Below are 144,179 nucleotides of genomic sequence, written 5' to 3' on the forward strand. Positions count from 1 at the left end.
AATCCCAGCACTCGGGAGGCAGACGCAGGCGGATCTCTGTGAGTTTGAGGCCAGCCTGGTCTACAAAGTGAGTTCCAGGACAGCCTCCAAAGCCACAGAGAAACCCTGTCTCAAAAAACAAACAAACAAACAAACAAAAAATAATGTGCTCTTAACCTCTGGAACACCTCTCCAGCCTCAAGACTGTTCTGATACCCATGCAGAACTTCCCTGAGCTGAAAGAAACAAAAGGTTGTTTTGTGTAAACAAAAGTTAAAGTAATACTGTTATTTAGTGAAAACGGGATTTTAAAAGTTATTCATAGTTTTGGTTGGGTATGATTTCTTATTCAGAAACCATATACAATTTTCAGAAATCACATATAAACCATAGGATGTATGTGACTATTTAGCTTTGGCTCTACCAGGAAGGTTCCTTTTCAAAATGAAATCACTTGTACTGAAGCATATGGTACTAACTAAGGACCATTTTAGTGAGTGTTTTATGTCAGCTGTGAAAGAGAAACATTAATATATAATTGTTTACATCAGCCTTGTTTCCTTCATAGTTCATGCTGCTATAACATGAGGCCCAAGGCTGAGTGCAGATTAAAAAGTAGAAATGACTTTCTCACAGGTCTGTAGGGTAGAACGCCCAGATCCCTGTGTCTGGTGAGGGTGCACTTCCTGCTCTGCTGTCTGTCTTCTGGATGTTTCTTATAGCAAAGAAGAAACAGCGATGGAGTCTCCACTGTCTCTTTTAAAAGGATATGCATACTGTTCCTAAGGAAAGCCACACTCGTAATCCAGTCACATCCTGAAGAACCTTGTCTCCAAATACCATCCTGACATTGCTGAGTTATTCTAATCAAGAGCTGGTGGGGGCAACACAAGCTGCCGCTCCAGAGAAACCCCCCTTACACACTTCCTGCAGACAGTGGTCTCACTTGCAATCTGATCCCCTGGAGCTGGAGTTACTGGTGCAAATGTGGGTGCTGGGAAACCAACCTGGATCCTCGGTAAGGGCAGCACACGTCTTCCTGGCTGAGCCATCTCTCCGGCACTTCAGTTTGTTACTTGTTGATTTTAGGGACTAGAACTGGGAGGGGTTCTGACGTATACAGACAGGCTAAAAAAAAAAAAAAAAAAAAAAGCAAGGTAGGTGTGCATGCATCTGAGTGTTCTGCCTGTATGCCGTGCACCATATATGTGCCTGGCGCTTGAGGCAGGCAGGAGAGGTCGTGGAAGCACCTGGAACTGGAGTTACAGATGGTTTTTAGCAGTCACTGGAGTGATGAGAATTGAACTCCAGTCACCTGGGGGAACAGCATGTGCTCTTAGTCACTGAGCCATCTCGACATGGGCAAGTCTTTGAAAAGCAAAGGGAGCTACAGTGTGGGAAAAACGTGAACGAGAGAAAACAAAAGTGTTTCAGATATGTTTGGTACCACTAAACGTGGGAGATTTCAGGGTTTTGCCTTTTGTTTGGTTTTAAATATGGTGTTTCTGCCCGAACCAAGTGGATCACATTTTAACAAAGATTATGTAGGGATCCTAGCCAGGTGTGGAGGCTCACACCTTTAATCCCAGCACTCAGGAGGCAAAGGCAGACAGCCCTCTGTGAGTTTGAGGCCACATTGGTCTATAAAGTGAGATCCAGGACAGGCAGGGCTGTCATCCTGTCTCGAAAAACCAAAAAAGAAAATGACAGTGGAGAAAAAAAGATATTACACAGAACATTAATAAAAAGATTTAGAAATTTCTTGACAATTAAAAATGTTTGTAACTATCTACTTTATGAAACTGTAGGGTTAAAGGCCTGTATCTGTAAAATAACCTCAATGTGATGACTAGTTTTACATGAAAACACTCCTATACCATCTCCTGCAATGGCCCAGGGTGTAGGGGGTAGTCTTCCCGCCAGCCTGGTTCCAGAGCCGCATCAGTCCCAAATGAACACATAGGACACTATATTAATTATGAAGCTGTTGGCCGTTTGCTTGTTTCTTACTGGCTAGCTCTGACTTAAGTATTTACTCCATAATTGTTAATCTAAGTATTTCTCTTACCGGAGAAAGGATCCAGACTTCTTACCCTTATGGCAGCTACATGGTGTCTGACTATGCCTCTCTTTCCCAGAATCCTCTTTGGCTCCTAGTCCAACCTATCTTGCTTCCCTATTGGCCAACGGTGCTTTATTTAACAACCAATAAGAGACAGATTTACAGAATTACATCTCCCATCACCAAGGAATATTTCTGACAGCCCCCTCTTGCAAATGAGAAGCAGCCCTAGTTCTACAATCGTAGAAATGTTTCTCATCAAATAAATGCATATTACACTAGTTTTACAGTGCTTTGAGGGTTGCAAATTACTGGTAAAAATGATCATTTCTGAGTTGCAAAGGCTATAATCCCCAACATCAGTAATAAAAAGTTTAAATATTCATAGAACAAGGCTAACATACGTTAGCAGGTCCTAGTAAACAATAAGAAATCTGGTCAAGATAGAGCTTTAACAACTAGTTCTAAGTTTGCATTTTTAGTCTTCTTTTCATGAGTGGCTTGTGTTATTCTGGCCTGTTTGACTTAAAACTGATTTCACAATACCTTGTTGCCAGTTCAGCCTACGGGATGGGAAAATAAAAATATTCCCCTTTCTTGTGTTTAGTCAAGGCTTAAGCCTTATTCCTGGGAAGTCCTTGAGTTAAGGGTGCCTCAGAAATCTAAAGTCACTCAGGGATGTTCACCCACCGGGCCATCCCTGAGGCCGCTCCTTAGTCTGGGTCCAGCAGAGAGACTCACTACCCAACAAGAGAATGCCATGCTCGCATGGCGACACCAACTCTGCCAGCAAAATGCTCAGGCAAGGGTTATCTTACACAAGCTATCTCAGGTACGGGGAGGTGAGGAGGGAACAGCCAGTGATTGCACGGCAGGAAGGACGGGGAGAGCGGGTGCCAAGCTCCCCTCGAAGCAGGGTGGCGAGCTGGATTAAACTTGCCCTCCAGCTGCAGGGAGGCGGGTCGTACCCAAGGCGAGGGACTCGCCAGAGGAGGCGTGGCTGAAGAGCTGGGAGGAGGCGTCCGGCCGGCCCCTTCTCGGGAGGCCAGGCCCCTGGGGGCTCGCGCTGGAAGCCCAGCAGCCTCGTGCCGGCACCGCCGTCGGAACCCAGGCTCGGCGCGCCGCCTGGGGCAGGAACGGGCCACGCGCACGGGCCGAGGGCGGGGCGGCTCCGCGGGAAGCCCCGCCCCTCCCCGCCCCCGGAGCGCGCCCATTGGTCCTTCGCCGCGCCGGGCGTCTCCCAGCCCTCGCCCCTCCCTTCTTCCGGGCCCGGAGCCCCCCGCGCGCCGCGTCGGGACCGCGCTCGCTGGCTCGCAGGCTCGCTGGGCCTCGCGCTCCGTGGCCCGCCAGTCTGGTCGGCGCGCGCTCGGCGGCGGCCCCGACGACGCAGCGGCGGCGAGCGCGGGGGCTCGCGCTCGGCTTCCCCCGGGGGGCCACGGAACGCGAGCGCCAAGCCGGCGGAGGGTGCAGCCCCGGAGCGGCGGTGAGGAGAGCGGGCCGGCGGGGGGACGCGGTGGCGGGGAGGAGGGCGGGCCTGGAATCGGGGGCGCGGGGGGGACGCGGCGGGGGCCCCAGGGCATCGGGCAGGGAGGCTGGGGCGCGCCCGCCGCCACGTCGAGAGCGGAGCGGCCGAGGGATGCGCGGCCGCCGGGGTCCTGGATGGGAGGCGACGCCTCCTCGGGCGCGTGCCACGTCGCCTACCGCCTCCGGGCAGGCGACAGCGGGCGTCGGGCGGGCGGGCGAGCCGGCGGCGGGCAGGGGCGAGCCGGCTTGCACAGGTTGGACGCGGCGCGCAGGCCGTGCCCTCAGCGGTGTGTGCGGGGGGGGGGGCTCCCCGCCCGGACCGGGTTGCGGGACCCCCGTTCCGGCCGCATCTGGATCCCGCCGGCCACCGCCGCCCGCCCGGGGCGGTCAGGGCCGCTCGCCGCCACCACGCTGGCCGCCCCCTCCACCTTGGCAGCGTCCACCTGGAGGAATACTTGTCTCTAGAAATTACCGGGGGGGTTCCCCAAAGTTACAAACTCCTAGAAGGCCGGGCTCGTGGAACAAAGTAGAACTTGAGGAGCAGCCGCGGCGGTGACGACGTCCCGGGATGACGTCACCAAGCGGTGTTTAAAACGGGAGCTTTGGGGGGCAGTGTGGGTGGCACTAGACGCCTGAGGTCTAATGGGCCCCCTGTGGTGGCTCGCCCCTCCCCCATCCGGCTCTAGACACCCCACCCCTTGCCTTTGGTGCTCCCGGAACACTGATTAAAGGGGGTTAATTTTCAGCTTATTCCGGTCATCATTCCTTCAAACAGAAAAATAAATAAGTCCGTATGACTCATCTTCTGTTACAAACCAAACGCAGCCACTAAGTGGTTCTTTCCTTCCCTTCCTTTGTTTTTATTTATTTATTTATTTGATACGAAATTGAGCAAACAAAAGCAAATCCCCAAACAGTTACGTAGCACACGTATTGGCTGAGTTGATGAATGGGACTGTTCCAAGCATCGGTACATTTATTTCTTTAGTGTGTGTCTTTTGTTTTGTTTGGAGCGGAGCTTACGTTTCCATCAGCAACTTCCTTGCCCAAATTGTGTATTCAGTTCCAGTGGCTTTCCTGGTCCATCATGGGTACTGTACATGAAGTCTAGCTGAAGCTTCATAAAGTGGGAAATGCCTCACATTTTTCCGGGAGAAGGAAGACTGGATAGCAGTTGTAGTGGACTGAAGGTCCGTGTACCACGAACTGCTTTGTGAGGGTTCTATCCACCAGCTGCGATGGCAGTAGGTGCATTTAGCACTCTGAGAGTCCAAGAGGAAGGGAGTTTGGGGTAGCTCTCTTCCCATGCCAGATCAGCGTGAGTAGAGCTGCCAGGACATGTCTTAGATAACTACATAGAATTTGTTTCATAGCAAGGTCCCTTGTTTGCATTTATTTGCATACAGAGTAAAGGAATCACCTTAGATCTGAAACTTAAGAGAGTAGTTTAAGAAAAGACAGCTAGAAGAACCGGGTGTTTCTGGGTTTTTGTCTTTGGTAGAACAGACTGTTGCTAAGCTAGTTCGCTGCTATAATCAATACAGAAGGCCTGTCGTTGGCGCCTAGAAAGATGACGTTACTTGCTGCATCTGAATGCTTCCAAGTTACTTTCATCAGCCAAATGAATGAGCTCATCTCAAAACATATATATATATTCAAAACAACCCCAGCACAGCCTTTGTGGATTAATCAGTGACAATTCAGGGTTTCTATTTTAAGAGTCCTTGATGCAGTTCCAAAACATAACTGATTATTTAATTTTTTGAGTGATCTTGAATTTATGTTCTGTTGAATGTGTTTTAATACTCACTATTTGGTCTTAGCTTTTTAGGAAACTATATCTATTCCTGCAAGAGTATGTACAAAACAGTCAGTGGAGAAAAACTTTCAGTGTGTAACAGCTTTATTGAAGTATAAGTCATCCATTTGAAGTAAACAGTGAAGTGCTCTTAGCATAGAGTTGTAAATCCAGGACAGTACTCAGCTTTAGAATTGTTTTATCATAGCAGAAAGTTAACCTTGAACTTACTAGAAGTTTTCCTCCTGTTCCTCTACTCCTCCTGCCTCTTGGCCACCCAGTCTGTTTTCTATCTGTATAGACTTACCTGTTCTGGACATTATATATAAAGGAAATTTCCATATGCCTTTGCATTGCTGTGTGTATGGTTTGCCCGTCTTGTGACACATGTTAATACTTCATCCCTTGTAATTGCTAACTCTATTGTGTATGTATATCATACATTATTTGTCTATTCATCCTCTGGTGGATATTTGGGTGTTTCTACTTTGTAACTGGTAGAAATATTGCTACCATGGACATATCTGTACATGCTTGTTGTGGGGGCATGTGTTTTATTATAGCTAGTAGAAATAAAACTTCTCCAAAAATGGAGCTATAGTACTAGATTTTAAAGATTTTTTTAATTTTGTTTTACTTTTTATGTGTATGGGTGTTTTGCCTGCATGTATGTATGGCCACCATATGTGTGCCTGGTACCCACAGAGATTAGAAGAGGTCCCACTGGTGCTGGAGTTACAGATAGTTAGTTATTAACCAGCAGGCAAATCCACCACAGGAGTAGCAAGTGATCTTAACTGTTGAGCCATCTGTCCAGCCCTGGGTGCTAGATTTTATAAAATGGACTCCTATTTTAAATTTCAAATCATTTCACAGAATCTATAATTTGAGTTAGAATTTGACTTATTTAGTAATACCTATGTGGTATTTACTACAGTGATTCTTTGGAAGTGTTACCTGGTTTTATTTTAGTCATCAGAAGCAATGCTGTGTGTTCTTCACTGAACTACTGCTTAAAACTAAGTAGTAAGAGTCCCAGGAGTATTTCCTAATAGGTCCCTGAGGACTAAAAACATTAGTGGCAATTACTGAATGTGAATACAAGATAAAATTGAAAGGAGGAGGGAAGGCTTTAAGGGGGCATATTGTACAGAACTTTATTTTCCTGTGTGTGGGGGTAGTTTTTGTTGTTGCTGTTGTTTGGATTTTTGTGTTTTGTTTTTAAGAAAGTTTTTTATCTTTGCAGGGAAAAATGAAGAACGAAATTGCTGCTGTTGTCTTCTTTTTCACAAGGCTGGTTCGAAAACATGATAAGTTGAAAAAAGAAGCAGTTGAGAGGTTCGCTGAGAAATTGACTCAAATACTTCAAGAGAAATATAAAAATCACTGGTATCCAGAGAAGCCATCAAAGGGACAGGCCTACAGGTAAAGAATTAGACTGGATGGTTGAGTTGGACTAAGTGAAGATCAGTTTGTATAATGGCTACAAGGCCAGAGAACTGAAGGTTTAGAACATGCCTATTATGATTTTTATCTACAAAATACAAAACTCTGGGGTGTCAGGGTATTTTCTTGTTCATTTTTTAGGTACAAGCACTTGCTGAGGGTCCATTGCTCAGACGTGGTAGGCCAGTGCCCTAGATTCATCAATTAGTTGCTTGTGCCTAGTCTGGCTCCTGCTCCAAGTACACTTTGCTATTATCTTGAGTACTTAGGGATTTTCACAAATCTGGAGGATTCCTAATCTCTTCTAAATGAGCATGATAATTAAGAGTTGAGGGAAATTAGTCTCTTTGTATCTAAAGGTAAAGTACATGCTGCATGTTTGTTCTTTTGAAGAAGGTGGTGGTAGCGCATGCCTTTAATCCCAGCACTCAGGGACAGAGGCAGACAGATCACAGAGTGAGTTCTAGGACAGCCAGGACTGCACAGAGAAACCCTGTATGGAAAAACCAAAAAGAAAAGAAAAAGGTAAAATAAGATAGTCAGACAGAGCCAGACATAGTGACCCACACCTCTAATCCTAGCACTCCAGAGGCAAAAGCTGGTGGATTCTGTGATTCCGGTGCTAGTCTGGTTTACATAGTTCCGGGACAGCTAGGACTATATAGGAAGACCCTGTCTCAGCCAAGCTATGGTAGCGCATGCCTTTAATCAGGAGGAAGAGGCACTCAGATCTCTGAGTTCGAGGTTAGCCAGGTCTACTGAGCAAGTTCCAGGACAGCCAGAACTGTTACACAGACCAACCCTCTCTCAAAAAAGGAAAAGAAACAATGGTACTATCTTAAAAAAAAAAAAAAAAAAAAAACAGGAAAAGATAATTAGCATAGCATGTTCTTCTATAACGGTGATGATCTCATTTACATTATGCATCTTTTTTGGGGTGTAAACCAGTAAAAGGAAACTCACCTATGTACTTCAGGTGGTAGATACTGGCCTGGGGATTTTTTAAGTCAAGTCTTGGAATGACGCCGGATTTTCATAAACTGTGTACACCATGGTCTTGGCACTAAGAAGGAAGACAGTACCTACTTGCAACTGACTTGTAATGTAATTGTAAGTTACATGTACAGCTAGAAGAGCAGACCTTTCTTTACTTTAAGCTGTACAAGAAAAACATGCCCAGGCATGCTCACCTTGGTACAGATGCATCTACTGAAAAGCTGGATAAGTCATTTCATAAAACTAGCTGTCGTACCATAACGGGGATTGTGGACATGGCCTCGGTGTTTAAAGTGAAACGCTGGTTAATTTGTGACAACTATGGAAATTCTTTTATTTGTGCATACTTGTTGTCCCCAGTGTTTGTCTCACAAACCGATACTTGTGAGCTTTTATATAAAAAGGTCTTCTTGGTTAGCACTTAAAAGTATAGAGCTACTCAAGACTGAAGTAAGAAAATACAATTTTTATTGTTTCTTACTTGCTTAAAGCCAACTGAAATGTAATAGTCTGGCAGGAATAAACTAAGGTAGTTTCTCTATTTTTCTTAATTTTTACCCAAAAGTTTCCTAGTAAGTTGGTCAACAATATGAATACAAATAGACATGTAGCTATTAATTTAGACTCAAGTAATTTTTCAGCTTCTCATTGGATTGGTTTTTTTCCCCTATACACCTTCATTTCTGATAGTGGACAGCTTTTATGAGTTAGAGTTATTGAGGCTTTTTACACATGCTTATTTGATGTTGGATGTATGCTTTTGGAAGTGCCAGGCTGCTGGAAAAATGGAAAAACTGTCAAGTAAATACAGCCAGGTCAGGAAGTGTACCATTCCATTTCCTTTAACCCTAAAACTTGAGAAAAAGTCGAATAAGACTAAATTGGCATGTGATCAGAAATATCGTTGATTCATTTTGAAGCTTCCTTTTAAGTAAAAAACTATTGGACTTCATGGTAGATTAGAAAATGAAGACTGTAAGTTAAAGCTGTTTTTATGCATTTTATACATGTGAGATATTTGTACAGGACAGTTTTCCAGTGTAAGACCTAATAAAATACTCATTCTGAACATTAATTCTCAGAATCTAATCTGGAAACATAACCAGAAATGCAACCAAATATGGATGGATACATAAGTCTCTTACATATTGTAATTGCCAAAAAAAATTTAAAAGAACCATCAGCATTGAGCAAATAATATACTATTTTCATACAACTTGTATAATCTTGCATTTGAAGAACAAAAAGCTTAACAGTATGTAATGTACGTAAATTTGCTAAAGCAGACTTTACATTCTGACTTAAAGCTTAGCGTCTTCATCATCCTTTGTAAGGATGATGTGTAAACATGAAGAGTTCCACAGCCTCACCTGCTTTCGTGCTTGGCACATGGGACTTAAATAATGCTAGAGTCTGTAGGGTGGGTCTAGCTAATTAAAAAGATTAAGAAACGTAGAGCATACAGCAATTTTTTTACTCTGAATTTGCTATTTTTAGTAGTGCCATTAAGAAATGATAAGGAGAGCTGGGCAGTGGTAAAGTACACCTTAAACTAATCCTCGCACTCCGAGGCAGAGGCAGGCAGATCTCTGTGAGTTTGAGGCCAGCCTGGTCTACAGAGTAGTTGAGGAAGCCACAAGAAACTAATAGGGAACTGTGGAGGAGCATTGGTGACAGGTTTGAATGCTGTAGATCTCATGCTGTAGATGGTACAGATAGGCAAGCACACTGCTTCTAAGCTGTACGTGAACTTGGGAGTTGTTAGCCTGCATTTGAAGTGTAGATTCATACTGTTTCTAAGCTGTACGTGAACTTGGGAGTTGTTAGCCTGCATTTGAAGTGTAGATTCACTCGTGTGTGATATTGGACAAGTTCCTCAACTGCCTCCTTTTTTCCCTTACAAGGTTAAAATAATAGCTAGGTCATGGAATTACAAAACAAAAACAGAGTTAATAGAAACTGTCTATTGCATACTATCTGGTCAAGAAGAATTACTATATTTTAAAGATATTTATTATTGTTGTCCTATGAGAACTTTTTTCAGCGATTAAAATAAGCAAATGAAACAACTTTAAATATCACATTAGTATTGATACTGTTTGAGAGGTCTTTTGTTAGTTATAGGTTATATCACTATTATTTTTGGGTGCTTGGAATTCAGCCCAGTAACATAGAAACTCAAGGCCATTGCTGATCACTGAGCTATTGTCACAACATCCTAAAAGCACATTATAATGAATAGTATCGTTGTCAGTTACCTTTTATGTCTATATTTCATATCTTCGGATATGGTAGAGATGTGAAACAATATGTCTAAACTTATCCAGTAGATAAATTCCACGGAATAGTACTAGTGCCAGATTGTCTTTGTTGAGTCTTGATTGCAAACAATAAATACATCTCTTTTTTTTGTTTGTTTGTTTGTTTTGTTTTTTCGAGACAGGGTTTCTCTGTGGCTTTGGAGGCTGTCCTGGAACTCGCTTGGTAGTCCAGGCTGGTCTTGAACTTACAGAGATCCGCCTGCCTCTGCCTCCTGAGTGCTGGGATTAAAGGCGTGTGCCACCAACGCCCGGCTCCATCTCATATTTTCTATTGCAGGTACTGTTTTTCTGCTTAAGCAGAATACATGTTTTGAGGTGCATTTTTGCATTCATGCTACTATTTAGTCACTTGGCAAAAAAATTTTTTTTAAAGCGCAGTACAAGGGGCAACAGGTTAGGCGGTGAGCAGGGTGCTGCCTCCAATGCTAGCTATATTTTCTACATTCATTGGTGAAGATACATTTCTTGGGTTGAAATATAATAATGGGCTTTATTAATTCATAATTTTTACTAACTTATTTTGGCAACTTAGATAAAAGTAAGTCCTGTATAACACAAGTTACATCAAATGAAGGAATAATGTTTTAGGATTACATGTTAATGAGTATGTGATAGGCATGGTTCTATTGTCCTTGAATAATTACTTTTGAAACAATTATAGATGAAGTAAAAGTTGCCTCCCTTAAGATTTAACCTTATTACCTGGGATGTAAAAACAAGTTAGTGGCAATAAAACTTGTCACAAAAAAGTTCCACTCATATTTGAAGCACTGGTTGGAGTCTTTTATTAGTTACAGATCTTATCAGCTTACCTGTGTGATGTCAGGGCTGGGGATATAGCTCAGTTGCTTGAGTACTTTCCCAACATGAAGCTTAGGGTTTACCTCAGCATTGCAGTAAGCCAGGTGTGAGAGTTTACACCTCTAGTCTCAGCACTTGAGAGGTAGAAGCAAGAATATTACAAGTTCAAATAACATATTCAGCTCAACAGCAAGTTTGAGATAGCTTGGGATACATGAGACTCTTGTCTCCCTATCCCCCCAAAAGCTGTTCTGCTTCTGAGTAACCACTTTGGTCTCTGCTTATCTGATGTCCATGTACAGTTTGTGGTCTCTGGTAACAGGCACTGGTGATTGCTCTGGGCTCACACAGGTACTTTCTCTGTTGTCACCAGACTGGGCAGCCTTTGTGTTGCCTCTCTTGCCTGAAGTTCACACTTAACAAGCTCCCAGGTTCTCCACAGGGTGTTTTGTTATTACTCACTTTAACATATATTGATAAGCTATATGACTGAGATTCAATTCTGACTGCTAATTTAATTATTTTGTTATAGATGCATTCGTGTCAATAAGTTTCAGAGAGTTGATCCCGATGTCCTGAAAGCCTGTGAGAACAGCTGCATTTTGTACAGCGATCTGGGCTTGCCAAAAGAACTTACACTCTGGGTGGACCCGTGTGAGGTGTGCTGTCGGTGAGTCTTCATATTTGGCAGCTGGACCGACTTTACCGAAGTTTCTCCTGTGTGTTGCTTCTGTGTCTCTTCACAGCCTGGACTGGCACTTGGCTTTCTCAGAAGAGACTTATGAATCACCTGTGAAGGTGGTGGTGAAGGGTGGCGAATCTGTCTTATACCATGAAGGACTCAGAAACAGGTTTTCCTAGACCTTTGCCAAGGATTTCAGTGTACACCAAGAGGTAGAATGTAGAACTGAGGCACCTATTCCTCGAAGGCTGCTTCACTCGTGTGACAAAGGCTTCCTTCAAGTTACCTTGAGCTGGTCTCTATTTCGGCCTCTTGTTTCTGTTTTTAGGTGACTTAGTAACATTTTAAAGATTTTATTCTCACAATAGAAATGACTTCTCTCAAACAACTGTAAAGGGGAGTTAGAGGAAATCTATAGAAACTTTTAATAAAAACATGTAAACTAGGCAGCTGTGGAGTTTTCAGAAATGAAAGCAGCAGTCTTTAGGTAGTTCAGAGGGTAATAAGGGAGAAGAAATAGCAAACTAAAACGTGTTATCTGTCCATATTAGAAATACGACAAAACAGTGTTAGGTGGCCCAAAGACACAAAGATGACTGAGTGGGGTAGGCGGTACTTGAGCTGCCGTGTAAGGATATTGAGGGTGACGAGGTAGGGAAGTGCTTTCTCCAGGAGGAGAAGCAGGATAAACCAGTAGCAGGAACTCCCAGTTTTCCTGTGGTGGGGCCCATGGAGAGTTTCTCTTTGTTTTGGTTTGTTTGTTTGTTTGTTTGTTTGTTTTGGTTTTTCGAGACAGGGTTTCTCTGTAGCTTTGGAGCCTGTCCTGGAACTCAATCTGTAAACTAGGCCGGCCTCGAACTCACAGAGAGCCTCCTGCCTCTGCCTCCCAAGTGCTGGGATAAAAGGTGTGCGCCACTACTGCCTGGGCTCTCTTTGTTTTGAAGGTGCAATTTTCTTGGGCTCTCTTGATTATGGTGAAGTTGCTTTTTTTATATGAATCTAGCTATATACTATAGGAATGGCCATAGCCTTTAACCTAATCTGTAATGAAGATGAAAATTAAGATCAGTAATACTGAAAAAAATACGTGTGTATTCTTCTAAATTTTATCAGGAAAACCCCAGATGACTTCTTCCTAAGGGTATTGCCTCAGGAAACTGGGGGGAGGTCCAGGTTCATGAAAGCGGGGCTTCTTCAACATTGTCTTGTTTTGTGGCAAAAGGAGGACTAAGCCATGTTAAGTTTTGATCACAGTCAACACATGTTTTTACATTGTGGGATTGATTAAGAAGTCAGCAGTACTTAGGTGTTAGACTTTGGAGATTTTACCCACTGAAATCCTGCAAAAGACCTGAGTTTACATGAAATAAAGAACCATTAGTGTCACTGGTATGGATAGCCAGTCCCTCCCAATCTTTTTAAATAGTTCTATTTTGAGTCAGTACTGCCAACTGCTTAAAGATGTATTAGGAATAACCTTATCAAATTTATTCCAAACTGAGCGGTGGTGGTGCACATCTTTAGTCTCAGCACTTGAGAGGCGAGGTAGGTGGATCTCTGTGTGTTCATGGCCAGCCTTATCTACAAAGCAAGTTCTAGGACAGCCTCCAAAGCTACACAGAGAAACCCTGTCTTAAAAAAAAAGAAAGAAAATGTTTCCTAATATCAGATGTTACAAGCTTTAGGGTCTTTGATCTATCTGTGCAGAATCTTTGTGTGTGACTGTTATAAGCCTCATGTAAACTCTCTTAATTACTTGAGTTATTTCCTTCAGTTTCTTTCCATAAAGACCTATATGTTCTTATTACTAGACATACTTCTCACACAAGTTACATTGTGTATGAACTTTGCCTGAATACATGTCTATGCACTGTATACCTGGTGCCCGAGAGAATCAGAACAGGGAAATGGAACCTTGGAATTATAGTCACTGACAGTTATAAGCCTCCACATGGGTACTAGGGATGGAACCCAAGCCCTCCGGAAGAGCAGCAAGTGATCCAATACAAAGGCATGCATATAATAATTCCTTCCTATTTTTTTAAGGCAAGGCCTTTCTGTGGTGCACTGACTGTCCTGGAACTCAACTGTGTAGACCAGGCTGGCCTCAAACTCAAGAGATTTTCCTGCCTGCAAGGTACAGCTAGGTTTTCCATTGGAATGGGTAGATGCTCACTGCTCCATACCTGTTTGTACCATGAACAACCAGCCTCTTCCCTGTAGCACTGTGCAAGTTTTGTGATCTGGGAGGCACACAGCAGCCGTTGCCATCTTCTTCCTCCCTACGCCACTGGATAATACAGCAGCCATAGCTCGGACATACTTTTTTAAATATCTAAGGTTTTGGTGCCCAAAGATGAAGGTTTTAGTTGTATGCATATACTATGTTACTAGATAGTTAGTTCCTTTTTCCCCGTGACAGGGTTTCTCTGTGTAGCTGTGGCTGTCCTGGAACCCACTCTGTAGACCAGGATGGCCTTAAACTTGCAGAGATCTGCCTCCTGAGTGCTGGGGTTAAAGGCAAAGGTATGTGCCACGTAGTTCATTCTTAGTATTGCCAGATAATAAAAGTCTACTGCTGTTTCATATTAGTTTATACTTAGTACCTACTAATAGGTTTATATATGATCATGATTTTTCTTTGAACTAGCTACTATGAAGAGCTGTTTTTCTTCTTTTTCTTTCTGAGATAAGACCATAGGTTCACATCTGCTTTGTAGATCAAGGTGGTTTCAAACTTAGACATCAGCATGCCTCTGCCTCCATGCTGCTGGAGTTAAAGGCATGCATGGTGTGTTGTTGCTTTTTTTAAACAGTTAATACAAATTAGCTTAACCCTGTAGTGTATACACTCTGAAAACAGAACCCTTCCAAAGAACAACATAACAACATGATCTATGTAAGTTAATACAGAGCACCGTGATAAGGAAATGTGTTTTTGAACCCAAACTGGAAAGATAAATATTCTGAAGATTAGAATAGTGCTGATGTGGTAGACATATAATTGAAAAGTATCTGTCTTCAAAAACAGTAACTTGGGACTGAAGAAGTAGTTAACAGCATGTACTACTCTTCCTCGTACCCATGGAGGCACACATGTAGGTAGCTTAGAACCAAACGCCCATTACTTAAGCTCCAGAGGATGTGATGTTTCTGGCATTCAAGGGGGACCAGCACTCTATATGTACATCCCCACAAACACATACATAATTAAAATTAAAAATCAACTTTAAGAAATAGTGCATTGGTCAACTTGAAGCCAAGGTGCTATAATCAAAATTGAGATGTATTTAGAGAGAACATTCTTCCTTGTCATATAAAATAACATAGAGTTTATTAGGTTATCATTTGGTAAAATATTTAAAGATATATAATAAATGATTCTTTTCCTATGAAGAGAAAGTCTAAGTCTGGCAGCTTTATCTGTTCAGTATTATTTTACAATTTTGATGTAATATCTATAATCTTTTTCTGTTAAGGAGCAGTAAGTAAGCATTGATTTGTTTCATAGTAACAAAATTAGCCCTGATATTTTAGCAGTACATCACTGAGAATGGAAAACTTAAAAGTTGTCCATTACTAATTTTCATAAGGAATTACCTGTATATGCTTAATGTTACAGTAATGTAGTCTCATTTAGCATGACTCCCTCATTCCAAAACACTACAAAGACAAAGACATGCAATGTAATTCGTTATCAGATCTGAGTTAATATAACAGATCCTTAAATTATTGTATGCAAGCCTTTGTATTAGATTCCTGTTTCTACAAAGGCAGTAATTTATTTCCTGCCTTTCTGTTTCCCCTAAATTTTAGCTCTAGTAGTAGACAAAAATGAAAATATGCTTCCATTTCCCGTTTAAGTAAATGTGAGATCATATATACTACATGTATTCTCTGTTATAACTCACCCATGCTGCTGGGCATTTTCAGTTAAGAATTGCTGGACTGAGCTGAAGAGATGGCCCAAAAGTACCTCTAGTTTCCTCATCCTCATAGGAAACTAAGGCCCAAGGAGATTTGGAGGCTTGCATTTACTTGGTCACATTAGCTTCAAGGCTCATGATTTTGCTGTCTTAGCTTATGAAGTGCTAGGATCACTGGCCGCTTAAAAAAACCTTTTTTAAGATGGTAAGTTTTCCTAGAAATCTCAATAACATAACTTAAGCAAAACTCCTTTATTATCCTCATCATTTTTCCCTATAATTTCAGTAATTGTCAGAAATCTTTTGTCTATAAATTTAAAAAACACAGGCCCTAGCCAGGTGATGGTGGCAGCACACGCTTTTAATCCCAGCTCTGGGGAGGCAGAGGCAAGCAGATCTCTGTGAGTTCAAGGCTAGCCTTGCCTGCAAAGGTGAGTTCCAGGACAGCTAGGATTGTTGCAGAGAAACTCTGCCTTGAAAAACAAACAAGCCAATCAAAAAAAAAAAAAAAACCCCCACAGGCTCTGTCAAAGTAAATATAGGAAATTTCTAGTTGATTTCGGACAGTGGCCATTTAGAAATACATTAGAGAAACTCATTGATACATACAAAACATAATAAAAAGACAGATCTCTTGTGATGTTTCAAACAGTTTTTGTTTGATGTCAGTAGAGAAGAAAATGGCCACTTTTATTTATACTTCAATAGAGTGACTGAAAATTACAGCCTACTTGTGGGTTGGATAGTAAATGTGCACAGTCTAGTCCTGGAATGGTTCTTTTATTGCCATGGAACAGTGGCATGACCAGACCTGTTGTTTTTACAGACATTTCTTCTTTTTATATGATTTGTAAGTTTTTTATGTATACCTAGGTATGGAGAGAAAAACAATGCATTCATCGTTGCCAGCTTTGAAAATGAGGATGAGAACAAGGATGAGATTTCCAAGAAAGTTAGCAGGGCTCTTGATAAGGTGACCTCTGATTATCATTCAGGATCCTCTTCTTCAGATGAAGAAGCAAGCAAGGAAGCGGAAGTGAAGCCGAGTTCAGTGGCTGCAACCCCCAGCCCCGTGTACCAGGTAACGGTGGACGCTCCTACGCCTGCACAAGCAGGTACAGGGCAGCAGTGGGGCTTGCTCGGTGGCCCAGCTGTCCACGCTCATGCTCAGGGTTCTGCTGGACACCCTGAGTCTCACTGTTCCCTTTTACACACGTGCTAATGGGGGCTGCTTCTCACAGGGGCGCTTTATCCCAAGTGAACTCCATTCCTCAGGAACTAGAATAAGTTTGGGTTTTTTATTGTTGGTGTTTTGGGGGGGGGTTGTTTGTTTGTTTTTTAAGAAATGACATGTCCTCCAAAAGAGAAGTCAAATGAACATTCCTGATTATTTAAAAAGTTATTTTATTAAAAAAAATTATCAGCAACTTTTTATAATCTTTTTTACTTACAGCTTTAGGTTAATTTTCTTCTTATTCCCCATTTCCATCATTAAAGAGAAATTTAGCTGAACTATATATTTTGCTTAATTTATGTAAAAATGAAAAGAAACTTGCCCTTGTTGCTCTAATCATGGAAGCATCGTATAGCAAATGTGTTTGCATTACAGATTCATTTACTGTATACCTGTATATTAGTTGCTTTCTAGAAATTTGACTAGTTATTTAACAAAGGAAAACATTTTTAGTTGGACATTTATTTATAGAGAGGTTTTGAGCCTCTTTACTCTTTTACATGTACTGCCTTATATTTTTAGTATATTTTAAAATGTACCTTCATTTATTAGTCTCAACTATATGTAATTTAACATGTCAAGTTTATGGTAAGACCAGTGTTAGAATAATACAAAAACTTAGACCTAATAATTAAGAATCTTGTGAGTATGAAAGACTAAATTTTCAAATTCCTATTATGACATAATATTTTCTGAATAAAATGTATTTCTCCCTTTCTTGATTGCTTAATTATCCTTCCTCGGATTGACAGGAAGGGGAAAAATATTATTACATATAGGTATGTCTGTATTTCAACACATGCTTCCTTTTTTAAAAAGTTTTCTTTTGAGGGAAGGTTTTTCACTGTGTAGCCCTAAGTGGGCCAGAACCAACTCTATAGACCAGACAGACAGGTCTTAGACTCAGAGAGGTCCACCTGCCTCTACATGCTGGGTGCTAGGATTAATGGCATGTGCCACCATACTCAGCAAAACTCGTTTCAGAAAATAGCTTATTAAAATTATTTTTAAAAAGAACTTGCAAATGCAAACAGTAAAATGCCTAATAGTATAATAGTAAACTCTTCGCTCTCTCTCTCTCCAGCCCCTCTCCTGTGCCTTTCCATGGGGTGCTCAACACTAGACCTTGCTTTCTGTTTTGTGACCTTCCAAAAAGTTGTTGCCTTTCAGATCATTTTTTCAACTTTATCCCACAAATATTTAGGGCATTTTTCTCTCAGTATGTTGCATTATATATTACAAATTACCTTTATTGAATTTCCTAGAAATCATCCAAATGTGGTGATTTTGTTTTTACCCAGTCAAGCAAGAATCTGTCACAAAGTAAACTGACTGCTGTTAATTCTAAGTAAATTGACCTTTAAGTTTAAAACCAATTGACATTTATTTTTCCCTATTATAAAATAATATTAGAAGAAGAGAAAGGTATGGGAATTAAATATGCTACATGCTTTCTTGGAAAATATTTCTGTTTGGTATTCTACTCCAAACATTTCACAACAAATTATTACGTATATATGTATGTATATCTGTCCGAACCCTTGTGTTGAAAGTTGATACAATTCTACTTTAACCTTCCTATTTGTCTTGATTCTGATGTTAACAGGTTTTTAGTGATTGGGGTAATTTTTTAAGGTGTATTCTGGAAACAAGTCCTTAACACATAGATGTGAGGAGAAGATGCCTTCTGTAATCTGACCATTCATTTTCTAGTTGTTTCTTTTCTGAAAGGTGATCATTTAATAAAGACAGTAACGTTCATAGCTCCTGGCTTGGGATGGTCTCTGTTCTGTGGTGTTTCTGGGAATTACACCTAAAGTAGCTCTCAATCTACTTTGATTCTAGATTTTTAAGAAAATAAAATGGGAGGGCTGACATGAATAGAAAGCTATTCTATGCATCAAGATAGCTCGTAGTTTGAGGATACGTGATATATCACGGGAACAAAATAGAAACTTGATAAGCTCACTTTTGTACATTTATCCCACTCCCCACTCTCACTCTAGAATGACAGAGCAGTTGGAGGGGAACGTTTTGAGTGGGGTCTAAAACAAGGAAGGAAAAGGCCAAAATGGGACCAAGTGTTGCCTGACAGCCATGCACCAAATAATATATTTGATATGGTCATAACTCTCTATCATGTCTTATATATGAAGAAGTATTATCTTGAAAATGTCTTCCAAGGGTCACAAAAAGCATTAAAAAAAAAGAGCTGATTTTTATCAAAACTAAACCTTTTTAGTAACCAAAAGAAAACATCAGAAAATGATCAGATCACAGAAAGTAAATTCCTATTACACATATGTGTTAAGGACTTGTATTCCAAATATACCTTTAAAAATCACTCAAAAACTTAGTAGGCCTGCTGAAGCAGAAGGAGGCTGATAAGTTCATAGCAAGTGAGACCCTGTCTCAAAATAAAACTGGAAAAGAGAGCTGAGCATATAGCTCAGTAGTGTAGCAGTTTTGCGTGCACACAGCCCAAGGTTCTCTCCTCAGCATTGCAATAATAATAATAATAGCAGTAGTGATAGCAGTTAAAGACAAATGACCTAATGAAGAAATAGGCAGAAGTTATAAATACTGTGCAGAAATTATTTAAGTAGCCAGAAAGCACATGCAAAGGTGTATCTCATTTTTTCTCAATGAAGTACAAATTAAAACAGTGAAACCAACTGGATCTCACAAGGACTATAAACTGCAGCTATTCGGAAAAACTTAACACTTCTCCATCTACTCTGCTAGCAAATGAAAATATGTACCTTTGAAGCCAGATGTAAAATACTTCATCTTTGTCTAGATACGCTCAGAGGTACAAACATAGAATCTCTTCAGAATCTACATAAAGTTGGTTCCTGTCATTCGCACCATCTGCGTTAAATGCTATACAGAGTTTCAGCTACTAAAGAAAACACCTCACATTTAGAGGATGGATTAGGATTAGAATCAGATGCTGAAGTTCATAGGGTGGGGTGTTCTAAGCAAAGAAGTCAAATTGCTGATGAGAATTTAAACAATGTGAACTTGTCCCCTACCTGACTTAAGTATATGCTAAGGTTCTAGGGCCCAAGTACTAAACAGGCTACCACAAAATGATCTGGAAAGTTGTGTCGAAATGCTTGGCCTCTGTTTCTAAGATTTCATGATTTTTAGTAGACCTTGGGGTAGGCCATGAAAATTTATGCTTCGAAGTTGCCAGAGTGACTTCTTGCTTAACTAACTACTCTCAAACCTGTTGTGTTCTTAGGAGTTGCCATTCATTCTGTGTTTGCATCATTGATGCTTGAAGATTTTTAGTTTATTCAGTTTTTTCTTCATCCAGAAAATACACATAACCTATTAATGAGATGTGGGTTTTTCTTTCTTCATATATTTAAACATAACCAAATGAACTTGACTGGCAGCCTTGAGACTTAGTCTTTACTGAAAACGTGGATTATTTTTTTCCTTTGAATTTACTTAATGCTTTCTCTTTCCTACAGATTTCAGAACTAATATTCCCACCTCTTCCAGTGTGGCACCCATTGCCCAGAAAAAAGCCAGGAATGTACCGAGGGAATGGGCATCAGAGTCACTATCCTCCTCCTGTTCCATTTGGTTATCCAAATCCAGGAAGGAAGAATAAACCATACCGTCCAATTCCAGTGACATGGGTACCTCCTCCCGGAATGCATTGTGACCGAAATCACTGGATTAATCCTCACATGTTAGCTCCTCACTAGCTGCTTTTGATTGTGTCAATGTCATGCTTATAGAAGAATATTCCTTGCTATATACTAAAAGTTCATACTTGTAGTGAAGTTAGATGGAGTAAACCATCAAACTTATTTTTATAGAAAAGTTATTGAGAATAATCTTTCATAAAAAGGTCTATATATATGCACTTTAGATATATTGAAATAGTTTCAGATACTTTATTAAAGTTAGTCAAGTGCCTGAGTTTTTAATATTGGACTTAAGTATTTATATATTGTGCATTGACTCTGTTGGATACAAACACTGTAGGAGTGGGCGATGTGTTCTAGCACCTTTGAGCATTTACTTTATGGAGAGTATGTAAGTTATTTATACACAAGGAAATCTATTTTATGTCATTATTAGAAGAATTGCGTGAAATCATGTAGTTGCAAATAAAAAGTAGTTTGAGGCATGGCAGTGTGTGGTTTTGTTCTATACATAAGAAAAGGAAAAGGCCAAAGAGCTACTCAGGAAAGTAAATATTTGAAATGTTCCTTAAAAAAAAAAAAACCAAACTTTTTATTGAGCATATGTTCCCCAAAGGCCACATATCAAAATATACATGTTTAAAAAATTATAGTTACTGGCAGTAGCAAGTTGAAAATATAAATACAATTTAAAAACTTTCAGTGATCAAAGTCAGTGTATATGGGACCTTTGTCACCAGGATTTTGGCCCACAATAATTTTATAGGACATGTAACTTACATGCCTTATACCATTAGAGAAAGCAGAAAGGTTCTTGTAGCCACTTTGAATCCGCCTTGTAAACTAGGTATGGTGACAAGCGCCTGTTATCCCATAACTTGGAGGCTGAGGCGGGAGGAGCAGGATGTCAGGGCTTATTTAGCTACACGTCAAATTGATGCCAGCCGGGTGAGATGAGACCCTCTCTCAAAAACTGAAAACAAGGAGACTTGCTATGCTTTTTCCCAAGAGCATTAGTCTTCACTGGAGTTCTAAAGTGAGAGCGTGTGGTACTTCGGGTCTTCAGTGGTCCTTCGTATTTATACCACTGTGATCCCATCGGTCTTGTAAGTGTACTTGAACTACAGAGGAAAAAAAGAAAAGCCATCTGTGAGTTTGGGAATTGTAAAGGTAACCTTCAAAACTAAGATCAGCAATACTTTGCCCATCACTCTAATCTTATTCAACTTAACCAAGAGTGACCACAACCTCCTAGTAATTGATTAAAAGATTTGACTATTCCAAACAGTCCTGTTGTTGGGTTTTTGTTTTATTTGGTTTGTTTTGGTTTTCTGAGATAAGGTCTCCATGTAGCTCTAAGCTGTCTTGGAACCCATTGTCTAGAATAGGCTGGCCTTGAATATACACATTTGCCTGCCTCTGTTTCCTCAGTGTTGGGATTGGAGGAGTTTGCTGCCATGCCTAGCTCAGTTGTTTGTTTTTTGTTTTGTTTTCAATTTTAGGAGCACTCTTATTTTACATATCAATCTCCCCATTCCCTCACCCTCCCATTCCCCCCCCACCAACCCCATTAGTTTTTTAAAATTTACTATTTAAGTACAGAAGATAGGAAGAATGAAGTTAAAAGTTCCATTGTGTGCAGTGGGAAGTTATTTCTTATACCGCAGTTTATTGTGTTTGTAACTTCATCCATAACATACATACGTACATACATACATGTTTCACCTGCATGTATATCTGTGTGAGGGTGTTGGTTCCTCTAGAACTGGAGTTACAGTTTTGAGCTGCCATGTGGGTGGCTGGGAGTTGAACCTGGGTCCTTTGGAAGACCAGTGAGTATTCTTAACCACTGGGCCACCTTTCCAGCCCACAGAACCATATTTTAATCAGCAGAAATTCCTAGTTTTGATTAAAGTCCTTGTGTTCTGACTTTCCCCTGAGTATTTTTCCTATTGGTAATTGGCATCACAAGGAAGGTTGGAGCAAAAATGTATTTTGAGATGGGAGTTCTGCTGTTTCCCTGGCTTGTCTCCCAACTGCTGAGCTCAAATGATCCCCCTCAGCACTCTAGTGCTGGGACTTGAGATGCCCCAGTGAAAACTATGCTTAGCTAGTAAGGCAGTTGCTGTTCTGTTGTGTATATGGGAGAATATTATGGAAATAATGACAGACTTGTGGGCAGTTTATAAAAATTGGAAAGTTTGGAATAGTTTTGTAAGGAACGATAGCATTTGTTCTAGGAGTTTGTTTATATTATAGGTATGTAAACTTGTTGGGAAATTTGAAGTATACTAGCCACTAGGGAAGAGAAGCATTAATTTTTGCACTCACCAAATTGAACTCTTTGCACATTCCTACAAAATAAGTCTACTGCCAGCAAGATGGTTCAGTGGATAAAGGCGCTTGCCACCTAGCCAGATGACCTGATGTTACTCTCTAGGACCCACATGGTAGGGAGACAGCCAATTCCAGCATGTTGTCCCTTGACTTCACATGAATGCTGTGGCATACACAGCAATGTGTATACAAAGAAATACATAAATATGATTAAAGTGAATCCTTAATTAGCTCTGACAACTAAATTTTTATGCTTGGGGAAAGCTAATGTTTAGATTTATTTGGTTTTTGTTTTTTATGTGAATGGGTCTTTTGTCTGCAAGAATGTCTGTGCCTGTACATGCTGTGCCTGAGGAATCCAGAAGAGGGCATCAGATCCTCTGGCACTGGAGTTACAGATGGTTCTTAACCACCCTGTGTATGTTCCAGGATCCAAACATGGGTTCTCTGCAACAGCAAGCAGCAAGTGCTCTTAACCAGTGAGCCATGGCTCCAGCCCTGGGAAAGCGATTTCTTATTTATCAGCATTTCAGATAATTTCCTATATAAGACTATGAACTTTATTCTTAGTCTATCTGGTTTTAGGGTTTAAGTTCACATACTGGTAAAGCTTTTCTTAAGTGCTGGTGGCCATGGGGAAATGGAAATGAAGACAAAGTTAATGTTTCCTTTACAGGATTGACAGTGACCGACTTAGCTTAAAAACCTTATTAGAGAGCTTCAAGCAAGTGGCTTGTGAATGAATGATGATAATTTGTTGTAATTTCCCACTTTGTATCTAAAGGTATAACTAACCGCGAAGCTCTAAATTTAAGAGGTTAAAGTTGGACATGGATGTTTAAAAATTCTTAGTTCTTTGTTGAGTTCTGCAATATCATTAATGAAGCGTTTGTTTATGTTGAATATTTTTTAACTATATCAAAATATTTGACTACAGTTCTTTTTCTTTTCGGTTTTTCGGGGCAGGTTTTCTCTGTGTAGGCCTGGCTGTCCTGGAGCTCCATCTGTAGACCAGGCTAGTCTCAAACACATAGCGATCCTCCTGCCTGAGTGCTGGGATTAAAGGCATGTGCCACCACTGCCTGGCTGAGGACATTACAATTGTAATTTTAAGATGAAGTATTTGTTACTTCTAAGCTTTGTGAAAATTGGTTTAACCCTTGTAATCATCATGATTTGTGTCATTTTATTTCAGTTAAATAAGAACTCTGAAGAGAAGTGAAAAATATCCAAGACGACAACAAGCTAAGTAACTTGAGCCTTAAAAACAAACAGGACTTAAAAGCCTGTGCCCCATGGTTCCTCAACACCACATACAGTTTGTTTCCTATGTAAAGTCTACTGACTCTTGGAACCTGTGAGGTCAGGTATCGACCAGGATTTGATGGAAAATCTTAGGCAGAGACTATGTTAAGTGAAAATTAATACAAGACAGAATTCCTAAATTGACTACTCAGTCTTAGTTCCTTGTTGCAAACTGTTCACTTACATCTGAGAAGGGGCACTTGACAGCACTTTTGTTTGAACTATAATTCAAACTTCAGTAGCATTAGGGCTTAAAGGACAAGAAAACTACTGGCCAAGGAGAAAGGTCACACATAAAAGAAATAATAGTAGCAATGCCCAAAATGAGCAGTATTTTGCTTTTTTCTTAATTGTCAATTTTTGGATAACTTAACCTAAAACACAATGTTGCTACATTTGCCATAATGTTCCCATAGAGTCTTCTGGTTAGTGAAGCATTGACATGGATATACCCGTGTAAAATGTACACACTAAACATTGCAGAAATCGCTACCTGCTTCCCAATGTATAACAGAAAGCCATCTTCAGTGTGAGACCAAACAGAAACATTTAACAGTTATCAAAAGCATGAAAACTCACAGCTTAAGTTACTCTTACTAGTGTAGTTTGATGTCTATTGAATAAAACAATTTACACAAAAATCTTGTTTCTACCCTCAAAATGGAGTGGCCACAGAAAGAACTTATGTAAAGATTCCAAATAAACATTGGGAATTTATAAATTTCATAGGACTTACAAATACCATTCTGATTTACACACATTGGTGGAGATCATAAAATGTGAGATGTAATGATGAAAGTATCTTTGCTACAATAGCCGGCTCCTGTATCACTTCTGTAGTGCCGAGGCCAATAAGTGTGTCAGCTTCACTAGTAATTATGGTTGAGAGGTTTATTTAGGCAGCTGGGATTAATAATCCCCATTGTTGTGCAAAACATTTTACAATGTATTCATGTATTGGAATACCCCCATAGTATCCTACAAATGCATAATCTTTGTGATAATTAGTTAACAAGCAAATATAATTTAAAAGGTAATGTCCCTTGCTACTGAGAACATGTGGGTAAGTAGAGATTTAAAGGAACATAACCTTTTGGAAGGCAGTTACACATTTGAACTGTGTATCTTTTTACCTAGCAACTGTGCTTAGAGAAATTTATATACAGAAGTGATAGGGGGTGTCCTTCTGTATATGTTTGTCTTATTGGTTGATGAATAAAGCACTGTTGGCCAATAGGAAAGCAAGATAGGTGGGACTAGGAGGGGTGGAGGATTCTGGGAAATGGAGGCACAGTGAGTCACCATGTGGGATGCTAGAGGATTAAGAGATCCTGACCCTTTCTCCAGTAAGAGAAGGCCTTATGGAAATACTCATATTAGCAGTTGTGGGTTAGTTAAGTCAGAGCTAGCCAACAAAAAAATCATAGCAAACAGCCAACAGCTTCATAATTAATGTAGTGTCCTGAGTGTTCATTTGGGACTGATGTGGCTCTAGGGCCAGGCAGGTGGGATGAATCTTGTTAAACAGAAGTACTTAAATAGGGGGCTGTCATCTACATAAAAGTTTAATGTATTTCTGAGTAACAACAACAAAAACCCAGCCATAGTAAATGAGCAATTAAATAAAATTCATCTATTCACAGTAATATGGGAAATGCTGTGGGGCTATGGGAAAAAAGGGTAGATGAGTTTATAATGACACAAAATATTAGAGGTGGGAACATGAAAATGTCCTATCTACAGTAGTGTGTGTATTGTCTGAATAAAACACTGTGTTTTGTCAGTATATTCAGAGGAAGGAGAAAGGGGCTATAAGTACAATGTTCTGCTCTGCATCTTATTTCTTTGAATTTTTCTGGTGAGCATTATTTTTCCAATTTTTTAAACTAGTGTGCTTTTCTAAATTTTATTTTTTAAGGATAATATAATACAATAATAGGATAAAGCAACCAACACATTGGAATTGGACAAGATAAACTAACAGATGCAAAGAGTCTAAAGAAGGCACAAGAATTGGAAACCTACTCTTTCGCACTAAATCCCATAAAACACTAAACTGGAAACGATGATTCCATAACTCAATTTTAACTAGAGGGGTAAAAACAATTTTTAAAGCACTTTACATTCTTCGCTGTATTTTTAACTGACATGAGATGAGAAATAGCCTTTGGACATACTTGTAGAAATAGAGTTGATATGTAGAGTGCTCTGTTGAAACGTGGTAGTGAAGGACTAATCCACCCATGCTGTACAGCAGCATGAAGCCAGGAAAAGATTGACCTGAGTCTGCTGAAGAGAAGACATGTCCACAGTGTTAGGAGAGGGCTGACTGAAAATACATACAAAAGGTAATGACAATAGAGTGTGGCCTAGAGGGCTCGGTGGGCTTGTTTCTATGACCAGAACTTTAAATTCAGACATTGTAACTGTAGGACACATGCTTTTAAGAGCTGGGTGATAGAAGCTTATGCAGTTTTAAACTGAATAATACTATGTGGCTTTTTGGGTTTGGGTTTTTTTGTTTGTTTGTTTTGGGGTTTTGTTTTGTTTTTTGTAATGAAACAATGAGGTATATATTATTCTGGTAGATTTATTAGGCGAGATTTCAATGAAAAATAAAAACGCCTATAAAAGTTGTTGGCCACAAGAGGGCATCAGATATTCTTCTTAGTGTCAAAGCTAAAGCTTGGCTTCCAAGTAATGACTATCCCCTTGATAGGAAAAGGTGGTGGCTATAGACTGAAACACTTCTATAGTAATGGAAACTTAAATGTTCCATAGCTGTGTACAGTAAACATTTCTTTATTAGTTGTTTGAAGATAACCAGAAACCCCTTCATCGCTTTGGCAGATACAGCCACTGCTGAAATTTTAGGGAATGGAGGGGGGTGTTCTTCCTTCTGTTTTCATATTCAAGCTGCTAATATGTATGCTCCTTAATTGGCTTAATGAGCCTCTGTCATTAGACATTCAGCTGCAGAAGTCTTGGGAGTGCTGAGCAGGTGTCTCAGTGAGTACTTTGCGGTGCTGGTGGGTCTAAGTATTCTCCTCATGGTCCATCTCCTGACTACCAACTTTCACTGTATTGTAAGTAAAGCAGGGAAGTTATTATTAGTCCATAACTGCTAATCTAAGTGGTCTTCTCTCTTACTCCAGACGTACCATGACTGACCATGCCTCTGCTTCCCAGAATCCTCCGCGACTCCCAGTCCCACCTGTCTTGCTTCCCTATTGGCCAACAGTGCTTTATTCAACAACCAATAAGATAAACATATACACAGAACACTTCCCCCATCAGAAGGGGAGGGAATTTTTTTTTCTAATTTTTTTAAGCTTCACCTAAAATGACTGGAACATGAAAAATGAATTAGTTTTGTCATTTGAAATGTTAGTAACTGAAACCTATTTTGTGTTTGTATGGTTAACTGTAACCTGCCGATCCTGTCTGCTACATATGTAGTGCATAAGAAACAGAGAGATGCTGGGCGGTGGTGGCGCACCCCTTTAATCCCAGCACTCGGGAGGCAGAGGCAGGCGGATCTCTGTGAGTTCGAGGCTGGGCTGGACCGACAGCCTCCAAAACAATACAGAGAAACCCTGTCTCATAAAAAAAAAGAAGAAGAAGAAGCAGCAGCAGCAGAGAAATGTCTGATGAAGTAGTACATGGCTAGTCTCAGAGACCAGGAGACTGAATTTCAGGCCAGCCTGGGTTACACAGTCTCAAAAACAACAAAAAGAGTTACTGTTACATTTTGATAACTAAAAGAATTCCTGGAAAGCTAATTTTGATCATACCATTTGTAGTACTTGATATACTGACAGATAATACTGCTAAAATATAGGACACAGCAGTACATCATTCAGTGTCAGTTTGTGACCATGTGGCTGACTGGGAGCTACAACTTGCTACTATTGCCTAGCAATGCCAGGAATGTGCTGCCCTGTTTTACAGTCCAGGAAAACATTAAAAGTATGAATGTACCTACATAGAAAATGGAGGAAAATCTAAATTAGGAACTACACAGAACTTTCCTGTTTGGGGGGGTGTTGCTCGGAGGTGCAAGGCTTGCCTACTGAGCAAGTGCTCTGCCCTTGAATTACATACATTCCTGGCCCCAGAGTCAGATTTTTACTTTTACTATCATCTCACCATATTTAATATAGCCAAAAGTGTATGACTTTATTTAAAATGTGGAGTCACAGCAAGTATGACAATAGTTCATTCCAAATGACACTTAGCTCCTGTCAACTACACCCTGCACTGGAACCACTGGGACCATCAAGACAACTCTGAAGCGCCTGTTGGTAACAAAAGGCACTGATGAGGAAAGGCCTTCCTGGCTGCTGTTGCCAAGAGAAACTGGGAGAGGTACAAGAGAGCCCCACACTAACTCCTCACTTCCTGTCAGGTCTGCTCGGGGCCAAGAAGCCTAGAAAAATGCAGACCAAGCCTCAAGAAACATACTTGCTTTTGAGGATTTGTGAAATCAAAACCTTTCTGGATCTTGCTTTTTTTCTTTTTCCCTGTGTTTATAATGATAAACCAAATAACATTATATAATAAGATTACTGATACAGATTTAATTTACCTTTATGTGGCTTAGAAACTACCCAAACTTTTACCAAAGTTTCTCCCCCAAATATGTTCCCTGCTTGTATTGATAGCAGTACTTCCAGATTTGCAAATCTTCAGTAGGCAATTGTGAAGATAGCAAGAGCCATCTGGGTTTACAAAACAGTATCCGGATGGCTACAGGATGAGACCGTACATGCATTAATCACTCTGCACTATAAGCCTTCCTCCCTTATTAGACTAGCTTTATACTGCCGTACAGCTAAGGTGAGACAGACGGCTGACAATGCAACTTTAGTAAAAATTGTCTGTATTAGCAAGCTCTAGTTTGCGGTCATAAAGAGTCCTTTTGTAGCACAATAAAAGGCAGGCAGTTAAAATCCATTCTGTGTGAGGTGGTAAAAGTATGAGCAGGCCTGCATTTCTGTCCCAGAACTCATTGGAGAAAGCTTAAACATGGCCTCAAAGAAGCCAAAAGGAATCCCATGAGACAACTGAGATAGTCTAAGCGTGCATAAGGCCATCGGCTTTAAGCAAACTAAAGGAGTTGTGTCCCTATTTTAATTTGTCCATGTTTTAGTGACTAACCTCTTAAACAGGCAGCCCCTGGTGTTAGGGGTTGTGGAGTCAATTTTAAACTGTTGACATGAGCAAATCATCGGTGGTTTAGACATACTAATGGACTTAAAAGTGATGCTTTAGTACTAACATGCATGTGCACAGTAATGTGTGTTGGAGAAAATGTCATAAACTACTCCTGAAAACTCTTTTGAAGTTTGGTGTCACTCCTGCAACTGACATAGGCATTTACGTTTGTTTTACTTTAACATTTTAAAGTCTGCTGGCATTCTTTTTTTTTTTTTGTAAATTTTCACTTGTAAAATTTAACTATTTTTCACTTAACTATGGCATAGTGTTTGCCCATAACATTGTAAGAAATTTCGAATTCATAAACACATTGAAGCCTTATTAGCCACTACACAGCTTACTTTGCTGTGAACGTGACAAATTGCTCTACTCTTCACACTAAAACCCTGGTGTGCGTTAGAAGATTCTCATCTTTACAACAGTCTATAGTTACTGCAGTTACTGGGTTTCATTCCTGTCTGCCCAATGCTTGTGCCTGTAAATGTTCTTTTACTCTTGACAGTTCTAGGACTATGTGACAGGGAAACTGTCCTACTTAACATTGAGAGAACACAGTGCCAGTGGCCAGAATTCATCTTGGAATTGTGTGTAACAGCTAACCTAATATGTCATCTAATCACATTTTCTTTTCAAGGGCAAAATAATTCATTCTTTCACCTAGTTTGTGCTGATTGCATATAAAACTGCTCAAGGTAGACATTCCAGCAACTTAAGAACCTAAAGATAAACTGAGAAATAGTATGGTAGAAATACATATGGTGGTGTCTTGCTACGAATAAAGTTAGAGCAGTTGTAAATTATCTACAACTAGACTGCTGAGAATCTGTTTGGTTTTACATTTTGATGTAAAGTATCCAACTCTGAGAAGTGTGACATTTGTTTTGTTCTCACTGACTGATGGCACTGGATCCTATATACCTACTCAGTCATATCCTAATACGCATACACTCATTTCCTGCTTCCTGTTAGACTGTAATACCTATAGGGTTTGGTCCCGCATCTTCATTTACATTTAAGTGTAATCACCGACACACACTTGCTCTTAAATACCAACCTTTATCTCCAATCCAGCGTTCTCATTCTCCAGATAAACTTAGGTATTTCAACATTGCCAGTTCTCTATTCAAGTAAATTCCTTGCATTCAACACGTTCAAAACACAGTTCCGTAACCTCACTTCCAAACCAAGCCTGTAACTGCCACCTTTCCCCTCTATATTCCCCTCTATATGTACTTCGGTCTACAATCTTGCCAACGTTTTGTCTATAATAGTACAGATTTTATGTTTTGGTGGTGGTATGTAACTCAGTTACCAGTTACCATTTTACCTAAATTAATACATGTGCTTTATGCCAGTAACAGACCTGTGTGCAACACAATCCAATGTTAGTCTTCAGTTTTCTGATCCACCTTAGTTTTCCACTCAGTTGCTCCAACCTAAAACCTAATCCTTCCTCCCTTGTGACCAATCCTAACACTGACTTTCAAAGATAAATAGGATGTGCTTTAAAACACATAAACTAGTACCTCTGTTTATATAAAATATTCCTGGAAGGAAACATAGACCGATCACACATTCTGTTACATACTTAGACTTTTCATGTTGTTCTTTGAATAACCTGTTGACAAACTAATAGAATTTCAAGTGCAGCTATTTGAAGAACTGGGAATAGAAATAAGTATTGGTGAGGGTGTGCCTTGTATGTATTTCCCACTATCTCCTGCATTATTTCCTTTTGAAGTACTAAAAAACTATATTCAGACACAGCTATCCTTAATGTACAACAAACAACAACAAATACTTTTAATACTGCTTCCCTGAAAGTCATTCTATCTTGTCAGCAAGATTCAGAAAGACAAATTAATTGGCAGTTCATCTAGTTTTCACTTGATAAGCACATTAAGTTTAAACAGTATTACCATCTCATACCTTTTTAAAAAGAACGAGATAAATGAAGGTATTGCTTTTTGTTGATATTAAATCTGGGTAGTGGTGGTACACATCTTTTATCCCCGTACTCAGGAGGCAGAAGCAGATCTCTTGAATTCTAGGCCAGCTTGATCTAGAGAGAGTCCATGGACAGTCAGAGCTACTACACACAGAGAAACCTTGTCTTGAAAAACAAACAAGAAACAGAAATATAAACAGAGAGGTATTTACAGAAAAAAGGCAGAAAATCAGAGAAAAGATCCATGGACAAGCCAAGAATGGATGCCTGGAACCATCCATCTCAGCTAGCAGAGGGAGCTGTCCCTGCCCCATCTTGACTGGCCTCCTGGCCTCCAGAACTGTCTGGGGTCCGTTATGTAATCCTCACCATTTGTGGTAGTTTGTTACGAAAGGAAGTCCTAGCAAACAAGTACAATTACACACAGAGACTCACTTATAAATAACTAATTTCATTTAAAGACTTGAAAACAACTGACATGGCACTATATGTGTCCCGAAAACTAACGTCTAAGACATGGTGTCTCAGGCATCTTAGGTCTCCCTAGATTTCTTTTTATACCAAAAAAGTATTAGAATATCAAAATTAGCTAACATGCTACCTACACTAGTATTTATTACTCAGCTCTTAATTAGCTATTTAAATCAACCAAGGAGAGGACTTATTTGCTGTTCTTGTAAGACAGCACCTTTTTTTATACATATTTTTATCAATGTTAAAGTCACTGAAGTAACTTCACTTCTACTTCAGAAACACCAGCAAAATAAATAAGTTTGACTGTTGTCATTATTGCACTTTGAAATTATATTCAGTTATGCCTTAGACATATACTAGATGTTTTTAATTTAGTAATAAGTTACTTCACATTCAGCATTTCAGTCTTTAATCACTTTTGCTTTTACTCATTTGGGCAGGAGCAGAGTTAAGATTAAAATTTGGTTTAAATTAAAGGCATTCAAATATACACAATAGTTTCATTTGACATTGTATATGAAACTTTGAAATTCAGATTTTGAAATTCTGTGTCATTATCAGTATGTCAAATATCAAAGATGAATACACAAATTTGTCATGCCAAAACCTGCCATCTCACGAAGAAGGCAGCTATCACCAGCTCCAAGAAACTGCAGTTAAGTGAAGCAACCGGTAATCAGAATTCAAGTAGGAGTTCTTCCATAGCCTATGCTCTCCATGTCAGCCTCAGGAGAAAACTTCGCATTTACTGTGGGCCACTGCTTCTCAGGTGGACCTGATTAGCCTTCTATCCTTGGCAATGCAGGGACAGCGGCAATGTTTAAAGACACTTCATTGTGACAAGTGGGATGGAGGCAAGGGTACCACTGACATCTGAGTAGATGCCACTACCATTCTACAATGCAAAGGACAGTTGCTTCCAGGTAACTAAATATCCAGTCCAAAATGTTGACACTGTTGAGTCGGAGAAAACTTAGTCAACAACCAAATTATTCCTCGACATGTATTCTTATAGAAACTTCAATGCCCCATTTTCTTGATCAACGTTTGAAGTCTGTAAAAATAGTTTTAAACCATGAGAGGATTATTAATGTGATCTGAATGCTTATGTTTTCCTGAAATTGTCACAATGAACTCTCAATGGCTAATGGGATAGAAAGTGAAAGTTTGGAAAGTGACAGGAAGGCGCCACATTCATTGGAATGAATGTCCTTGTGAAGGACACGAATGAGCTCCTCTGCCCCATTGCACCTTGGGAAGATACCCTGCTTAGCCGGGTGTTGGTGGTATGAGCCTTTAATCCCAGCACTCAGGAGGCAGAGGCAGGCGGATCTCTGTGAATTCGAGACCAGCCTACAGAGCGTTCCAGAACAGCCTCCAAAACAATACAGAGAAACCCTGACTCGAAAAAGCAAAAAAAAAAAAAAAAAAGCCCTGCTTAGACTCTCCTGGTGCAATGGCTTGGGTTTCCCACCCTCTAGAACTGTGAGCAGAATTGGTTCATAAATGGTCCTCTCTAAGACATTCTTTTAATGCAGTAGGAAGGGACCAAAGAACATCTGTGCTCAATATGTATTTATACACTTTTAATTCATCTGAAAACCATAGCATTATTTCTAAACTTATGGGATTCCACAAGCTTCAACTTCAATATTGTATACTAGCAAATAAGCCCTGGAGTGACATGTAGGTATGTTTGATTAATACTGGATGGTAACAGTCTTTGTTCTTCTTGTTCAAGGGATACCAGGGTGGAAGAGGCTTGATACAGGAAAGCAGGAAGGAAAATGAACTGAAGCTCTAGTAGATGTCTGTAAAAGCAAAATAAAGCCACACCACAAGGCAGAGAGCTACTTTCTTCATTTTATTTCAAAAGTACACAAGGTCACAAAACTAAGAGCAAGTTTCTGTTTTTAAACAAAATTGTTCTTACAAACTTTGAAATCTGCATCATTGGATATGTAAGTCAGAAATTTGAGAGACAAAAATCTGAAAATGACACTACCCATACTCTACTTTGCAAATGTGGGGTGTCAAATTAATATTATTATTATTCTTATATTGCCAAAATTCACAATTCTGGACACGAATAAGTCAATCAGTGAATTTTGGTCCTCTTGACACCTGTGTCCTTAAACAAATGAGCAGAAACCACAGAGCTGGTCTTTGACAGTGTCTTTGATGTCTAAGCACCAAACCAGCTGATGGTGTCTGTATTCTAAACTACAAACTCAGACATATATTTTGTAATCTTGATCTTAGGGCTTAGGATCAAAATCTGGAAGGTAAATGGTTGGCCTTGCAAAAGGAGAAATCACCACAATTCACAAATTTATGTATTATTATTAGTCCCCCTTTCTGTAATATTTTCAAATGGAGTCCTGCTCAAATATGTATCATGGTAGTGTCAAGGTAGGCAAACAAGAAATTCTATTGCAGAGCATGTTGCCTTTATTGCTGGAATATCCAGAGGCATTTGAAATATTAAAACTTGCCCAGAACATTTATACTACAAAACACAAGGATGTTATAAAGAAATATGTACATATATAATATATAATGTCACAAACCACTTAAAATTGTGCCAGCATTTTTCTACACACTACTCTGCAAGTGACACATTTAAAGCGTTCACCACATAAAATATGGATTTTTTTGTTCACTGAAATAAGGCAACTGAGAGCACTCTAAACACAGTTGAAACAAAATTCAGAAAAAAAAAACGAAAACCTACAAACATTCACATAGCTTCAAATTTACATGCTGTATACATAGAGACAGTAGTTACTTAATAAGTCATACATTAAAGTAGTCAACTCCATGCAGTGAGTTCTTTTTCATCAAAGTTTACTTGCCTCTTCACTTAAATTCTAAATCCCCAGGGCTCAATCTGAAATTCATTTCTTTAAAGAATTCAGACTCAAATCTCAATCTTCCCATTGAGACAAAACCCTGGGCCACAATGTTCAATCCCCAAATGTTAGGTCTCAGGCTTGCTTTGATCTGGCTACTGGCCTCAAATCCAAGATCTTCCTGCACCTCTAGAGTTCTGGGATCAAAGATATGTACAATCACAAGTACCAGAAACTAGGCATTTCCATAATCTACATGGATTTTCCCCCCTAAAGTCACTCAGGCTGTGTTTCCATTCTAATAAATCCTTAGCAGATAACTCAAATTTAAGGAAATGTTTCTCTATGTAACTTATCAGGAAAATTAATAAGACTTGTGAGAAGGAGGGAAGGCATTCTAACAAGAAAATATCAGATTATCAATGACAATACTCATAGGTTTCTGTGTAATATATGTAATCCAGTGTCATTTCTCTCAGATTACCCCATGTAACATTAAAATCTGGGTCTAAGTCTCTTGAGTATAAAGTGGGATCCAAGAAGTCTGCTCTAAAGACACAGACAGTGCTGGCACTGACTCAAATGCATTAATAAAGTTGTGAACTGTTGACCACCACAGGTATTAATTCTAGAACAAATACTTGCTCTCTTGTTCAATTAAGATCAACAGTGAGAACTGTTTGGGAAACTACTAGTACTTGTCTGAGCTTTGGGTAAAACCGAAACTTAAAATGAGAATAATGCACACCAAAGCCAAAATTTTAACTGTGCCTCTAATTCTATGTCCTATAGCTCCTTTTTTATTTTTTTCCCAGTTTTTCTGTTGTTTTATTTTTTAAACAAGCTTGTCTTTCTATTATAATTGCTGTGTGCGGATCTGGACTGAAATATTCAGATACTTTACATTTTCTTTGCCTTTAAATACATACAAAGTATAAGGAAAGGAAGATTATATACATCTACTTTCTATAGTAATTTCTACCTAGCATAATCTTCATTATGTAAAAATCATTAAAATTCACATTCTAATTTACTCTTGTATTATCTTATAAAAATGCCAAATATCTGACAGTCAAACATGGCAATGGTTATAAATCAGAAACACAGTCAAGGAGTACTGGGGGGCATGATTCTTTTCTTTAAATCTTTATAAACAATGGCATCACTATAAGTGACATCAAAAAGAGAGCAGAGGAGAAGAGGCAAGATTGAGACTCTGAGGGTAAGTAGAGTCAGAGGGATGTGCTTTTGGAAATAGTACCTTCACCTCTAAGCACCTCCCAGGTAGGTGATAGCCAGCTCATAGGCACCAGAAAATCCTAGTAGAAATCAAATGACCCAAAAAGGCACAGATGAAAATATTAACACAAATATCAAAGGTAATTTTATGTGAGGTTAGAACCTACTTTACAAAATGTTTCCAAATATGTAAAACTGTACACTAATCCATTACATGGACAATCAGCTTAAATTCACCATTATAAAGTATACACAATACTCTGCCTAATTGTAAATGCATGCCAACATTAATTTATAATAATGTAGCATTTACCAGCGCAGCACCTGAAGAGATTAACAGAAAAACGATTCCCTGGGGGAAAGGTTTTGAAGTTAATGAAATCCTTTATTACAGACCATATCTACTATAAAGAAACAGCTGGCTCATTATACTCTACACACACTCCCTCACAATCTTAAGGGAAATACAATAAATTCACTTTTTTTCTACAAAAACTATATTTAATACATTTGGCAGATAGGAGTATTCCCTTTACTCCTTTTAAAATTTCTTTTAAAAGTAAGTCACTTCACGAAACTAAGAATCAAACTTGATTTGTGAGAATTATAGAGAGGCAGGTTTGGCCACTGGACAGTAAGCACATTGCCCAAGTCTAGAATTTAGGGCTGGTAGAAGACACTTAACTTGCCTCAAGTGTATTTGTTCACTGAGTCTTGGAGGAAAATAACCTCCAGGAACTGTACTCTAGACAGAAAGTCTAGATAGATTCCATGTTTCTACAACATAAGACATATAGTACAGTCGGCCACAAAACAAAAATACAAATTTAAAAATAATTTGAGAATTCTTATTTATAATTGCCAGATGATAAATTGACTTTTTTTGTTGTCTTTCCTTACTTTCTTAATTGCAAAAAGATCACCTAACATGGAAGGTCAGTGTTTAGTTGTGGACTGACAAACCCTGCATCCTCATCTGTCTGGACAGAGTTTTGCAGAAATCCACAGGCCCCGGGGCACTGGACACAAAGGTTTCACCTACAGGCCCCGAGGCCCAGGACATAATCAAGGGTTTCACCCACAGGCCCCGAGGCCCAGGACATAATCAAGGGTTTCACCCACACGCCCTGGGGCACTGGACATACACACCCAAGGGTTTCATCTCTGTATGGAGAAGCAAATGCTTCTGCCGAATCTCAAATTTGCTTCTTTTCCATACCACATAAAGGTTACTACTTCCTGTTGCCTCTGCAGTCTCTCAGTGAAATACTTAAGAAACTGTTCTACAGCCAGACTTGGAATCCCAGCATTCAGGAAGCTAAAGCAGAAGGATCATGATTCCAGGCCAGTCTAAGCTACATACTAAGACCCTATCTCAAAACAAAACACAAAAAAGAAAGAAAGAAATCATCTCATAATGTTTATGAATGACTTAGAAATGAAACTACTCATTTCTAAAACACTGTAGTGTCTCCTACTCTTAGAGATATCCCAAATACACTTAGAATTCTCTGAGAGATTTATAAAAACAAATTCAAACGGCAAGTCAATTTTCCATGGATGTTTCCTAAATTTGAGGGATACTGTTGTTCATAACTAGACAGATAGACATCCTAAAAATAATGGCCAAAACTACAAAGTACCATTTTCTGATGACTCAAGTATCATTTTGGTATGTGTGTAAATTCACAAATTTCTTCACCTAGGACATCATATTCAAAGTGCCATATCTTTCTTGAGCATTGCTATTCAGATGCCATTGAAATAAACTTGTTAAGAAAACTCATCTTCTCCAGATGATCAGTGCCATTACTATTAAGTCTTTACCATTTCACTATAAAAAAACAAAAACAAAAATCTGTGGAGCGTGTTACTTTTAGTTTCTTATTAACTTTGTGTGTGTGTGTGTGTGTGTGTGTGTGTGTGTGTGTGTGTGTGTGTACATACATTTTGGGGCTGCTGTTAGCAAAATTTAGACTAGAATAAGTTTTGATATATAAAGACAAGAAACGAGCCATGGAAAACAACAGAAAACAGAGATGGAGAATTCTATACTATAGACCCATCCTTGCTTTGCGCTGGAATCATCACAGGAACCGCTCCCATTCGACTTAGATTAGGGGCAGCTACCTTAGCTGGTGCCAGAGTAGGACTCTGAGGAGCTCGTTCAAAGTCTTCACTGGGGACTTGGTTATACTGAGTCTTGGAATACCCTTCCATGTTGGAAGGAGACATAGATCCCAGCGAGGAGTGGTTGCTGCCAATATAGCTCCTGGCAGTGGATGTCCGACTCTTCGGAGGCGGCACATCTTCCCTGCAAAACAAAGTCCCCAACACATGCTAAAGTACTACCTTCAAAAAACCTACAATTATGTAAGTACACATCATGGGTAAGTACAAACATGTAAACAGCGAGCAATGCAAGGGCGAACATCATTAACTGTGTGCCTGTCCCAATTTATTATCTTGGTCAAAGCACAAAAATCAGTTAATGAATTATGGGTTTTGTTCAAATGCATACGATTTTGTAACATCTAATGAGGAAGGAATCTCAAAGTTTCATATACTAGCATCAATGATCATCTAGTCAGCCACATTAATAGTTAAAGAGGCACTGACACATACACATACATTTCTAGCCCCAAAGGAAGGAAAGAATTCCTTTTCACTGTGAAAGTTCTCTAAGGCTTTAGAAACCACATATTTCTGTTTTCAAAACCTCAGAATTCATAGCTAAGAATTTTTATCAAGCATTGACTTAGACTATAAACTGATAGAGGATATCCTTCTGTATGCTACGATTATATTTCTCATATTAGTTGATGAATAAAGCTGCTTTGGCCAATGGACAAGCAGGATTTAGCCAGGCAGGAAATCCAAACAGGGATAGAGAAAGGTAGGAGGCAGAGTTAAGGAGATGCCATGTAGCTACCAGGAGGGTAAGGACGCACAGGGCATTCTCCAGTAAGATAAGGCCATATGGAGATACAGATTAATAGTTATGGGTTAATAATTAAGAGAGCTAGCCTGAACAAGGCCAAACAGTTTATAATTTATTTAAGCCTCTGTGTGTTTATTTGGGACTAAAAGGGCTCTGGGACAAGGTGGGACAGAAACTTCCATCTGCAATAAGCCTGAATACTTTGGGTGCACCTTTAAAAAAAAAAAAAAAAAAGGTGCTCCAGTCTCCAACCTCCAGACCCAACAGCAATTTCCAGGTTGTTAATATATTTAAGTCATATGTTATTTTTTAAAAGTATAATCCTAGTTAAAACCTACCAGATTAGAATATTTAAGAAAATAAGCCTTGTACGACAGTGTACATCTGTGATTCCACCATTAGGAGACTGGAGCCCAAGGATTATGAGTTCAAGGTCAGTTTGGGCAACTTGGTGAGATTGTCTCAAGAAGAAAAACAACTACATTACCAGTTCCACAAGCTACCCATGTCACTAATGGCAATCAAGTCTTTCCATATAAAAAGCCAGGTGTTCTTGAGACAACCATTTTGTGTAATTCTCAAAATGGGATGAGGAAATCTGAAGAGTGGTGGGATGGATGCACTTGAACATGAATGCTTGGAAATGATTTGAAGGGAGGAACCACAGTTTGCACCCCGTTTTCATAGCACTGTTCGTTTCAATGCTTCCAGAACTGGCAGACGTAATCATGTGTTACGCACCTGCCGAATCTATTTTCACTTACTTACCTGATATCGTGATGCACTTCCTTCTCGTACTTCTCTTCTCTGCGTTTCCTGTGGCAGCAAAAGAGGATGGCACCGATGAGCACGAGTGCAAGCAGCGTTCCTATGATAGCTCCCGCGATTGTCCCAGCGCGGTTTGAAGCTAGGATAAGATTTCAACAGCAATTCGTAAGAAGAGGAAAACTCACAACACATGGCTTACTACTGAAAGTATGGCATGTAAACACAGATTCATTCATTGCATATATTAACTTTTAAAAGACTGATTGATGTTGGGGAAGTCCTGTGTATATGTCAATAAATTACTGCTGGCCAATAGGAATCTAGATAGGTGGGGCTAGGAGTCCAGGAGGATTCTGGGAAGGAGAAACACAGGAGAGTCAACATGTAACGCCATGCGGGTAGGAAGCCCGGAACTATTCTCCGGTAAGAAACATACTTAGATTAACAATTATGGGGTAATTACTTAAGTCAGAGCTAGCTAGTAAGAAACAAGCAAGGCCAACAGCTTCATAATTAATACAGCGTCTTGTGTGTTTATTTGGGGACTACAAAGCGGCAGAGCCCAGGCGACTGGCGGGGGATAAACCAAAGCGGCTAGCCAAGAAAAAGCTTCTCGTAACAGATTGACCAGCAAGGCTTTTGTCTAGCAAGAAAAATACGTTAACAATACTTTTTGTGAGTGTTATATCACCAAATTTAAAAACTGATGTAATTTGAGTCAAAGCTATCTTGACTGGCACATGAAAGTGTCATAAGCTTCTCGTACTTTAATGGCTGAATAGTGTGCCAAAGCTGACTTGACAACTGCTAGTTTCTAAAATGACGGTTTTATTGACAGAGTGTCATCTTTTCTTCTGCATGAACTAGAAGACGCAGTAAATACCCAGTGTTCCAACCAAAGTGAGCATCCTTGCCTTCAAAACACCCTCGCCGACTAAACTAAACGAGGCTATGAGATTCTAGCGGAAGCAAAGCGGATGAAAGAAGCCACTTACGAGGGACAACGTCCAGGCGCAGCATACATTGATCAGAGCCCACTCTGTTTTGGACTGTGCAACTGTATGTTCCAGAGTACTCAGAACTGGCATTTTTCACAGATATAACGGGTGAAGTCATTTCTATGGAAGAAGCGGGGGGATTTGTTTTTACCGGATGTGTGATTACTCTGTTTTTAATACAGCTGAGAAACCTTACGAAAGTTTGACAAGCAGTCAGGAGACAGACAGTGCTGGGTTCAAACACACTGCCAGAGGCAGATGCGCATGACAGGTTCGTGCTATCAGGCTCTACAAGTGAGCGTACAGTTGCCACAGTCCCTCAGCCACATCCTCGGCTAAAACAAGGTGTTTGGTCCACTACATAGCAGTGATATTATCATATGCGCAATTACATTTGGCCAATTTGTAACTTTTTAGCTCATGTCACTTCCCATAGGCTGTTTGGTTTACACACACTTGCATGGGTAAATTACTGTAACCCTGTAAGAATCCAAGCAGGGCAACCATGACCCCACTGACACTTTGGCACTAATTTGTGACCTTGCACACTTCACAGCATTAAAAGGATCTGCCAAAGAAACTAATTACAATAGCCTAAAGGTGAAATCTTTCTAGAAGTATTTCTTCCTCGAGGACAATTGGTTGTGATCATAAAATACTGAATAACTTCCATGGTGATTTGGATCATTCTACATAGACCAGGGAATTTAAAATGTAACATACACATACAAGCACTCCTAAGTTTAAATCCGTATCAGTGGCCCCCGGGTACCAGTCTGTGTCAGGGGCAGTACCTGCCAACCATGGAGTGGGCATCCTCTGCGAGTCTGACAATTTCTGCCATTCATAGCGCAATGGAAGTGAACCTTCTTTTGGTTCACATTTCAGTTTGAAGTCATTGCCAATCTCTTCCGATCCGTCAACAAAACATCTCGTACCTGAAGGCTTAACTGAACAGAAAGGAAACACGTTACAGCTTTACCTAAGAGAACAGGATTTGTTTCTCTAATGGATTACTTGAGAACAAAGTATGATGCGTAGCCACTGGTTCCTTTATCAGCCACTGCTGGGCTTGCAATGCACAAGGGCACAGAGAATGATACTGCTGTCCACACCAGCTCACGAAGCTTCATCCAACACAAACAGGCAATGAGCTCAGGCAAGCAGCCATTGCATAGTTTGGCGACATCTGAAATGCAGCTCAGCTCTGTGCACGGCCATTCCATTCCATTCCATAGGCACATGTCAAAAAAGCAGGGCGATGAGGCTGGGTGATGATGCTCCCAGAAGCTACCCTCCATTCCTTACCTAGTCTCTGCCCTTGAAATGCAGCCATCTGTGAGTACGTGCCAAGTCATAGCTCTCTAGGTGCCGTTACTGGACATCAGGGCACTTATTAAGAACGCTGATAACTGGGACAATCCATTTTAATGCAGCACAGACCATTTAACATTAGGCATTTACATGAATTCAAATCCATTCTGACAGCAGCACCATAAAAAGTAAATTGGCGGTTATCTTTCAGACCTCTGAGCAGTGGTGTAGAGTTAAAACTAATCTCGTTACCTGCACTGTACCCCAACTCTGGCTTAACAGCTTGGCACTAAGCCATTCTGTATCTCCTTGAAGCATGGCATTTAAGCCAAATTAATATCTTAGTCAAATGGGTTAAACAAATGTGTTTACAGTCTTTGCTTAGTACTCTAGTAGGTAACTGGTTTCAGGACCATATAGGTATAAAAATATGAGGATCCTCAATTGTTTTACATAAAGTGACATAGTTTTCGCTTAACCTACTCCTGTTTAAGACTTTCAATTAATTACCTATAGATTGTTCATAAATCCTATTACAATGTAGTTGCTACAGTGGCTATGATTGGAGAAAATTCACTAAAAGTCTGTATACTCCACATACATAAATGTTTCCAAATACTTTTCGATCCATAGTTCAGTGTGAGGGTATGAAACCCGGGGATACAAAAGGCTGACTGTACACCCACTAAGCAGTGGCCACGGCAGCAGACAGACAGCCTTACTTCTAAATCTGGCCGGCTGGCTGGCTGCTCAGATTTCTATCACATAGTATAGAACTTTCCTCCTTCTGGAATCATGGCTGTAAAAAGAATGCTACGAACATTTTTGGCCTTTGATTCCATCAAGTTCTTTAGAGTAAGCCATGCTGTGTGTATGAGAAGCCACCTTCGTTAAATGCCGACTACTCTTCCCCTGCATCAGCACGACACGAGTGTGACTTCCCATTCGGCTACTGACGAACTTTACAGCCGGAGGACACAAAGTGTAAAGTCTGCTTAGACAAGCTCTCCCAGAGCAAGTGTGCAGTCTGCGAAACCAGAAGGAACAGCCAGGGAAGTATAGAATGCTACCACACAAGAGGCAAAAACCTGGAAAGGTTTTGGGGATATTCTAAAAAAAAAAAAAAAAAAAAAAAAGACACCGGGCAACTGTTTCTGAGGAGAGAACAGGAGAGTGGAGAGTAGGGACTAAGCATGGAGTGGGTACTGTCAGGAGGGAGAGTCCATTAACAGTTCGAATCCTGGTGAAGGGAGGTAGGGGAGGGTCAGTCTGGGAGCAATGCTGGCCGAACAGTGAGTCGTTGTTTTCATTTTGCTCTAAGACCTTGGGAAAAACAATGTTTGCTGCGAACGCTGTGGTTGGCTTAACCATCTGCCTTCCCAGTCTGGTAAGTGCCAGACCAGAGCTGGTGATCTTCCCCAGTCTAAGTTGGTTCTCATGCCTTCAGCTGAACATGAGTTTTCCTCATCTCAACCATTATGGATAAACGTGAGCGCTGGAGCCCTCACACACAGTGAAGTTTAAGGGCCATTCCTGCTGCTACCACAAGTGTGCTTAGCCAAACTGCTGTTCTACCCACAGAAGGCACGCCTGTCCACAGCTACTCTGAGAATAGGAACGCAAGTCCACTGCTTCCTGATGTACCCTTCCCCAGATGTTGATAGCCAGCTGTCAATCACACTGAAGAATTTGGATACCAGCATGAAATGCTCGACGATTTATCGGAACTCAGTGCTTCCAGGATGGTGCTGGAAGAGGCGTCAGTGTCAATGCAGAGTTAGTAGCATCGGCATCAGGATCTGAATAAGGGCTCAGACCTCTGGTTTGGAGGAACTGTCAGCAGCTTATGCAGTTGACAAACATAAAGAGTCCATGCTTACATGATAGAAACATAGCTAGCATTTCCAGTGATACCACATCTCCTTCTCAAGTTCGCTTTCCCATCATAGATAATCCTTTTAACTGGAGCCATTTTAAGATGGTGTGTCTTTAAGATCAGGACCGCTTGGGTGCTAAGTCAGTGAGGTGGTCAGCAGCAATTGCCACTGGAATGCTCAGACAGGCTTGTCTGCTCAGACAGGCAGGCTTTAGCAGAGGCCCTGGCCAGAACACTTACTCTTCCTATCCTAAATCTCTTATTTATTTATCCCCAAGATTAGCTTAAGTAATTCTAGTAATCAACATTTCCTACAAAAAGTGGATCTCCCTGAACATAAGACTTTGAGTGCCAAGCCAGGCAAATTGCTATCGTAAAACAGCTGACGGTTGTGTTTTACTCGATGGAGGACCACACACATTGTATGTCCAGTCTACCACAAGGAAGTTTTAGAGATATATTTGAGTTGTAGCCTTTTCAGCACCTAAGAGATTAACTGTACACATTATTTCAGATTCTAAGATGAAATGAATGGCCTCTGCAGTCTTTGACAGCTTACTAGGAAGTTGACACATGTCTTGTATAGCTATCCAAAGAGTTACAGGCATCCCGCAACTAACTCTCTCACCTGAAGAACAGAAACAGTGACTGAAAGGAGGTAAATAACACCTCAGTCCTTATTCCAGTTCCTTCTACCAAAGGACATCACCTCCAATTGAAACACTCAGTGATTTGTGGCTGGACAGATGGCTCCGTGGATACTTATGAAAGCTCTTGCAGAGGACCCAAGTTTGACTCCCAACTCCACATCTGACAGTTCCTAAGTGTATATGACTCCCAACTCCAGGGGGCTCTGATGCTTTTGGCCTGCATGGGCACTGGTACACACATGCATACCCACACAGAGACATCCACATACACATAATTTAAAATAAAACAAATCTTTAAAAATACAAGTAAATAATTCTAAGTAATTAATTGTAGAAAATTCATTTATCTTTATGAAAGTAAAGGTTAAAACACAAAAGCATTTTAAAGCTGAATGAGATCTTAGGCTTAATGATAATTAAATCTTTATGTTTAAAGGGAAATGACAAGTCTCAATTAACTCTCAGGAAAATTTCTGAAGATAAAACAATAATAATAATAATAACAACAACAACAACAAAATACCTTACACAAGTTAAAGTTAACTCCTGGTTTAGTCTGGTTTTTGTCTTTGTCTTCTGTTGCTATAACAAAACACCTGAAGCTAAGGAAATTTATCTTGTAATTCTGGAGGTCCAAGAACATGATGTCAACTTTATCTGCTTGGTTTCCAGTGAGGACCTCATGACCGAAGCAAAACTGACATTTGAAAAGAGAGCCCTGAAGCTGTCAAAGAAGTTAATCAAGAGTAACAACCTGCCTTCTCTGTAACTGACCTGGCATCATTGGAACCACATCAACCCCTTCATGAGAATGGGGGCTCCTTGACACAAAACCTAAAAGATCCACCCACTGCCTAACCCTCAATGAGTTCAAATCATAGCAGGGTTCTACTTCCATTACCTTCCATTTACTCTTCACAAGTAGGCAGGCCTCTTCCTTTCTCCATTCAAAAAAATATATGGACTAAGTCTGTCTTCTGCTGTCCAGGGACATCACTCTGTCATTAAACCAGCTTTGTCTTCCATGAATGCTGATACTACAAGCTGTAGCCACTTTCCCTGAACCCATGGAACCCCCAGTGACACAAGGAATGGTAACTTACCAAGAACTGTCAGCAGAACTTTCTTATTTGCTACTCCAGGAGCTTTCTTCACTTTGCACTGATATGTGCCGATATCAGATAACTGCAGATTCGTTACATTTATAGACGCATCACCAGACGTGACATCATTACTCGTAAAATGTACTCGTCCTTTCAGATCCGGATAGTAGTTATCATAAATTTTGTCTCCAGAATACAAAATAATCTAAAACAAAAAGCAAAATAAAACAAGGAGATAACAAAAAAACAAAAAAAAAAAACCACCCTACCTCACTTCATAACTTCCATACTTCACAGTAAGACTCCTTGTTCTTGTCCTGAGACTCAAGGGCAAAGAATGGAACCAAACTCAAACAACAGGGCCACAGCTGGGCCTTCTACACATGACTTTCTTATTTGAGCAGTACGGGAAAAATAGCACACATGAATATCCTTTCCCCCCAACATTAGTGTAAAATACAAAAGCAGAAAAATGTTATACTCTGAAACACCAGCTACCTAATCATACACAGGATGAGAAAGCAGAAATAGCTAATGGGACTGAATTGTGGCATCATGCTTCATTTCAAATTTGGGAACCAAAGTGGAATAGGATTACATAATATGCCCTGTACTGGCTGGGGGAGGGAAGAAAACACACACACACACACACACACAAAAAACCCCATCCACAAACACAACCATAATCTACACAAACTGCTTGTCTAATTGTGTACTGTACAATTGGATAATGTCTCCCAAGGATATCTTTTTTCTGAGGTTTTGTGTATTTGGCTTTCGTGAGTTCACAGAAACACTTTCATATGTATGTTAACTGCCCATCACCAAGTCACACTCAAGATCAGTTTGCTGAGTGTTCCTATAAAGCAGCTGAACACACGAGCCATTACCGTGCTCCTTGGCCTTGCCACACCCACGGGTCAACGTCAACATCGGTCAACATGCATGTGTTCACAAACAAGACACTCCGGCTTCCCCTCTAATAAACGTTTTACTCATGTTGTGAAAAGGTGTAGAGTTAAATAAAACAGCTCTACTTCAAAAGCAAAGCCATCCCATTTGTGTTTTAAGAAACACCAGACAGATAAGATGTGTCCCCACTGTGAGTGATGTTGTAAACCAACTTGGTGCTTTCCTATGGTGACTGGTTAAAAACTTTAAAAAAGAAGGGACAATTAGCATTTACCAGGCAATTTTGCATGTTTTCACTGATTTCTTGCAATGTGGCAAGGATCGTGGGGCTGTCCCCTTGTAACATTTACACTAAGACACTACTGGTCCTAGCTAAGCTATGAGTGGGAACTGTTTTCACTGAGCACAGTGAAATATTTCTATATTCCTTCCAAGCTGACAAAACACTTCAGTTTGAAGGATTTCATTAAGTTCTTCCGAGAGGTAGCTAGGACACTTGTCCCCCACATCAGACAAATGAGGAAATGGGTTCATGGAACATGGGAGATGGGAAGGCCAACACAAAGAATAACAAAAACATGGGTGTGAGAACTGCAGAAGTCTGGGCTCAAATACCAACTACTAATTAGATGATGTTGGGCTCGTTCCTTCACACCTCTGAGCCTGTTTCCTCACTCTCATAAGCATAACCGTGCATATCCTACAGAGTAAAGACTTAAATGAAATTAAAGCTTAAGGGAGTATATAGAGTCACAGGATGCATACAGGGGTGTCTGTCAACCCCGGAGTGTGTGGAGACAACAGTGGCGCCATATGACCACTTCCCAGCCATCTTACGCCTGTGCAGATGCATTCTATGGCGTTCAAATGATTGTCAACTCTTACGTTGATGTTTTCCAAATATTTCATGCCAAACAAGCATGGGGGCATAACTAAAGCACACCAAGACTGGCCAGCTGTGGGATAAGACTAGATGTTTCTCCAGTCTGTCAACTCCACGTTCTTGGGTAACATCTGCTAAGTTATCTCTAATCAAACAGGAGTGCAGCTGACATATGATATAGCTAAGATTCTACGGAAGTAACCCTCTTCTTCAGAGACCTCTCCCTTACCTGCCATCTTCCTTTTCATTCTGCTCTTACCAAGCATTAAATCTGAGGCCAGGTTTTTAACTCAGAAATGGCCACTCCCGACCAAGGGTCGGCCGGTATCATACCTGTCTCACAATTTCATGCTTCGTCCTTAGCTAGGAAGATCTGAGACTCTCCTTGCACAAAGAGAGAGGCTCGGGGCACACCGTGCCTGCTGGTGTCTACATACACTTCATCTTAGATAGCACCTTCTCCTGTAGCTCAGAAAGACCGAAGACTCGTGCTCTCCTGTGTTAATCACAGGTTCAGACCGCTGAGCGGGACAAGGGAAGGGAGTGTCGGACCTCTATTAGAAATGTGTGTTCAGAGTGCAGACACCCTCACAGAGAGGAGGGGGAGTAGAGTGAGAGTTGACACAGCCACAGGATATTCGGGATGATGAGAATCAGTGAGACAACTCTGTTGTTGGGGCTACTTTTGCTTAGGAAACAGACGGTTCTGGTCACAGGAGGAGGGCAGAGGTAAATCCATAGCCCTTGTCGTTAACAACTACGGAAGCCTCTTCTTTGCCTCCTTCACAAATGCCTGGATTTATCAAAACTGCCCATTTCCAGACTGCAGTAATTCAATCATTAAAGGGAAGAATTTCACTTCTAGTTATAAAATAACCATTTCTCTCTTATTTGGACCATAAGTAAAATGGTAAGATTTTTTAAAAGAGTCACACTGAGCCTACAATCCCATGGCCAGAGAGTCTGGGAAACAGAACCTTCATTCAGTGGCTGATGGAAGAAGAGGCAGACTCCCACGGCTAAGCACTTAGCTTAACTCAAGAAATCCAGTAACAGAGAGGGAGGACTGATGAGCAAAGGGGTTAAGACTGGGCTGGTTTAACCCCCAGAAACAGGCTGACCTGACAAGGGTTAACTCTTGAATCCCAGGCTGATGCCTGGGAATCCAGCATGGGACGGATCAAGACCCCCTGAATGGGAGTGTCAGTGAGGAGGCCTAGGTAATCTATTGAGTCTTGGGTAGTAGATCACTATCCCTGGTATACAAATGGACTTTGGGTACCCATCCAACAATGAGAGATGCACTCTCACCCTGGACTCTTGGGGGAGGGTCTAGGCCCTGCCCTGGATGAAATGACAGACTATGGACACCCCCATGGAGGGCCTCACCCTCCCTGGGGAAATGAGGGGATATTGGAGGGGTTGGAGGGAGGGCACGGGAAGAGGGGAGGGAAATGGAGAGGGACCTGGAATTGACATGTGAAGCAACCTTGTTTCTAATTTAAATTTAAAAATAAAATAAAATAAAAAAAGAGTCACACTGTGAGGTTGTGTTCTCACCTCAGCCTCCTGAGTGGGCCAATGAGAGGTATGCACCACCACGGTGAGTTCTTACAAACACTTGTGTCACCAAAGCCCCATGAAAGCAGGAACTTACTTTCTTACCTCTGGCCTAATATCCTTTGAATGAAATATGTCAAATGACGTTAACATAGAACATTCTAAACAAAGTGAATCCTAAGTCTGTAAGTAAACATGTTAAGGGATTATTGTTGCTGTCCCTCACCCTTTTGATCATTCTGTGTGCTAGGAAAAGGGCTCTAGGAAAGGAACTCACTGAGAATGAGAATCTGAGTTCAACCCCAGGGGTCCACATGATGTAAGGAAAAAAAATCGGCTTCCAAAAGCTGCCTCTAACCTCACTGGCTTACCACTACGGCACTCTTATTATGTACACAGGCATACAAATAAATAAAAGGGAGGACATCAGAAAGAGATTCCATTCCTTTCTTAACTAATTCATCATACAGGCTATTTAACTTGAGGAAATATGGAAAATGGGCTCTAGTGATAATATTGTACGTCTTTCTTACAGTATATTATTATCTTCTTTAACAAAATTGATTTACTCAAAGTCCCTGACCCTGTGTACACTTCTGTCTGCCTGTTCCCGATACCCTCTGTTCCCTGCTTGGCCCCTCACACGCATATCCAGACTTCCAGACGCTTCCCTTGGTCCCAGAGTTACCCTTTCACTCCTCACACATTCACTCACTATCTGCTGGGTGTGTCAACCTCACTTCCCCACAGCTGGGCAGCTGGGGGCCTTCCTCCCACCCCGCTACACCCAGTCCGTGTGAAGACACGTCCCGACATCCGCACTGACATGCGCAGTGACCAGCACTGGTCAAACTCACCACTTGATCCACCTTCTGGTTATCAGATGGGGAGAGCAGCCATTCGATGTCCAGTGGCCCCTGGTCTTGGGGATCAAGTGTAAACTTGCATGGTAGATAAGCGGTTTCCCCTTTAGCTTTCTCGATACTCTGCTCAGGAGTAGTGATACTCAAGCCTCTTGTCACATCTGTGGAAAGAAACACATTCACGGAGCTAAGCTTCTGCTATTGCTCTGGCACACGACCCTGTGGTAGAGTAACATGGGGCTCGGGTTCAGAGCAGAGTTCAAGGTCTGTGGTGCCTTGTCGGGAGCGCATTGACACTAAGATATCCACACAATTCCCTTTAGGAGCACTGTGAACTTCCCAGAGGCAAATAAAATGAGTTTGTACTTCTTGTGGGTTGAAGCCTTGAACTCGTAAGCCTGTCTCAGCAGACCAAGTATTGCGATTATAAAGGTGCACCACCAAACCAGCTGTAAAACTGGTTTTACTGGAGCTGAAGATCAGCTTGGTTGCCTAGCACATGCACAGACCCATGATGAATTCTCAGGACGGTGAACAGTTGTTTGGTTGGGGGTGTCACTGAACATGTGGTACACATCTTTAATTACAGCACAAGGGAGGCGGAAGCAGGAGAATCAAAAGTTAAGTCGGCCAGTCTGATATATATAACAAGACCCTGGCTCAGAAACAGAAGAAAAAACAAAAACAAAACAAAACAAAAAACATCCAATGTGGTAGCACATTCCTGAAACCCAGCATTAGGGAAGCAGGAGCACTGAGAGTTTCAGCACCCACCCCCAAATACACAGCAAGACCCTTTCTCAAAAACAGGCAGAGAGAAAAAAATACCACCATGGTAGAGCACTTGCCTAGCATTTAAAAGGTTCTGTGGGTTGGGTTCAATCCCCAGCACCATAAAAAAAGGAAGAGGAGGGAGGGAGGGAGGGAGGGAGGGAGGGAGGGAGGGAGGGAGGGAGGGAGGGAGGGAGGGGAGGGAGGGAGGGAGGGAGGTGATGATGCATGTCTATAATCCCAGAAGTTGAGAGGCAGAGGCAGGTAGATCTATCTCCGTGAGTTTGAGGCCAGCCTGGTGTTCAGAGAAAGTTCTAGCACAGCCAGAACTGATACACAGAGAAACCCTGTCTCAAATAGAAAAAACAAGTAAATAAATGAAAAGATAATGCTGGTGTTAGGATCAAGATCCAAGGCATGAATGGTCTGGGTCATTAGCTTGATTTATAATATTCAATTATAAATGAATCATCTGATAAAAGTCTTTACAACACAAAAGTTTCCACAGAACGAGCTGTCAATCTACCAGTTTCTCTGTGACCGCCTTGGTTTTCTTTGTTATTCGGAAACAGGGTTTCCCTCATTGAGCCAACCTGGCCTGGAGCTCACTTTGAACTCTAGACCATCCTCTTCCCTTGGTGTCCCAAGCACTGGTTGTTAGCATTCAGGCATTTGACTGGCCTGCCTTTGGAGTTCGGACAAGATCCACCCTCAGGGGTAGCCACTAAGAGCACCACCTGTGCCTATTCACTATGTTCCCTTTTAAAGGGGCCCTGCCCACCTCCTTCCCCCTCTCTGTCCCTCCCCACCCCTTCTCATTTTACAGGCATGAGCCTCCGAGCTCAGCTCTCCACCATTGTGGGCTAAGAAACAGCCTTCCCACTTGAACCCCTACACTTCTCAACACACATGTTAAGTGTTGGATGAGATTGTGAATGGTACCCAGGGCCTGCCTCTCCCCACCCCCATCCCCTCCCTCCCCTCTGTTCACCTTCCCCCTATCATTAACACACTGAGCAAAATTAGGAGTCCATCAATCCCAAGCCCTCACTCTGTGCAGTGGCTATTCAATGGTGTTTCTCCAATAATATATGCGTTATCCTTTCTATTGGGTGAGTTAATCCTAGTAGACTCTCAGAAATGATATTGGTAAAGTTGAAGCCCAAAGAATAGGAACTACAAGTTGCCATCATAAGCCTTTAACAGCCATCTGAGGCCATTCCTCAAACTGAATATACGGGTGCAAATCCTCCGCATTCCTCTCTTAAATCAGACCAGTGAAAAGGGACAAGAATGTGCTGGGTAAAACCCAGGGCGAGGCCTCCGGATTCCTTGCTAAATCCCTTCTCGCCTTCTTGAGAACTCTTACCACTGTACAAACAATCCACACGGGAAATAACTGAGCAGTGAGAGCAGCAGCTGCGACTGCCCAAGCTACAACCACACCACACCACCCACAACCCCTCTCCAGACCAGCTTCTGCAGACCCTGAGTGAGCCTGGGGCTTCCTCTTTCCTCCCAGCCTACCAATACTAAGGGATCATGGATACAGATGTCTGGGCTAAGTCTCTAAAGTTGGGGATTGGCTTTTCACATAGCAAAGGTTGGTGATCCAACATCAAAACTTTACTGTCTGAGACCAGGCAATGAATGGCTTACCACTGTCCTCAAAGTGTGCTGGCCTTCAGTCTGTTTTATGCCTACATATTTATTTTATTAAAGCATGGTTTGGGGGGCTGGAGAGATGGCTCAGTGGTTAAGAATGCTGGCTGCTCTTCCAGAGGACCGGGAGTTCAATTCCCAGCACCCACATGGCAACTCACACCTGTCTGTAACTCCAGTTCCATGGGATCTGGCATCCTCACACAGGTAAAACATGGCTTGACACTGATGTGTGGCATCTCTAGACTCCCTGCTGAAAAGATACTGGAACCTTGGCATCCTTTTTATGATGTCTAATAAATTCATTATCCTATGCCTACCTCATTTTCAAAAACACAGTTATTCTGCCCCTCTCCACCGTCCCGCGTGTGAGTTGTCTGTTCTGCCGGGCGCGCTCATGGCACTTCCCTTGTTTCCATTATCTCCCATCATGCCTCTGGCAGTGCTGCCTTGGGTGTCTGTTTTCCTTTAGAAATCTATGCTAAGGCATCCACATCTCATCCCACTTCCTCGATGCTGGTGTGCCTTTCTTGCCAATGCTACCCTGTATAGGACCTTTCAAGGTAGAAATCACTACATGATTAGCTTCCCTAGGGGAAGGGAACTTAAAAATACCTTTGTCTCTTAAAATGGCACCTTATAAATTTTCTGGAGATAATTTGAGATTGGATTATGTGCAGATCAATTTTAGAAATGTCAGGGAAATAGGAAAATCTGCCAGAAGGAATTCCCGCATTCCAAGTGGTCTGTCTTGGATTTCCCTTTGCTGGTGGACAACGTGCTTAGGTTGTCTGCAGAAACTACCTCATTTTATATGTGCATTGAGTGAGTATCTGCAAGTGGGCCCCTCGGATACCAAGAGATGCTATTCTGCCTAAGTTATTTTAAGGAGTCTCATAAATGACTTCCAGTATTTCTTTTTTGAAATGTGTTTGCTCCTCACTGTGTTGTGCTAAAAATGAACTGAGATTTCAAGATCCTCACAAAAGAGTTCTTCAGTTTCCTAGCAGCACCAAGAGCTCTCTTCTCTCTCTGACGAGGCATCCTTTGTTCCCCCAAGGGCTGAAGTATGCAAGTCATAACTGCATAAAACAAAAGACAGACACACTTGGTCTCATTTAGTGACTCTGTCAACTGATAATACTTCAGAAGGCTAACTGATAAATTAACTGGCAAATTAGTCTGGGTTCAAACAGAGTCTGAAAACTAAATCAAATATCAAGCCTTATCATTTTATTTAAATGAATGTTCAGGGTTTAATGAAAATATTCAAAAATTCAAGCCACAAGTCCTTGCAGAAGCCAGTTCTGAGTGGCAACAACTGGAGTATATAAATAAACAGAGTAGGGCCATCCTACATGGACACTGATTAGAATAACATCTTTCCAGCCTTCTGCTTGCTTTTCTTATCTCCAATTTCTAAAACCTTGGGTCTCTGAAGACTCTGCTGCCCGGTCTCAGTGAACATCAAAGTCAAGTGACATCATCAAAGAATATTTTTCAGCCCTTGGTGTGACCTCCTACTAAGCCCTTAGGAGATCAGATTCTATCAAGAAATGGAAGGAGCTGTTGCTCCAAGGGGAGGCAGCATTCTGAACGGATGGTATGCACTGTCCCAGGACACATTAAACCGTCAATGGGGGTGATCTACAGTTCTGTTTTTCAATCATGTAAAAGGTACAAAATGCTGGGGAAATTTGATGGTTTTGTTTTGTTTTTTAAGAGAAGTAAAGGTGAGAGTTTCAAGTTATCTTGAGCAAGGAAGCTCTTAGAGAAAAGTGGGGTTTTTTTTAAGAAAAGGGGGGCAAGCTATGATGGAAAAAGTATTTGCTATAAACATTTGAAGTTGGAAATCATCACTTTGCAAAACCACACAAGTAAAAGCTTCAAACTAGAAGATTAAAATGAGAAACAGAGTGTCTTCTGTGGTGTCACAACATCTCAGCTAACATGAATTACACAGGGAGAAATGTGGCTTTATAATAGACTATTCTTGTAATGCACCACCTGAACCAAATGACCAGTGTCACTTTCCATAGGCTGCCATGGGAAGCTTACCTTGAATCCCATTATTTCAGGGGCACTCTGTGAGTTTGAGGCCAGCCTGTACATACAAGTTTCAGGCCACTGAGGCTACATAGTGAGATCTCGCCAACCAAAACTAAATAAAAGCATATTTAGATAATAAGTCCATGGAAAAGGTGATGCTGTTTGATTACAACCATATGGCTTTCTACAAAAGGAACAGTTTACCCCAGTAAAAAAAAAAAGGTGATTAGAGAAGAGGAATGGGGGGAGGGCAGGGGTTTCTTAGAGTAGCCAAGTGTTCCCTCTACCTGGTGCTGCAATGGTAGAGACACAACATTGTGAATTTGTTCATATCTGTATGGTATACAGAACCGTAGATTTTGGGAAATAGGAATATGTCACAGGTTCATCAAGTCTAACACAGGCAGTCAGGAGGTGGTAGCACACACCCTTAATTCCCAGCAGAGGCAGGCGAGCCTCTGTAAGTTTGCAGCCAGCTTGGTCTACAAAGTGAGTTCCAATATAGTCGGGGTTGTTACAGAGAAACCCTGTGTGTGGGGGTAGGGGGGAGTGTAACATAGGCAACCCTAGGGCAGGGAATGCTGAAAACATCGAAGACCAAGGCTGTGTAAAATAAGCCCAAGGTCTTCTGCAGAATTGGTCACTCGATGTCTTTACGGGGCAGTGTGTTAGTGCTGGTGATTTGGTCCTGACCCTGCCCTGAGGGGGCAGTCCCAGCAGAGGCCCAGACTGACCAACTTAACCAACACGCAGGCCCACAAACCCACATCCAGGGTTTTGAGTTAGCACTCCCCAACATCTACCCCATCAATGACTGTGGAGCATGTGAAGTGACCAATTCTGCAGAATGTCAGGTGGCCACGGGATCCCCATGACTTGGGCAACAGCAGGATATCTGAGAGGACTTTCAGTAAGAAGCCATAGGCCTTGAACCAGACCAACAACTCATTGCAAGTAAAGCTGTTTGGGCAAAAGGGTATGCGGCATGCCACACCACAGCTCCCAGTGCCACTTCGACAATGGAGTGTGTGGTGGAAAGGTAGACAGACAGACAGACACATGCGCACGCGCACGCGCACGCGCACACACACACACACACACACATACACGCACAAAATTTTTAAAATTTTTTATATTTTTTGTTGGGAGGCTACAAGGGTTTAGGGCAGACAGGGAAGGACTGAGAAATGATTGAAATTGGGGTGCATGTTCTGAGATTCCCAAAGGATCGATAAAAAATATGCAAAAAAATAAGCCCAAGATATAAGGGAATTCCTTGTACTTCAAATTGAGATTTGCTGTGTATTTCAACTAGTTCTAAAAATATGATCCATTTTAAAATGTACATTTGTAATTAAAGAACTACAGAAATATAAATTAAAGCAATGTGATACTGTATTCCACATATAACACTGGCAGTGTTTAAAAAACAATTGTCACTCATGAATGTTCATACCTACAATCCCGGTATTTGGAAGCTCACAGAGTCTGAGGCTAGCCTAGGCTTCATAGCAACTTCAAGCCAAGCCTGAGCTACACAGGGAGACTCAGTCTCAAAAAACCAAGAACCGGAATTGTAGCTCAGTGGTTCAGTTACACTTTCCCATCAAGCCCAAGGCTCTGTGTTCCCAGGACCACAAGAAACAAAACAAAACAGATTTTTGTTTGTTTGTCTGTTTGTTTTTTCGAGACAGGGTTCTCTGTGGCTTTAGAAGCTGGCCTGGAACTAGGCTGGCCTGGAACTCACAGAGATTCACCTGCCGCTGCCTCTGAGTGCTGGGATTAAAGGCGTGAGCTACCAACGCCCGGTCAAAACAGATTTTTAATGAACAGCAAGACTAATAAAACACTAGACACTGTGAGAAAGTGAAAGTTGAGTAGTATATCCTATCTTGGAAACAACAAGGGACCTGGGAAATGGGATTGTGCATTTTTAGGAATTGTGACTAAACCCCTACAGTGAGGATTTCTGTGTGCAAGGGCATTATCCGCCCAACGAGTTATTCCCTGAAGTATTGTGAAGCAAGAAAACATCTGAAAGCAACCTCGTTGTGAAGAAACAAGCAGGAAGTTGGGTGACAGAGACCATCCACACAGGACGAAGAGCTACAGAAATACACCAGGTGGAGCCAGTCTCCTCCAACAACAACAACAAAGAAACTTAACCAAATTTGGTTTGCGGGGGCAAAACTGAATGTCACCCACATTAATAAAAGTATAGCTAAATTAAATATTGTCCGTTGCATTCCATTTCATTTACCTAACCACTTAGATCAGATCATTGAAAAAGAACATGGCCTTGAGCCCACTTGTATAAAAACTGCACACTAATATGAATCACTTGGAGAATTAGGCTACTGAGTGCTCCCACAATTTGAGTGAAAAGGTTCTGTTTTGTGACTTGGAGACACAGCCTGTAAGGTAAAGATCTGAGCTGAGCACTGATTCTCCATCTTGCACAGACATGAGAAGGTATCCTTCTGCAAGCCAGGGAGAGTCCCCTAGCCAGAAACCAAAATGGCTGCCACCTGGCCCTGGCTTTCCTAGCCTGCAGAGTTGTAAGGAAGGAAGCAAGTTTCTTAAGTCATCCTCTCTGGTATCCTGTTATGGCAGCCCGGAGAAATAAATACAGGTGAGTGCCTCAGAGACACCCATGGAACAGATGTGCTGTTTATTACACGGAAAACTCCCAAGTATGATCTAAGCGTAACGAGCATTCACAAACCTCATCAACGCGTTGTCAGTACCATCTAAGATGGTCCCTCCAGATGAGCAGGAAATATTGAGGAACTTTATTAATTTTATTCAATTAAACTTTATTAATTTCCTGCAAGTCAGGCATCATTCAGAGGTTGTAAATTTATCTCTTACAAATCCTGTGGCATATAGACACTACCGACTTTCTCACACGAAATCCAATTGATACTAAACAGCACTGTCAATTAACACTAACGTATAATGCAGAGGGACACAACAGAAGAAAATAGAAGCGCTGGCAGAAGGCAAAATGATGAATTGGAGCAAAGGAATCCAGGAACAGGAAATGTATTTACTGCTTAAGTAAAGATAAGATAGCCTTGGTATACACAACAATTTCAGCCGAGGAAGGCACACGTCACCAGAGGTTTTAAAGGTGGGCTGGAAAGCCAGTTACGATGCAGCTCACTCCCGGCGTTCAGCACGTCCTCCACCAAGCACGTGCACTCCAAGAATCCCCCTGTGCCCTACTCTCCACTTCATTCAGTCACTTCTTCCAGAAAACATGTCTTCTACCCATCTACGGTCCGAGTCGGGTGTCTCCTCAGATAGAACCAGGTATACTCTGGTTCAATGATAATACCGCCATGGGCCTTATCTCACTGGCTCATGCTGGGTCCTTTCCACGGTCTGACCACTTCACTCTTGACTTCTAAAGCCAAGGATCATGAGAATCATGACACTCACTTTTTTTTTTTTAGCATAGTAAATTTCCAAGTACTCAGACAGAAATCAGCAAGCATTTGCTGAATGAATGAATGCCACTGACTTGTCCTTGTCCTGCCACTGAAGAGACAAAAGGAAGGTTTGGAAATGCCTCTTCTGCTTTTGCCTATACCCTCCAAATGAAGTATGATCTCTAATGGCTTACTCGGAGATTTAGAAGATCAAGTTGTGTAGAATTCAAGCAGGAGCAAGTAAGGTCTTTCTCATCTGGGTGCTAAGCGGGGCTACCATTGAAATCAGCAACTATGTAACCTATTTTACAGTCTAATCAATCAAGAAAGCAACCAGTCAATTTTGGATGTCAGCAAGTAAGCAGATCATAATTCTGAGATACTGGGGGGGGAGCTTACTGAAACAAACTATGCTTGAGTTAGAGACGGGAAACAGAGCATCCACTACAGAGGAAAGATCAGACATCTCAAACTGAGGGGGACACATAACAAGACAAGTGCAACTCTACTCAACATGGAAGACATCAGCAAAACTCCCTGGTGCAGGGTCCCCAGAAGGGATACACACTGAATCTCCCTGATCTAGGGTCCCCAGAAGGGATACACAGTGAATCTCCCTGATCTAGGGTCCCCAGAAGGGATACACAGTGAAACTCCCTCCCTGGTCTGCTGTCCCTAGAAGAAATAACCCAGATGATACAACAGGCAGACTAAGGTACAGAACACACCACGTTAGTTCACTTTCCCGTCTTTCTCCCTCAAAATCTCTTACTAGAGTGCATCTAACCTGACAGCTCCTCCCTGAAGCATCCCAAGTCCCCACAGGCAATGAGTGGCAACTGCTTTCTCCTCCTCTTCCACAATTCCTTCATTCTAGGTAATTGCTCATCCTTCCCTGAAGCACATATTTTCACTCACTCACCAGTACCTCAGAGCCAAACTGCCGGAGGGTGTGTCTCAGATCTCCCTCCATCTCTGGACACAGTGGGACAGGGAATTTGAACAGAGGCAGGTGAGATAGAGGGGGGCTATTTGAAGGAGGGGTGATGACGAAAGTGAGGACCATCAGACCTTGAGGGAAAAGCAGGAGGCTGCAGACCATGAGGACACAGAGAACGCAAGTGAGCCTGGTCATATGCTTAGATGCAGACAGAACACTTGTTATTTAAATGTTGGCAAACCTGGAAAGAAACTCACATCTGTTTACTTTACACACAGCCATTTAACAGGAGAGGTGTGGAGAGAACTTTTACGGAAGTTATTCTGGAACAGGAGAGAAGTTGCTTGTCTTTCAGGTGTCCCATGGAAATGAATACACAGGTAGGTCCTCACTCCAGAATCGAGCCATGCCCAAATACTAAGAGCAAAACACCTGGGTCTTAAGTCTCACATAGCCTTGGCTGGCCTTGAACTCACCCACACAGCCAAGAGTGACCCTATGCTCTTTAACTGCAGAGCCTCCTGCCTCTACCTCCTAAGAACTGGGACTACAGGCATGCACCATCACACCCCATTTCTGCTTTGCTGGGGACTGAACCCAGGGCTTTACACATGCTAGACAGTCGACCAACTCTACATTCCCAGCCCTTTTCCTGGGCTTTCACAATTCCCTTTGTAGTCCACACGGGTCACAAACTCAGGGAAATCTCGCAGAACCGAAACTTTGTTTAATTTGAAAAAAGTAAAAATTTTTTGTTTTTAGCTTTCAAACATCGTCCATGTTTATTTAGTTTCTTGGGAAGGGGTGTTAGAATGACTTTAATGTCAACTGTTATAAAGAATTCACTCAGTAGTCTTTGCTTTTGGAGAAGTGTCAAAGCATGTCCTGAAGGTTGCTACTTTTTTGTTTTCGTTTTGTTTTGCTTTTTCCAGACAGGTTTCCTTGTGTAACAGTCCTGGAACTCGATTGTGGACCAGGCTGGCCACGAACTCACAGAGATCCGCCTGCCTCTGCCCCCCCCCCAGTTGCTGGAAATAAAGGCATGCGCCACCACTTCCAGCATGGCTACTGCTTTAAAGAGGGGACACAGTAACCTCGCTGAGTTAGTTCACACCACCAGCAGCTAAGAGCACTGGGAGAGAAGAAAGGGCAGTTGAGTCAACTGGAGACAAACCCAGGCTGCTTTCCTGGGCTCCTCCCCATGACCACCTTGCAAAACTAAAAGGCCTACGGGGTTGATAAAGGAGACAAGGCCAAATGGAGGGAGGGACCAGCTGCAGACAAGACCTGAAGGGGCTGTCTGCTACACCTGCCGGAGCCCAAGCCTCAGAAGGTCCATGCAAAGATGGGAGAGAAGACATCTGAAGAAGAAAGAGATGCCAAAATGGACCAGACACAAAAGCCATCGGTTCTGAGGCGTCATGTGAAATGCACGCAGTTTTTACAGCTGTGTGCGTGCATCTCCTGACAGCACAGATGGAAATACTATTTTTAATCGAGTTATGTAACAATCAAGAATTCTGCTTTACTTTTTTTTTAATTAAAGTCGTCTTGTTAGCACACAGACACCTTTCCTTGTTCTTTGGGTGAAGTTACATGTTACTAACAGAATGTCTCCCGAGCCAGATAACACAACAATATTCTTAGCTCCCAGGACTCTGAAGCTGACTCACCTAACCTCCCAGCCTCACAGAGTGAGAGAACTCAAAATGCAGTTTTATGTCCTCTTTTCTTCTCCACCATCAACATGGTCTTAACTTCCTTAACATCAGAGGCCTGCTTGGACCTGAAGGGGGCTTGCACAATGTCAGGCAATCTGCAGCGATGGCACTGAGATATCCCTCAGAAGAGGGCCAGTCCCCTTTTCCAGAAGATTGTCGATCTTCAGGTTGATAATTCTGGCACTTTTGTTTCGCTTCCTGAAAGTCAGGCTCTGGTTTGGAAAACTGTTACAGAGCATGCTCCTGTAGAAGGTTAGCCAGAAACTTCCCTTATGGAATGTGCTGTGAAGACATGCCTGGATTTTACAGTAACTTTAAAGACCAAGAGACGACTTCGTCTCTGGCCTAACTTCAAGAAGTGAATCAAACGAGCCAGCAACCCACACACTAAAGTGATGGATAAGAACAAGCAGAATTTTGTAGTTTACGCCACCAATACTACAGACTTGCTACTGGCGAACACATCACAGATACGTCAGGCCTGTGCCAAAGGACGTTGTAATCTACGCTCTTGAAGCCCATTCCTTCCTGTTTCACCAACCTGTGCCAACCTTCTTGCCAGGAAGTTCCTTTGGGATTAGCAATGCTCAGAAAGTCAACTGGAGAGGAGGGTGGGGGAGTGTGCTGGGCTGGGCTGGGCAGAGTATAGCAGCACACACATAGAATCCCGCACTTCAGAGGCTGACACTGAGTGTGAGGTCAGCCTGGGTCATACCGAGAATTTCAGGCCACACTGAGCTCAACAGAGACCCGAGGAAGAGGAGGGAGGGAAGGAGGGAAGGCAGGCAGGCAGGGGAGTGGGTAAATGTGTTAATATAATCCCTTCAATTCATCCTTTAGATGTGGCTGTGGGGAAGAAGAAATCACTCGCAGGGAAGTAGGAACTAGGCGGGTGGCAGCTGCTATATTTTAGTTGTTCAATTGTCACTTCTGTCTGTGGAGTTATAAAGTTAATAGACAAATTAGCAACAACAAGAACTGGCCCAAGGATACTTTTGTACTTTTGCGTTTTATACAAATCAGGACTTGATACCCCACACCAAGAAGAATCGGATACAGGTACCCAGGACTACAGTGGGATGGAAACCACCATCTTTTGCAGGGGGTGGTGACTTTTTGAGACAGGGTCTCACTCTGCAGCTCAAACTGACTTCAAACTCGAGACCCTCCTACCTTAGACCCTGGGTGCTAAGATTACAGCTATGCACAACACCCAGCTTGAAACCATTATCTTAATAAACAAGAAGCATGTCTTACACTTCTCAAAACGCTCTATAGCAGAGGTTCTCCACCTGGGGGTCCAACAGCCCTTTCACAGGGGTCGCCTAAGACCATCTGCAGATCAGATATTTACATTGCACTTCATAACAGTAGCAAAAGTACAGCTATGAAGTAGCAATGGAAATAATTTTATGGCCAGGGATCAGCACAGCATGGAGAACTGTATTATTAAAGGGCTGCAGCACTAAGAGAGTGTGGAACCACTGATCTAGAGAGTACCTCTAGATTTCACTAGCAACTCCACGACAGAGATATTAACAGTATCCTCATTTTGCAAAGGACCAGCGACACTGAGAGGAAGCAAAACACAAATCAATCTGGTTGACCACATCTCCGCCACAGTCAATTGTATGGAGGTGGGGACAGGACAGGACTCCTTTATCAGCTACAATCACCCTGTAGGAAGACAGGGAAAGTGGCTTCATGTCCCAAATCACTAGAAACCGCAGAGTGCATCATCAGAAACCCTCCCTGCCCGTGAGGTGGGGCAGGGGTTGAAACATGCCTCTTCTACACTGAGCTTCTATTTTGATGGATAATGTATTTGCACTTTTAGTTGTGCGTGTGGATTCATGGGAGTGAGTGTGACTTTCTGTACCTGACTGCAGTGCGCATGAAGGCCAGAAGAGGGTATCACATACCATGGAGCTGGAGTTATAGGTAGCCATGAGCTACACTACACAACACGGATGCTGGGACCCAAGCGTGAGTCCTCTGCAACAGCAGCACCTGTTTTTAACTACTGAGTCGGTTTCCCAACACCTACACTAAACACGTAGTGTTTCAGGAGGAGCACATGGTTCAGAGTCTGGGTGGATTGTTCCTTTCAGTAGAGAAATAAATGTCAGACTAGTAATCTGTTGTCCAATTTTGAGACACACACACAGAGAGAGAGAGAGAGAGAGAGAGAGAGAGAGAGAGAGAGAGAGAGAGAGAGAGAGAGAGAGAGAGAGAGAGAGAGAGAGTTTTCTGTCTGTGTCACTTTGGACTACCTTGGACAAGTTGCCTCCCTGGGCCTCAGGCATAAATTAAATTATCTATTTCAGAATTAAATGTGCTTTAAGCATCATTATCAGTCAACCAATAAGACATCTTTGCTTGCTATGATTTCCTCCCCATTCCTATCACCGCAGAACAACTTAGCAGCTCAGCATCTAACTATCAGCAAGTGCAGCAGATAACATTTACAGCCTGAATCAGGGAAGCAACTCACCCAATGAACAGCCAGGGCTGGCAGGTCAGATCTGAGTTCAAATTCAACGTTAGTTTCCAAAATTGCCCCTAAACAATTTATAGCCTCATGATGACTAGATGTTTTCACATGAAAATAGTAATAATGCCATCTAGGTATGGTGGTATATTCCCAGATCCCAGTACTCAGGAGGCTGAGGCAGGAGGATCACCATGCGTCTGAGACTAGAATGGTCTATATTTGTGAGTTCAAGGCCAACCTGAGCTGTGCAGTGAGACCTTGTGTTGGGGAAATGAACAAATAAATTGGAATAATGCTTACATTATTGTGGGATCAAATAAAATAATTCACATAAGACTAGACCAGGCCAGGCGTTGGTGGCGCACGCCTTTAATCCCAGCACTCGGGAGGCAGACGCAGGCGGATCTCTGTGAGTTCGAGGCCAGCCTGGTCTACAGAGCGAGTTCCAGGACAGCCTCCAAAGCCACAGAGAAACCCTGTCTCGAAAAACCAAAAAAAAAAAAAAAAAAAAAAAAAAAAAAGACTAGACCAGGGTCTGGAGACTTGACTCAGTGGTTAAAGAACACATACTATTGTGGAACATTTTTTTAATGGTGCAAAGATGTGTTGCATTCTTTTATGTTGCATTTGATTAACTCTGTGAAGCTTGTGTTACTTCGCCTGTCTAAAACACCTGGTCTAATAAAGAGCTGAGTGGCCAATAGCTAGGCTGGCATGCAGAAAGGAAGGGAAGACGGAGGAATGAGAAAAGGAGAGAAGGACATCAGCCATCCAGCTACACGGTAAGTCACAGAGTAAGAAGTAAAGAAATGTATATAGAATAGAGAAATATAAAAGCCCAGAGGCAAAAGGTAGATGGAATAATTTAACTTAAAAGCAAGAAACAAGCCTAGCTAAGGCAGGACATTCATGAGTAAGAAGAAGTCTCCATGTGATTTGTTTGGGAGCTGGGTGGTGGACTTCCCAAAGAGTGAAGAATACAAACAACCAAGGACACACACACTGTTTTTCCAGAGGTCCAAAGTTCTGCTCCCAGCGTATTAGTCAGTCAGCTTACAACTGCCTGTAATGTCACCTCCAGGTATCCAATGCTTCCAAACTCTCAGACATGTACACTCACACAATGACACGTAGTTAAAAAAAGAAAAGAAATGTTTAAAGGACAAACCCCAGCACAAACTGGTGTTCTCTCTCCAATAAACAGAGGGCAGTGGGCAATACCCTATCACCTTAAAAGCCCATCTTGGGCGGGAATTACAGCTTAGCTGGCAGAGTGCTTGTCGAGCACACAGGAAGCTGTGGGTTAGATCTCCACCATGCCATAAACTGGACATGGTGGCGCAATGCCTATAACATCTGTCATAGTCAGGGTTCCTATTGCTGCAATGAAACACCACGACCAAAAAGCAAGTTGGGGAGGGGAGGAAAGACTCTATTTGGCCTCCACTTCCACAGCACTGTTCAGCGTTGGAGGAGGTCAGGACAGGAACTCAAACAGGACAGGAACCTGGAGGCAGGAACTGAGCAGAGGTCATGGATGAGCGCTGCTTACTAGCTTGCTCCTTTTGGCTTGCTCAGTCTGCTAGCACAACACAAGACGACCAATGCAGGGGTGGCCCCACCCACAATCGGCTGAGCCCTCCCACATCAATCACCAATTAAGAAAATGCCTTCTAGCCAGATCTTACAGAGGCATTTTTCTCAATTGAGGCTCTCTCCTTTCAGATAACTCTAGCTTGTGTGTCATGTTGACATAAGGATAGCCAGCACGATATATAACAAATAAATTACCAAACTCATTCCTCCTATTAGATATAAACCCCTCTGGATCTTTTATCTAAAACACTTAGTAACAGGGTTTTCTGAACAGAAATAATTCAGCATTTATCATGAAAAGATACTAAAATGTTTCTACTAGGTTTAACAATCACTGGTTTACCTAGGTCAACTCCAACTTAGCTCTGTGGATGGAGAATGAGATACATCTGACTAGAATGGCTGGGGGATCCAAGCAGAAACAGAAGTGACTACTGCTTTGAGGAACATGACCTTCAAGAAGAGGACAAAAACAGTAAACAGACTGAGATCCCGCCCAAGTAAAGGCTGAAATGGGAAATGCCGAGGAACATGCTCGCAGGTCCATGGGAAAGAAAGCAAACTAGAACAAAACGGGAAGGCTCGCAGTAGAAGACTTGGACGGAAGGATGAAAACCTCAGAGAAAGAAAACCTTGGAGACAAGGTAAGATGTCTGAAAGGCTGGAGATACATAGCACAAGTTGACATTGGGGTGCAAGAAATTAAAGAAAACATCTGACTCCTTCCTAGAATGGTGCCTTATCTCTATCCCAAGGCCCACTGCGAACACCTCTACAAAAAAAATAGATATTACTTCCCTCAGTTTCCATGGGAATTGAGATTGCTTGTTACATATATTTATTATAGAATTTAGAAGTCAGGAATAAGGAAATTGTAAACAATCATGGAAAGGCAAGCAAGGAGCATGTGGATATAAGCAAGGCTACACTGGCTGGAGACCCCGCCCCCTGCCCCCTCGCAAAGGCTGCGTTCCCACTTCAACTCTGACCAGCTACTCTAGCTCTTTCCTATCTAAGCCATACACTGTCTTCCCCTTGGTCTCCAATACATGGCTGCTAATTTCAAACGTGTCTGACAAAACAAATGCAAATAGGTTATTTTGCATTATGGGTAAAAGCAGAATGGTTGCCATGGTGAATATTTTCATCACCTTCATGAAATGCTATGTATCACTCCATTTTAGGAAATCTCCTTTGCCTCCCTTCCTCCTTCCTCAGCTCCCTTCTTCTTCCCTTTCCATCAGCATAAGCCTGGAAAGGAGCTACTTGGCAAAACCAGTAAGTAAACACTCGAGTAAGAAATGTAACATACAAATGGACATACCAAAATCAGTAAATAGTGTTCTGCCTTTAAAAAAAACAAATCCTAAATTGGTACAGAAAAGGCCACTTACATCCTGTGATATGCATATCTAAACTGACTGCTTTAATTATGGTATCAACGCCTTCCCGATGTCCCAAAGTGAACCAAACTCCTCCTCATCCATTACCACGGGCATTGTAGCCTGCTAGCTTGGCGCTCCTCCACAAATGCATGTATTTCCCCCATGGGCAAGTTTAAGACAGTAATTTTTCAAATACATTTTTTGTCAGTCTTCCATGTAAAATACACAATGTTCATAATTATCAAATAAGGGGTGCTGACGTAATTTTGTCTGCATGTAACAATTGCTCGGATGATTAAAAGAAACTAAATAAGAAAATAAGAGACTTCACTTAGCTCACTGCCAACAAAAAAATACTATGTGACACATATAGTCATTTGAAAAGTAAAACCTCACAAGAATAAAAACCATACTCCATTAGTTTTGATAATACACTGCTTTTGTGCATTTTCAGGGTAGGTGTTCATTTTAAGGCTGGCTGTATCGAAGGATCGCTTTGCATTCTAGATCTATGATGGCCGGTATGGTAACTGCCAACTACAGGATAAGTAGCTAATGCACGCTGAAATGAGCTATAAATAGAAACACTAAGCAAATTTAATGCCTACATGGAAAATAAGTGTTTACTATCTCAATGTTTAACTTGATCATATATATAGAAACATGTTTTATACAAACCAGGTTAAAAGTTACTCAATTAACTTCACCTTTTCTTTTTTGAGATGGCTGGAAGAAAATTTCCAATGGCATATGTAGGCAGCATTTCCATTTCCATTGTATAGCACTGTATGACATCATGACCACAATTAATTGGATGCAAGCTTTGATTCCTATAATTTTGAATGGATGTCCTTCTTACCCCAAGGCTATTAAGAGAATAGATTCAAATAAAATTGTTTTTCAAAAACAAGGAACCCTGAGTGGTGGCCCATTCCTGCCATCACAGAACTTTAGAAGCTGTGATTGGCCAGTTGCAAGAAAATCAATTCCAGGCATCAAAGAAATAAAACCAGGGTATATTCACTTTTCTATCTCAGACTCAATGCAGTTTAGATTGGTTTTGTTTAGTTTTTTATTTGTTTGTTGTCTGTGTTTTCAAGACAGGATGCCTCTGTGTAAACAACCCTGGATATCCCAGAACTGGCTTTGTAAACCAAGCTGGCCTCAGATTCACAGAGATCCACCTGCTTCTGCCTCTAGAGTGTTAGTATTAAAGGTGTGCCACCACCGCCCAGCACTGGAGGTTTGAACTGATAAGTGTTTGCAATGAACATGTAAGGAGTCTTCAATTACTGCAACACTACTCCATACAAAACAAGGTGAAAGCTTGTCTAGTCCACTTGAAAACATGGGAACTTTCCTGGTTTTCAAGTTCTAAACATTGTTTACTGGTGGTGAGTGTGCAGACACCGGTGACAGTCATTACTCTAAGGACTTAGCAAAGAAATGAGTCATGGCATTTGGCTCACTGCTTCTAGCTAACCCTTAGGAGTCCTTGAGAGGTTCATCTGGGAGTCGAAGCATCTATGTGGTCTTCAGGAAACCTGGAAAGCTCCAGGGAAAGCACATTTGTGTCTTCAAAAGGTGCAACAGTATCCACAAGTCTCCTTGCTTCTTATAGTCTAAACATCACGGAAATGGATTTGTTTCCATAGACATCTGTATTTCCTGGGTGTGTAGATGTTAGTTTATTTAACTGTCCCAGGCAATTTTCTCAAATACTACAGAACAAACACTGAACCCTGACACTGATAATAATATACCCCAAAACAGAACAGCGCAGTTTTCCTTCCTTCCCTCCTGCAACAGAACAGGAAGCAGTCTTCTCCAAGTGCTGTGTCAATTACAACCAGCTGTAAACCCAGCTGACTCCAGCTGAGACCTTTAAGGATTACACTCTAAACTGGCTAACCCAATTCCAAATAAAAATGGGTGAGACAAGGAAAGAAGGAGAAAGAGAAAGAAGAAACGCTCCCTCCACACAGACCAGCCAGAAAGCATGGGAGATACAATGTCACCTTCTCGGTATCACCTATAGTTACCTTCTAAACCTTCACCATCTGCTGTTACTAAATAGAAAACTGTTTAACTTCGTCCTCCAGTAGGGAGGAGTGAGTAATGGACTAGGAAAAGCAAATCTACAGAAAACTCTGAGAAACGGAGCCCCAGAAGAACCAAGAAGCTAGCTCCAGTTTTCAGAAGGAATCCTATCGCTGTGCCAAGGGGACACCTACACTCCTCACGCTCCTCCATCTGCAATTCCAGCCCAAATTTAGAAATGAAGTAGAAAGGAAAAAGGAGAGTTGAAAAGCTTACTTGTCTTTATTCTCTAGTCTCTAGGGAACTATCAAACCCCAGAGCCACCACCATAGATTTCTGTAATCCCATCACTCAGGAAAGATGAGGCCTAACAAGACACTGTGAATAAGGAAAAAGAAAACATCTTTCGTGCATGTGTATGTGTGTGTGTGTGTGTGTACAGGACATGTGTATAAAGATATATATGTATGTGAGGTCAAAGGACAATCTCGGGTGTCATTCACTAGGCACCAGTCACCTTGGCTTTCTTGAGACAGTCTCCTGGCCTGGGAGCTCACGATGTAGGTTAAACCAGCCAAGGACCCGCAGATATCCCTGTCTTCACCTCCTCAGTGCTGCGATTCTAAGTACACGCCACTACACCTGGCTTTTTATATGAGTCCTGGTTACGGAACTCAGATCCTCATGCTTGCATGTCAAACACCTTTTACTGACTGTGCTCTCCCCCTCTCCAACTTCAAGAAGAAAACCTAAATATGAAAACCATCCTAACACTCATTTTAGAACAGTGGTTCCCAACCTTCCTAATGCTGCCACCCTTTAATACAGTTCCTCATGATGTGATGACCCCAACCATAAAATTACTTCATGGTTACTTCATAATCCTAATTTTGCTACTGTCAGGAACAGTAATGTATTTATCTGATACACAATCCCAAAGGGGTTGAGACCCACAGGTTGAGGACTGCTGCTTTAGGCTAATTGGGTTTCTTTTCCTAAGAAGGGTAAGTTAGATTCAAACCAGGAAGCCAAGGCTCTAAGGTCATTCTGGTTAGCTGCTACTTGTTTCCTGGTTTCCTCTAATAATTATTTCAGAGTTCACATTTATGACTTGCTGAACAGACACCACCAAAAGCCTCCAGCTTAAATATTTCCTTTATTTCCTCCCAAAAGGATCAGTTCTCACCTGATAATGTCTTGTGTGTGGACTGGGGAAATGTGGCAACACAGAACAGACTAGAAGCAGAATCCTAAAGCTCAGGCTGGCATGGAAACAGACACCCCCGTTCCTGAATCCTAAAGCTCGGGCTGGCATGGAAACAGACACCCCCATTCCTGAATCCTAAAGCTCGGGCTGGCATGGAAACAGACACCCCCGTTCCTGAGCGCCCTGGCAGAGCTGACCCAGAATTGACCAGGTAGTGAGACACAGCCTGGCCTTGCTCTCCTCTTCCACCAATCAGCTCTGGCCTTCAAATGCTCTTTTCAGTCTGGGTCCTTCCCAAGTGTCACGTAGACCTTCTTGCCCATGTCCAGTGGATGTGGACAGCTGCGGTATGAGCTGGGGAGGCACATACAGCGCCTCATCTCGCTAAAGCGTCAGTCTGGTGAGAATGACAACCACGAGGTGTGTGTGCCTGAGGTTAAAGGGCTAGGCCTGGCACACAGGGGAAAGTTCACCTAAGCAAGGCCAGCTGCGAAGACATTTCAACAAGCTTGGCAGATGCTACGTTGCTACGTCCCTATGGCTGGAGGGACACACCTTAGAACATATGGGAGCAGATGAGAGTGTCGAGTCCAATGCCCACATTTCTGCCCGAGGCTTTGGGTGAGTTTAACTATCAGAAGGAACAGTGCTCGGTGAAGTGTGAAGTCTAAGTGGAGATGTTAGTGAGTGGTGAGGTCTGACGGGCGAGAGACTAGAGACAGAGGCTGTAAACACAGGAATGGCAACCGAAGCCACAAAACCTGGGAAATCTGCACTTCAGACACAAGTGGGAAACAGCGCAGTGTGAGCAAGGCAGGAAAGAGATTGGTCATCAGGAGGAAAAGCAGCAGTCCAAAGGGGAAAGACTGTTTACCAGGGTTTGGTTTTTATTTTTAGTTTGATATGTATGGCTATTTTACCTATACAGGCACCACGACCAGGCAGTGCCCAGAGAGGCTAGAGGAGGGTGTTAGATCCCCAGAGACTAGAGTTACAGATGATTGTGAGCCACCAAGTTACGTGCTGGGAATTGAACCTGGGTCCTCTAGAAAAACAGCCACAGCTCTTAACCACTGAGCCATCTCTCCAGCCCCAACAAAGCTATTTCTGCTGCAAGGTTTAAGAGGCGCGGTAACTTCGATGTGCACAGCCCTGCAGTTTCACAGAATCATGTGAAATAAGAATGTGACGTGAAAAGAGGTAACTGAGTCGGTAAACGTGGGCAGCCGCTTCAAAAAATCTGGTTAAGACAGGAAAGGACATCAGCGATGAAGGTTCTGGAAACATGGATTTGAAAGCATGCAGAGCCCAACCCTGATGAGGTCCAGATGGAAGAGATAAGAGAGTGCCATCCATGAGCAACCAAAGGGCTCGGGAGTTCATCTGCAGGAGGAAAAACGTTCAAATAATGAGGTCTTTTGAGATTTTCGATCTGGAGAGGGAAGAGGCAGTATCTGCTGGCTTCTTTCTGTTTTGGAATCAGGGCTAAAGGGCCAATGTGCAAAGTCCAGTTTCTAGTCTCCACTAACTAGACACTCATGCAACCTATTAAAACCCAGCTTTTCTTTCACCACGACAGACACTGTCCTTGTGGAATGCATTGACCCCAGTTTCACAACCGTTTGCCAGCAGTGGGACCAGCCTCGTTTCTCCATCCGTCTCTAGGACAACTGCCCGTCTAGCTCTCCGGCAGTCCTCATCACGCCTTGAAGCTTCCATGTTCTCATCTTGTGAGGTTGATGTGTCTGCCACCCTACCTTTTCATGAGGAGTTAGCATCTTCCTAGCCTCAACTCAGAATTGCTGACCTTTGCCTCTCCTGGGATTAGTCCTTTTTAAAAATCGCCCTACTGGTTTGTATGTTTTTAATTTTTTTACTTCCTGTCTTCCTAAGATCCTAGTCAAAGGGGGGAGGGGCTCACACCTTTGATCCCAGTGCTCGGGAGGCAGAGACAGGTGGATCTGTGAGTTGAGGCCAGTCTGGTCTACAAAGCAAGTTCCAGGACACCCAGAGCTGTGATACAGAGAGAACCTGTCTAGAAAAGATACCCTCCCACCACCAAAAAATAAGATCCTAGTCAAGGGCTGGAGAGATGGCTCCAAAGGTAACAGCACTTGGCTCTTGCTGAGGACCTGGGTCCTGTTTCCAGAACCCACACAGCGCCACACAATAAGTAACTACAGTTCCAGGGAACCTAACACCCTTTTTGACCACCCCAAACACCAGGAATGGAGGGGGTACACATAAATAATTTACAGGCAAAATACTTATACACATAGAGTAAAAACAATGAAGTCTTTTAAAAAAACCAAATTGACAGCCGGTGATGACTCACGCCTTTAATCCCATGACTTGGGAGACAAGAGGCAGGCAGATCTCTGAGTTCAAGGCCAAGACCAACCTCATTGAGTGGGTTGGTCTACAGGGGACATTCATGCTCAGATCAAGCCTGAAGTCCTGCTGGAGCTGGCAGATCCACCAGCCTCCAGAATGACTGCATTGTTACCAGTCGAAAACTTTCACAACTCCACCGGTCTCTCAGGATCATGGGTGTGCAGGGCTAACTCAACCAACCTATAATTTTCTGCCAAGCTCTCAAAACAGCCTTTACATCTTTGTCCTCTAAACGTGGTCAGCAGTGACATCATATGGCACTTGTTAACATTTAAGAAAAAAACCCTCAGGCCCCATCCCAGGCCATCTCATGACTCATGTACAGGGATTTCAACAGCAACTGTTACATTATTACTTTATATCCACTGAACTTCTCAACCCCTAAGACACACCATATATCCTTCATTGCAAATCCCCACATCTTCATTAATACATTGCATAACTTGCAATGTCACACACTATTGTAGAGACACCTAGCACTCGAACATGGTATATAATAAGCCATAAATACTTGAATGAATAAACCCTTTGATCCATTAATTAATGGAAAAGTTTACTTAGGGACTTGGACAATCTAAGGTATGCAAATGAAAACTGACTGTCGGACAGTCAATAGGTAACTCAAGCAGGTGTGATAATTTATGTCTATAATCCCAGCACTTGGAGGAGTGGGGGCTGAGACAGAAAGACTGCCATGAGTTCAAAGCCAGCCTGGGCTACATAGTAGCCATAGTTGCTAGGGCAGGTAAGCCCTAGCAACAGAAAGAGACTTCAGAAAGAATGAAAGAAAAATAGAGAGGGGAGCGGGGTAAGGAAAAGAAAGGGAAGTAGACAGGAAGAAAAGGGAAATAGTAGTTCAGAATCAATCCAAAGTGAATTGAGTTGGAAATTATCTTCATATAGTACCAATCAATTGAAGGTGACAATGATAGATATGAGGTCACCCAGGTTTAGGAGAGATTGTAAAAAGGACTCTATGCCAAATCATGGCAAAGCTAGAAGGCAGTGAGGGCCAAGTCAACTGAGTGGGAAGAACCAAAAATAGGTGTCAGGGATTTCAAAGGGATAAACTCATTCCACACATGGGTCACCTTTGATAAACACAGGAGAGAGCTTAGAGCAGAACGCTGAGATGGTGGTGGGGAGGCCCACTCCTGGAACCCCATAGTCCCAGCTTTCAGGAAGCAGAGGCAAGAGGATGGCGGCCAGGACAGCCTGCCTACATAAGAGTACAAGTGACCTAATGAGAGAGAGAGCCAGAGATCAATGGGAGGAGGGAGCATGGGAGGAGGGAGCAGTGAAGAGAGGAGCACACCAGTGTGTTCTGGAATGACGATATCAAGCCAGGACATAGACAATTACCTCATGCTTATTTTTGTGGTAAGAAGAGTCAAAATCTACTCAGCAGTTTTCAAGACTATATTATTAACCAGGGTCAACATGTTCAGATACACCTCTTAAACACGCACCTCTGATCCACTGATAATAACGCACCCTTTAACCAGTATCTTCCCAACCCCTTCCCCAGGACGCCTGTTCTACATACACAAAGCAACTGAGGTGTACTTCAGACTGCGGCTTAGCAACCATCTAGCAAGTGACTGGGAATTGAGGTGTTTGAAGTTTTGCTCACAATGGTAGAGTGAAAACCAGCAGCACCCTGTTACTGAAAAAGCAGCTCTGAAATGCTGGCACTAAGGCCAAGCCAGTCAAGTTTCCATCACAGACGAGGAGGAACTCATGAAGCCTCACCCACAGCTGATGAGTCAGGAGAGGCAGTTACCTTCAGGGAACGGACCTTGGTAGCTTGTCCATCCTCCAGTGAATGGGTCTGCATCCCTGCACAGGCGGACAACTCCAGTGCATGGATCTGCACCCATGCACATATGGACAGTGCTGAATGGACTCTGAACTAGAAGAGGACGTGAAGTTTGGAAAACATAGCAGGGGAAGGAAGTCATCTGGGAAGATTCCAAAAGCAAAGGGGAGGTTGGTAAGATAAAAATGCATCATACACATGTATAAAAATCTCAAAGAATTGGTTGTTTTGGGTTTGGGCGTGCTTGTGTTTGTTTTGTTGTTTTATTTTGTTTTTGTCCCAGGCTGTCCTTGAACTCACAAAGATTCATCTGCCTCCGCTTCCAGATTGCTGACTGCTGGGATTAAAGGTGTGTGCCATTACACCCAGCTGAGTTTTGTTTGTTTGTTTGTTTATTTTAAAGAAAAGAAATGCTGGTTCACATCTGTAATCTTACTACTTGGGAAATGGAGGCAGAAGAATCAGGAATTCAAGGCCCATCCTTTGTTAGAGGCCAGCCTGGGCTACACAAGACACTCTCTGAAAACAAAACTACTTCAGGTACATGGGGTACATTCAGGCACATTAGTTTGCAACAGTATCCTAAGCCCAGAAAAATCTTGGATTCCTCAGTGACTCACAAGCACTCAACCAAGACCATGAAATTAAAAGGCTAGTAGTCATAAAAGCCTTCAATATTTGACACATGGTCAAACCAACAGCAGGTTCTTCATAAGTGACAGGTGCCCAGTGTTAGAACTAAGGATATCAATTAGAGGTAATCAAAGAGAAAAGTGGCTGTTTCAAAGGTATAATCTCACAGTGACATGAGCAGGATGAGCAGCAAAACTGGGACTGTGGGACATTAATTTACATGACCACTCCATGCCCCAGTTTTTCTACTCATACAATAGAAATGACTATATATGTATACCCTCAAGTGTTACTTGAGATTAAAGGAGCATATATACAGCCCTAGAGACATGCCTGGTGATGTCCTCCTGTAAATCCAGGAGGTGGTTGGTAGACGCTGAAGCAGGGCTGCTGCTAAACTGACTGTCTAAGCATCTGAGTTCCAGACAACACCAACCATTAGAAAAGTGACGCCTACAGCTGGGGATGTATGTAGCTCAGTTCACGGAGTGCTTGAAGCCCCGTCTTCCTAAGCCTAGCACTGGAAGGATCAAGTGTTCAAGGTTATTCTCCAACATAATCAATCAGAGGTCAGATTCGGTTGCTGGGGGTGAAGGGTGGAGGGATGGGGGATGGGTTTAATAACTGTTTAATTGGGGGGGGGGGGTTAATCTTACTACTACAGCTCCAACTCCACCATTGCTTCTAACCATATGACTTTGGACTACGTAGGCAGCGAGTCCCACCAGCATCCAGGACACGACACAAAACTCTCTAAAACTTAAAGACCAGGGGTGGGCTGGAGAGGTGGCGCAGGGGTTAGGAGCACTGACTGCTTGAACTTCCAGAGGACCTCGGTCCAATTCCCAGGATCCACATGGCAGCTCACATCTGTCTGGGACTCCAGTTCCAGAGCTTCTGACACCCTCACACACACAGGGAGGCAAAACACCAATGCACATTAATAAAAATGAATTATTAAAAAAAAAAACTTGCAAAGACAAGTCTATAGTACTGCAGTATCTAATAAGTAAAGCTTATCTTGCAAATGCAAGTCAACTGTCTTAGCAATGAATAGACTTCTCACCATTGCATCTAAGAGCCAACACTCAAAGCCATACATCCATTAGTTTCTGAGGTGTTTGGGATTTAGGTTTTGGGGGGATGCTTTGGGGGGGTGGCTGGGGAATCCCTAAGTTCTTAAGCAGAAAAACTGGAGTGAAAATAGTTGTTCTGTTTAGATGAAAACAATTGTCCTTTAATGATTTATTCACTACACCCTAATACCCACTGTATGGACTGAATGGCTAAGTATATTAAAACAGCCTTAACGGAGTGCCTATCAAAGAGGCATTTCAAGAGAAAAAAAAATACCTCATTCCCTCACCAAAAATAAATATAAAAAAGGAAGGTGTTCAGTCTACTACGGTTTCTGCTTTGGACCTGGTCTTAAACAGTATTTCCTCCAGGGAACACAACCTCACTTTGTTTTGATTTACAAAACAAAGGTGGGCTGGTAGAATGGTTCAATGGCCCTTCATGTTTCCCAGAAGATTTACTTTCGAAATTTCAGCCAAGCCTAGAATCAAAAAAGGCAGAGGTGGAGCCTGAGATCCACAGATTAGACGTGTTAATAGAATGTTGATCCCATGAGTACTGTCCACAGCTGTGGCATCCAACAATGGAATTAACATTTCAACAGGAAGCAGAGAGCCACCCCAACAGACAGAGCCACGGCCGTCAATCCAGCCTCCTCCCCAACTCCCGGGACCCTCCCCAGCATCATCTACCGTGACTACACTGAGTGCGCGTGACTCCTAGAGTTGAACGTGCGGATCCTTTTATGACTCATTTGGGTTTAAAATTCCGCCAAATGCTTAGTATAGTCAATGAGATCAACTAATTAAAACATAGGGAAAGATCAATTTCTAAGTGTCCAAATGTTTGTGCGTCCTGGGGTCCGGGCATTTTTAAATGGCTTTTTTTCCCTTTTCCTTCTGGAAAAGGCTCTGCAGCCGAAAGATGAACTAGGCGATTCCTAACAGCACACACAACTCGCCACCTGAACGTCGTCTTTAAAAAACGAATCAACTCATTACAAACCCGGGATAACTCCTCCCCAACACTGATTTCAGACCGTCAGCCTCCTAATACCCCGTGTCTAAGGGTGGCTGTTCTTTTGAGATCAAAATCCAGCCGGCTAGCGCCGCTTGGGTGTTCCTTTCCTAGAGGTAGCTGGGATTGACACCGAACGGCTCAGTCTTCTCTCAATAATGGCGTTTGTAATTCAGCCTCCCCGCCCGGACTACACGATACCTAAAAACTCGCAGCCGGGTGGCTGGAAATCGGGGAAACGCTGGCGGACACGGCAGCCAGGCAGACGCGGGAAACAGACAAGGGCACATAAAGCGAAGTGGTCCCCCAGGGTAACCTGCCCTGGAGGCGCGCCCCGCACGCCGCTCCACGAGCCGCGGCCCCCGCTCCCGGGCGATCCCCGCTCCGCAGCCGCCCAGACGCCCCACGCCCCCTGCGCGGCTCCCGGGGCGGATTGCACTCTCCCGGCTGGCGCGCGTGGCCCGGCCGGATCACCCCGGGTGCATGGGTGCCCACCGGCCACCACCACAGCAGCGCCCCAAATTGAGCCGCCCCCTCCCCCCACGCCCCATTGTTCCCGGGAGGCCGCGGGCTGCGAGCGCAAGGGACCGGGGGACACAGGGATGCCCCCACTCACCCGCAAGCCCGCACAGAAGCACGAAGCACAGTAGGAGCGCCATGGTGGCTGCCCGGTCGTGGCTCGCAGGTAAACGCTCCTAGCTGGGGACCTTGGTTTTTCCAGAGCCTCGTACACTCCCGAGTAGCTCCCGGCGGTGGCAGCAGCGAAGGCACCTCTGCGCCCCGCCCCAGCTCGGCAGGTGAACGCGTCACTTCCGGCAGCCGTCCGGAGCCCCTTGGCAAGAGCCCGCAGTGTTGGCGCCCTGGGGTTACCATGGAAACCGGGCGCAGCGCGCGTTCCCCCCCCCCTCCAGGGAACCTTCCAGTTCCAGCAGGCTAGCGCCCTACACCTGCTTGCACTGGGAGCCATCTCCAGCTCCTCCAAGCCTTCTCCCCTCGGTTAAATTGCTGCTTTGTGGACTGAGAACCAGCCTGCCCGTGTCACCGCTGAAACTGCAGTCACGCCCTCCTCCCGGGCCGACTCCAGGCCAGAACTGCTCCCTCTCCCTAGATCCTGAGCTCGACTCCTACCCTCCACCCGACAGCGGCCGCCCGATTCCGTGGTCAGGGGCGCGGGCCTCCCGCCACCCGCGCGCCCTTGGGCGATCCGACAGTTCCGCGAATCTGTCGCCTTCTTTTTGAATGGATAGGCTCCTGTAGAAGGCTCGGGAGAAGCTTTCCTTCCGCTCCTGTATACACTGGCACCGTAAAAGGAGGCTCAAGGTTTAACATACACCTAGGACGTTTCTCCTCCTTGCGTTTATGAGTCAACCCCGCCCTGAAATTAGCCCACTAGGGCAAGAGAGCTTTAAAAGTGGGGCTGGCTGGGGGTGGCTAAATGCGTTAGGTAGGGTGAATGGGAGTGGCTCCCCGGGAATTAGGGGTTTGAACAGTCTACGCAATCTGCCCTGTGGCTTTCCCATGCCCTTGTCCTCAGGCTAGTCCTTGCTGCGCATTCTTGGTTGCTCTTCCCTGATAACGTTTATTTTTAACTGTAGAGATGAGAAATTTCACCAGAGCCCCGTATCAGCAGACAGAAAATAGAAGCAACCAGTTCCGTGGCTACGACTTGGCGGGTTGGGTGGGCAAAGTGAGAGCCAAATCGAGCATGGAAAATGCTTAGCACCCCGCAGAGCACATGGGAAATGCTACATAGGTAGCAGCTACTAAAGAATATTGGGGATGGCTTATTGTTTATTGAACCAGAAAGGAGAACAAACAGGTGCGAAGGTGTGAATAAGAATAGTGCCAATAGGCTCACATATTTAAATGCTTAGTCACCAGGGAGTGGCAATATTCAAAAGGATTAGAAGGATTAGGAGCTGCAGCTTCCTGGAGTAGGTGTGGCTTTGTTGGAGGAAGGCTGTCACTGGAGGCTGGCTTTGAGGTTTCAAAAAATCCAGATATTCATTTTCTCTCTCTCCTCTCCCCTCTCCTCCCTGTCTTCCCCCCTTCCCATCCCTCCCTCTTCCCTCCTCCCCTCTCCGCCTCTCCCCTGCCTTGCCTTATAAATCAGCATTGTGGTTCTCAGCTACTTCTCCTGCATCACACCTGCCTGTGGCCATTCTCCCTGCTGTGATGATAACGACTAAACCTCGGAAATTGTAGGCAAGCCCCCAATTAAATGCTTTCTTTTCTAAGAGTTACCTTGGTCATTGAGTAATGATTAAAATAGAAATATAACCAGACTTAAGTCTAAAAAAGCTCCTACAGGGGAAAAAAGTGTATTCCAGGAGAAGGCGCACTACCCAACTAAAAAGCTTAAAGAGTTTGCAAATTCACTGAAGCACAAGTCTGGGGAATATCTGTGGGGATGGATTTTAAGGGTGTGAGATAATGATGGAAGGACCATAAAACCGGAGCAGGCTGAGTTTATGGACATGGGCCCTCTGAATGGGGACTCTAGGTTTAATATGGAAGCTCCCACAGTTAGCAAAGGTGTCAAAAGTGTGAATAGCTTGGCTGAAGCCTTTGTCAAAAGATGGCCTTCGGAAAAGGAGTTGGAGATGCCTGATATCCCTTGGCTTGCTGTTGATGAAGGGATTTTAATTAAGGCTCGGGAAAATTGCAATGCTAGGGTGGGTGGACCGCTTCAGCCTAATCCTCCACACTGGAAAGGTCCAGAAGATTTGCCTTTCAGTAATTCAGTAAGGGGCAACACTGGGAGGAAGGCTCCAGCACACCTAATAGGTTTGTTGTTGCCACTTCCCTTGTGCCAGACCTTAGGGTGACACACTGCTGCTCCTCTGGATGAATGAAACACAATGGGTTTAATTGGGCCCCAAAGAAGCAGGGGCCAGGTGGCAGCACCGACTCCCCTAAGGCAAGGTGATTGCCGTTATCATAACGGGAAGCACAAACAAAACAATGTCCAAAATGGCCAGGTGACCTATAGCGGTCAGCTCAGGAAAAGTGAATTTTATGCTGGCCTGGCTCACTAGCCATTTGATGCTGGCTAATCAATCGTGGTGTTTCCAGGCATGGGACAGATAAGATGCCTACTAAAATTTTGGATCATGGCAAAAGGCAATATAACCCAGTGAAGTCATTTCCAGACTTGAGTCAGTTTGCAGACCCAGAACTCCTTGAATGAAGGGATGGCCAGGTTCCCCTTAGGAGACACCTTGATAAAAGACTTAAATGTTTCACTGCTAGCCTCTCTGTAGTCCTTCCCCAGAGGGACTTTTACAGAGATAACGGTACACTGGGGGAAGAAAACCATCAGGCTTTCTGTTGAATACGGGTTCTGCATTGATGCAGATTCCAAGAGACCCCCCCTCCACACCCCGAAAATACTGTGACCTTCCAGTTAAAGTAGGGACTTGGGAAGGTCAGGTGACTAATGGAGTTCTGGCTGAAGTCTTACCCATGGTAGCTCCAGTGGGTCCTCAAACCCATCCTTCAGTCATCCCACCAGCATCAGAGTATATAACTGGGAAAAATACACTTAGAAGGTGGAATTCTAATCATTGGTTCCCTAACCAAAGGAGTGAGGACTGTTATAGGTGGAAAGGCTAAATGGAAGCCTTTAGAGTTGCCTCTGCCAGGAAAAACATCGAGTCAAAAACAGTATCACATCCCTGGAGAAACTGCAAAAATTAGTGCCACTTGAAAGACGTAGGATTCTTAGTGCGGCATGCTGTCCACGGTGAGTTCTTACTAAACTCTGGGCCTCTTTTATTTATCCTGTTGTGATCATTATATAATGGTGTGGTGTGGTATGATTTGTATGTGTGTGTGTGTGTGTGTGTGTGTGTGTGTGTGTGTAGCAATGTGTGCTCTAAGAGTTAATGTTAGTAATTAACTTTGGAATAGAATAACCTGTGGCTGCTAACAGCTAGCCAGAGAATTCAGTACTGTTGGGGAAGTCCTGTTATTTGCCTGTGCATATGTCAATAAATTACTGCTGGCCAATAGGAATCTAGATAGGTGGGGCTAGGAGTCCAGGAGGATTCTGGGAAGGAGAAACAGAAGAGAGTCGACATGTAACGCCGGGTAGGAGCCCGGAAACTTCTCCGGTAAGAAACATACTTAGATTAACAATTATGGGGTAATTACTTAAGGCAGAGCTAGCCAGTAAGGGACAAGCAAGGCCAACAGCTTCATAATTAATATAGCCTCCTGTGTGTTTATTTGGGACTGATGCGGATCTAGAACCAGGCTGGCGCGGCAGAGCCCAGGCGACTGGCGGGGGATAACCAAAGCGGCTAGCAAAAGAAAAAGCTTCTCTTAACACAGTACTAAATTAAGGTCTGATGTAACTTGTGAACTTGATTCAATAAATTCTGATGTTGTGGAGATACAAATGTATTCACTTAAGTTTCAGCTGTGCTGTATTCACAGTAACGTGAGAGAGAGGGAGAAGGATAGAGAAGGGGAGAGAGGAAGGGAGTTCTATAACAGTTTCTTCCAAGATGAAAACACTCTATCCTGCAGGAATTCAAAGAAGGGAAACAACTGAAAAAAGCTCAGGAAGTCTCTGAAACTGACCAAATTCACTAGGTCCCTCCCTCCCAAAGCAAACCATAAAACCTGAGCGTTCTCAGACAGAAAAATGCTATTCTACAAAGAGGTCTCTCTGATGAACTACGCTGCAGACAAGGCTTAACCAAGCTCAGCTGAAGACTCTCAGAGGCGCAATGCTGCGGACTCGGAGAGCAGACCAGCTGCCTGCGAGAAGCAGAAACCAGCCAGAGCTGCCTGGAAGAGGTTTGGACCAACTGAGTTACCAGGAAGGACACCCTCCAACCTGTTGAGCTGCCTGCACGCTGTGCAGTGCACTCCAGGTTCCCAGGTTTGTAAGCTGTCACCCACTGGGGTGGGCTTTGGTGATGTGGTTGTCCTTGAGTCGGTTCTGCCCCTGTAAGTAAACCCTCACCCGTATTCCTATAAGTACTGTTGATTTACCAAACTGCACTTGGTGGTAACTGCACTTTGATCTGTTGTCTGTTCCCTATCAGGAGTGAATAGATTTTTTGTTACATCTCTCCAGGAAAAGTTTTGCCTCTCCAAATTGTGTCTCTCCAAAGCCTGAGCCTCCCAACAATAATTCTAATCTAACCCGATTTGAATAGAATCCCAGCTTACCTAAAGGGAGTCCAAGTGCAGAGTTAGACAGTGTGAACAGCACCTACAGACTACTTATAAACTGAGGAACCAGGACTTCTACAAATTAGCTGCAGATATGTCGTACTCACATTTGAAATTTTTACTCACCACCTTTTACTTCATGTAATTAAGCCACTGGGAGTAATATTGAAGTCATTTGAATCCATTTCACTGCTGTGAGACCTTTTCTTCCTATTGATCTTTGTGGTTGCTGTGCTGGCTGATTGTATATCAACTTGACACAAGCTAGAGTCATCAGAGAGGAAGGAGTCCCAACTGAGAAAGTGCTTCCATAAGACTGGGCTGTAGGCAAGTCTGTAGGGCATTTTCTCAATTAGTAATTGATGGGGGAAGGTCCAGGCCCTGGCTGGTGGTTGGTGCCATCCTTGGACTGGTGGCCCTGGGCTCTGTAAGGAAGCAGGTTAAGCAAGCCATGGGGAGCAAACCAGTAAGCAGTACCCCTCCATGGCCTCTGTATCAGCTCCTGCATCCAGGTTCTTGCTCCATTTGAGTTCTTGTCCTTTATTCCCTCAGTGATGAACAGTGATGTGGAAGCTTGAGCCAAATAAACCGTTTTCTTCCCAGGTTGCTTTGGTCATTGTGGACATCACACCAACTCTTACCCTACCTAAGACAGTAGCACACATTTGTCATAACGTTGTTGCTTTTCCCATCTCCTGCTGTGGGAATCAAACCCACTCTGTGGGGACCATTTTGGTCTCTTAGTGGACTAAATCTTAGAAATTAATTCAAAGAGATACTTAATTATTTGACTCTCTTTTCTGGCACTTTTTTCTAAAAGTCCTCATGTTTTAACTACTGGGATGGGCATTTGCATACCTATTAATTATGCCTCTTACTCTAAATATTTCTAGAAATTAAGAAAGGTACATTGTGCAATTCTATCATTTATATCAGCTGAGTATATAGTAGGTTCTCTAGCATTTAAATGGAGCCTTTTCAACATCATGGTAAATCATTTACATATTCAAACTAATCATTGGATGTATCTTTGATAATGTATGTTCTAAATGTTATTTATTTTACATGTATGGGTGTCTTACCTGCATGAATAAAGTAAGCCTGGCACCCTCCAATGCCAGAAGCCAGTGTCCCCTCCCCTGGGACTGGGGTTATTAATGATTGTGAGGCTCAGTGTGGATGCTGGGAAACAAACCTAGGTCCCTTAGACAAACCAGCCAGTGCTCTTAACTGCTGAGACATCTTGCTAGCCCCTAGAATTTTTAATGTAAGCTTTACCCATGTGGTAGTTCAGGTGTATAATCCCAGCACATAGGAGGTGGAGGCAAAAGAACCAAGAGTTCAAGGTCATTCTCAGTTACATAGCAACTTCAAAGCCACCCCTATACTACATGGGACCATGTCTCAACCAACCCCTCCTCTCAAAATTTACAGAATCGATGTTGTATGCTTCTTTATATTACACAATACAAATTTTGAGGGCATTAAAATATTATAGCCTATATGTAGTAAAGAAAGAATCACTTTATCTTCTTAGGCAGCTATTGTTCTTCAAAAAGTTTAACGAAGTCACTTTTAGACTCTGGATTGTGACCACATTTTCACATAAATACTAAATAAAATTATGCATGTAAGTGAAACCTGCAATGATATCTTAAAATGCTTTTCTACCTTCCTGCTTGGAAACGATGCCTCCTGGGAACTCTAGTGTAATAATCTCATTAACTCTGGAATGTGCAGTTTACTCATTGTCTGGCATACTCAAACCAAACAAGCAAATAATGCCCAAACATTATACGGGTTTCTCTTTCACGGAGTGCAACTGAGTATTGTGTAGCCTCTAAACCAGCAGAAAGATGATAGAGGCCCATAGAGAAGGTAGCAATTAAACATACCTAAGTCACTCTGTGGTTAATAAACCATCTATCCTTCCATGAATTTCTTGCTGGTAGCAATATGTCAACACACACAGGTGATGACAATTGTATAACCAAGGTCAACTTATACTTAGGAGTTAATAAATTTCCATCGAATTTGAGGGCCTAAATAGACATTTTCTATCACACATGACTGCTGTCTCCCCTGTTTCCGGGAAAATACTGATGATGCTCTTAAGAAATCAAGATTTGTTACTAGTGTGTTGTATTTATATTACCAGCACAAATTGATACATAAATATCATATAAAGGAGATGTGTGTGTGTATCATAAACCATTTTAGTACCCATAATTCTGAGCATTTCTTAGGTTCTAATAAAATTAGATGCACAAGTACAAGATTTATAGAGACCCAAACTCAGAATTTACTGATATAATTTTTAAATAATCTTAACCATGAAAAATCTGTTTATTTCAATCACTTCCTTTTCTTTCTTCAGATCTCCAGCATTTCATACTATTGTTTTCTTCCTCCAATTTCTGTTACTTCATAGTTTTCAGCTCAGAGTAGTGGAGAAAAAAAAATGTATTGAAATCACTTAGCTAGGCACAGTACCACACCCCTATAATAAGATCAGCACTCTGGAAGCTTAGCACGGTGGATTGTCACCACCAGCAAGTCGGTCCCAGGCCATTCCAAGATACACAGGGAACAAGGAGAGTTTGGAGGGAGAACCCCATGATAAATACCATTACCGCTTATGCCTGAAATATTCACCTCATGGATTGAATGGTTCGTCTCTGCTTTTTGATAGGTGGTGTAAACTTCAGGTGGTGGGACACGACAACAAGAAGCAAGTCCCTGGAGGGGTGACTTGTGAAGGATGTACATGGTCCCCAGCCTCTCTCTGTTCCCTCTCCATCATGAGGTTCGTGGCTCCTGTGTCATGGTCCCATAGCTGAGGCGTCCCACTCCACCACAGCCCTAAAAGCGTACATAGTCAAGCAACTATGAACTAAAATATCTGAACCCATAAGCTAAAAAGACAATGCCCACTTTTAAGTCCTGTATGTCAGGCATTCTGTTAAAAGACAACTAATGCTCAGTTTCCCGTGTAAATACACTGGGGCCCACGCTCTGGAAACACGGTGAGAAACAGACTGGGTATGCCACGATTTGTACCTATATATGAATTTTTATCAAATCCCCCCTTTATTCAATGTGTCATCCATCTCAACACCCTGCTGGATGTCCCTTAATTCAAAGACTCCTTCCCCTCCCTCCCGCAGCTGAGGATGGAGTCGTGCATGCGAAAGTTGCTCTAACCACTGATCTGTAATTCGGTCCTGTTTGCTGTAATCTTAATGTTTTCAGGAGTAGAGATAAATGCATATGTTCTATCCTCTACCTTCTTTCACAAGTCTGCCATCAATTCAGGTGAAACATTTCCAATAGAACATGAACTTCTATTTCTCCCAAATAATAACAATAATATTAACAACAACAACTTGGACTATTTTAACTTAGAATTTAACCAACTTTTTTTCTGTTCACCTTAGAAATTATACATTGTTGTGTGCTGAGTACAGTCAATATTCAGTTAGATTTGTCAATGTGTCTCTGTTTACTATTTCATCTTGCATCTCAAATCACTTCTAACATGGGTTTCCTGTGTTAGGGATTATGTCTTTCACTAAGTCATGCATTAAAGATTTCTTTAAAGTAAACATTGTTCAAATTGGTCTAAAAGTGTGTTATGTCTGACTACTGGAAACACTTCAACAGTGAAATTCTTTTTTAAAATTGTAGCAAGAGTTTTCATTTAAGTTACATTTTTAATAGATATTTAATTCTTGTTTCACATTTATATTAGTTGTTCCTGATTTTCTACTTGTATGTTACTAATTATGTCTTCTGACTCTGTAAGCATAATAAGGAAATATCTAAACATACTAAATATATATATTTAAACACACATACACATATACACAGACATATATATATAAATGCTTACACACATTATCTGAAATAACTGTATGACCAAATCAATGCCTTGTGTATCTCACTTTTGTGTATGTGTTTGTACGATGATTCTTGCTTCTTTTTATGTATTTTATGCTTTTTACAATTATGAACTCACTTGAGGAACTTAGTATAGATTACTAAAAGAGTTTAAATGCACAACACAGATTTTAATATTTTAAGTATACTATTTAGTGCCATGAAATGTTCAAATATTTGGTAAACTCAAATTCTGTACCCACTAAACAAACAATGCCCCTTTTCCCTACTTCAGCCCTGCTATTCATCAATCTATTTATTTTTTAATACGCCCCTTCTGTCTTCATCTCTCTCTCTCTCTCTCCCTTCTTCCCTCCACCCTCAAGAGTCAAAGAATGTGCATATACCTCAGACTGCCTTAAGAAATACAAATAACCAGAACAAAACAATCTCTGATATTTTTGTGGAGTTCTTGTTTCATTTTGCTTTGTTTTGGCTTTTTGTTTTTTCTTTTTTTTAATTTTGTTTTGTTTTGACTTTCATTTTAATGGGGGTTTCTTCAGAGCTTTTTTTTTTAAAAAAAAGTATGTGTGTTTTGTTTGTTTTTATTTCCTGTTTGTTTGTTTGTTTTGAAAGAGACAGAGAACATAAAGTTGGATAGGTAGGGAGGTGTATTAGCTAGATTTGTGTCACCTTGACACAAAGCCCTAACTAAGACAGAAGAGGAGGAGGACCTGGGAGGAAATGGAGGCAGGGGGAAACCTGATCAAACTATATTGCACGAAACACATTTTTTTCCATTAAAAAGTGATTAATAAATATTTGAAAAAATATTAAACACCTTTAGACTTTTTTTTTTCTTTTTTGGTTTCTCAAGACAGGGTACATTGCCTTGGTGTCTCTCCTGGAACTCGCTCAGTGGACCAGACTGGCCTCAAACTCACAGAGATTCGCTGGCCTCTGCCTCCCGAGTGCTGGGATTAAAGGCGTGCGCCACCAATGCCTGGCTCATCTTTAGCCTTTTAAATGCAGTTTAAAACTACTTGAGATTTTACCGCACAGAGTCGGGATGACTTTCAAGAAAACCAATGACAAATGCTGGTAATATTACCATATTCATGATAGGCAAACTCTCTATTCCGAGCTACTCACTCGGCCTACATGATGTTTTCATCATTTTCTTGTTTAGGCAAAAAGAAATTTGACAGTAAACTCTACAAAGAAAACTAAAAATGTCGCAGTGGCCAATGTGTGACATATACACTCCTGGGGCGTTTTGGTACTAGATGATTTCATGTTTGCCTAGTGCTCTGAGCATAAATAGATCAAAGATTCTTTGCTTATTCAGCATTAAACATGTTTAATTTATACCCGGCTATAAATTTAAATATGATAGCAGTATATGCATCCTCATCTACATTTTACTGGTTGCTTTTTGGCTGCAGACAGCCACCTGTCTGATAGATAATTACAATGCTTCCCATTTATAGACAGTAAAACACCTTTCATTCGAGGAGTTAAAAGAACTCAACAATTATGACTCATTGTTCTTTACATTATCTGGACGAAAATGGGGGTGGTGCCAAGTACTGACCCAGCATTTCAGGAGTCAGAGATGCAGTGCACAGCAAGGGCCCTTTCTTTGATTACACAGCAGCCAAAAGCACATCTTCCTTCTCTGCAGAGGTCTCCAGTGGTTTCCTTACACTTCTGATAGAGTTAATGACTCTTAGCTCTTACAAGAGCAGCCCTCCCTCCCGCTCAAGGCTCATCCACCATTGCAACTGTGGCCACTGCGGATATTTGACCTTCTTGGTGCTAGTGACGTCATCACCTTTCACATTTTGGATTCGTTGTGTCTTCCTAAAGGAACAATGACTAGTATTCTGGTTAATCTAGATTCCACTCTAATTAGAGTTCTTAGAGCATAGACAATGAAGTACAGATTGCTCTAAAGAATCCAGGATTCAGTGGGATGAATTGGCATTATGTGAAGTGTTTAGGGAGCTTCCTGGAGGGCACACTGTAACAGTTTCAGCTTCATACCTGGATATATAAATTATTAGGTTGTTTAGTATCCATTAATATCTACTTCCCTCAACTATAGGATCCATGAGTTTAGGGAATATATCTAATTTTTCTTACTGTTGTAGCCTCGGTGTCAGTTTAGTGTGTGGCTCTAAATATCAGCTCCAAAAGAGAAAATTAAGAGAATCAATTTTCATTTTTAGCAAAGAATTCTTTGGAAGTTTAAGTCTAAATCTTCAAACTCCCAACTTAAAACTGTGATCTAGATACTAACTATTCTAATTTATTATTCTGATATATTTGAATTGAGAAAGCATTGTAAGATGCTTCAACAACTTATTTAAAACCATTTAAAATTGAGTAAGATGAAGAGACAAATTAGAAAACAATGAACAGAGAGGAGCTCAGAAACCCAACTGAATCCATGGCCTGTAGTCACTCAGCTCCTAGGGAGAAGGGACTAGTGTAGATTGTTCTGGGGCACCAAAGAGATGTATTAGATCTGTCTGCTCTCTGGTCTTTTTGGAGAGACCTGCTGAGAGTTGAACTCAGCGAAGCCTCGGGTGTACTGGGTGCGACAAAAACTCCTCTTCTTTTTTTTTTTTTTTTTTTTTACAAGACAGGGTTTCTCTATATTGTTTTCGAGGCAGTCGGTCCAGCCCAGCCTCGAACTCACAGAGATCCGCCTGCCTCTGCCTCCCGAGTGCTGGGATTAAAGGCGTGAGCCAAAAAAACCCTCTTCTTAAATCAGTCTTTTTGGTTTAGTACAAAGGACCTTCCAATGTGCCCTGCTGCTTCTTCTTTCTTTTAGAACGAGGGGCCTAGCACCACCCTGTCTGGGTTTTGGAAAAATCATCCCCAAGAGTGACAGGGAGGAAACTGAAGAGAGAGGGAAGAAGCCAAAGAACAGAGTTCAGAAGAAATTATTGCCAAGGTCCCGGTAAAAAGCCGACACAGTGTAGCAGAGAATGGAGCTCGGGAAGGTGTTTTGGAGGAAGCACTAGGAAAATTTGAGCCCACTTGAATGAAGACAGCGGGGACAGGAAACAATGGGAACTGTCTCAGGTTTCTAGGTTTGGGCAACTTGTGGATAAAGGTGCTGTTAACTAAAGAGGGAGGAGCGAGAAGAGCCGGTTTAGTAGAGTGCAAATGTTAGGTTTTCAGTGCCTGGGGGACATCCAAGTGTAGATACCAGAAGAGCCAGACTGGCTGGAGATCCAGGCTTGGGAACCTAGATTGCACGCCTTTGAGGAATTAGTTTTTGTTTTGTTTTGGTGGTAAATCTCAACATGTCCCGTGGCAACTGTCCTGCAAACCTTGCCACGGGAGTCCACAAACACCATTTAACCTGTATCTTTCCTGATAGAATAGAATAAAATGCCATTTATCAGACTGTTTCTCTTCCCTGAGGACTCGCATTAACTAGGCCAACTCCAATAAAGCATCTTTTCTTGCTCCAGCACGGAATTGGTGGCAAACAGACTTCTTTCTTCTCTTCTTAGTAACAATGGAGCAGACCCTGTTCTGTGGAACCAGCACTGTTTGTAATTTTAGAAAGAACTGAATCCATTTTCAGCTCAAACAGGGCAGGGAAGATGGGCGAGTACTTCATGTAGGAAAGCGATGGAGTGTGTGGACAGATGCTGTTGGCCATGGGCTGGAACGTTGGAGAGAAGGACCTTGATGGGGAATAAAAGAGTGAACGTTGGAGAGAAGGACCTTGATGGGGAATAAAAGAATGGATAGCAAGACTGATGAATGAGCAAAATGGGAAAGCGTAGGAACCACACATCCTAGGCAGCCCTGGAGACCGTGTTATTGAGTGTGGGAAGATGTCAGCCATGTGCTATGCTAATCAGCAACAAAGACAAGAGAGGAGATGAAGTAGAGAGGAGCTCAGAGCACCAGGGCCAGTCAGAAAAATGCTCTTCTTGGGACACTAAGGGATTCTCTGGCTACCAGAGCCATTCGTAAGAATATTTATTTGATTTAGGGTTGACAGTAATAACAAGTCATAAAACAACCTCTGAAGAGCTAGGTACCACAGAAACTTCTGGTAAAGAAAGAACTCTTTTACCATACAGTCTCTCTGTAGAGTTGACCTTGCCTGTCTCTGCTTCTTAGATTTAGCAGTTAAGTACTGCTTATTAAGGCCCTGAAGCCAAGTGTACTGGTGCATATATATGGCTACTGCTGTTCAGGACACTGAAGCAGGAGGATAGTTGGTGTTGACCAGCTCAAGGCAAGCCTGAGCCACTCAGAGAAACCCCCATTTAAAAAAATAAAAGTATTAGAAAGACGTAGAATGTGTCTTATCAGTAAAAGACACTTTGGTGACTGTCCAGCATGGCCTTGTCTTTATATAAATATTATTGCTTAGAAAATCAAACTGGTTGCTTTTGTTCTTTGTGGTTTCTATTTTTTCTACTTCTGTAGGTGGAGATTTTCTATTGAGACCACCAGTCAGTTCTGTCCCACCAGCCAGCTCCCAAATAACCACACAGAGACTCCTTAATTATAAATGCTCAACTAATAGCTTAGGCTTCTTACTAACTAGCTCTCACATCTTAAATCAACCCATATTTCTTATCTGCATACCTTTTTTCAAGATGGCATGTTCATCTCCTGCTGCATCTGCATCCAGATGATGACTCAACGTGACTCTGCCCTTCTTCTTCCGAGGGTCCTCTCAGTCTGGCTCTCCCACCTAACCTCTTCCTGCATAGCTATTGACCAGTCAGCTCTTTATTAATGATGACAGCAACACATCTTCACAGTGTACACAAGGATCATCCCATAGCATATTTCCCTACAAATGGGAAGCAATATTTAGGCTACCACTGAAGAGAGATTAATACTAACCTGTGGTGTCGGTGAATCAAACTTCAGATTTGGCTGGAGGTATTCAGTGGTGAATGTGGGAATAGTAACTTAAAAACAATGACGACTTTAAAGTAGAAACTCTTAAATGACAAAGTACAACCTATTTGATTGTGTTAAATAAAAACATTTAGGAGGTCATGGTTTATGGCATTTTTTGTTGTTTACTCAAGTAGAAATGAAACATTCTGACAGTATTCCAGGAATACTCTGAACTCTTGCTGTGATAGGCATTTTTCAGATGGTGTCCTTCACATGTGTAAGCCACATATTTTATAAAAATCTTACTTAGTATAATGTTACACATTTCTTATCTTCTTGATTAAGGATAGAAATGGACCTTGGCCAAATAGTACTGGCATATTCCATGTAGCTGATGGGGTCGAGAAATTCTTCTTGTATGGATGCTCTACCATGCAGTAAAATTGCTTAATGGACAGGATAAAAGTCAAATTGACAAATATTGGCAACTCCAATAGAAACTCAGATGATAACTCAAAATGGGTAATTATATTTTTGCCCATAGAACTGCAAAAAAGCCATCTGTCAAACAAAGGCATCCAGTCTCCCAGAGGCTGGCTTCTCTAACCCTAACCAATGTTCCTATTAATATCTTAAGAAGAATGAGATCGTGGAAGTGAGAAAGAAGAATGTCTGTCAAAACAAAACCATCGAGGCAACAAACAAGCTATCCAAAGTAGGTCACGCCTTCAATAAAACAAGATCAGTTAGAGATTTAATCCCCCACGGTAATGCAGGTAAGCTTACTTTACATAGTTCATTTCATTTTTCTTCTCCAATGCATGGACAACTGAACATCTCAACATAACTGTGCTAAGTACAAAGGCTAAATTATGAGTATGAGAAATGTAATCTATAAGCTACCACCACCTCTAATGTTCAATGGATAGTAGGGAGTTGGACTACAAAGTGGGGTCTGGTGTACGATCCAAAAAACATCAATGAAAAACAAAGATGGATCTATCCAAAGACAGATATAGAACTGGGCCCATTTAACAAACATTCTGATTTTAATATTGGGAGGTTTGAGTATAGATGAGCCAACTAATAACAAGGATATTTAATAGAACCAATGGAATAGTGATCTGATTTTAACTGAGTTCTCCCAGACACTGACCCTCAGGTCCAGATAGGCTTAGAAGTAAGTTAGAAGGTGGTTTCAAGAAATACAAGTAGGGAAAAGGAGAGTGACATTGGAAAATTAGACAGTAGATGACATTGGTCAGTCCCACTAGGAGACACAGGAACTCTGTACAATAGGTTTGGAGCTGTCCAGTCTCAGGGCTGAGGAGTTGGGACACCAGTGTCCTAATTCCTTTCTGTCACTGATTGAAGGCTGTTCTCATCTGTCCTGAGGGGACTAACACTCCTGCAATTGGAGAAAGCCTTCAAGCAGCTGGCTGGAAATTCTTACCAATGGGAAAAGTAATAAACACCGAGTGGATATGAACCAGGTCCAGGTGTCTGTAGCTCTTGCTGTGTAATTCTTGCAGGATTGTGTGTGTGTGTGTGTGTGTGTGTGTGTGTGTGTGTGTGTGTTTATCAGTCACTTGTAGAATATGGTTAAAGCTGTGTATTTTCTTACTGCAAAAATAGTTAAGTACATATGTACTTAACTTGCATTCAATTTACTTAGACTTATTTGTGAAATACCAAAGAGTCACGACATTTGGGAATGCATAAATAATTTTTACCTTGTCTCAGTACACTGCCAGATGAATACAGGGTGGCTGGGGCCAGCTAGTAAGTTGCCCATCTTGGTCAGGCCTTCAGGAGAAAGTATCACGAGATGTGAGTGGCAGAAGCTTATTGCTGTGTGGAGCCGCTGTGGTCTTGATGGCAGGAAGGACAGTAGTCTTCGTACGACTCAGATGTAAGAAGGAGAGAAAGTCAAGGGTGGCAGAGAGAGGTGTCAGGGTCTGGAAGGAGTTAGGGATTGGAAAAAAGATGGATTCTCCTAGAATCGTGGCAAGTACTCCTCAAACTGTTTTTCACTGATTGCATAAAGAGAAACAAGAAGCAGCTTGAGGGTCCTAAAATTACCAAAAAGCTAATGGGTAAAAATGATCACAGCAAGTACAATTAAATTTTCCTCCCTAACCTAAATGTGACACAAGACTGAACAGAAAACTCATGGTAATAAATACAGTTAACTTTCCAATCTCAAACACCCATCCTGAGTCTTTAAAATGAATGCCATTAAAAATCAACAATGGGGTATGGTTAGTCACTTCTTATTGGACTGGTCCAAGGAGGAGGTTGGAGCATGGTTTTCAAGCCTGAGGTTCACATCCTGGGCGGCGTGTAGTTTTCACCACCACCTCAATAAGAGCCTTACGAAAGGCTTGTGGCACCTGCTTCTCTGCTCCCCCTGCTGTGTGATCCTTGCTTTACTTCCTGTTTGTTAAAATCTCTCTCACCCTTTCCTCTGCTCTCTGTTTCATTCTTTGGGAAGGTGTTCTAGGGGAGTCATCACCAAGCTTAAGCACCTCACCTAAGGACAAGGGGCATTTCCAGTTCTCTTTCTACTAACAGTGTAATCAGGGCACTATTGTAAAAATGGAGAAGGGGGAAAGGAGGCAGAGTGAGAGAGAGCAAGAGAGTCCTAGAGGCAAGAATATCTCTCTTAACTTCGGTGAAATATGAACTTCAATATGATGCTAGCAAAAACACTGAATATTCCCGTAAGAATGGCATGCTAATCTATTTCACTTTACATTTTGTTTGTTAAGTAGGTGATACGATACTATGACTCCAACTTCAGTAGATATAAAATGATATGACAGTTGTTTTTCCTGCTAATTCTTGTCAGACAAGTAGACTTCCTCCTTCCTGCTATCACTTTCTAGCATGGTTGTATAGATGACCGCAAGAGGAGGGATTCCAAGTCTAGGAAAAGGAACTATTGAAACAGTATCCACAACTGCTATTATGTTACCAAGACATTGAAAAAAAAAGTAACATTATAAAAGGAGTAAACACAGTTCACAGGATTGTACCTCTGGGGAAGAGGGAGACTTTCTGTCTTACCAGTTAGATTTCTGGGTTAGCACAGACTGCATGACATGACAGACAGATCTTCTTCCTTTGTGGGGGAGGAGGCATCAACAGTATATTCTAAGTGGAGTTTTCCTGTCCTAACCCCCCAGTCCCAAATAACCAACTCAGATGCAGAATATGAATTATAAAAGCTCCGTCAATAAATCAGGCTTGTTAACTAGCTATCCCTTACATTTAAATTAAGTCCCTTCTATTCACCTATGTATGACTTGCTTCCTGGGTGGCAAGTCATACTAAAGCCCCCTGACTTGGCCCTTCCTCCTCCCATCATTCTCTCTGTATCAGGCTGTCTTGTCCAATCTTTTCTTGCTCTGCTATCAACCAATTGGTTGGGGTTTATTATTATTATTGTTATTATTAGCAATGAGCATAATCTCCAGCAGCATGTCTTCTGTTGAATTATGACTTAAGGAGAACCTAGTGATCTACTTGCAGAGTTTTCAGTTTAAAGATATACGAGCAGGGTAGATAGGCAGCACTGACTAGAAGGACTCTCTCTCTTCATGTTTGAGACAGTGTAGATATCATAAAGCAAGACTTAAGAATGCAAGAATGCTAGTTTTGTTTTCCAAGCAGGCTAGCTGTAGCAAAGAAGAATATTGATGGTAAAGTGTATGACCTAGATGTTTCTCATTGGGCACCTGAGTTATCAGATAGGGAAATGGGAAATACAAACTGATATGTGGGCCAAAGTTAGCTTTGGACATGGAGGTGTATGAGTGTTTCAGAATGTTGAACGAGAAAATGATAGGTATTATTCCTACTTCTCAATTCATTTAAATAAGGGAATAAACTATGGCAAAGAATAAACAAACATGGATAAGCCGGAAGACTTTTCCATACACCAGTTCTTGATAATCTATTAGTGTTTGTGGATCATCTCCAGCTACTTTAGCAAGCCCAATTTCCTCCAAGTTCTAACACCAATTCCTTAAAGCTGACCTCATGTCCAAAGTGTTTTAACCTTTGGTTTAGATATAAGTAGTATGTGAGAGTGTGTATGAGTGTGAGTGTGTGCGTGTGGCAAGTTTGGTATCTCTACTAGCTCTTAGTCATTTAAGGAGAGATGTACACACAGGAATGACAGGAGATAGTGTGGCCATGTGGCAGTTCAGGCCCTTCAAGGAGTTGATGTCATGAAAACAATCTAAATGTTCATTGACCAAAAAATGAAGAAACTATGATATATATACACAACAGGATCTTATTCCACTATGAAATAGAATGAAATTCTATCATTTGTGATCGTCCAGATGTATCTGGAGATCGTGAAATAAGGCAGGCACAGAAAAACAAATACATCATGATCTCACCCATAGTTATCATCTGGAAAAATTGATCTCTTAAACGTTGAAAGCAGATGGATTGTTAGCAGAGGCCCGGGAGTGAGTGTGTGTGTGTGTGTGTGTGTGTGTGTGTGTGTGTGTGTGTGTGTGGACAGTATCGATCAGTGGGTAGCTATTAAGTTGCAATGAGGAAGAGCAAAGCTCTGGTTTCCTGTTGCAGGACAAAGTGACTGCACTTTTCCAGAAGCCAGAAGAAAGTATTTAGAAAGTTTTCACTGCAGATAAGTCATTAATGTTTGTTGACACAGACATGGATTAAAATGTTATACACAGCATACATCTATGAAAAAAATTACATTTTGCCCCATGACCATGCATAATTTTATGCTTTTGTGTGACAGTTAGAATATATGTTATTAAAAAGTAAAATAAAAAAAACGGAAAAGATAACTTGATATTAACTGAAAGCATGAGTAAAATACTGTCTTGGGGAAAATGTAGAGGGAGCAGAGTGAGTTAAGAATAAGGAAGTATAACAAGCCTTAGACTATAGTGCAGGGGCTGGGCGTTTAGCTCAGCGGTAGAGTGCTGATCTAGCAAGCAGAAGTCCCTGGATTCAGTCCTCAGTACCCAGGATGAGAACAAAATTACAAAAAAGATACCCTCTAAAAAAACCCCAAAGCAACCAGGCTGCAATGCAGAAAGGAGGGCCCCAGGATTTCTGGCATACCTACCTAGATATTGGGAGGAAAGGAGAAATCTACAAAGTTATCTTGCTTTTTTCTTGGTCTTTTTTTGTTATTTTGTCTCTCTCTCTCTTTTTTTTCCCCAGAGCTGAGGACTGAACCCAGGGCCCTGCCCTTGCTAGGCAAATGCTCTACCACTAAACTAAATCTCCAACCCCCAGAGTTATCTAAGAGCTCTTGGTTACCAGGGTGACAAGTGGTCCTTTTAGTAGTTAAGGAGCATAAGAGGTTTATTTGAGTTAGCATTCTTTTCAGTGTGACCAATGACCTGGTAGGGAATTTGTTTTTGATGGGAGATGTCTTTCTATATGCTGTGAATATATGTTTGTCTTATTGGTTGATAAATAACGCTGTTTCAGCCAATGGAGAGACAGGAGTTTTTAAAATTATTGTAATACTTTATTTCTTTTTTCAACAATAACAGAGTCTCAAGTTGCATGATAATGACATTTGACTGAACCTTACTTCACAGTTAAAGGGCGTGGTGCCAGCAATACTAATAATAGTTACTGTGGATATAGACACTGAAAATTGGAGCTATACTCAGTGGCTTCTCATAGTTCTGTTTACAGAACTGCACAAAAGAAGCCATCACCGTGCAACTGTAGATTAAAAAAAACTCAGAAAAACTATAGTAAGAGACAGGGTCCCTTTGTCTTTGCGATGTGTACGCTGGCACAGAACAGCCTGTGAGTTTAAATGCTCCTGTCCTCCCCCTCCCCCTGGAGCTAACATTCAGACCTCGGGGAGTAACTCTCAAGAGCAATGTCGTAGAAACGAAAAGGTGCTGTGATCAAATGTGAAGATCTGCTGCCAAGAGCAGAAAATGCCCTGCCTTGTTTGTGGGGCAGGAATGCCCAGGTCAGAGACAGGCCAGGGAACCAAACCCTTCCCCTCACATAGCATGAATACAGGGAATTCTTGACTGATGAAAGTGCTGGCTTGAAATCATTTTGATGTAATTTTTGTTTTGTTTTGCTTTTCAAGAGAGGGTTTCTCTGTGTAGCTTTGGAGCCTGTCCCGGTACTCATTCTGTAGCCCAGGCTGGCCTCAAACTCACAAAGATCCACTTTGCCTCTGCCTCCCAAGTGCTGGGATTAAAGCCACCACTGCCAAGCTATAAGTTTTAAAAAGGTAATTGCTTAGTTTTTGAAACAGAGTCTTACTATGTAGTCGTGGCTGGTCTGGAACTGGCTAGTCTTGAACTCACGAAGGTCTGCCCACCTCTGCCTCTCTCTGCTTCCCAAGTCCTGAGATTAGAAGACTGCACCACCTGCCAAAAGTTATTTGTCTATTTATCTGTGTGTGTGTGTGTGTGTGTGTGTGTGTGTTGCACATGCTTGAGTATGCCCGTGCCATGGCACCATTGTGGAGACCTGGGAAACAAGTTTTGAGAGGTATTTCTCTCTTTCTACCATGTGAATCCCAGAGAATGAACTTGGTTCTTTGTGCTTAGAGGCATGTCCCTTTACCTACGGAGCCATCTTACTGGCCCCTCTTGTTGTTTTTTTTGTTTGTTTGTTTGTTTTTAATATTTGCTAATGGAGAGACAGAGAGAGAGCAGAAGAGAGAGGGAGGGAAGAGAAAGGGAGGGGGGGTTAGACCGACTTGTACTTGGCATGGAATTTTTTAAACCTTAAAGCCAGTGATACACCTTCTTCAACAAGGTCAGAACTCCCAGTCCTTCCCAAACAGTTCCACTAACTGGGAATCAAACATTCAAATATATGAGCCTGTAGAGGCCTTCAAATGTCCTCATCCAAACCACTGCAGCAGTACTGTGGTTTTTCCACAGTGAGAACGTGGCAATGGCTTGATACAAATAATGTCATTTGCAATGAATTAGGTCTCTGAGCTATTAATGATGTAAAGACCAGTGACGGTGGAGATGTAGCTGAGTGGTCCAAGGTGCTAAACATCAATGAGGATACCCAGTTATTTATACTTTTTGCTTCCTTATTTTCTATGCAAGGGGAAAGCATTACAAGATAATGGTGTGATTATCTGTGTTAGTTTAAACCATCCTAGCTTTGCCTTCATTAAACAATTCTTTCCTGTCAACACATTTGAACAGTTCGATTTACTAAAAATACCCTGTCAATTCTCCTCTTTCCCAAGTGGATGCCATCGCAAAGGTTGGACAGGAAGTGGCCTGGGCCAAATCCAAATCACAGCTTCAGGAGGCAGATACCAGGCGTGAACAACAGGAAGTGTTTCTGCTAGCGCACAGGTCATTTTGTGCTATGTCATTTTCCTCAGCAATCTTTAGACCCATCATAATCCGCAGCTCCATAAATTTGTCTGCATCACCCCTGACAAGAGAGTAATTTACAAGGGATCCATGGGAAACATGTAAGGTATATGCAGAGCTTTATAAATAGCACAGGCAGCCATTGTATAGCTAGCTCCCGCTGACCTGTGCTTTTGTGTTGGCACTGTAGACGTAATGCATGGTTTTTTCCTTCAACTCTTTACACAGAACTTACTGCTGTCTTCATTTCAGAGAAAAACCAAAGCCAGTGCTTTCAGCATTCTCTCTGGTTGCTTGAAGTCACTTGTTGTTATGCGAACAATAAATGCATGATGTGTAAATGTGAACTAAGTCAAATTGATCATGGGAAATAGTTTTTACTCTCCCTAGGATGATTTTGAAAGAAATAGCTGGGCTCCCTGTGGATCATGGGGTTTGACCCAGGGAGGCACCTTTTCCCCAGAGGCTAACCCTAACCCTGAGTTTCTTAAGGGAAATGTACATAGCATACAAAAAAGTGCAAAGTGAGACAGTTTCAGCTGCTGTTATTAAAAAATAGCAATCTCCCCAGCCCCAGCATCCTCCTTCTTAATCTGTTTTGTTTTACTTAATCTGATTTCTAGTTACATTCACTTCCCTACGAATCTCACAATTTCATTTTTATACATGACTGTATAGAATTCCATTGTATGTATCATGTGTCTTTATCCACTTATCATTTGATTGACAGGGTAGGCTTCATCCACTTCCTGCCTCCTATGGAAGTCAATTGTATAGGTCTACTGGCTTAGAGTCCCTTGGATTTATGCCTAGAGTTGGGGGTACCTGGGTGATATGGTTGTTTTCTACATTCTGGTTTAATTGCTTTTTTTTTGTTTTTGTTCTTTGAGACACCTCCTCCATACTGGTTTCCATACTGGCTGTACCAGTTCACATTCTTACCAGCAGTGAGTAATAAAACTTCTCTTGTTTAATTTCTAATGAGATCTATGCAGATCAACTAAAATAAGTTGAAATCCTTCTGGAAAATAACTTAGGGACTTAGTGCTCCTACAATACTTCCTAACTTCGTTATTTGCATTATTATTGCGTATGCATTGTCTGGCTTTTAATGCTTGTTTTCTTCTCTGTGTTAAAATTTACAAAGCCAAAATAAGTAAATAAAATTCACACAACAACGTAGGGCCCTCTTTCCAACTGAAAAGAGCCAATTTTTAAACCAAGCCTCCTTTTTGAATGCTTTTTAAAATTGATGTGTGTCTTAACTGGCCGGTTTCCTACAAGTTTAGCAGCCTTGTTAATGGATCCTGCTGTGCCTAACATTTTTCACCTAAGAAAATATCTGTTTTTGTTTTTTAATAACATCTCCTCTGACTGTATTATTCCTAGGTTACAATACATATTATTTTTGGATCATACTCTGTTTCCCTTTTGGAGGATCGTTTTATTTATCTATCAGGGTGAAACAAATTACTGGAAATATCAGCCACTCAATCCAACAAGCCTTTATTGTTCTACATAGTTCCTAAGGATCAGGAATCTGGGAGTGACTCGGTCTCACAGTCTTGCCAAGGTCTTCCCTTAGGTTGGAGTCCAGCTGCAGGCCAGGGCTGTAGTCATCCCGTGGTTTACAGGGCCATAGGATTTCCTCCAGTATGCTCACAGCTGTATGGGACTTCCCAGTCCCACACAAGTCTTAGTCTCTCCTCTCGTTGACCTTGGCATGGCTGCTGGTTTACTGCCGTGGAACGATCCAAGGACAGGTGAAGACGACACCTGTGTTGAGAACCTGTGATCCTCCTGCTTCAACCTTTGGGGTATATACAATCATTTACCACCAGGATTGGCTTCTAATTACATTAATTTTTATCATTTTCTTTCTGTGGAGCCAGGGCCCCGCCCACTAAGGGTTGGTTGTCTGGAGTTCTGTAAGAAAGCAGACTGAGCATGCAAAGTAGAGCCAGCTAGGAAGCAGCACCCATCCACAGCCTCTGCATCAGCTCCCAACTCCAGGTTTCTGCCCTCACTGCTCTCCATAGTGAAGTGTTGTATGGAAGTGTGAGTGAAATAAACCCTTTCCTCGCCAGGTTGCGTTGGTCATGGGGTTTCATCACAGCATTAGTAACCCTAACAAGACAAAATTTAATTAGGAGCTTGCTTACATTTTCAGAGAGTGGGTCCATGACCATCATGGTCAGGAGTTTGAGGCAGGCAGGCAGGTCACGCAGGGTAATGGAGAATTCTTGTACCCAAGATCTACAAATCGGAGGCAGAGAAGGACAGAGTCTGGGCTTTTGAACCCCAGTGATACACCTCCAACAAGGTCATACCTTCTAATAATTCCCAAAACAGTTCCACCAAGTAGGGACTAGGGACCAACCTCCAAATATAAGAGTGTATGGGACCATTCAAACCACGACAACCTCTTCTAGTTGAAAGACCCCTACCCAGGACCCCCTAGGAAAAGAAAAGCAAGGCCAGGCCGTTGCCTAATGAAAGAAACCCAGACCAGGTGTTTCACCCTCAAAACAGGATGTCTGTGATCACTATAGCAGTCATGGGACCCGGATAATAATTGCTGAAGCGTGCTGGGAACTTTCATATGACAATACTAGAAAACCTAGTCCTTGGCAACTACCCTGGCCCCCAATTGTGTCTGATCACTATAGCAATCATGGGACCCAGATAATAATTGCTGAAGCGTGCTGGGAACTTTCATATGACAATACCAGGACACCTAGTCCTTGACAACTACCCTTGCCCCCTGTTGTGTCTATGATCACCATAGTAGGCATGGGACCCGGATAATAATTGCTGAAGCGTGCCGGGGTCTTTCATAAAGTAATACCAGGAAACTTAGTCTGTGGGAACTGCCCCTGCCCCCAAGATGAGCCAATGAAATGCCTGTTACTTATGTAACCATTGAAACTCTATAAATATTGTACTCCCTGAAAGCCCGGTATGCTCTGCACCCGAGTTGCAGTAGCATCCGCAGGCGCCTGTGTACTCAATAAATCACCTCTTGCATTTGCAGCCAGTGGTCTGGCCCCGGTTCTTGGGCAGAGGGTTCGGTTCAGTGCCCGGCGCTTTGATGCCGAGGTCTTTCATAGTAATAGCGAGCTTTTTTATTCTTTCTTTTTTCATTTTTTAATTTAAGTTAGAAACAAGCTCGTTTCACATGTCAATCCCAGCTCCCTCTTCCTCCCCTCCTCCCCTGCCCCCCTATCCTGTGTCTTTTGTTTTTTCATATATTTCAAGGTCTGTGAAGAATTGTGCTGGGATTTTGATGGGGATTGCATTAAATCTGTATATTGCTTTTGGCAAGATTGCCATTTTTACTGTGTTGATCCTACCTATCCAAAAGCATGGGAGATCTTTCCATTTTCTGGTGTCTTCTTTAATTTCTTTCTTTAAAGACTCAAACTTCTGGTGATACAGGTTTTTCACTTGTTTGGTTAGTGTTACCCCAAGGTATTTTATGTTGTTTGTATCTATTGTAAAGGGCAATGTTTCTCTGATTTCTTTCTCGGCTCTTTTGTCGTCTGTATATAGTAGGGCTACTGATTTTCTTGAGTTAATCTTGTATCCTGCCACTTTGCTGAAGGTATTTATCAGCTGTAGGAGCTCCCTGGTAGAGTTTTTTGGGTCACTTATGTAAACTTTCATATCATCTGCAAATAGTGAAAGTTTGAACTCTTCCTTCCCAATTTGATCCCCTTGATCTCCTTTTGTTTTCTTATTGTTCTGGCTAGAATTTCAAGTACAATATTGAAGATGTATGGAGAGAGTGGACAGCCTTGTCTTGTTCCTGATTTTAGAGGAATCACGTTGAGTTTCTGTCCCTTTAGTTTGATGTTGGCTGTTGGTTTGCTGTATATGGCTTTTATTATGTTTAGGTAAGCTCCTGCTATTCCGGATCTCTCCAAGACATTTATCATGAAAGGGTGTTGGATTTTATCAAAGGCTTTTTCAGCATCTAGTGAGATTATCATGTGATTTTTGTTTCTCAGCTTGTTTTATGGCAGATTACATTGATGGATTTTCATATGTTGAACCATCCCTGCATCTCATGGTGGATGAGTTTTCTGATGTGTTCTTGGATCCGATTTGCCAGTATTTTATTGTATATTTTTGCACCAATGTTTATGAGGGATATTGGTCTGAAGTTTTCTTTCTTGGTTGTGTCTTTGTGTAGCTTGGGTATCAAGGTTATTGACGCCTTGTAAAAAGAGTTTGGCAAAGACCCTTCTGTTTCTATTACATGGAAAACTTTGAGGAGAGTTGGTTTAAGCTGTTCTTTGAATTTCTGATAGATTTCTGCATTGAGGCCATCTGGACCTGGGCTTTTTTTGGTTGGGAGACTTTTGATGACTGTTTCTATTTCCTTACGGGTTATGGGTCTATTTAAATTGCTTATCTGTTCCTGATTTAATTTTGGCAAGTGATATCTATCCAGAAAATTGTCCATTTCCTTTAAATTTTCAAATTTTGTGGAGTATAGTTTTTCAAAATATGGCCTGATGATTCTCTGGATTTCCTCAGTGTCTGTTGTTATGAGCCCCTTTTCGTTTCTGATTTTGTTAATTTGCATGTTCACACTCTGTCGTTTGGTAAGTTTGGATAAAGGTTTGTCTATCTTGTTGATTTTCTCAAAGAACCAACTCTTTTTTACATTGATTCTTTGTATTGTTTTCCTAATTTTTACTTTATTGATTTCAGCCCTCAGTTTGATTATTTCCTGGCGTCTACTCCTCAAGGGTGAGCTTGCTTCTTTGTGTTCTAGGGTTTTCAGTTGTGCTGTTAATTCTTTAGTGTGAGTATTCTCCAGTTTCTTCATGTGACACTTAGTGCTATGAACTTTCCTCTTAGCACTGCTTTCAAAGTGTCCCATAAATTTGGATATGTTGTGTCTTCATTCTCATTGAATTCTAGGAAGTCTTTAATTTTTTTTCTTCTTTGATCCAGGAATGGTGCAATTGCACATTATTCAATTTCCATTGTAGGGTTTCTGCAATTTGTGTTGTTGAATTTAGCCTTAACACATAGTGGTCTGATAAGGTACATGGGGCTATTCCAATTTTTTTGTACCTGTTGCGGTTTGATATGTTGCCAAGTATGTGGTCGATTTTTGAGAAGGTTCCATGTGGTGCTAAGAAGGCATATTTTGTTTTTGAATGGAATGTTCTATAGATGTCTGTTAATCCCAATTGGGGGTCATAACTTCTATTAATTCCTTTGCTTCTTTGTTAAGTTCCTGTCTGGTAGTCCTGTCTAGTAATGAGACTGGAGTGTTGAAGTCTCCCACTATAAGTGTGTGAGGTTTTATATATGATTTGAGTTTTAGTAATGTTTCTTTTACGAACATGGGTACCTTTGTATTTGGGGCATAGGTGTTCAGAATTAATACTTCATCTTGGTGGATTTTTCCTGTGATGAGTATGAAATGACCTCCTTCATCTCTTTTAATTGATTTTACTTTAAAGTCTAATTTGTTAAATAATAGGATTGCTACCCCAGCATATGAGAGCTTTTGGTTTTGTTTTAGCTTTTGAAACAGGGTCTCTCTGTGTAACAGACCTAGCTGTTCTGGAACTCGATTTGTAGACCAGGCTGGCCTACACTCACAGAGATCTGCCTGCTTTCTTTCTCTGGAATACTGGAATTAAAGGCGTGTGCCACCACTGCCTGGCCAACAATACAACTTTTTAAAAGATACTTTTAGATCTCTCTCTCTCTCTCTCTCTCTCTCTCTCTCTCTCTCTCTCTCTCCTCCCTCCCTCCCTCCCTCCCTCCCTCTCTCTCTCTCTCTCTCTCTCTCTCTCTCTCTCTCTCTCTCTCTCTCTCTCTCTCTCTCTCTCTGTGTGTGTGTGTGTGTGTGTGTGTGTATGTGTGTGTGCCCACAAGTTCAAATGTATGTGTACCATGTGTGGTCAGAGGACAACTTGCGGGAATTGGCTCTTTTCTTCTACCATAGATTACAGAGATCAAATTCAGGTCATCAGGTTTGGTGGAAAGTGCCTTTACCCACTGAGCCATCCTGCCAGCTTATAACGGACTTGTTTGGTTTAACTAGTTTTGGTTTTGTGAGACAGCATGTCTCTGTCTAACAGCTCTGGCCATCCTAGAACTCACTCACAGAGTTTTGTATTTTATTTTTCTACAAGTGTTTACTATGTCATAGTCTTCCTGCCTCAGTCTCATTACCCTCCTGTTTTCCGTTTCCTTTGTGCTAGGGTTATAGGTATGTGCCATTACGTTCTGTTTTATTTGGTGTAAGCCATGGCCCTTATATAGTCTTGCAAGATTTGGTCAGAAAAACCAAAATGAGAGGATGCACAACATCAATAAATAATTCTTCATCTGTTTCAGTTCTCCCAGGTCTAACACAACACAAATATTTTCTTTGCCATAAGCACACCTGCAATCCCAGCAATAAGGAGACAGGTAGGAGTATTAGTTCAAGGCCATCCTTGAATCCATGCTAAATGCAGAACTACCACGGGCTACATGAGATCTGTTTAAAAAATTTAAAAATAAATAAAATAAAAAAGTAGTTTTACTTCCCCTACCCTTGTGAACATGATCAGTGACACACACACAAACACTTTTCACTGTAATAAGTATCTTGGTTCACATACTTATATTGTATAATGCACATGTGTTGGTAGGATGAATCCCTAGGAAGAATTCGTGAATTCCTAAATGAGACAGGGTCTCTCTGTAATATCCCTGACTGTCCTGGGACTCACTCTATAGACCAGGCTAGCCTTGAATTTACAGACTCACCTGCCTCTTCCTCCTGAGTACTGGGATTGAAGACGTACACTACCACCACCCGACTGTTGTTTGACATTTTTGAGGTCCTCCTTAACCACGTGCAAAATTCCCTGTAAATTATGGGGTTTGCTTGTTTCTTCCTCTCTTTTTCTGAGTCTCACTGTGTAGCCCAGGCTATCTGTAGACATGCAGTTCTGATTCTGCCAACTAAGTGTTTAGATTATGGTCTGAGGCCATGTCTAGTTCTCTGATTGATTTTAACTGATAGTTGAAAGCAAAGGCTATTATTTTAGCAGAATCATGTAACTAATAAAGTGGGTAAATGTCTTAAATACTTAGATACTGAAGTTCTGTTTGGTTCAAGTGTGGGTCTCTGCTGGACTTAAGTATTGCAATATCTGCCATTCATTTTTTCTGGGTTATTGTAAGTTATAAAAATAGGGGCCAACAACTATAGATTAAAACCTGGAAATGTAATTTATTGTATGAACCATACAGAGTATCTTCTATTATGTCTTTCTTGGCAACAATATCAAGATCGCTAATTTGCTTAGTTCATAAGCACTTACCCAATAAATGTTCACCAAGAAATTAGCTTGTATTATTCATCTAATTAAGACCACAGCTTTCTGAGATAAGGGCTATTAAAATCCTTATTTGATTTATATGTGTGACTATGTTGGGAGTAATATTCCTAGAGAAAGACATGGTTGGAATTTGGTCCACTGCCATCTGACTTCATAGGTCAATTAAAGGATATTTCCCTCTGCATCAGACGCTGTTTATGGGTCATCATGGCTACTTTCGTAGGAGGAACATTTTTAGCCAACACCGACCTCCCGTATTGCTTTGCAGATTGGAAGTGACCAATCATATCTGATAATAACTACAGTGAGGTGGGCAGAAGAGGGAACAGCGTGGCTTCAAGGATGAGACCACAAAGTTCATGGAGAATTTTTGTTACTCAGTTATTCCCAGAATGACTTTTGAAGAAAAACAAAAACAAAACAAAACACAGAAACAAAAATGAGAGGAACAGAGTTCCCAATGAGTAGAAGGGACAGGTCTTCCAAAGCCACAGAGAAACCCTGTCTCGAAAAACCAAAAAAAAAAAAAAAAAAAAAAAAAAAAAAAAAAGAAGGGACAGGTCTGTGGAAATGCAGACTTACAGTTTTGTGCATAGTTCTTAGATCCGTGTGGTGGTTGGTTTTAATTGGCTCTAGAATCACCAAGGAAAAGGACCTCACAGGCAGGTTGTGTGAGGTTATCTAGGTTAGATTTAATTGTTGTGGGATGATCCATCTTGATTGTGGACAGGGCCATACCCTAGGGAAAAGATTCATGAAACATAAAATAGAGAAAGCAAGCCGAGCAACAGCACGCATGCGCTGTCCTGCTTCCTGATTTCAAGCCCCTGCTGCCCTGAGTTCTCTGCCATGATTGCTTATATTCTTGAACTGTGAGCCCTCTCCCAATGTTTGCTCTGGTCAGAGAATTTTATCACAGCCGCAGGAAACAAAACTGAGACTACCTGGCTTCTCTCGTGTAAATATATAGGCACACGCAGTTCCCCGGATGCTCGTGATTCACCTGAAACCCAAGGCACTGGTATTATTCACGCCCGTGAGGGTGTGGACGCTCCTCGGGTTCAGAGAGGACCTGGGTGGGGGGTGGACGGACCTGTGCCTGCCTGGTAGATAAATAGCTCTCTATTTGCTTTCTTCTCTGCTCCATTCAGACTCCTTTGAAATTCCTTCCCAGGTTGCATCTCAGGCTGTGCCCAAAAGCTTCACACCATGCTGGGGAACTCCTGGTGTGCGGCTGTTAGCTAAAAATGACAGGAGGCCATTGATTGGTCCTAAAACCACCTTTCTGGGCTGGGGGCGTGCTCAGCTGCTAAAGTGTTTGCTTTGAAAGTGTGAAGACCCACACTGAGAGTTGGGCTACTGACCCCAATCACTACACAAGTACCTCCTTTTATAGGTATTTCTGTTCCCAAACGTTGTTAGCTTTGTGCTTACCTTGATCCAAAACAAGGAATGCCCTTCTTTCCTAAATTGTCATTATAGAAATGCTCCTAACTTCCACCCACCCTGGTTGCTGGTAGCACCCCAGAAAGTCTATTGCTTTGATATGGCTTTCTTATGGGAAGTCTCTCCCTTCTTAGTCATGGTTCCTTGGACAGGCGCTGACCTGCGCAACTGTGATAGAAATTCTATTTTCTTGACCAGGAGTTTGCCTTTAATGGGTCTTTATTGCTACAACGACACAGCCATTCCTACCAACCATGTCCAGGTATCATTTCATCTTCCCACAGTGGAAATCTATGTCTGAGAGACTAGGAGTTATGCTGACTCCTTGGTAGACAGACAGTTGGGGAGGGGGCCATGGCTAGGTAACCAAAGTAGCAAATTTCCAAGATGGCGGGCTTCTCCCTTGCTCTTCTGACCTGAGACAAAACCCCGACAGCTTAAAACAAAGGCCTTGCTGGCTTTCATCTCTCCCCAGCCAGCGGGGGCCTTGCTGGTGGACCGGTTCTGCACGCTGAAGGTAGAATTTAGGGATGTTACACAGAAGTTCTGGGTCCATCAACGGTTCTGTCTTTCTTCAGTCTGGCCACCTGTAAGGGGGAGGACAACTTTCAGAAGCATTAAGGCCCCCAAGTCTTGGGGAAGAGACAGGATATTTCCACTTTCCAAGCCCCGCCCCTCCACTTTCCATGGTCTTTTTGTCTGTATGCCTGCTGCATGCGTGTTTCCTCACCCCAACAAACACCATTCTGCAACTCCGGCTTCTCTCGGCTGGTGTTGGGGATTTCTCTCTTGCTACCTGTTGTGCTTTAGGGTTTTCCTGACTTTTTTTTGGGGGGGGGGTTTACAAGACAAGGTTTCTCTGTATTGTTTTGGAGGCTGTCGGTCCAGCCTGGCCTGGAACTCACAGAGATCCGCCTGCCTCTGCCTCCCGAGTGCTGGGATTAAAGGCGTGCGCCACCACCACCCGCGGGTTTTCCTGACTTTTAATCCTTTCACTTGATATTCTTTATCAAGAGCCCTAGACTGCATATCATACCCACTGGGAAAGCCCTATATTTTCTGTCCACTAGCTATTGGTAGCTACCAAGCTGTTTTCTACAGGCAGATATTTTTCCAGTCATCTTCCCAATAGAAGGTATTTTTAATGTGACAGGAGGTGGATGCTGTTTCTATCACTGGTGTCAGGCCGTGCTTTTTTTTTTTTTTTTTAAAGAATACACTGCCTGGGCTTGGGTACCTGACTGCAACCCCATGGGATTTTTGTCCAAGACTCGGTAACTGACTTTAAACCTTGCTCAGCTTCTCACCCCTGTCGGGTCTCAGGTTTCCATGCCAAGCCTCCAGCTGTTCTGACTCCTCTTGCCTGCCCATGCCAGCTCAGTTTCCACCCCTCCGTTACAATTTGCTCCTCGAGACTCAGTATAACTGACCCAGTACACACATGTAGCCTTCCTGCTTATCTACCTTCGAAGACCATGAATTAGGTAATTTTAAAGGCATTTGTGCTCTGTGCTTAAGAAAACAAATATTGTTTGTAATGTAATGTTAGATAAGAGCCTTTGTAAAACAAAAAAAAAGCAAAAACAAGAGCAAAATAAGACAGCAACAGCAAAATAAACACATAGTGATATTTCTCATATCATGATATGTATACCAAAAACACATTGAGTCTGAAAGTTCAGCCAATGGTTCACAGTGAGTTAATCACAAGCCAAAACAGATTGGGCGTTTGGAAACATAAGAATGTAGCAGAGCTTATCTGTAAGTCAGTACAAAGACTTCATATCCTGCCCCTAATCCTGAAAATATTGCAGAACTCTTAGGAGCCTTTGGAATAGGCTACTTTGTCCTCACATAAAGTGGTTTTGACTTTCACTTCAGGGCAGCTTCAGCACCCTCCAAGGCCAGGGCTTGCTATTTGATAGGACTATTTGCATTTCAAAGCTAATCAGTATTGAATAATGGGCTGGTAAAAGAAGAGTAAGAGGGTTATTGTGTGGGTTTTATTATTGTGTAAACTTGGGAATACAAGCCGAGCGGGCTCTGGGAGCTCGCTCGAATTCCAGCAGATAAGAAAGTGGCTTATGTAAAAGGCCTTTTAATGAGTGAGTTACTCATTACTTCCCCCGCAGCGAGAGCCTGGCACGGATCACATGACTGCTGGCCTTCATAAGGAAGTCAAAACAAAAAGCGGCGAGAAAACCATTACTCATCTCCACTCTTAAGGTGAAAGCACCCCTTAAGTCTTAGCCTTGTGGCTTTTGAAACCCTTTACTAGTTTGAGTTAATGAGCGATTGTTTCATTTCCCAGCTCAGGTTTGACAATTACGGCTCTAGTTCAGCCACACCTTGCAAGTTGCAATCGGCAAGGAAAACATTGATGCTGGCTCTCATCCTGAGAGCTGATTTGATTGGTTTGGGGGTGTGCCCTCATAGACAATATTTTCTATTACTTCTCAGTTGATTAGCTCAGGTTGCTTGGGACCAACTAGATGGCTCCGTGGGTAAAGACATTTGCCTACAAGCCTGAGAAATGGAGATTCTGGGACTTATGTGTGGAATGAGAGAACAGACTCCAGCAAGCTGTCCTCCGACTTCCACACACACCCCATGCTGTGACATACACAGTATTTTTCTTCTGAAGAGACCTGATCGGTGCCTCTATTGTCCGTAGTAAGGCTTGCTTAGAACTTGATATATAAATTGGGCATTGTGGCGCACGCCTTTAATCCCAGCACTCAGGAGGCAGAGGCAGGCAGATCTCTGTGAGTTCGAAGCCAGCCTGGTCTACAGAGCAAGTTCCAGGACAGTCTCCAAAGCAATACAAAGAAACCCTGTCTCGAAAAACAAAAACAAAAACAAAAAAAACTTGGTATATAGTCTAAACTGACTTCAAACTCATGATGATCCTGTGTCTACTTCTCAAGTGCTAATCACAATTCCTGGCATGTCCTGGAGTTTAGCTGAACCCATCTATTGGTTTAAAAAAAATAGTTCATATATAAAGTCTCTGTCTATATACTTAAAATGTAGACATCAGTATAATGCGTATCTTACAAAACATGCAGAAAAACACACCATTGTTAAAATGTGAACAATAAAAACTATTTTCTACATACCTGAACATGCTTTTGGCACATCTTGAAAAGCACTGTTCCAAAGAAAGTATCAGTTCGTTGGCATGAAAGGCAAGTTTCTATTCTGGAACAATCTCTCTCACTCTTTCTCTTATTGTTATATTTTTCCTTCCTGTCTTAGGTTGTCATGATTGTTTTGTGTAGTTTGTGTGCATGCTTGACAATGTAGTGTGTGTGTGTGTGTGTGTGTGTGTGTATGTATACATGTGTGCACATGTGTGTGAGTAGGCCAGAGGAAAATCCTTGGTGTTGACCATCGCCTGCCTTATTTTTGGAATTGAGATCTCTCTTTGGACTGGAATTTGCCAAGTAGCCTAGGCTGGACAGTCAGCGAGTATGTTTCTACCACTGGGATTACAGGATCATTCCACCATACACATTTTTTTAAGTGGGACTTGGACATTGGTTGAATTAATGTCTTCATGCTTGCAAGAACACTTTATTGCCTGAGTTCTCTTCATCCCTGTTGTTTTCTCAACTTATATATCTCTATTATCAAGTTTGCTACTCCTAGAGTTTCGGAATACCTGACATGTGGTATCTATGAAGTAAAGAGGAGTTTATTTAGCTCACAATTATGGAATTTCAAGTTCTACATGGGTGATCCTGTCACTGAATGGGTGAGTATAGTGTGTGACAGTGGTTGGGCACCATAATAGAATGAACAGCCATGTCTCAAGCCATGGATAGAGAAAGATTGTGCCCCGCAATCTCTAGGGCACTTCCCTATGACCCAAGGACCTCACTCTAGCTCATTAGACAATACTTCTCAAAGATTCTACCACCTTCTAATAGCACCACTGTGGGGATGGATACCCTAACATCTGGGCCTTTGGGGGAAAACTCCCTACATCTAAACCATAACAAAGTACTACTCCTCTATGTTGCTATAGTCTCTTAGTTTTGGTTGTTTGATTGGTGCTATATTCCCAACTGTCTTAAGTCCATATTCTGGAGCACTCCGAGTTGGGAGATTAATGTAAAATGGCTTCTGTGTAACCCCTACTTTGGGGTTATACTGTGCTTTCCCCCCATCCATTAAGTAGTCATCAAAAGGGGTAATTCCTGGGTAAGATGTTCTGTTTAAGGCAAATCTTGGAGAGCCATCACCTCCAGTGACCAGTGATTGTGGGAATAAATGCTTTAATGTCAAATGGGGTCTGGGATGCTTACCACTGCCTGATGATTAACCAGCTCACTCAAAGATATCATTGTTTATGATACTACAAGCATTTCTTTCTAGCTTTTACTTTGTTTTTTTTTCAATTTCCCACATTTCCCTTAAATGATTTAAGTACAAAAATGATAGTAATTAGGATAGTGTAATGATTTTTTCATGTTTTACCTGACTTAAAATTCTGTTCTTTATTTTGAAGTAATTTGTTCCAGATTATATTAACAGTTCTTTTCTTTTCCCTCCAGCATTGGGAAAATACCAGACTAGTAGATTGGTTTTTTTTTTAGCAACAATATTGTGGTGTGGTTTCTTCAGAAACAGATTTTAAATAAACTTGATGCTTCTTAGCACTCTGACCCATTATTTTGAAATGATACTATGAACTTCATTTTGGGGCACAAGTGCTCACTATGTCACCCTACCTAGCTGACTTGGAACTTGGTAGGTAGACCTAGTTGTCCTTGAACTCAACAGAAATCTGCCCAGCTCTACCTCCTGAGTGCTGAGATTAAAGATTTATACTGCTGTGTCCACCCCATAAGCTTCTTTTGTAAGGATTAGCTGCGTGGCCATAAAGTATGCACAGCACCAATAACACAGGAACCATTAAGGGTTTCAATTTGCTTCATTGGACAAGAAAAATGAAATGAGAACCTTGCTCTGAAGGAACTGGAAAGTATTTAACTGATAGAACATTAAATGATGGAAAAACTCAAATAGGCATTGTTTGCTTGCTTGCTTGGAGTGTGTGTCTGTGCATATGTGTATGTGTTCGTGCATCCCCTTTTTTTGAGATAGGTTTTTTCCACTGGCTTGAACCTTTCCTAGTAGGTAGGTTGGCTGGCCAACTAGCCGCAGGTATTGCCTCTGTCTCTGCCTCCCCAGTGCTGGGATTACAAGGATGTACTACTAATACTTGCCTATATATGTGTATGTGTGTATACATATATGTATGTGTATGTTCGTATAATATGAATACATATATATGGCACACACACAAACATATGTAATTTAAATAAATGGTGAGTGTATCCATTTCATAGCTAGAGAAGAAAAGGGAAGAATCCCAGCTGGTGGCCAAGCATGAGAGAAGGAACAGGATACAGGTGGAAGGTCAGAGAGACAGAGGTGAGGAAATGAAACTCCTCTTCCAGGAACAGGGGTCAAGAAGGCAAGCAGAAGACAATAGCAGATGTCAGGTTCCAGGGAGAGCTTTTCAGACCTCACACAGTGCATGTCCAATTGCATCATGAAGAAAACGGAGCATGCAGGAGCTCTTAAGGGCATGTGACTCTATGCCATCCCCACCCCCATGACTTGAGTCTGAATTCCTCAGCCAGTCCTTCTTTCTCAAATCTCAAGATCCTTCTCCCTTAGTCTCTCTGTTTTCACATTCCTCCGATATGCACACATGGCTGCTAATTCCCAAGTTAGAACTGCTCTCCCCGTAATCTCAAGGTACTCCATTTAATCCATGGTTGTAACATCTGTTAATTTGCCTCTTGATTATATTGTTTGGGTTTTATATCATTCTCAGTTTCTGTGCTTAGAGAGAGAGTGGACAGAGCCTTGTTTGTCTCTGCCTCCACCCTCTGTCCTGAGCTCAAGGACAGAACAGTATCAGTGAGGGTTACTTAAAATAGTATTTCTAAGGGTGAGATATTGAGGATTCTGAATGTCACTCCCTCCCACAACTGACAATACATATTACAAGTGGGTACAACATAAAACGCTGCATAATAGCATGTACAAGGCAGATTAATATACATCTCTCTGCTTGAAGGATCTGTCTTACTTGAACTGTAGCATGTTTCTGATCTAACAGGTGGAAGTAATTTTGTCCCATCCTAGGAATGTGTGACAAGGTCAAAGTTTGTGGTAGGTTACTTACTAGGAAAACAATTGTAGTAAGAGGAGAGCATATCTTTTTAGAAATGATGATATATAGGCATCTTGTAAGGAGACTTTTCTAGTTCTCCCAGTTTAATTGTACTAAAAAAAAAAAGAATTTTCTACAATCACTGCCTGATTTAAGACAGAAGGAATGATCATAATAATCAAACTTGATTTTCTTGAATCACAAAGCCTGTACTCTCTGCTTCAACTGTGTCATGTGCAGAGTTGGACTTTAGCACTTTGGTTGATAAATGCTATCAACTTTTACAAGACAGAAACTTTACACGTAGGCATTTTTTATTGCTTAGGTCATAGTTGATTTTGAGTTTCTACCTGTTCTGTGCTTACATGTGGGGGGATGGGAGAGGAAGTCTCTGAACACCAAGAATGCTACTCAGTTGAGGCCAAGAAAAAACGTAAGCGTGGGGCTATTCATCAATGAGTGAATAATAGGTATGAATGAACAACAAATGCATCATAGTCTTGCTTTGAAAATTATGTCTTAATCACTCTTAGAGGCCAGGGATAGAAGGCTACGCCATACACGACTTTCTAACTCCTTTGGTAAATAAACAACCTAGGGAATTCCCTGTACCTCTTCCCTCAGCAAATAAGTCCAGGTATTGTACCAAGAGTGGTGTTTTCACCTGTTGGGGAACACGATGCCTTGTCAACCACAGAGGGTACTCATTCATTCGGCAGGGGAATGCAGCTCAGTGGTAGAGGGCTTGCCTACGGTGTGCAAAACCCTAGATTCAGCACCCGCCCTCATAAATAAATGATAATCATAAATAAATTCATTAGAAATTAAGGGACTTAGTCAGTTGAAGCAAAGAATGAATGGATGGAGAGGCACATCCCATATGACCAAGAAAGAAAAAATTGACAAAAGCTAGCTTTCAAATCAGGAGCATACTGGAAGATTAGTCTGAAAATCGAGATGTAGGAAGAAATGCGATGGTGTAGTATGATCCAAACCAGGGACGGAAGATGTGCTTTCCCAGGCAAACCAGTCAGGAGAAGGGAGGGCAACTCACAACAGAACCCCTAGCTTACTGTGCTGCTAGCGAGGGGCACCTGTGACAGACTGAGGATAAATATCAAGTTAGAAGATTATTTCTGGTTGACAACAATTAATATTTTTTGAGATATGCAGTAGGTCACAGCAGTTCTTAACCTGTAGGTGGTAACCATCAGAAAACACATATTTCCAATGGTCTTAGGAACCCCCAATCATACATTTATTTTTGTTGCTACTTTATAACTGTAATTTTGCTCCTGAGCTGTGTCTTAGCATCTAAGGCCACCAGACATCTATGTTTTCTGATGGTTGGGACCCACAGGTTGAGAACCATTGGGGTAGGAAGACCCTGAATGTTTCCTCATACAAAGAAATAATAAACTGACAATGAAGGATGCTCTCTCAGCCTGGACTCTTGGGGGAGGTCTAGGCCCTGCCCTGGATGAAATGACAGACTCTTGAGATCCACCATGGAGGGCCTCACCCTCCCTGGGGATCGGAGTGGAGATTGGGTGGGGGGCTAGGGGACCTGGTGAGGAGAGCAGAGGAGGAGGGGAGGGAGAGGGAGCTGGGATTGACATGCGAAACAAGCTTGTTTCTAACTTAAACAAATAAATACAAAGGAAGAAAAAAGAAATAATAAAGTGATAGATATACAAATTTATCCTGTTCTGGACATTAACATTGTATGTATTAAATTGCCACACGGCATTTCACAAACTTGCACGATTAGCCTGTGTTGATTGACAGTGGCATTTGAGGGGAAAGGAAGTCACTTCTGAATAGTGCTGCCCTCCTCGGTCACATGCCAATCTCCTTTGCTCTCCTGATCCCAGGCCCGGGGGCTGCCCTGTAGTTTGTGTAAGAAATGTTAGTATACCATATTTTAGTATGCGAGAGAGCTGTTTCAGAGGGGATTGCTTGCCCGAAGCTAGGCTGAGGAAGTCCACGGCTTCCAGCCAGACTCTGGAGTGATACAGAAAGGAGAACTCAATGCAGAGTACTCGGGCTCTTAGACTGGGACAGACGGAATGAAGATGTAAGCCCCGTCTTGATTTGAGTAGTAATTTAGCCTAGGCGTTGATTTAGGAAGATCTAAGAGATATACAATTAATGCAGAGGCAAATGAGGGGTCTCTCGCGGTGAGTGGATGATGACAGATCACACTTACTTCCTTATCATTACATATTTTAATTCCTAGCTGCTAAAATGGTAGCTAAAAATAAAGTGTCCTACCATACTTTATTTTTTTACAGTAGTAGATTTCTTCCCTTGGCTTAGTACTTTATTCCGGAAACTTACATTTCTCAGGTTAAGCTACAAAGCAGGGAGAGGTTAATTCTTCAGTTTATGGGTTCGAGAGTACTGGACCTGGAGAACTCTTTATTTCTTTGCCAACCCATGATATCTATTTATAGATTTGGTACCTGGTTCCATGGATTCGGACAGATGGTTTGTCCAGGATAATACAGATGTAAAACTTCCCTGTCCTGTCAGATCACATTTAGAAGCCAGAACTAAGAAAAGTCCCTCCAATCTCTATATAGAGATTGACATCACAAGATTCCAGCGAGAAGCCAGTCTCTGAAGCCGAGACACTCAGGCCCTCGCTCTTTATTTATTTAATTTAAGACACAATTATAGTAAACTTGGTTGTCAGGGTTTGTCTAGCCCATAGGAGTCCGGAGAAGCCCAGAGCTGTGTATACACTTACTTGGCATTCACAGTTACACAAGAGGGTTTCGTGTACATTGGCTTAGAGCAGCAGCTGCATGGAGAAGAGACAGTCAATGCCCTGACAGTGCCAAGAAGACAGAAGAGTTGTAAACAGTGGACACATAAACCACAGGAGCAGTCTGGAAGTCAGCCGCGGTGACAGGGACAGAGATGCACAGGCCTCAGTTCCTACAATGAATCACTTTTGTGTTTGCATGGGTTTACCATTATAATGATAGCCTGGGCAGGAGACAATGGCAGTCTCGGAGCTGGCCATTCGTGCTCGGCTCAGGGAGCTGGCGATTCGTGCTCGGCTCAGTGTCTGGGGCATGAGGGTCCTACAGACCCCAGGTTTTGGCTCCAATTCGTCAGAGAGCCTGGACACTGTTGCTGACTCCATCCGAGAAGCCGGTGGGGCCTTCGGGAAGAGAGAGAAGGCTGAAGAGGATCGGGACTTCCGAGAGAAGACTAGAGAATAACTAGCTGCTCTGAAGAAACACCATGAAGATGAGATCCAGAAACAAATTGAGCAGCATAGGAAGAAGATGAGAAACCTGAAAAGTGATCATTAAATGCATCCAGTCACCCACAGGATGGCTTGTATCATTCCCCACTTCTATAGAAATGTAGTTCTTTCTGAGTGGTTAATATTACTGTCTGTGTGCTACTAACAGACAATAAATTATCACCGGTAAAAAAAAAAATAGCCAGAGCCGGGCGGTGGTGGCGCACACCTTTAATCCCAGCACTCGGGAGGCAGAGGCAGGCAGATCTCTGTGAGTTCGAGGCCAGGCTGGACCGACAGCCTCGAAAACAATGCAGAGAAACCCTGTCTCGTAAAAACCAAAAAAAAAAAAAAAAAAAAAAAAGCCTGTTATATTTGCATGTCTGTGTTTCTCTGTGCAGATGTTGAAGCTGGATCTAAACTAGAACCAGAGCCCCGAGATCTGCTTTGGGAGGTGTATGGTTCAGGGATATGTGAGGCTGAGGCTGGCAAGACGGGTCAGTAGGGTTAAGGCACTGGCTGCTAAGCCTAATGGCCTAAATTTAGCCCCCAGGACCACGGGGGGGGAACATCCCAAAGTTATCGTCTTAACCCCCCTTCCACATATGTGACAGCCACCTTCAAACATACACACATAAGATAAAAAAAATGTTACAAAGGTTTTATAAATAAGATAAACTACAGTTTGGATATTTCTTAAAAAGAATCTTAACATTTGTAGGGGGGTTCTTATGTGTCTGCAGGTGCGTGCACATGCAAACACACAGACACACAGACACACACGTTGTGTGGAGGCCAGAGGACACACACACAGGAGTCATTCTCACAGACATCTGTCTACGTTGAGATAGGGTCTCTTCCTGGCCCAGAAGTCACCATTAGGCTAGAGTGACTGGCCACTGGGCCCCAGATATCCTCCAGCCTCACTCGCCCAGTTCTAGACTTACAGGTTTACCATCATGTCTGGCACTTTTACGTGGGTTCTAGAATCAAACTTAGCTTTTTATGCTTGCATAGCAAACACCTTGTAGACTGGGCTACATTCCTGCTCCTGATTTCTGCCAACTGCTGGGTTCCAACTGTGAGAATTGGCATGAAAACTGTTTATAAGTAATTCATACATTTCATTCATACCATTAGGTGCCTGTCACAGTTATAATATCTGACAAGAGAAACTTAAGGAATTAAGGCCTTATTTTGGGGGTCACAGTTTGAAGGTACCCTGTACCACGGTACACAGCACAGTAGAAGAAAGAATATGAAGTAGCTGCTCACATTTTATCCACAGGCAGAGGGAGAGAGAGAGAGACAGAGAGAGAGAGACAGAGAGAGACACAGAGAGAGACACAGAGAGAGACACAGAGAGAGACACACAGAGAGAGACACACAGAGAGACAGAGAGAGACAGAGAGAGACAGAGAGAGACAGAGAGAGACAGAGAGAGAAGCAGGCATGTGCTCAGCTCATGTTCTCTTTTCTCTTCAGTCTAGGACCCTCTTTAGTGGTGCCAACTACAGTTAGAATGAATATTCCCACTGCAATGGACCTGATCTTGAAACTCCCTCATAGACATGCCGGAGGTTTATTTCCCCTGATTCTAAATCCCGTCAAACTGACAGCCAGTATTAGTCATCACAAAGCCTTCATCCCAATCACCAAAGCTGTCTTTGAAGAAACTGAGGTATATTCTTTCTTAGATTATTTGTGCTTGCCCTATGAAGGAGCTACTGACATACATAATGGAAGACATTTGAAAATAAAGGTTAAAACTTACATCCGATGTATGTAACTTCTTTGTTCCTAACCATCTTGCTATAGATTGCACATTCATCTCCTAACCCTCAAATTTCAAGTTTCTGTGTTGAAATACTCACTTCCTGTGCATGTATATCACTATGTGGAACACTGGAGGGTGACTGGGTCACGAAAGCAGAGTCCCCTGTGAGTAGATCAGCGCAGCCATAAGGCTCAGAGAATGATCGTGTTGCGTAGCTACCTCCTCTGAATGGAAGCATCCCTTCACGGAGAAAAGGCTCCCGAAGCTAAGGCAACTTAAGAGACTCAGGAAGCTCAGAGATTCCCGAGGCTCAGCTGGCTCTTCCCTGAGGTTGTAAAAGCAGCAAACAGTTGCTAAGCGAAGACGACTCATGAGCAGAGATGCCTGCAAGTTGATCAGGGATGTCTGGGGAAGCAGCTTCTGTGAGTCATCATCAGTGTACACAGCTGCCTTGGTACCTACGATATATAACCCCAGTAAACTCATTAGTTCTCCAAGCTTGACTTGGGTGGAGTCATTTCTTTAGGCTGTCATCAATGCTCCGTCTGGGAGATCAGAGGTAAACTTGCAGGAGTCTTGTATCTTTACTCTATGTGGATCCAGGCAATGGAATTCTGGTCCTCAAGTTTGGTGTTAGGCATACTTGCCTGCTAAGCCATTGTGCTCGTCCAAAAACACCTGCTTTTTTGAGTCTCATTTTCCTACTTAAGATATCTAAATATCATGCCGAGCGTTGGTGGCGCACGCCTTTAATCCCAGCACTCGGGAGGCAGAGGCAGGTGGATCTCTGTGAGTTCGAGGCCAGGCTGGACCGGCAGCCTCCAAAACAGAGAAACCCTGTCTCGAAAAACCAAAAAAAAAAAAAAAAAGATATCTAAATATCAGTGTTAATGCTAATTTAGAGCACATGGCAAGAAGCAAGAGCACTTCTGCAGGAGAAACTTCTGGCAGCTTACTCAAGCCGCTGTCGCCCTGCCCAAAGCAGCACAGCCTGCCCTTCCTCCCTGAGCCAACCTAAGGCCCACTGCTACGCCCAGAGGCGGCTGACACAGAGACCTGACCAGAGATGCCCATGAGGGAAGAACGGTGCAGCAGAGTCAGCCACCTGAGCTAATGGGACCTTGGGATGGGGTATATATAGTCGATCCTGATTTCTGCAATGAGCGAGTTGGCTTTTGCTACTCTCACCTGACTCCTAGAGTCTGTGCCGTTGACTCCACACCTTCTCCCCCGACTTCCCCAAGGGTGGCTGTGCAGGGTACCCCAACACACCTCTATGTTCATTCTTGTCTCTGGATTACAGTCATGCTTTATTATTTTTAAATATTTCCGTTGGTGGCACTGGGGGTTAAATGCAGGGCCCCAGGCATGCTAACGTGTGCTCTACACAGGGTCTTGTAGACGCAAGAATTTTCCTGTGTACTTGCGCATAAAAAAAAGAAACTAAGAAAACAATTTCAGCATAAGTCTGAGTTGCAAAATCACATTGTGTTTGGTTACATGACCATGCTCACAGACTGAGATATAGTTGTTATATTTGCAAAGGCTAATCAATATGCTAAAAAAGTTGGGAAATAATGTAAAGTGATTACTAGATGAAACTAAATTGCAAGTATCAATGCAAGACTTTTTTTTCCTCCATGAAACAGTACACATAATTCCCTACTTAGGATGGTTCAAATTACGTGGTTCACAAGAGGTAGCAGTCAGCAGGAACCATACTTTGATCTTTGAGTTTTGAACTTTCCCCAGGCTAACCAGATGCAGGATGTTTCTCTTACATTACGATGGGCAGGTACACGGAGCCACATGACCAAAAGAAACAGTGGTGGTGACAGGCTGTATTGTTTGGTAAATCAGGGGTAAAAAACACATTTATGATATCTTCCACACATTATGAATTAGTCAGGCTGAAACTCGTAAGTTGGGGATTATCTGATTTTTCCTTCCTTCTTTCTCTCTCTCTTTTCAAGTCTTGGAAGTAAAAACCTGCCTGGGAACAGATTTGGCATGAAGAAGAGCCGTGAAATGTAAAGCTGTGAGTGACGCAAAAATTACACGGTGAGACAAAAAAACCAACAACAAAATAACATATTTTCCCCCTCCCCCTTGTTCTTTCTGGCAACAAGCAGCAATTGACTCTATGGTGACCTTCCTCATTGCTATCCCCACTTTCATTGTGTAAACATTCTAAATTTACAAAACAAATCTGAGAAAGAAAAAACAATTGACCTCTTGTATCAATGTAATTTGGTGCCTGGAGTAATTGGGATCTAGGAGCCCTTTTTCGTAGTGTGTCTGTCCTGCAGGGGACAGGCTTGGAGTACAGCAGTGTAAGGCACACAGAGAGGAGACGGAAGAGGAGATGCGGTTGACAAAACCCAGCTCTCCCGATGCAGACATGCTCTCGGGTGTGTGTACAGGTGTAGGTGCAGACATGCTCTCACGTGTGTACAGGTGTAGGTGCAGACATGCTCTCACATGTGTACAGGTGTAGGTGCAGACATGCTCTCACATGTGTACAGGTGTAGGTGCAGACATGCTCTCACATGTGTACAGGTGTAGGTGCAGACATGCTCTCGGGTGTGTGTACAGGTGTAGGTGCAGACATGCTCTCGGGTGTGTGTACAGGTGTAGGTGCAGACATGCTCTCACGTGTGTACAGGTGTAGGTGCAGACATGCTCTCTGTGTGTGTACAGGTGTAGGTGCAGACATGCTCTCACATGTGTACAGGTGTAGGTGCAGACATGCTCTCACGTGTGTACAGGTGTAGGTGCAGACATGCTCTCGGGTGTGTGTACAGGTGTAGGTGCAGACATGCTCTCTGTGTGTGTACAGGTGTAGGTGCAGACATGCTCTCACATGTGTACAGGTGTAGGTGCAGACATGCTCTCTGTGTGTGTACAGGTGTAGGTGCAGACATGCTCTCACATGTGTACAGGTGTAGGTGCAGACATGCTCTCTGTGTGTGTACAGGTGTAGGTGCAGACATGCTCTCACATGTGTACAGGTGTAGGTGCAGACATGCTCTCACATGTGTACAGGTGTAGGTGCAGACATGCTCTCACGTGTGTACAGGTGTAGGTGCAGACATGCTCTCACATGTGTACAGGTGTAGGTGCAGACATGCTCTCGGGTGTGTGTACAGGTGTAGGTGCAGACATGCTCTCACATGTGTACAGGTGTAGGTGCAGACATGCTCTCATGTGTGTACAGGTGTAGGTGCAGACATGCTCTCACATGTGTACAGGTGTAGATGCAGACATGCTCTCGGGTGTGTGTACAGGTGTAGGTGCAGACATGCTCTCAGGTGTGTGTACAGGTGTAGGTGCAGACATGCTCTCACGTGTGTACAGGTGTAGGTGCAGACATGCTCTCTGTGTGTGTACAGGTGTAGGTGCAGACATGCTCTCAGGTGTGAGGACAGGTGTGGGTGCAGACATGCTCTCGGATGTGAGGACAGGTGTAAATGCCCAATCGGTTCCACTTGTATTTCCTCCTCACATGTCCGGATTGCTTCCTGCCTGTGTACAGTGGACACATCTTTGCTGTCACATATCTTCCCTTCGCACACACATGAACTGCTGTCACATTCAGCTTTGCTTGCTTTGTCTTCTGTTCAGCTACTCTTTTTTTTGTCTGACCATCTGAGTGAAGCAGTTCTCACAAGACCTGGATTTCCCCACCACCCCTTCTGTTGTCAATCAAAACAGATCCTTAGGTATCCTAACAGCTATCAGACGGCCTCACCTTGTAGCTGTAATTGTTCTTAGTGGAATGCATCTGACAGAAAGATAACTCTATTGCCTGTTGAGTGGTTTTTTCACGGCCATTCAAGGACCCTCGTCTCTCACGGTTAACTCATTGGCAAATAAATAAGGGAGCCAGAGCCGCTGTTCTCATCATGGTGGCAGCAGCTGAGAAACTTTAGGAAATTACTCTTTTTGTCAAAGTTAGAGAGTTAAATGAGACGCCCTTCCTGTAAGATGTTTTAATTGAGAACAATCCCACGTCTAAAAGGGAACACAGCTATGGACAGGAACAGAGTGGAGGCTGGAGCAAGATGGTCAGGAAGATGTTGTGTCCTCAGAACTGCGAGTTCAGTATGGGATGGCAAAAATGGAGAGGTCAAACGGGGACATAATCTGGGAAGGCCCACAGTTAAACTTTGCTCGTCTAATTCTCTTTTTCCCTATAGATGAATGGAATTGTTTAACTTCTATCCTTTTAGAAGGATTTTTTTTTTTGGTTTTTTGAAACAGGGTTTCTCTATGGCTTTGGAGGCTGTCCTGGAACTACCTCTTGTAGACCAGGCTGGTCTTGAACTCACAGAGATCTGCCTGCCTCTGCCTCTCAAGTGCTGGGATTAAAGGCATGCACCACCACTGCCCGGCCTTTTATAAGGATTTTATTAATCAACCATTTTCAGGAATTTATACTACAGGAAGAAGTTAACTTGCAGCATCCTCAGAACAAATTCCAAGTCTGATGAACCTTTTTTTCACAATCTCAAGAATTCTATGGCTAAGAGCATTTGTTTCTCTTTGTAGAGGGAGTCTGGGTTTGGTTCCTCCATTCCAGGGGATCTGATACCTTCTTCTGCCCTCCTCTGGTACCAGGTATACACATGGTACATAAACATGCCTGTAGGCAAAGTACTCATATGCATAAAATAAGATTTAAAAAGATCTTTAAAAAATGTTACTTATCTTTTTGGACCCATATCATTGTGCTATAGTTTGACTTTTAATGTCTTGCAGTGGTATGGATTGAACCAAGAGCCTTGCACAAGTTAGCCAAGTGATTTAGAGCTACATCTCCTGCCTTTAAACTTTACTTGTCTCAAATTACAATTCCTTACTTCTTATTTTAGTGATATTGGCTAATTTGTTTTTTTTTCACAGACCTCTTAAAAGTAGACCAACTTGTACACACACACACAACACACACACACACACACACACACACACACACACACACACACTTTTCAACCTGCAGTGAGTGATTGTCAGTCTTGGTGTATGATGGTATCTGCCGTCTCCATATCTCTGTAATTCTGTGTCTTTCTTCCTCCTCCTCCTCTTCTTCATCCTCCTTTTATTCTTTCTGCTGCTGTTAGGAAAAAGTATGATTCTGTCATTCATTAGATTCATACTGATTGCTAGAGTGCCTATAATTTATAGGTAAATTATAAAAAATATGAAAATAGCATTTTATTTTTAATTTTAAATCAAATATTTCAAATTATTTTGTGTTATTTTCTGTTCTAAAATTTTGACTTCTAGACAGTAATAATATAAGGAACTATGAGGGTAAAGAAGATATACTGACCAATAAAATATTAAAAACAACATAAAGAGGATTGTTTTGCTAACTTGTTAAAAATGTTCACTCATGTTAAATGCCAGGTATGGTGGCTTACACTTGTAATCTTGACTCTCTGGAGCTAAAGCAGAATTGTAAATTTGTAATCAGCTATAGAGAGAGTCTGTCTAAAAAGATGACTGTTCACTAAATAGTTATATATAACTCTGAAGTCTGGTAGACTAGTCTGATGTAATTCAAGGTACATATGCATGTCTAAGCTTGTTTTATTTTTCTGAAACAGGGTTTCTTTGTGTAGCCCTGGCTGTCCTGAACTCTGAACTGTAGACCAGGCTAGCATCGAATTCACAGACATCCACCTGCCTCTGTCTCCCCAGTGCTGAAATTAAAGGCATGCACCACCACTGCTTGGCAACAATTCAGAACTCTTGATAAGGGATTTAACATCGAATGACCTAAAGATCTGCTCTGGCCAGAGAAGGGTTGACATGGCATTCAGAGGCTTGCCAGACTGCCAGAGTTGGCATGATATTCTGAAATGTGTCCTCAAGACATGTTAATAAGGTTGCTGAGAACAGGGAGGAGGGAGAATTTCCGGTAGCTGGATGGTCCTTTGTTTGGCTGAGGACTCAGGCAAGTCTGAGACAGTGAGCTGGAGACACGTGTTGTGTTGTTTTCAAGCTCTCCTCACCCCAGCACCAGACAGAGTTGAGTGAATGAGAACAGACATGTCCATGCAGGATTTTCCTGAGGTGTGTTTTGTAAAACCTGTTTTCCACCTTTACTTTGAAAGCTCCTGCAATGTTTATATTCTTGTCAAGGTCTTGAAAGGTTTTACCTTGTCTGGTAGTCACAGACAAGGCACAAACACACACAAAGCCAGCCTGTGCTCCTCTCTGTTCGTTCACACTGAGGCACATTTGAAATATGGGTTATCCCTGTGAATCCCCTACCTTTTCCTCCGTGCCAGACCTCTCTCCAAACCTGTCCTGGCTCCCGTTGTCAAGGCAACTCCTTTCTGCGCTCTTCTATTCCTCCCCTGTCTCAGTTCTCTTCCCCCCCTTCTCCCCTTCTCCTCTTTCCATCTCCCTCCTCTCTCTGCCCATGCTCCCAGTTTGCTCAGGGGTTCTTGTCCCCCTTCCCTTCCTCAGAGGACCATGAGCTTTTCTCCTGGGGTCCTCCTTGTTTTCTAGCTTTTCTGGCGGTATGGATTGTAGGCTGGTAATCCTTTTCTCTATGCCTAAAAGCCATATATGAATGAGTACATACTATGTTTCTCTTTTTGTGACTGGGTTACCTCACTCAGGATGGTTTCTTCTAGTTTCATCCATTTGTCTGTGAATTTCAAGATTCCATTGTTTTTTTCTGCTGAGTAGTACTCCATTGTGTAGATGTACCACATTTTCTCTATCCATTCTTCAGTTGAAGGGCATCTAGGGTGCTTCCAGGTTCTGCTATTACAAACAATGCTGCTATGAACATAGTTGAACATATGTCCTTGTATGAATGTGCATTCTTTGGGTATGCCCAGGAAAGGAATTGCTGGATCTTAAGGTAGACTCATTCCCATTTTCCCAAGAAACTTCCATACTGATTTCCAGAGTGGCTGTACAAGTTTGTCCTCCCACCAGCAATGGAAGAGTGTTCCTCTTTCTCCACATCCTCTGCAGCATCTAGGCAGTGATGGAGAGGCTGCCTCTGATGAGTTTCCCCTATAATGAGATTGATGACTACCTTGGCTTACCATTCCTAGTGACTTGACCCAGTAGCAGACTGAAGCAGAAACAGGCACCCACAGCTGAGCACTGGGCCATACTCCTGGAATCCAGTTGTGGAGAATGAGGAGAGATGACCAAATGAACTAAGACGGAACTGGAGATACCTTCAGAAACAGTTGACCTGACCTAATGAGAGCATGCAAACCCTAGTTGTAAAGTGGGGGAACCAGCATTGGACCAAACTGAGCCCTCTGAATGTGGGTACCAGCTAGGAGTCCAAGACAGTCTATGGAACCTCTTACAGTAGAGCCAGGGTTTATTCCCAGGCCATAAACGGACTTGGGGAGCCCATCCCACTGGAGGGATACTATTGCAGCCCAAATGCAGAAAGGAGGGCCTGGGTTCTCCTCCAAATGATGTGATGGACTTTGATGATCTCACTATCCCTAGGGAGTGGGTAGTGGGTGGGTTGGTGGGAAGCATGGGAAGATGGGAGGGCGAGGGAATGGGGGGGGACAGATATGTAATTTTCTATAAAATAAAAAAAATGTGGAAAAATAGAAAAAAGAGAAACTGGGAAAAAAAGAAATATGGATCATCTTGGAAAAAATCTTTACTATACTTTTGACCAAAGTTCTAGTGACCTACATGAAAGAGAGGCCTTCCAGTTCCAGTAGAGGCAAAACTAAAAGGAACAGGCAAAGACATTCAAGAACACAAGCCAGTAAGGACAAAAGAAATAGCCAACTGTATTAGCAATGTAACAAACTTGAAGGGGAGTAAGTATATATAAATGGCCACCTCAGCCTGAAAACACCACCTTTCATCTATTTAAATCTCTAGGTGATGGCAAAAGCAGGAGAAAAACACTATTATTTGATGGCAGGGAATAAGTCTATAGCACTAGAAGAGGCAAGACAGAGTTTTATTTATTTAAAATCAAAATAAGTACTATCATTGCTCTAAAAATCATAATTCTGAGAGTTTACTCTAAAAAAAAATCAGTCAGGAACTTGCATAACAAATGTTCCAGGAACAATGTTGATTGTAGAATTGCTTAGGATGACAATGGCTGGAAAGAGCCCAGAGTCAACCATGAGGTAGCGGCTAAATGACGGTCTAACCACATTAAAGAGCATAGTGCTTTTGCCCGTAATGCTATGATAGGTACTTGTTTGCTGAGATGGACAGGTTCTTAGGGTCTGTTAAGTTTGAAAACCACAACCTATTTAACAACACATATGTCTGACAGTCTTCCTAAGATTTCTCGGTATATCAGAGGCACAGAGCACATGAATCACGTAGACCTATTTCTTATTAGTAATTGTATATTCAGTCCATACATGTGTGTATGCAACTGGGGGGTTGCCCTTTCCTGTAGGGTCATTGGCCACTGGCCCACAAGGGCAAAGGGAACAGAAGCAGTAAGCAGGATTCAGATGGCCATGAATATGACGGAAAAAACTTCCAGGAGTCATCTAGACAGACGGCTCATTTTATTATTCCAGGGTAAGGTGTATAACGGTTCTTAGGTTTGCTGTGCAAAGGGCTGATTGGTCATGACAGAGCACCTAATTAGCATATGGATGGGAAGGAAGATAGAGACTCAAGTGCTGAGCATATAGCCTTTGCAGGGAGCTCTGTGCAGGGTCATCCCCCCAAACAAGGTCAGGCACCTGAGCCTAGAGACACTCTCCAATTAAAAGACAGAGAAGAGGAAGCCAGCTGAGAAAGGGAGTCCTCCATTTTGTCCTGAGCTCAGAGAGCTATGAGGAATGGTGGACTGTGACCTCAATAGCAGGGTTCTCCTATTAAGGTTCACACCACTTTTTTTCAAGGATAAAATATTAATTACCAAACTGTTAGTAATTACAATAGATATTATATAAGTCCTATATAGATCATTTATCCCCTCATTTACATTTTCCATCAAACTATCCATGGTAGCACTATATGCTGATCCCAGCACCCTGCATTGTGATGCACCCCATTTTTAATGCGGGAAAGAGCTCACCTAAAGGATGTCCCAGGTATCTTACCAAATCTGTTAACCTCTCCACTTTTCCATGGTGTTGGGAGCAAAGTCAAGGCCCTCCTGCACTTTCTAAACTTGAGCCTGATTTTGTGAGTCCCAGCCCACAGCAGCCTCCTGTTGTGAGTGCTCGCACAGAGAGACCCAGATGGCAGCTGCAGTGGGTGGGGCTGGGGGTGTGACCCCTCCATCCATGTGGTTGTGCCCCAAGTTTGGAGCCAAAATGCTGTTTTACCTTCATCACAGTGGCTGCTTTTTAAACTACTAAAGCCTGGCTGGCTACTCCCGTCCTAGCCTGGGCTGGAGAGAGGAGATTCTGTTTCCTCAGACAAGGGTTCTCTAGCTGCCACTAAAGGGAGCTTTAGGTAAATATCTATCATTCTAATAAAACTCCAAAGGCGAGGGTGAAAACTTTTGAGTTCAGAGTTAGAGTAGCAATTAGGGTAACTTTCTGTTTTTGCAGGCATCTCAGAAGCTACTCCCTTCCACACGGCCCCAACTAAACAAACAAACAAACAACAAAAAAAACCGCTTGCTACACTTTTCCTTTCTAATTCCTGTCAACTAGTTGCTAACCCCACCTTTCTCAAGCCAAGGTTAATTTTATTTCATTAATGAAAATGAAGCACATCTTTACATAGTTAAACAAATGCAGCATAAGCACATGTAACGCACCTGTACATAGCTAAAAAATATTCCACAACAAGACACTGAAACACAAAAGAAATATGGAGGGGCATTAGGGTGGGATGTGAGGGGCTGCAGGTCAGCAGCAGTAACCAGCGTGGAATGAGCATTTCTTCTTAGTAGTTGTGTCTCCTGTTCAAGAATATTTTTATGGGTTAGTGTGGACTGGGAAGCCTGTGCCAACTGTTGAGAAATATGAGTATCAGCAGAGCAGTATACCTGGTGGGATATGGTTTCCTGTGACGACTCCTGCCCTTTCTTTCTCATCCTAGGGGTCATCTATAGTAATAGTGAGATTGTTACTTAGGTTTTGAAACAGGTTATTTCTGTGGGAACTGAGTTCAGTTTTGTAGGGCTAGTAATGGCAGCTGCTGTTATGGTCCTGATTCATGAGATAGAAGAGGCAGAGAAAGGGGTTGGGGGTCATGGAGGTGGAGTTAAGATGGACAGGAAGAGAAGTAGAGCTTTGGTATCCTTGGGTGGGACATTCCACAGTCCCACTCTCCTGGTTCTTGCCCTGAGAGGTTTCCTGAAGGTGGTAGGTGTTGGGTTGAGAATTAGGGCGTTGAGCCATGGCAGGACTTCTGTATATAACAAAGCTTGTCATTAAGATAACAGAGAGGGAGACTTGGGAGGTGGTGGTGGTGGGGCACATGACTTGGGCAGTAGGCACCAGGTCATGGATGTCCTTCTAAGAGAAGGGGCGGTGTTCCCTCCATCTTCTCTGTCCATAACCAGTCAGTGAGAGGTGGGTCATCTCTCAGGTTAATGGGGTGATGCTGGACATTTTTGGCTGGGACCCAAATAGGCTTCGATTGGTCCTGTGGAAAAACACAAGCAAAAACCCCTTCAGGTCCCTTCCATAGTCCATCCAGGGGATCATACCATTGTACCAGGATGGGAGGGGTTGCTGCTGGTGTGTGTCAGAGGAGGGATATGGGAGGGTGTTATGAACTTTTATGGATATTGAATGTATTTAAGATGGCTAGGGGTATTGACAATTGTCTGTTAGGGGTGTGGATAGTCATTTTTTTGTCTTTTAAGTTGAACCTTCAGAGTTTGATGTGTTTTTTCTATGATCCCTTGGCCCTGGGGATTGTAAGGAATCCCCATGTGGTGGGCAGTCTCCCATTGTGAGCAGAAGGCTTTGAATTGGGAGCTCATATAGGTGCAACTGTTGTCAGTCTTTAAAATTTAGGGTGAGTATGTGAGCTATATACCCTGTAACATATAGGGACCCAGGGATGCTGGGAGAACCTGGCAGTCAGGTCTAGCTTGATATGTTAAATAGGCACCTCAGCCTTTTGTCACAGGTTTTAAATACATCTATATTAGGCACAGATGGTAAAGTTAAAACTTTTTTTTAACTTAAGCAAGTTTTTACTAAAAATTTAAATATTGACCAAGATGGAATTTTGTCAGGATCACCATCTGAAAACTTCCCAGCTCTGTGGCCTGGAGATATGTGGGGCTTCTGTGGACAAAGCCAGTAGACTACCATACTTTTCCATGAGGCTTTGTTATTTCTCAAGCACTACAACTCCCAGAATTCTAGGAAACTATCTGGTCTTTGAGTAGGTGGGGCTTACAGGTTAACTTCAGGTCTAACATTCCCCCCCTGAAGTTGTATCCTGAGTCAAATCTTTGACTCTATGATGGGTCAAGAGCATTAATGGTACCCAGAGAGGAATTATCATTTAGTTATTGTCTCAACGATGTAAGAGCCAAGAGCAGTTAACAGAAAGTAGAAGGACCAAAGGCCCTGTGATAGATAATATCTCTTTGTTTTGGATGAAGCAGGCCAAGCGTCCCATCATATTGTAGAACTATTAGTTAATGAATCTTCCTGTTGATAACCCCCCCATGTCGGTTGATGCTATAGGTAGCCATCTTGTCCCCTATGTCAGCGAGTTTGTTTTTGACAGCATTTTTTGGGGGGGGGTCTGTATAGGGGCAGGGACGATGCAGTTTCTTCTGTAGCTGCTTCCAGTTGAAATGGGGCATCGGTTGTCGGGTCCCAGGAGAGCTGAAAGGCTTCTCAAAGACCAGGCAATGGGGCATCTATCAGAAGCAGCTGGCTAGTTGATCCAGGTGAAGGGACTGGGAGCAATTACATCAGCTGGACTGGTTCCAGCAAGCCCAGAGCTCAGCAGCTTGCAAAGTACAGGTGCTGCCTGGATAATGTGGCTGTCAGCCAAGTGGAAATCTGCTGAGATGTTGACTATGGGCAGAAGTTAGAATTAAGGAACTTAAGAAAAAAACCTTATATATGGAACCTTTTCATTTGACCTGAAAGCGTGTATGAGTTTAGGAGGTGGGATTGTGGATGGCTATGGTCATTTTTGTACTCTAAGTACTCTGTTCTTTAAAGGAGATATGATGATGATGAAGACGATAGAGAAAACATGACTCGTCTGATCCTCAAGGGCTCTAGTAGTTTACTATTTCCTGAAAAAATACTGAATTTCATGATCTTACTTCACTGTCCGTAACTTGAAACCTTTCATATTTAAGATGTGGCAATAGCCTTCTCCGAAACCCTCATGGAACAGCATCTTTGCCTGTGGCTTTTGGAATGAAAATGCTGTCGGGAAGTTCGGTGTGCACCTTCCTGAGAGCCCCGGGTGTGTCTACGAGTAAGAACACCGCTGCTTTGGCATCTCTTCTGACAAAGCCTCCGAAGGCAATTTCAGGGTGTGATTCCGAGAAGTGAACACAGCAGTTAAGGCGTGAGCTTGCGGACAGCTGCTGGGACTGTGTGCACAGAAACACACACATCCAGACCAAGTGCTCAGACCAGGCAGGACTACCGTGCCAGATGTAGTCGGGACACAGAGGGAGTCAGAGCTCTTTCCTTATATTCTCTACATCAAGTTGGCTTCTGCTTCAGATTTTTACTGTGTGTGTGTGTGTGTGTGTGTGTGTGCGCGCGCGTGTGTTTCATAAATGCTATAACATGGGTGTGTGTGGAGATCAGAGGACCAGGTATGGGAACCAGTTCTTTCCTTCCACCGTGTGGGTGTCAGGATTGAACTCAGGTTGTTAGACTTGGGGGCAGGCACCTCCCAGGGCAGAAGTCTTTGCCCACTGAGCTATCTCCCCTACCGGAGGTACTCTTACATTTGAACCTAAGTAAAGTTTAGCCCATTAAAATGCCTTTCAATGTGGCTGCCTCTAAAGAGATGAACAAATAATCTGATAGTTTTAGGGACTGAAAAACAATAGGAGTTTGTATGTGAGTTATGTAGACCAGTCTCCAACAGCAAATTTGCTGTGTTAAAGAATCTTGTGACCATGTGTGTATGTGTGCATACGCATGCACACGCTCATGTAGGGGTGGGGTGGGGCTAGACAAATCTCGTGCTTCATTTCTTAGGTTCTATACGGTTAGTATTCCGGCATTTACACTGGCCTGCTCTCGGGGACCTGCCAGGATGCCTCATCACCTGCAGCCACTCAGTAGAGCACTCCCTGTGCGCATGCGCTATATCCCTTCTCACCCCCCCCTTTCTCTCCCTCCATTCTTGTCCCCAGAAGCCACCCTGCACCCCACCTCCCCCCAGTAAACCTCCCACATGCGTTCTGTTATGTGGTGTGACTTTCCTTCCCACTAAACTACAACATCTATGCCTTGTGTTTTGGAGTTAGGCTGCCTCCCTGGCCTGGAACATCTTTTGAGCAAGGCTGGCTGGCCCATGGATCTACTTATCTTTGCCTCCCCAACCATCACAAGATTACAGACACAAACTGCCAGACCCACATTTTCCCCCTCGGCTCCAGGGACTGAACTTAGCAATTACAAGTATGTACTTTACCAACTAAGCTGTCTTCTTAGCCTTATTAGAGCATCTTTTAAATAACAAAAAGTTAGTTAGTCCAGAAAGAGAACCAGTCGAGTGCTAAATGGAGGACACAGAAAGGAAGACGGAACGTTCCGGGTACAAATCCCATTAGCGTGAGAGTCTGTGGATGTCCTTTTACAGGGGGGTTGAGCCACGCTGTGAAGTAACATAACCTGCCGTAGATGTCAGTTCTCATGCAGATGTGCATGTATGAGCAGGCTATGACCGGATAAAGGCGTGTTGGCTCCGACACATGTTCCTTTGCTCAGGCAGCTTTAGTACCAGTGACTCAAAACTGCCAATGAAGTTCGCCTACCTTTGTGGACTTGATAGTTAATTATAGAGTCAGTCGTTACTTGGAAAGAAGTGTGAAGACAGTCAACGAGCCACTTGAACAGGTGAAATACATCAAGACATTTACCAGAATTCTTGTTTACTGTGTGCTGAGAGCTGGATGTCAAGAGAGGAAGTTATTGGACAGATGGAAACAGAGGATGGTAGCTTCCATTATTTATGCTTCTGACCCCTGCTTTAAAAATGCTGGTCGTCACAAACACTCTAATATTTTACTGTCGTTTTTTTGCAAGCTTGAAATTAATTTTCGTCTACATATTTTTAATTTCCTGTAGAGGAAGGAAGTGATAGAGCTGAGCGATAAACTAGACAATGAGAGGGGCTTAGTGAGCAGTAGTATTTTCCTTTCTCTAAGGGTAAGCTTGCTGTTTAGGAAATAACAGTATGTGACGCTTAAGTAGGGCAGAGGCTTCACCACTCAGCACTTCTCCAAAGATACCCACGACCAGCATCACTGTGGCACCTCTGAAAAGGTGCCAGAGGATTTGCTGTGACAAAGATGCCATAAAAACTGATTCTCATCTGGTTCTTATTTTGTTTATATTTGGAAGGATGAGTTTTATTTTAATTCTGGATCTTCACAGATTCCACAGTGGGGTGTGTGTGTGTCTGCATTTCCTATGTGTGTGTTTACAAGGAGATCAGCAGTTAACTCTAGGAACCACCCAGCATATTTTTTGAGATAGGGTCTCTCAGTGGGACTTAGGGCTTCCTGATTTGGTTAGATTCTTTGGCCAATCAGCTTCAGGAATTCTTCTGTCTCTGTGTGCCTAGTACTGGGATTACAAGCATGCACCTCTACCAAACATGGGTGCTGAGGGTCACACTCAGGTTCTTACACTTGAACAACAGGTTCTTCATGGACAAAACCAATCCACCAGCCCTCCGCCGTAACTCTGATTCTCTGCAGTCAACGAATATAACTACATTATGATTTGTCAAAGGGTTATTATGAAAAGTTGGTAGCTAAAATAAAAAAAAGAACTATTCCACAAAAGAGACTTTATTGATTTAAATGGGACCCCTATCCAGGAAGCCATATGAATCCAGAGTAGAAAGAAATAAAAATAGGAAAGCAGCCAGGCGTTGGTGGCACATGCCTTTAATCCCAGCACTTGGGAGGCTGAGGCAGGCAGATCTCTGTGAGTTCGAGGCCAGCCTGGTCTACAGAGCGAGTTCCAGGACAGCCTCCAAAGCCACAGAGAAACCCTGTCTCGAAAAACCAAAAAAAAAAAAAAAAAAAAAAAAAGAAAGCAGTTAAATGTAGCAGAGAAAACACAAGCATCTGAAACAGATCAATATGGTTCTAGAGGCCATTAGGTTTCCCAAAATTGAATCGACAAAGATATGTAACCCGTCTTTTGTTGTAGAAGTTAGAATCTGTCTTGAGCTTTTCAGGCCAGCGTCAGAAGGCAGAATCAGAAGTTGAGATGTTGTACTTCTCTAGATGGCAACTGTGAAGCTACATCCTGTATAGAACAGCAAAATTCAAACAACTCATATCCAGAGAATTAATACTATAACAGTGAGCCTTGCCTGAAAGGTAGTCACCAATGTTCTGGGGTTAGGACATGGCTTTCCCACCTGGTGGCAGTCACATGTGGAAGGGTTACAGCACACTTTAAGGCCAACTTAAAAATTTCCTGCAGTTATCCACTTGATCTCAAAAATGAAATATTCCAAATTGCCGAGTTAAACAATATTGCCCAGCTTAAACAAAACCCCAAACAATTAAGAGTTCAATTGGCTAGGGAGTAATTTATTCCAATACTTTTGTCAAGTAATCCCAAGTTATTTCCTTGGAGTAGATCAAACTTGGGATTTTGCCAGAGAAGAAGAAGAAGAAAAAAAAATCCATCCTTTTGTAAATATTTGGCTTGTCTTCTGTGGCCAGGAAGCTAACTGTGCCTTGGCAGGACACATAGAGTTCAGTTTCAACCAACTTGTGTTGTCACTGTGATACTTTGAGACACATCATTTAACCTGCCTGACATTCAGGCAGATAAAAATACACACTTTGCTGGTAGAGAATGCATGACAGATTTTTTAAAACAATAGTCATGTCAATCTCTGCCCCATGTAAAAATACAGTATCTTGTTAGGTTTTTTTTTACAGTGATTATGAGTAATAATAGTATTTTGGATATGTCTGGTTATATAAAATGGATTGTTGAAGTTAATTTAATCTATCTCTTACTTTGCCAAATAAAATCGATAATTTTAGATTTTGTAACATTTTGTATTTCCTTTCTATTTCTTTTTAAAAACTGCATCCTGCTAAGTAGCCCCTTGTCTTAGTTAGGGTTTCTATTGCTGTAAGAGACACCGTGATCATTGTTATAGTCCAGGCAAACCTGGCCCTACCCCTTGGGCACCTGGTACAGTGTGCCACCTCTGTGCATGGCAAGCATGCTCTTTCTGCAGTTTCTTTGAGGAGGCAGCCCCTTCTCTCTCTCTCTCTCTCTCTCTCTCTCTCTCTCTCTCTCTCTCTCTCTCTCTCTCTCTCTCTCTCTCTTTCTTCTCTCTTCTCTCTCCCTTTCCCTTACTTTCTTCCCCCAATAAACTTCCCACATAAGTCCTGCCTGATGGTGTATTTATCTCTCCCCCACCGTTTGTCCCTCTGTTGACTGCAAGGTGTAGGACTCTCAGCTACTTCTCCAGCACTATGTCTGCCTGCACGCTGCCATGTTCCACTGTGGTGATTATGAACTGAACCTCTGCAACTGTAAACGAGTCACCCCAGAGAAATATTTCCCTTTATAACAGTTGAAGGTATCTCTTCACAGCAAAAGAGACCCTAACTAAGACAGATTCTTTCAAAGGAAAACAATTAATCAGATTATTAAGAAATAAAGACTGTGGAAAAAAAAACAAACCCAAACCACAGCAAACCTTTGTTAAGGTTAAGGTAGGTGTAGAGTTAAGAAAGTCTAGTAGGAATGTACATGGTGTAGTTAGTCCAATCTGTGATTACCTATAGTCAACCTTGATCTAAAATTCAAAAATACTCCAGAAATTAATTTTAGAACTTTTAATTTGTTTATTATTTGTTTTTAAACAAGGTCTCATGTAGACCAGGTAGGCCTTGAACTCACTAGAAAGACAAGAATGGCCTTGGACTCCCGGGGTTAGGATTCTGGAGTGCTAGGATTCCCTGTGTGCACCGCCTTACCTGATTAAAACATGTAAGGTTAAAACACTTATTTTTTAAAAGAACTATCTCCAAGAAAGTAATTTTTGAGTGAACAAATTCTTTACTGATGAGGTTCTAGGTAACAAATAAACACAGGACTAAAATAAAACCTTCACTTGCTGTTGTCATCTTCTGAGCAACACACTAAAATCCTGTATGGAGTCAGAGACTAAACATCAGAAAAGGGTAGAACTCAACCATCAACCACACAGACCGGGAATGGAAGCTCCGCGGGGAGATGGAGAGGCCCTGCGTGAAACAGTGAAGGCTCAGCAGTCTGTAGGCCTGCAAATCCCCAGAGTCCCAGCAGCCTCAGCCAATCTGGACCCAGGGCTAGGGGGAAGGGCTGGGCTGGCTGCGGGCATCAAAGAGACACAGGGGGAAACAGGCCGGGCACTGTCTGCTCTCTGAGCAAAGACAATAGCATCCTCTCTGTGGTGAGAGTGCACACACAGAGCCAGGTTTAAAAACACAATGAGCTCAGAGCTGGTCGGGTTCCTTTATTCCGTACCCTACACTCACCGGGCTTGTCCTCAAGTCCACGTCGCTCTGTATTGAATTACACGGCGAGAGAAACAGAAGGGCATCCCGAAGTGTGTTTTTCAGAGCGCGCATGGGTCGATGCAACTTCATGTGTAGGAATCAGTTTTAGTGGGCTGAGGATTTGTATTTTAAACATGAAAAAAAAAAGTGAGGAAGAAGGAAAGGAAGGAAGGAAAGAGAGAAGGATGGAGAAGGGAGGGAGGGAGGAAGCAGGTGCCACGCATGTGCTGGGGGATAAGCGTTACTCGTGGGATCTTGCTTTGTGTGTGTTTGGTATCTTAATGTGAGGCTCAGTTGAACCGCTGCTGAGTGAAAACTGATGTTCTCCACGTTCTCCGTCTTAGGAGACAAGGCTTGCAGAAGAAGCAGGAATTCCATCAGCTCCTGCCTGCTAAGTCCTCTAAGTGCAACAATGTTCCATGTGTCACTGGTGAGGCTTCGGCTCAGCACAATTCTTCAGAAAAGGGTTCCGAAGTGACAGTGACCTCTCGGAAGTTAACGCTGTCAGAAACTATTAGTGACCTCCCTGGAGGGCCCCTAATTAAAGAGAGGGGATGGAGAGAGAGGAGGTTGGGAGAGGAGAGGGAGGAGGGAAGGGGGAGGGGGAAGAGAGAGGAGGGGAGGGGGAAGAGGGAGGGAGGATGAGTAACATTATAGCACGCCTCAGATGCAAGGCTAGCACTCAGCCGCTATTCATCAGTGATAGGGAAGTCTGGGAGGACGGCAGGGGGGCGGGGAACGAGCGAGCCGTCCAAAGCCTCTCTCTTCTTACTCCCATCCCTGCTGTCAGCTCACCTTCCTTGGATTTTCCCCTACAGTTGAGGTCAATTACGCTTATACTTCGTTTTCTGCTTTCCAAAGCAGATGGCTGTGAATGAAAAGGGACCAGGCAGAGGGCAGAAACCACACAAAGGATTCTGGCCAAAAGTGAGAGACTACTTCTCCCATCCTCCGTAGTGAGCCACCGTTGGCTGGGCGACCTGGCTATTGTTTCTGCGTCTCAAGGAGTTGAGGATAAAGTTGAAAGTCGCTAGATACAGGGAGATCGTAACAGTAGATGCTGTTATGTTTTGCAAAGGCTTCTAGAAGTAAAGGGCGGCGGCGCGGGGGGTGGTGGTGGTGGCGGGTGTCTCCTTAAGGAAATTCTAATACGGTGTGACAAACCAAGGCAAATTTCTCCCCTACCCCAGACCCAGGAGAAATTATCTAAGGGTTTGCTCTGGCTTGGCCACTGGGTGTGTGTGTGGGGGGGGGGGTGGGCAGCGTTTAAAAGCGAGTAAGCTTACTTATCGCCCCAAGAAATCAAAGTCAACCTTTGGAAACCTAAGCCCTAGGAAATCCCGCTGCTCAGATAGTGACCGGGGCGACATCACTATTGCTTTCAGGCAGCCTGGCTTAACCTTGAGCGAAACCTTTCCCCGGAGTTCAGCTCCAAGAGGCAGACATTCTGTGCAGAGCGCGCGAGAGGACTTGCAAATCCGGGGAAGCGCCAGCTAAACAAGCTGAATCAGCACACTGTCGCCAGGGAGGCCGGGAGGCAGGACGCCTTCTCCCGTCTCTGGGACACTGGTCAGGAGAGAAAAGCTGCTGCAAGCCGGGTTGCTCTTGCCGGCGTTGCCTCTCCCTATCTAATGTATCTCTTAGGAGCTCAGCTTCTCCAGATGAGGAAATGCACGCCGCCTTCCCATCTCTGAGTTGCTGTGACAAAGCCGTGTTCAAGCAAGCCACACCTCGGCGCGGAATGGTGTTGAAGGGTCTGGTCTGAATTTTGGTCCTTTGCTACCCTGGTGTAATGACGTAGGGACTTGATGTCTTATTTAGACAGATGATCCCCCCCCATTTCCTTTTTGAGGCGGTCTCATGTAGTGCAGGTTAGCCTCAAAGTTGCTCGGTAGCCAAGGATGACCTTTGATTCTTTCGCCTTCATCTCCCAAGTGCTAGGGTTACAGGGGCGCGTCAGACATCCGGTTTACCTACTGAGATCAACCCCCTGACTCCATACATATGAAGTCAGCCAAGCTAAGTAAGCGAGTTACATCCTCCGCTCCCATGCTCCTAATTCTTTTAAAAATACATTTATTTTTATTTCATGGACATTAGTATATTGCCTGCATGTATGTCTGTGTGAAGGTGTCAGATCCCTGGAACTGGAGTTTACAGACAGTTGTGAGCTGCCATGTGGGTGTTGGGGATTGAACTCAGGTCTTCTGGAAGGGCAGCCTGTCCTTTCTTATTCCTTCCTTCCTTCCCCCTTTTTGTTTTTGTTTTTGTTTTTGTTTTTTGGAGACTGGGTCTCACTATGTAGCCCTGGCTAACCTAGTTTGAACACACAGAGCTTCACCTGCCTCTGCCTCCAAAGTGCTGCGATTAAAGGCACGTGTCATCTCACCCAGCCCCGCGGACTCCTAATTCCTAACCTCCAAAACGGAATCTTTCATGGCAGTGCGTTGGTTAGTTTCTTATCACACTGGATACCAACTAAAGTCACCCGGGAAGAGGGAGCTGAAATTGAAGAATTGCCTACATCAGATGGGCCTGCAGGCGAGTCTGTGGGGGCATTTCCTTTATGAGTCGTTGATGTGGGAGAGCCTAGCCCACTGTGGGCAGCGTCACTCCTAGGCAAGGCTTCCTGGGTGGTGTAAGACAGCAAGCTGAACAAGTTTGGGAAAGCAGTCCAGTAAATAGCCTCGCCTCCATGTTTCTCCTTGAGTTTCCATCCTTACTTCCCTTGATTGAGGTGAACGTAAGCCCAGACACCCCCTTGCCCTCCCTAGTCATTTCTGGCCAGCATTTTATCACAAACCAGACGCCAAATTAGAACAGATGGGAATTTCGGTTTTTCAGAAAGCCCAGTATTAAAGACAATGTTGAGGAACAGTCTGCCCACTTTTTTCTTGTGCTCACAGCATATCACCGGCTTCCTTCTTGTCTTTAATGTGCGCTTCCTTCCCACTCTCCCGCCTTCCTTCCTTCTTCCCTCCATCCCTTCCTTCTCTTTCTTCCCTTCTCCATCACATATTTCGGAATGCCCACCATACGCGCCAGGCTCTTCGTTAGCACACTCCCTTCCCCAGAACTCGCTTGGTGAGGATAAATGTAAAAATTAAAGCCAGCTGTTATTGTAAGCGTGGAATGAAAGAGCTACACACAGCCGGGACTTGGCGGGGCAGGAGGGGCTTTTGGAGAGGTCGGGGTGAGCATCTCAGGATGTGTGGTAGTAAGCCACACAGGAAGAAAGCAGCAAGAACCCTGCAGAGGGAGGACCACAGAAGGAGAAGCGGAAGGGGAGAAGTGATGACCACCAAGGGACAGACTGAGACAATATGGTCATTGTGCTGTGCCTCTTTCTGAAGGTTTGCCTTTTATAGGGATCAGCAGTGTGTTTTCATGGTTACTGGAGATTATTTCTACTGTTGTGGGGTGGGTTGTCTGGGTGTATCGTGTGTGTGTGTGTGTGTGTGTGTGTGTGTGATCGTGGGCACACATGTGCCACAGTGTGCATGCAGAGGTCACAGCGTGCCTTCCAGGGGTCAGTTCTTTCCTGCTGCTGTAGGTCCCACGGATACAAGTCATGTCTCCAGGCTTGTACAGTGAATGCTCTCCCTCAGAATGATGTTTGCATTTTTTCTTATAAGCAGCACATCAACATAAAAAGAAATTTAATTATCATGTATTTGTTTTGGATGAAGAGCAGAAGCATGACATTTTGTTTTAGATAAGCAGTAGGATCTTTTGCTTTTGGTTTTGTTTTCAAGACAGAGTTCCTCTGTGTAGCCCTCCCTGGTTGTCCAGGAATTTACTCTGTAGACCAGACTGATCTCGAACTCACAGAGCTTGGCTTGCCTCTGCATTCTGAGTGCAGCAGTATCTTAATTCCTTTCTGTCTGAGTTTTGTTTGTGTTACCATAGCAAGACTATTTTGATTTATATAGATACTTGGTCTCAAGTGGCAAATTGTAAAGCAGATTCTTTTAACGATCTTGAAATTTAAGGTTACTGGGGTTGGAGAGATTGTATAGTGGTTAAAGTCACTGACTGCTCTATCACAGGTCCTGAGTTCAATTCCCAGCACTCACATGGGGACTTACAACTGTGTATAATAGTATCTTATACCTTCTTCTATATTCAGGCATACATGTAGGCAAATCACCCATATGCATAAAATACAAAGGCATGGAAATTTAAGGTTACTGTTTATAAAAAGAGATGAAAGAAAATCTTATGTTCTTAGTCTTTTTTTCTTTCTTTCTTTTTATTTTTTTGGTTTTTCAAGACAAGTTTTCTCTGTTTAACACTCCTGGTTGTCCTGGAACTCACTTTGTAGACCAGGCTGGCCTCAAACTCACTGAGTTCCACCTGCTTCTGCCTCCCAAGTGCTGGTATTAATGGGATTCATCACCACTGCCTGACTTGTCCTTAGTTCTATACGGGGAGGAAGTTATAATTTGACTTAGAATGATGGGGTCAGTAGCCAAAACACAACATCTGTAATATTCAGAAGAAAAGATTTATTTGGAGCAGTTGGTGTTTAAGGTACTTAATGTAACAATATGGTAAGCCTCCTAGTTGGCTCATTAATATCAAACAGCTTCCTTTTCCTGACTGCTGCCTGTGTCTGCTTTGTATGAAAGGTAGGTGGTTCACTTAAGAAATCCTTCACTTTTGAAATTCATGTGACCACACAGGCTGTGCTTTGGAATTGTGCCATGTCATCATTTCTGATCTCCTGACTCAGCTGCAGATGTGTTCCGGCCAGTGTCACATGTGCTCAGCAAGACGGAACAGGTCACAGAGATGCAGGTGTTCTTTCTGGTAGTCACACTAAATGAACCCGATCAGGCCGCCACACTTCCCCTCAGTCACAACTGAATGGAATAATATTTATTTAATGAAAGATATGTTGTAGAACAAAATAGTGATATTGTTTTCTGTCACTGGGACATTATCATTCATTTATTCATTTGCTTGTGTATCTGGTGGGCTGTATTCTTCCTTGGTTTTGAAGGAAAATGACTCTGAGTCTGTAAGGGGTGCCCTTGGTTTTGAAGATAAATGTCTGTGTTAGGTTATAAGGCTATAAGCACAACAGTCTGTGCAGGCTAAGTAACAAAAAGTTGTCTCCCACAGCTCTAGAGGCTGTAAATACATGATCAAGGTACAAGAAGAATTTGTGTCTTCTATGGTCTCTTTCTCCAGACTGGTGATGCTAACCTCTGTGCTGGAACCCATGGAGACTGGATCAAACTGAATTAAGAGCCACCTTATGCCATATTCCCTTTAATGAACTCCCCTTAATGGCACACACAGGCCTAGATCCTGGGAGTTAGAGCATCAGTAAGGATTTGGAACAAAGGCACAACTCAGTCCATAGCAAAAACTAATATTTTGCTTCAATCTGTCTACCTCTCTGTTTATCAATTCAGTATTGATACATATAATGCATTTAAACTTTCTTCATAGGTTCATTTTCATTTCTATTTTGTCGTGACTTAGGGCTAACCATTTTTTTTTCATAAGAGATGTCATAGATAATGTAATATTTCTCAGCTTTTTTTAAAAACTAACCACAGCACATAAAAGCTTGTGGTATATCATCAAAAATGAAGGACTCACTATGAACCCTTTAATGGAACACAGAAAACATAAACATGTACATTTATTTGTTTTAAAGGTGATATTTGGTATATAAGACGCTTTCTTCCATTAACCCAAAGTCACTATGATACGTTGTGTTAAAGATAGTGGGAAATGGAATCTAAAAACACACCTATGGGGATGCTAAAACAGGGTTTTACCGTTGGAAAAAAAAGTATGAATAACGAGTATCGTTGTATGTCATAGTTTGGGGTCCTGAAAAACTGAGCCCAAGGCAGGAATCTGAGACTGGGAGTTTATCTACATTTACCTAATGATTTGATATTGACTTTAGGGAGCAGGTGTGAAAGAATAGGAAGAGAAGGGAATAGTGTGTTAACTCTGGGTCTGGAGAGATGGCTCACCAGTTAGGAGAACTCCCTGTTCCTCTAGAGGACACAGATGCAATTCCCAGGATCCACGTGCAGGCTCATCACTGTATGGAACTCCAGTTCCAGGGAATCTAACACCCCTTTCTGGCTTTTGCAGGCCTAGCCATCGCGCAAGCATATGATACAGGACATACGTGCAAACAGCCACACACATGAAAATTAACCAGTCAACATATTTTTTAATGTGTAAATGTGTGTGCTACTCATCTGGAAGCTATAAATGGGGGCCCAGTTCCTTTGAGGTCATCTGTAGAAACACGTAGGATGAGTTTTATGTGTTGTAATTTTAAAAAGCGGCTTAAGAGAGAAAGATGCTGTGTGACAGAGTTCAAGTGGAGGGGTTTTTATTAGGGAAGAAGGATAGTAACGATGAAAAGGGGAGGAGGGAGACTGGGCTCCCCAGACAGGAGCAGCAAGAGAGGGGAAGGGGAGAGGGAGGGGGTGGGGGATGGGGGTAGAACAGACAGGGAGGGAGGGAAAGAGAGAGAGGGATGGAGGTGGGCGGGGCCCCTTTTAAAAGGGAACAGAGTGAATAGGCACAGGTGGTGCTCGGTGCTCTTAGTGGCAGCAGCTGAGGACACATCTTGTTAGAGCTCCAAAGGCAGATCAGTCAAATACTAACATTATGATCTTCCCACTGGAGAATATGAAGGCTGGGAAATTATCCACTGATGTCTTAGCTACTGTTCTATTGTTTGAAGAGACACCACGACCAGGGCAACTGTTATAAATGAAAGCATTTAGTTGGGGGCTTGTTTGGAGTTTTGAAGGCTATTCCGTTATCATCATGGTGGGAAGCAGACAGGCATGGTGCTGGAGCAGAACATGAGAGCTCTACATCCTGATCCACAGGCAGCAGGCAGAGGGAGAGAGACTTGCCATGGAGTGGGTGTTTGAAATCTCAAAGCCCATACCTAGTGACATGCCTGCTCCAACAAGGCCACACCTCCTGATCCTTCCCAAACAATTCCACTAGCTGGTGACTGACCATTAAATACATGCCCGTCTCCATGGGGGCCATAGTCATTCAAACCATCACAACCGACTTGCATCTCAATGACTTAGCTCTCCCACTCAGGCTGTATAAGCTCCCATATTGTTGGTGAATATCAGAGAGACACCACAGCATTCACTGGGCATGCACGCTTACAATGTGTAGGCAATTGTCCACATTAGTGATGCTAAAACTAGATGGGATAAAGCATGTGGCACATGAGGCAGCTCCTACTGTGCGGAGACAAACAAAATGTAGTTTGTGTTCCAGGATTGGGTGGGGATCAGGAGGATGCTGACAAAGTGCTTAAGGTAGAGTCTGGCATGAGTCTGGCTGCTCAGTCAATATTAATTCTACTTTCCTGTGCATCCCCCCTCCCCCAGTCACCTGTCTTAGTTAGCGTTACTATAGCTGAGACCAAGTGCCAAGCCCGAAACAAACTCTGGAGGTAAGGTTTTATTGGCTTATATGTCCATATCACTGTTCATCATAGAAGGAGGTCAGGACAGGAACTCAAACAGGGCAGGAACCTGGAGGCAGGAGCTGATGCAAAGGCCATGGAGGGGCGATGCTTCCTGGCTTTCTTCCATGGCTTGCTCTTTGAAAGAAAGAAAGAAAAGAGCTATGAGAAGCAACTCCAAGGAGGAAGGATGTCTCTTGGCTCGTAGTTTTAGGGGACACAGTTCATCATGGCTCCCCAGTGGCTAGAGTGTGATATGACTGTTGGTTACATTCTGGTGGCATCCATAATTTGCTGCTTTTTGCTAGTCAGTATGTCCTAGTGTCCAGTGTACACTTTGCTTATCTAGTCGTCCATGATATTTGAGGTGATTCCAGCTTCTGGAAATTATGAATACTATTGCTATGTGACAGCGTACAAGTTTAGTTACAAAAGTCGAACAACGTGTTTTCATGGTGAAGAAGTGATGAAGCTTAGTATCACTAATAGCAGGACAAATAAAATATCCCAAGCCTCCACATGAGTTGCACCGAAAAGGACACAACGTTGTTTCTGTGCTGTTCTTACCCAAATGTTTAACCTGTCTGAAAGCACAGGAAATGATCAGACAAACCCAAGGCAGGAGCATTCTATTTAACAAGGGACCGCAACTCTATAAATATGAAAATGCCGTGAAAGGTAAACAGAGAATAAGAAACTGTTCCGAACTGAAAAAACAAAACACTAAAGATACACAGCATCCAATAGACGCTGTTACCCAGGGCAGGAAGATGGAAATGCTATTTGGAACACAGTTGTGGATCAGTGCTAATCTTCAAGATTTTCAGAAATGTGATAACATAAGAGAATGTAAGATAGAGTGGCTTTTTTAGTAAGTTCATGGTGCAGTGTTTAGGGAGATCTGTAAATTATTGTCAAGTGATTCAAAGGAAAGGATGGGACAATAAAAAATGGTCAAGTTTCATGTAGGAAGAAAAGTTCATACTTTTGTAACTTTTTGTAGGTTTATAAGAAAACAAAACAGAAGGAAAAAAACAACAGAGATAACTGTAGTTGTAAACATCTTAAGATTAATGTAAACATTTTCAAGGTAACACTGAAAATTGTTAGTTTGCCAATAAAAATTTGCAAAGGCAATCCTTAAATTATGCAGCCATTGGAAGGCCACCAGAGATTTGATTTTAGAGAGATTTACAAATAAGGTGCTGAAGCCGGGCGTTGGTGGCGCACGCCTTTAATCCCAGCACTCGGGAGGCAGAGGCAGGCGGATCTCCCTGGGTTTGAGGCCAGCCTGGTCTACAGAGCGAGTTCCAGGACAGCCTCCAAAGCCACAGAGAAACCCTGTCTCGAAAAACCAAAAAAAAAAAAAAAAAAAAAAAAAGGTGCTGATTAAAATACATGAATCTACAAGCAATTATTTTGTTTTGTTATATCTTATGGTTCAGATAATGAAATTCAGATCCTAAAATGTTTATTTTTAAATGCATAATAAATATGTCCTTTCTAGGACAAATTTTACCTTTGAAAAATATTTTTTTGGGGATGGGATCTTTTTCTCCATGTAGCCTTGGCTGTCCTGGAACTCACTCTGTAGACCAGGCTGCCTTGAACTCAGAGATTTGCTTGCCTCTGCCTCCCGAGTACTGGGATTAGAGGCATGTGCCACAACTGCCTGGAAACATAAATTTTGAACAGAAATGTTTTGTAGATT

General features: G+C 42.5%; 2 protein-coding genes, 2 long non-coding RNA genes and 1 pseudogene across 6 annotated transcripts; 4 read left to right on the top strand and 1 right to left on the bottom strand.

Moving 5' to 3' along the window:
- The first annotated feature begins 3,418 nt into the window (after positions 1–3,418).
- Positions 3,419–20,919, top strand: Btg3 (BTG anti-proliferation factor 3). Its single transcript, XM_040750567.1, has 5 exons — positions 3,419–3,524; positions 6,610–6,788; positions 11,460–11,597; positions 16,409–16,616; positions 20,252–20,919. Exons 2-5 carry the CDS (start codon positions 6,616–6,618, stop codon positions 20,489–20,491), a joined length of 759 nt encoding a protein of 252 aa, XP_040606501.1. The 5' UTR covers positions 3,419–3,524; positions 6,610–6,615; the 3' UTR covers positions 20,492–20,919.
- Positions 20,920–21,002: 83 nt separating this feature from the next.
- On the bottom strand, positions 21,003–76,710 carry Cxadr (CXADR Ig-like cell adhesion molecule). Of its 2 annotated transcripts, XM_005068212.4 has the most exons (8): positions 76,533–76,708; positions 49,672–49,838; positions 45,460–45,664; positions 41,311–41,466; positions 40,514–40,636; positions 39,519–39,657; positions 37,940–38,123; positions 21,003–21,555 (listed from the first exon to the last, which is right to left on the bottom strand). In XM_005068212.4, exons 1-8 carry the CDS (start codon positions 76,573–76,575, stop codon positions 21,514–21,516), a joined length of 1,059 nt encoding a protein of 352 aa, XP_005068269.1. In that variant the 5' UTR covers positions 76,576–76,708; the 3' UTR covers positions 21,003–21,513. The 2 variants fall into 2 exon arrangements, with proteins under 2 accessions (XP_005068269.1, XP_005068268.1); XM_005068211.4 differs by lacking the exon at positions 21,003–21,555 and having other exon boundaries at positions 33,570–38,123; positions 76,533–76,710.
- On the top strand, positions 70,537–73,554 carry LOC110340559. Its single transcript, XR_002382348.2, has 2 exons — positions 70,537–70,828; positions 72,899–73,554. It is a non-coding gene; the product is annotated as an uncharacterized LOC110340559 (long non-coding RNA).
- Positions 76,711–79,977: 3,267 nt separating the features above from the next.
- On the top strand, positions 79,978–84,708 carry LOC121141910. Of its 2 annotated transcripts, none has more exons than XR_005878859.1 (3): positions 79,978–80,031; positions 80,560–80,807; positions 83,796–84,708. It is a non-coding gene; the product is annotated as an uncharacterized LOC121141910 (long non-coding RNA). The 2 variants fall into 2 exon arrangements; XR_005878858.1 differs by having other exon boundaries at positions 79,982–80,031; positions 80,450–80,807.
- A 30,557-nt stretch (positions 84,709–115,265) lies between these two features.
- LOC121141839 lies at positions 115,266–115,583 on the top strand (annotated as a pseudogene).
- Positions 115,584–144,179: the final 28,596 nt, after the last annotated feature.

This window comes from Mesocricetus auratus, unplaced genomic scaffold (assembly GCF_017639785.1).
Source record: "Mesocricetus auratus isolate SY011 unplaced genomic scaffold, BCM_Maur_2.0 Super-Scaffold_100008, whole genome shotgun sequence".
In the NCBI taxonomy this organism is placed as follows: Eukaryota; Metazoa; Chordata; class Mammalia; order Rodentia; family Cricetidae; genus Mesocricetus; species Mesocricetus auratus.

Bases quoted from the DNA above. Each gene is read 5' to 3' on its own strand.
- Btg3 (XM_040750567.1), top strand. From the start codon at position 6,616: ATGAAGAACGAAATTGCTGCTGTTGTCTTCTTTTTCACAAGGCTGGTT. The intron at 6,789-11,459 runs GTAAAGAATTAG...ATTTTGTTATAG, and splicing joins TCAAAGGGACAGGCCTACAG to ATGCATTCGTGTCAATAAGT. The intron at 11,598-16,408 runs GTGAGTCTTCAT...ATGTATACCTAG, and splicing joins CCGTGTGAGGTGTGCTGTCG to GTATGGAGAGAAAAACAATG.
- Cxadr (XM_005068211.4), bottom strand. From the start codon at position 76,575: ATGGCGCTCCTACTGTGCTTCGTGCTTCTGTGCGGGCTTGCGG. The intron at 40,637-41,310 runs GTACTGCCCCTG...CTTCTTCCATAG, and splicing joins GCCCACTCCATGGTTGGCAG to AAATGACTTCACCCGTTATA. The intron at 38,124-39,518 runs GTAAGTAAGTGA...TTTGTTTTGCAG, and splicing joins GAAGTGCATCACGATATCAG to GGAAGATGTGCCGCCTCCGA.